At 40.5% G+C, this 140,904-nt stretch overlaps 10 protein-coding genes across 21 annotated transcripts; 8 read left to right on the forward strand and 2 right to left on the reverse strand.

Moving 5' to 3' along the window:
- The first annotated feature begins 11,180 nt into the window (after window positions 1-11,180).
- On the forward strand, window positions 11,181-21,431 carry vps33b (VPS33B late endosome and lysosome associated). Of its 2 annotated transcripts, none has more exons than XM_085907577.1 (24): window positions 11,181-11,439; window positions 11,546-11,656; window positions 13,145-13,225; window positions 13,317-13,378; window positions 13,467-13,516; window positions 13,747-13,814; window positions 13,913-13,958; window positions 14,044-14,138; window positions 14,612-14,716; window positions 14,821-14,911; window positions 14,986-15,063; window positions 15,252-15,325; window positions 15,397-15,483; window positions 15,550-15,640; window positions 15,719-15,793; window positions 15,934-15,998; window positions 16,080-16,134; window positions 16,499-16,545; window positions 17,737-17,869; window positions 17,958-18,031; window positions 18,134-18,235; window positions 18,340-18,415; window positions 20,362-20,469; window positions 21,142-21,431. In XM_085907577.1, the coding sequence occupies exons 2-24, from the start codon at window positions 11,561-11,563 to the stop codon at window positions 21,216-21,218; spliced, it is 1,836 nt and encodes a 611-aa protein (XP_085763703.1). In that variant the 5' UTR covers window positions 11,181-11,439; window positions 11,546-11,560; the 3' UTR covers window positions 21,219-21,431. The 2 variants fall into 2 exon arrangements, with proteins under 2 accessions (XP_085763703.1, XP_085763702.1); XM_085907576.1 differs by having other exon boundaries at window positions 11,182-11,439; window positions 11,527-11,656.
- Window positions 21,432-22,295: 864 nt separating this feature from the next.
- prc1b (protein regulator of cytokinesis 1b) lies at window positions 22,296-30,443 on the forward strand. 2 transcript variants are annotated; one of them, XM_085907580.1, is made up of 14 exons: window positions 22,296-22,456; window positions 22,735-22,867; window positions 23,540-23,662; window positions 24,178-24,411; window positions 24,625-24,795; window positions 25,482-25,631; window positions 25,724-25,871; window positions 25,972-26,108; window positions 26,282-26,377; window positions 26,446-26,592; window positions 26,669-26,779; window positions 26,894-27,016; window positions 28,399-28,572; window positions 29,701-30,443. In XM_085907580.1, exons 3-14 carry the CDS (start codon window positions 23,552-23,554, stop codon window positions 29,770-29,772), a joined length of 1,674 nt encoding a protein of 557 aa, XP_085763706.1. In that variant the 5' UTR covers window positions 22,296-22,456; window positions 22,735-22,867; window positions 23,540-23,551; the 3' UTR covers window positions 29,773-30,443. The 2 variants fall into 2 exon arrangements, with proteins under 2 accessions (XP_085763706.1, XP_085763704.1); XM_085907578.1 differs by having other exon boundaries at window positions 22,366-22,556.
- A 723-nt stretch (window positions 30,444-31,166) lies between these two features.
- On the forward strand, window positions 31,167-34,190 carry ptpmt1 (protein tyrosine phosphatase mitochondrial 1). The gene is made up of 4 exons (XM_085907615.1): window positions 31,167-31,451; window positions 31,963-32,043; window positions 32,739-32,930; window positions 33,567-34,190. The coding sequence occupies exons 1-4, from the start codon at window positions 31,305-31,307 to the stop codon at window positions 33,699-33,701; spliced, it is 555 nt and encodes a 184-aa protein (XP_085763741.1). The 5' UTR covers window positions 31,167-31,304; the 3' UTR covers window positions 33,702-34,190.
- Window positions 34,191-34,555: 365 nt separating this feature from the next.
- ndufs3 (NADH:ubiquinone oxidoreductase core subunit S3) lies at window positions 34,556-38,332 on the forward strand. The gene is made up of 7 exons (XM_085907370.1): window positions 34,556-34,689; window positions 35,119-35,181; window positions 35,590-35,687; window positions 36,570-36,719; window positions 37,012-37,137; window positions 37,222-37,341; window positions 37,675-38,332. Exons 1-7 carry the CDS (start codon window positions 34,635-34,637, stop codon window positions 37,843-37,845), a joined length of 783 nt encoding a protein of 260 aa, XP_085763496.1. The 5' UTR covers window positions 34,556-34,634; the 3' UTR covers window positions 37,846-38,332.
- On the reverse strand, window positions 37,902-42,849 carry slc67a1 (solute carrier family 67 member 1). Of its 3 annotated transcripts, none has more exons than XR_015065628.1 (11): window positions 42,168-42,845; window positions 41,064-41,161; window positions 40,846-40,991; window positions 40,616-40,748; window positions 40,243-40,355; window positions 39,981-40,091; window positions 39,802-39,902; window positions 39,595-39,696; window positions 39,210-39,330; window positions 38,912-39,147; window positions 37,902-38,822 (listed from the first exon to the last, which is right to left on the reverse strand). XR_015065628.1 is itself a non-coding variant. In XM_085907367.1 (10 exons), exons 1-10 carry the CDS (start codon window positions 42,321-42,323, stop codon window positions 38,969-38,971), a joined length of 1,260 nt encoding a protein of 419 aa, XP_085763493.1. In that variant the 5' UTR covers window positions 42,324-42,849; the 3' UTR covers window positions 37,902-38,968. The 3 variants fall into 3 exon arrangements, 1 of the variants encoding a protein (XP_085763493.1); XR_015065629.1 differs by lacking the exon at window positions 42,168-42,845 and adding an exon at window positions 41,763-42,148; XM_085907367.1 differs by having other exon boundaries at window positions 37,902-39,147; window positions 42,168-42,849.
- On the forward strand, window positions 42,752-51,282 carry LOC147058926 (very-long-chain (3R)-3-hydroxyacyl-CoA dehydratase-like). Its single transcript, XM_085907369.1, has 11 exons — window positions 42,752-43,238; window positions 44,181-44,223; window positions 44,568-44,641; window positions 45,789-45,953; window positions 46,541-46,589; window positions 46,686-46,796; window positions 47,732-47,859; window positions 48,526-48,638; window positions 48,731-48,837; window positions 48,927-49,058; window positions 49,162-51,282. Exons 1-11 carry the CDS (start codon window positions 43,158-43,160, stop codon window positions 49,236-49,238), a joined length of 1,080 nt encoding a protein of 359 aa, XP_085763495.1. The 5' UTR covers window positions 42,752-43,157; the 3' UTR covers window positions 49,239-51,282.
- An 895-nt stretch (window positions 51,283-52,177) lies between these two features.
- LOC147058927 (sodium/potassium/calcium exchanger 1-like) lies at window positions 52,178-66,876 on the forward strand. Of its 4 annotated transcripts, XM_085908352.1 has the most exons (12): window positions 52,178-52,252; window positions 52,343-52,422; window positions 52,778-53,871; window positions 55,779-55,922; window positions 56,163-56,271; window positions 57,514-57,567; window positions 57,757-57,807; window positions 59,063-59,181; window positions 60,861-61,073; window positions 62,473-62,562; window positions 62,658-62,824; window positions 64,138-66,876. In XM_085908352.1, exons 3-12 carry the CDS (start codon window positions 52,906-52,908, stop codon window positions 64,385-64,387), a joined length of 2,163 nt encoding a protein of 720 aa, XP_085764478.1. In that variant the 5' UTR covers window positions 52,178-52,252; window positions 52,343-52,422; window positions 52,778-52,905; the 3' UTR covers window positions 64,388-66,876. The 4 variants fall into 4 exon arrangements, with proteins under 4 accessions (XP_085764478.1, XP_085764479.1, XP_085764481.1 ...); XM_085908353.1 differs by lacking the exons at window positions 52,178-52,252; window positions 52,343-52,422 and having other exon boundaries at window positions 52,998-53,100; window positions 53,193-53,871; window positions 56,160-56,271; XM_085908355.1 differs by lacking the exons at window positions 52,178-52,252; window positions 52,343-52,422; window positions 57,514-57,567; window positions 57,757-57,807 and having other exon boundaries at window positions 52,998-53,100; window positions 53,193-53,871; window positions 56,160-56,271.
- A 4,693-nt stretch (window positions 66,877-71,569) lies between these two features.
- On the reverse strand, window positions 71,570-106,673 carry LOC147058928 (C-myc promoter-binding protein-like). 4 transcript variants are annotated; one of them, XM_085907103.1, is made up of 34 exons: window positions 106,415-106,673; window positions 96,796-97,126; window positions 93,321-93,567; window positions 91,696-91,765; window positions 90,041-90,210; window positions 88,638-88,921; window positions 88,364-88,430; window positions 88,000-88,058; window positions 87,719-87,863; window positions 87,348-87,523; window positions 86,846-86,946; window positions 86,432-86,647; window positions 85,926-86,071; window positions 85,610-85,648; window positions 84,635-84,768; window positions 84,424-84,556; window positions 83,863-84,069; window positions 83,616-83,744; window positions 83,154-83,295; window positions 82,822-82,950; window positions 81,797-81,913; window positions 81,534-81,683; window positions 80,101-81,260; window positions 79,049-79,268; window positions 78,479-78,561; window positions 78,026-78,201; window positions 77,741-77,908; window positions 77,455-77,626; window positions 76,716-76,970; window positions 76,536-76,653; window positions 75,034-75,060; window positions 73,288-73,450; window positions 72,144-72,208; window positions 71,570-71,771 (listed from the first exon to the last, which is right to left on the reverse strand). In XM_085907103.1, the coding sequence occupies exons 2-34, from the start codon at window positions 97,101-97,103 to the stop codon at window positions 71,635-71,637; spliced, it is 5,913 nt and encodes a 1,970-aa protein (XP_085763229.1). In that variant the 5' UTR covers window positions 97,104-97,126; window positions 106,415-106,673; the 3' UTR covers window positions 71,570-71,634. The 4 variants fall into 4 exon arrangements, with proteins under 4 accessions (XP_085763229.1, XP_085763230.1, XP_085763232.1 ...); XM_085907104.1 differs by having other exon boundaries at window positions 77,455-77,611; window positions 106,415-106,672; XM_085907106.1 differs by lacking the exon at window positions 75,034-75,060.
- An 8,916-nt stretch (window positions 106,674-115,589) lies between these two features.
- Window positions 115,590-116,747, forward strand: socs4 (suppressor of cytokine signaling 4). Its single transcript, XM_085907919.1, has one exon. The coding sequence runs from the start codon at window positions 115,590-115,592 to the stop codon at window positions 116,745-116,747; it is 1,158 nt and encodes a 385-aa protein (XP_085764045.1).
- Window positions 116,748-121,110: 4,363 nt separating this feature from the next.
- Window positions 121,111-139,059, forward strand: wdhd1 (WD repeat and HMG-box DNA binding protein 1). 2 transcript variants are annotated; one of them, XM_085908360.1, is made up of 26 exons: window positions 121,111-121,242; window positions 121,484-121,569; window positions 122,051-122,162; window positions 122,267-122,418; window positions 124,967-125,078; window positions 126,479-126,529; window positions 126,615-126,710; window positions 126,788-126,880; window positions 127,438-127,544; window positions 127,694-127,835; window positions 128,240-128,459; window positions 128,873-129,051; window positions 129,160-129,344; window positions 129,475-129,716; window positions 130,486-130,623; window positions 130,851-131,007; window positions 131,561-131,675; window positions 131,897-132,028; window positions 132,102-132,313; window positions 132,448-132,578; window positions 132,665-132,730; window positions 133,530-133,561; window positions 133,650-133,814; window positions 134,060-134,199; window positions 134,504-134,639; window positions 138,356-139,059. In XM_085908360.1, the coding sequence occupies exons 2-26, from the start codon at window positions 121,493-121,495 to the stop codon at window positions 138,542-138,544; spliced, it is 3,381 nt and encodes a 1,126-aa protein (XP_085764486.1). In that variant the 5' UTR covers window positions 121,111-121,242; window positions 121,484-121,492; the 3' UTR covers window positions 138,545-139,059. The 2 variants fall into 2 exon arrangements, with proteins under 2 accessions (XP_085764486.1, XP_085764487.1); XM_085908361.1 differs by having other exon boundaries at window positions 132,665-132,721.
- The last annotated feature ends 1,845 nt before the right edge of the window (window positions 139,060-140,904 follow it).

Here is a 140,904-nt window from a genome sequence, read left to right on the forward strand (position 1 = left end):
GGGGCATCCCACTCCCGGTAAACGAAAAAGCATGTTGAGAAGAGCCTGGTACTAAATGACTTGCATACGACCTGATTCTGGGTCAGGGTCTCGTAAGTAGCAGAGCAGCTACATCGCTGCGATCTATTGAGAGTCAGCCCTCGATCCAACCTTTTGTCGGCCGGTGTCACCTCCGGGGACCGGTCGGCATCCCCCCTCCCCGCCGGGGTAGGCTGCTACCAGGGGAGTCGTCCGACTCTGAAGAATATCCGTCGCGGCGGAAGACAGCGGTCACCTCCAGCACTTCCATACATCCAGCCACGGAGGTGGCTCTTCCACACTTCCAGCCACGGAGGTGGCTCTTCCATAGCTACAGCCACGGAGGTGGCTGGCTGGTACCTCCACCCTTGCATACTTCCAGCCACGGAGGTGGCTGGCCGGTACTTCCATACTTGCAGCCACGGCGCTGGCGAAAATTGCACTAAGTGCGAAAGCCCATTCATTTACAACGGCGTGTCCGCCAGCCGGCGACATTTCCCCATTACCGGTGGCTGCGCGGCGGGAGAGTGACAGAGCGCATCCGAGCGGCTGGAACTCTGCGCCGGCGTGGTCGAGCGGCTGGCCTCGGCACATTGGGTGGATCTTCTAGCCACGGAGGTGGCTGCACTTCCAGACTTCCATAGCTCCAGCCACGGAGGTGGCACTTCCATACCAACAGCCACGGAGGTGGCTGCACATCCATACTTCCATAGCTCCAGCCACAGAGGTGGCACTTCCAGACTTCCATAGCTCCAGCCACGGAGGTGGCACTTCCATACCACCAGCCACGGAGGTGGCTGCACATCCAGACTTCCATAGCTCCAGCCACGGAGGTGGCACTTCCAGACTTCCATAGCTCCAGCCACGGAGGTGGCACTTCCATACCACCAGCCACGGAGGTGGCTGCACATCCAGACTTCCATAGCTCCAGCCACGGAGGTGGCACTTCCAGACTTCCATAGCTCCAGCCACGGAGGTGGCACTTCCATACCACCAGCCACGGAGGTGGCTGCACATCCAGACTTCCATAGCTCCAGCCACGGAGGTGGCACTTCCACACTTCCATAGCTCCAGCCACGGAGGTGGCACTTCCATACATCCAGCCACGGAGGTGGCTCTTCCATACTTCCATACCACCAGCAACGGAGGTGGCTGCACTTCCATAGCTCCAGCCACGGAGGTGGCACTTCCATACTTCCATAGCTCCAGCCACGGAGGTGGCTGCACTTCCATAGCTCCAGCCAGGGTGGTTGCTCTTCCATACTTCAATAGCTCCAGCCACGGAGGTGGCTGGCCGGTACTTCCATACTTGCAGCCACGGCGCTGGCGAAAATTGCACTAAGTGCGAAAGCCCATTCATTTACAACGGCGTGTCCGCCAGGCGGCGACATTTCCCCGTTACCGGTGGCTGCGCGGCGGGAGATGATCTGAGCGCATCCGAGCGGCTGGAACTCTGCGCCGGCGTGGTCGATCGGCAGGCCTTGGCACTTTGGGTGGATCTTCGAGCCACGGTGGTGGCACTTCCATACTTCCAGCCACGGAGGTGGCTGGCCGGTACTTCCATAGCTCCAGCCACGGAGGTGGCACTTGAATAAATCCAGCCACGGTGGTGGCTCTTCCATACTTGCATAGCTCCAGTCACGGAGGTGGCACTTCCAGACTTCCATAGCTCCAGCCACGGAGGTGGCACTTCCATACATCCAGCCACGGTGGTGGCTCTTCCATACTTCCATAGCTCCAGCCAAGGAGGTGGCTGGCTGGTACCTCCACACTTCCATAGCTCCAGCCACGGAGGTGGCTGCACTTCCATAGCTCCGGCCACGGTGGTTGCTCTTCCATACTTCCATAGCTCCAGCCACGGAGGTGGCACTTCCACACTTCCATAGCTCCAGCCACGGAGGTGGCTGCACTTCCAGACTTCCATAGCTCCAGCCACGGAGGTGGCACTTCCATACCACCAGCCACGGAGGTGGCTGCACATCCATACTTCCATAGCTCCAGCCACGGAGGTGGCACTTCCAGACTTCCATAGCTCCAGCCACGGAGGTGGCACTTCCATACCACCAGCCACGGAGGTGGCTGCACATCCATACTTCCATAGCTCCAGCCACGGAGGTGGCACTTCCAGACTTCCATAGCTCCAGCCACGGAGGTGGCACTTCCATACCACCAGCCACGGAGGTGGCTGCACATCCAGACTTCCATAGCCCCAGCCACAGAGGTGGCACTTCCAGACTTCCATAGCTCCAGCCACGGAGGTGGCACTTCCATACCACCAGCCACGGAGGTGGCTGCACATCCAGACTTCCATAGCTCCAACCACGGAGGTGGCTGCACTTCCATAGCTCCAGCCACGGAGGTGGCACTTCCATACTTCAATAGCTCCAGCCACGGAGGTGGCACTTCCATACATCCAGCCACGGAGGTGGCTCTTCCATACTTCCATACCACCAGCCACGGAGGTGGCTGCACTTCCATAGCTCCAGCCACGGAGGTGGCACTTTCATACTTCCATAGCTCCAGCCACGGAGGTGGCTGCACTTCCATAGCTCCAGCCACGGAGGTGGCACTTCCATACTTCCATAGCTCCAGCCACGGAGGTGGCTGGCTGGTACCTCCACACTTCCATAGCTCCAGCCACGGGGGTGGCTGCACTTCCATAGCTCCAGCCACGTTGGTGGCTCTTCCATACTTCCATAGCTCCAGCCACGGAGGTGGCACTTCCACACTTCCATAGCTCCAGCCACGGAAGTGGCACTTCCATAGCTCCAGCCACGGTGGTGGCTCTTCCAGACTTCCATAGCTCCAGCCACGGAGGTGGCACTTCCACACTTCCATAGCTCCAGCCACGGAGGTGGCACTTCCATAGCTCCAGCCAGGGTGGTTGCTCTTCCATACTTCCATAGCTCCAGCCACGGTGGTGGCTCTTCCATACTTCCATAGCTCCAGCCACGGAGGTGGCACTTCCACACTTCCATAGCTCCAGCCACGGAGGTGGCACTTCCATACTTCCATAACTCCAGCCACGGAGGTGGCTGCACTTCCATAGCTCCAGCCACGGAGGTGGCACTTCCATACTTCGATAGCTCCAGCCACGGAGGTGGCTGCACTTCCATTGCTCCAGCCACGGTTGTTGCTCTTCCATACTTCCATAGCTCCAGCCACGGAGGTGGCACTTCCACACTTCCATAGCTCCAGCCACGGAGGTGGCACTTCCAGCCACGGAGGTGGCACTTGCACACTTCCAGCCACGGAGGTGGCTGGCACTTGCACACTTCCAGCCACGGAGCATGCTGGCACATCCACACTTCCAGCCACGGAGCATGCTGGCACTTGCACACTTCCAGCCACGGAGGTGGCTGGCACTTGCACACTTCCAGCCACGGAGCATGCTGGCACTTCCACACTTCCAGCCACGGAGCATGCTGGCACTTGCACACTTCCAGCCACGGAGGTGGCTGGCACTTGCACACTTCCAGCCACGGAGCATGCTGGCACTTCCACACTTCCAGCCACGGAGCATGCTGGCACTTCCACACTTCCAGCCACGGAGGTGGCTCTTTCTTCCATCCATCCATCCATCCATCCATCCATCCATCCATCCATCCATCCATCCATCCATCCATCCATCCATCCATCCATCCATCCATCCATCCATCCATCCATCCATCCATCCATCCATCCATCCATCCATCCATCCATCCATCCATCCTTGCTTGGCACTCGTTGTGGAAGGCTAAGTCGGCGTGATCTTGCCCAAAAAGTCTCTCCTCACCTCCAGCTGGAAGTGGAAAAAATCCTCCACCTGCTTGGCCGAGGTTCTGGAAGCCAGCGGCTCGCCGAATGTTGACAAAGTTTCACTGGAAGGAAAAGAAAAGAGGCGACCGAGTGCGCATTTCACCTACCGCCGATTGTCCACTAGAGGGAAGCGTTACTCTGTCACAGAATCTGCGCCGACGCACTCGGCACCCCGCGAATTTATGGTGCCGGTGCGGGTGTTCTGGGTGCAAAAAGGCCCCCCAAGTGGTAGAAAAAAATCAGACTTTGTCTTTTAGGTCGAAATTAATGCCAAGTTTTAAAATGCGCTGGCAGGGGTGGACCAGGGCCCGTTAAAAGTGCTTGGCCGGGGTTCTGGAAGCCCGGTTCGGCCTGATCTTGCCCAAAAAGCCGCTCCTGAGCTCCAGCTGGAAGTTCGGAAAAAGAACCGGGGCCCGGTGGAAATGCTTACCCGAGGTTCTGGAAGCCCGGTTCGGCCTGATCTTGCCCAAAAAGCCGCTCCTGAGCTCCAGCTGGAAGTTGGAAAAAAGAACCGGGGCCCGATAAAAAAGAACCGGGGCCCGGTAAAAATGCTTAGCCGGGGTCCTGGAAGCCTCAGCCGGCGTAATCTTGCCCGAAAAGCCGCTCCTGAGCTCCTGTTGGAAGTTCGAAAAAAGAACCGGGGCCCGGTAAAAAAGAACCGGGGCCCGGTAAAATTGCTTAGCCGCGGTCCTGGAAGCCCGGTCCGGCGTGATCTTGCCCGAAAAGCCGCTCCTGAGCTTCAGCTGGAAGTTCGAAAAAAGAACCGGGGCCCGGGAAAATTGCTTAGCCGAGGTCCTGGAAGCCCGGTCCGGCGTAATCTTGCCCGAAAAGCCGCTCCTGAGCTCCAGCTGGAAGTTCGAAAAAAGAACCGGGGCCCGGTAAAATTGCTTAGCCGGGGTCCTGAAAGCCCGGTCCGGCGTAATCTTGCCCGAAAAGCCGCTCCTGAGCTCCAGCTGGAAGTTCGAAAAAAGAACCGGGGCCCGGTAAAATTGCTTAGCCGGGGTCCTGAAAGCCCGGTCCGGCGTAATCTTGCCCGAAAAGCCTCTCCTGAGCTCCAGCTGGAAGTTCGAAAAAAGAACCGGGGCCCGGTAAAATTGCTTAGCCGAGGTCCTGGAAGCCCGGTCCGGCGTAATCTTGCCCGAAAAGCCGCTCCTGAGCTCCAGCTGGAAGTTCGAAAAAAGAACCGGGGCCGGTAAAAAAGAACCGGGGCCCGGTAAAATTGCTTAGCCAAGGTCCTGGAAGCCCGGTCCGGCGTGATCTTGCCCGAAAAGCCGCTCCTGAGCTCCAGCTGGAAGTTCGAAAAAAGAACCGGGGCCCGGTAAAAAAGAACCGGGGCCCGGTAAAATTGCTTAGTCGGGGTCCTGGAAGCCCGGTCCGGCGTGATCTTGCCCGAAAAGCCGATCCCCCTGGAGCTCACTTGGCGAAAATTTTTTAAGTGCCTACGGCTCATCCGAGCTTTGGCGTCCGCCCAGCGCCGGTTCTCCAGCCGGCCTCAAATAACGCAAAACCAGCCTCTCCCCCTGGAGGTCACAGCCAAAGGCGAAAATTTTCTACGGATGAATAAAACCAGTCTGTCCCCCCTGGAGCTCAGGAGACACGGATTTTTTTCTAAGTGCCACCGGCTCTTCCGAGCAAAAGTGTCCGCTCCGCGCTGGTTCCCCCGTTGGCCTTGAATGACGAAAAATGCCGGTCTCCGCCCGGAGCTCACGGCAAACGAAAATTTTCTAAGTGCCACCGGCTCTTCCGAGCAAAAGTGTCCGCTCCGCGCTGGTTCCCCCGTCGGCCTCGAATGACGAAAAATGCATGTCGGCGAATATTTTCTAAGTGCCCACGGCTCTGCGTGGCTACGGCGTCTGCCCAACGCCGGTTCCCGGGTCGAATCCGGATGACGAAAAATGTCGGTCTCCGCCCGAAGCTCATGACAAACGAAAATTTTCCAAGTGCCACCGGCTCTTCCGAGCAAAGGTGTCCGCTCGGCGCTGGTTCCCCCGTCGGCCTCGAATGACGAAAAATGCCGGTCTCCGCCCGAAGCTCATGACAAACGAAATTTTTTTAAGTGCCACCGGCTCTTCTGAGCAAAGGTGTCCGCTCGGCGCTGGTTCCCCCGTCGGCCTAGAATGACAAAAAATGTCGCTCTCCGCCCGGAGCTCATGACAAACAAAAATTTTCTAAGTGCCACCGGCTCTGCGTGGCTACGGCGTCTGCCCAACGCCGGTTCCCGGGTCGAACCCGGATGACGAAAAATGTTTGTCTCCGCCTGGAGCTCACAGCCAACTTGGCGAAAATTTTCTAAGTGCCCACGGCTCTGCCGGGCTTGTGCGTCCGACCCGTGCCGGTTCTGCAGCCGGCCTCAAATGACGAAAAATAACGGTTTTCGCATGGAAGTCCCCACCAACTTGGCGAAAATTTTCTAAGTGCCCACGGCTCTGCCGGGCTTGTGCGTCCGACCCGCGCCGGTTCTGCAGCCGGCCTCAACTGACGCAAAACCAGCATCTCCCCCTGGAGGTCAACGCCAACTTGGCGAACATTTTCCAAGTGCCCACGGCTCTGCCGGGCTTGTGCATCCACCCCTCGCCGGTTCTGCAGCCGGCCTCAAATGACGCAAAATCAGCCTCTCCCCCTGGTCCCCCTGGTCCCCCTGATTTGGTCCCACTAGTCAGTGTACTAATCCACTTTCCCCCCGTTTTCCAAAACACCATCAGAACGAGTATGGGGGGGACTCCTTAGGTATATGCCAGCGCAACACCAATTCGCTCCGCGCTGGTTCCCATGTCGGCTACGGATGAATAAAACCAGCCTGTCCCCTCTGGAGCTCACGAGACACGGAATTTTTTCTAAGTGCCACCGGCTCTTCCGAGCAAAAGTGTCCGCTCCGAGCTGGTTCCCCCGTCGGCCTCGAATGACGAAAAATGCCGGTCTCCGCCCGTGAGCGTTCTGATCATGTAATCTGCCAAGGTCTGTTCTTCATCTGCTTTTTGTAAATCTGCAGGGAACACAGGAAGTCTATATGGTCTCTCATGTATAATTTCAAAAGGCGTTAACCCTTCTGAATTGGGGGTGATTCTCATATAGAGTTTCACCAAGTCTAGGCACTCCGGCCAGGCTCTGCCTGTTGATTCCATGTATTTTTCCAACCTGCTTTTGATAGTAGCGTTTGCTCGTTCAACCAGGCCTGCACTGGATGGGTGCCAAGCACAGTGTTTTTTAACGTTATCCCAAGGTGTACAGCCATGTTTTGTACAACTTGGTTCACAAAGTGTGGACCATTGTCACTGTAAATGATCTGCGGGATGCCATGAACCGGTATGACGGTTTTGCAAATGGCTTTTGCCACTGTTAAGGCATCTGCTCGTTTAGATGGAACTATTTCAACCCATTTGGAAAATGTATCAATCGTCACTAGACAGTATTTGTGAGGTCCACTTTGTGTGAGTTCAATAAAATCCATGTGCATGATTTGGAATGGGTAAGACGGTTTTGGAAAGGAGCCTCTCTTAGGTCTCATGTTTCCTTGTGGATTATGTTTCACACAAACAGGACATGCTTTACAAATTTTTTTTAAGTAAGCATCTAAACCAAAGGTAGTGAATTGTTGATGTATGATGGACCTCATCCCTCCTGTCGACACATGGCAAGGCCCATGTGTCGCAATTGCTGCTGCCTTAAAAAGTGTTTAGAAGCGTGTGTGGGTCAGGCACATTAGGTGCTGCTTCATTTACTACTCGGAAATCTTGTATCATTCGCCAATCAATTTTATTGGCCTTTTGGACTGGAAAAATAGGAGTCTTGCAAGGAGAATCCAAGCACTTCCTAAAGATTCCTCCTGACAAAAGACCATTTACGACAGGGGCTATCCCATTTATTGCCTCCTGGTTTAAAGGAGATTCTCTGATCCCAGTTGGATTTGGATGTTAAGTCCTGTAACAAATGGTTCCTTTGACCAGTCAAACAAATGTTGATTAGCCAGGGAAGCGCATAAGCGCGTGCCCTTCAAAACACCCACACCACTTCCTCATAGCTTCGTTAGTAATTAGCAATCCAAAAACTCAGGAGATCATTCGTCCCTGCTCATTTGCATCTCACACACAGTCACCAAAGAGGAGTCTTGTCATCACATTGGTCTCAAGTTATCCAAGTCCTCCACACAACATTCATATACCATTCTCAACACAATCCATTTTCATAATTATTCCTAATGTTCCCGATAGAACAATTCACCAATCCAAAAAAAACTCAACACACAAAAAAACAGCTTGCGAATTAATCAGATTGTTGTTGTTTTTTTTTTTAATTAACCAACTCAATCTCTCAGATTTAACTAAAATATAGAAGTTTGTAGACTCTTACAACACAACTAATCAATTATTTTTCCAATTTTAGTTTTGCAGTGTGTGAAATCCACAATATTGCTTCATCCAATTCCAGAAAACATGTTTTCTCTGTCTTTCGAATTTGTCATCAGGATGAGACACTAATGAGCACTAGTGTAAACCAGTTTCTGCCTACAAACAGATTTCTTTCTTTTCCTCTCTTTCGTATTTTTTTAATCTATTTTTATTCTTCAAAATTGTTTCTGTTTTGCGGTGCAAATTGGATAGACCACAGTCTAACAAATTTCTTTTGTACACAGGTTTAGCCAATTTTATCAGTTTAACAAATATGCACACACGTACAGCTCTCGGTGCGAGGGGAGGGGACCTGGCATCAATAATTCGTCACAAGCTGGCCATTTCTTGCGGTCGATCATGAAGCTGATCCCACCCACGCACGCGAGGACAGCACATTCTAATTGTTCTATTTATCTTTTAGAAGCAAGTTGTATTACTTTACCACTTGATTTGCAAATTTTAACTTCAGTGTGCACACATAATTTGACCCCTTGTCATTTGTCGTTGGGCATACAATCAGCATTGTCATACGTCTTGTATGTACAGGAGTTCTAATAACCTAAAAAAAAATGTTTTAAACCAAAAGTAGGAGCATGAGAGGTCAAAGGGGAGGAAGCCCGTTATGCTGAAAATTTGGCTTTTCCTCTGCCCCTTCCTCCACCCTTTGATTGGTCTCATTTTGCATAACGACACTCTCTCGCAAAGTGTCCTCGTCTCCCACAGTACCAACAGTTGTCAGAATCTGGTGGGGGTTTTGAACCATATGGTGGCCTTGCGTCTGCGCACTGGGGCCTTATTGTGGTCTGGTCTGACAAACACTTGTGACCTCATCACTTTTTATCTTTCCATTTTTGGTCTTTTGAATTTGTTCTCTTAGCTCTTGTGAAGTTTTCAACCACACTCTAGCACATTGCAATTCTCTCTCTTTTCTTTCCTTTCTCAATCCCTTTTGTCTTCCTAGCCACACTCCTCCAAAACCTCTATCACTTCTCCCACATTTCAACTTCCCTTCTACTCCATACTTTTTCTTCCACTTTGGCATGTATCGCATACAATTAAGAAATCTACTTGCCATGTACTTCTCATCACCTTCAAGAGCTAGAGATTTACCGTTTTTATTTCCTATCTTAACTTGGTATTTTTAGATTTTTCCATTTTTTTTTCAATTTTTTGTTTTTCTTTTTTGAGGATCCTCAATGTAGGATTAAATTGACCCTTCAACAAAATTGCCTCTTAGTCAAATTATCCTACCAGTCACACACTCAACCACACAACTTAGCGCTTTTTAACTTTTAGGCCTATCTCGGATGGGTGCAAAAACCCTTCCAAACAGCTAGGAAAAAACGGACAAAAAAGAACCTACGCCCTTCTCCAATTAAGAAAAAGAATCTCTGTCTTTTTTAACCCGTTCCATCCACTGGGTCTAGAACCCCAGCTGTTTCTTAGCCTGGACAAACCAAACCGTAAACCTCATAGCTCGGACAAACCAAAGCCGTATATCTCATAGCCCGGACAAACCAAAGCCGTATATCTCATAGCCCGGACAAACCAAAGCCGTATATCTTGTGCACCTTTAACTTTTTACGCGTTTCACAACAACACAATCACACAATTTTAGGGCTTTAACTTACTTGTCCCCTGGTTCGTTGCACTGCCGGATCCCGTCAATCCACTGTTGTCCGACGAAGGCAGACCTAAGATGCTGGCCCAGCGAAGAATTTTCTTGCCAGGACTTTTCTTTACCAGGTCCTCCTAAGGGACGCTGGCTTGTCGATAATGCAGCACGTCGTCCTTCGTCGATCAGCAGTGGGTATGTTGGATCCGGGTCACGGCACCAAAATGTTAGGGATGTTCCGACTCTAACTTATTTTGCAAGAACCACACGGGAGACAGTATGCCCTTTGAACACTTGCAAGTGGAGAATTTGTTCGTTACTGTAGATACAGCAATGTCCGAACAAAGTCTGCCGTTAAAGTCATGCAAGAGAGTATTTATTGAGAGAAGAAGGGTGGGGGTGAGAGTGGCCAAGGTGGGGGTGACAATTTACATGTGTGGTGGTCACCTCAGCAAATGGTTAACCACTTCAGAGGGTCCCAGTCATTTGTTCTACGAGGTCGTGGAAATAAAACCTAGTGGAGCCTTCCAAATGACTAACTAAACAACACACCATTTGGAAAGTGGCAACAACTGAATGGTTAAACTTTTCAGAGTCAAGGAAAGGTAAAAACAAAGTTCATCATTCTAGTCTACATCCCAACATAATCATACGATCAAGATAGTTCATAAACCCTAACAGAGTTTGTGATTAAGTGCCGTCCTTTTTACCTGCCAAGGGAAATTACTGCGATTCTGCTGGTCGCGGTATACATCCCGCCTTCCAACATTGGCAGCGACAGGATCCCGGTTCTTAGTGATCTGTACCAGTCAGTGAACAACAGACGGCGCACCCTGATGGTTTCACCGTCTTCGCTGGGGATTTTAATCATGCGGACCTGAAGTCCGTTTTTCCTAAGCTTCACCAGGATGTTAATTTTCCAACACGTGGTGACAGATAATAATAATAATAATAATAATAATAATAATAAATAATAATAAATAATAATAATAATAATACAGATATTTAGTATTTGTTGCGGCACATTGTGCACCGCTGGGAATGTCCGTCAGCAGTTCTCTGTCATAATTCACACAAAACACATCTTTACTCTCAACAACTAAATTAATCATTCTAGCTAGATAACACCTAAAACGTTTTAATCAATGGGATAGGCCTGTGGTCAGTAGGTATCTTTTTAGATAGTCTAAAATAGAAATAGAAATGTGATGTTAAATGATCTAATCAAAGGGGCAGGAGTCACTACAGACTGGATTTAGATTGGTTTTGAAATTTCTAAGTTAAAATAACCCTTTCAGGCAGTGTTGGTACAACTATTTGTCAACAGGTGGCGGTATCGCGTAATTTCCAAACGGTCTTGGCAGCAAGCAACTCAGAAGAAGAAAAAGCCCCACCCCTGGCGGCTGTCAATATTACAAACTGATCACTGTTGTCATTCCAAACGCTCTCATATTGTGTTAAATCGATTTATAATCACAACCTCAGTAGTTGAATACTACCGCGTTCATATAAGAATATCATGATCTTATTTCCCACAGTTTGTGTACAATCGAAAGACTGTGTTTTTAGCATTAAGCTGATTTAGCTAACAAAGAGTGGGGTTGAAGCCTCTGCTCAGAGGTTAGTCTACTCTGCGTCTTCATCAAAATCAAAAGATGTGCTTTACATTTTTGGTGTTTGTAATGTCTAATATATGTGTATACTAAGTGAGTGGATACGGGTACAGATTTGGTTCAGCAGCATGGCTTACAGTGCCAGGACAGATTGCCCGGAGCTTCCTGACTTCACTCTGCTCAAGAGACTGGCCAGAGATCAGCTCGTCTACTTGCTGGAACAGGTAATAATTTCTGGCACGTAATCATGATCAAACATTTGCACTTCATCAGCCTATATTATTTTTTTAAAGCCTACATTATAATAGAAATTATCTGCAATGTAAATGGTTTTCCTCCATCAACAAAACAGGGTTGTGTGTTACATTAATTAAATCTTGCAGGACACCATAAAATGTATGCATACTAATCCTATTATTATGACTTTTCCGTTTTGCCTCCATTTCCGGTTTCTCTTACAATATTCAGTTTACTATTGACCTTTTAAGCGCTCCAAAGTTGGTTGCTCGTTCTGGTAATAGAGCTGTAAAATGAACATTTCAACTAATAGCATATCGACCAACTAAGAATAGGGTATTTTGAATGTGTGAAGATTACTTTTTTCTGTCTACTTTATGTTGACACTATCATTGATTGGAACTATAAAATGTAATCCCCCCCCCTCCCAGTTTTAACGCCTGTGGCTCAAACTAGTGGTTCTGATTTTTTCCCACAAATTCCCACCCCCTAAATACTTTGCCTTCCCAACCACTGCACAAGTGCTCATCAGTGACAAGGCAGAATCTTCATTCACAAACAGCACTGTATATTGGCTACTTAAAAATAACCCACTAAAATCTGCTGAGTGTCCTCAATGTAAGAAAATACAGTGCATAAACAATTATTCAATGAACACGCCCGTGACCCCCGTGGGGACAAGCACTATAGAAATCGGATGGATGGGTGGAATTAAGTGCACAAACTGTACCTAAATAGATGTTTGAAAACAAAATGCATGCAAATATTTTGTACTCAAAAGTTTAATACGACTTAAGTGTACTTAACAGAAGCACTGGAATGCATAAAAAAAATGTCCATGCATCCATTCATTCAACACTGTGCTTATTATGTTGTTTTTGTCCTACTCATGTTTATTTCTCTCAGTAAGGTTGACGGGTTTTTTTCCTCCTGAATTTGTGTTATACATGTGACTTGTGTGGAGCTTATCCATCCATCTACTTTACTGCTTGTCCCCACGGGGGTCACGGACGTGCTGGAGCCTATTCCAGCAGTCATCGGGCAGTAGGCGGGGGACACCCTGAACCGGTTGCCAGCCGATCGCAGGGCACATAGAGACAAACCATCCGCACTCGCACTCAGACCTAGAGGCAATTTGGAGCGCTCAATTGGCCTACCAAGCAAGCTTTTGGGATGCGGGAGGAAATTGGAATGCCCGTAGAAAACCCACGCGGGCACTGGGAGAATATGCAAACTCCACACAGGGAGGGCCGGAGGTGGAATCGAACCCGCAGCCTCCTAACTGGGAGGCAGACGTGCTTGTTTGGAGCTTATGATAATTAAAAAAAGTTCAATGTTCTGTTGTGAGTGATCAAATCGACTGAACTGAATGGTAAATGTTTCCTGCTGTACGCTATGTAGCCCAAGTGTAGTTGTTGAAAGATACTTTCATCATGAAGTGCCAATTTATGTCCATGTTTTTTTTTCTCATGCAGCTTCCAGGAAAGAAGGACCTTTTCATTGAGGCAGACTTGATGAGCCCGCTGGATCGTATCGCCAATGTTGCCATTCTGAAGGTGAACTTTACCCACTGTTTCAATTAAATTTGATCAAAAATGAATCTCAATTAATATTTTAAAACTTTATTCATCTCTGCTTTTGTAACAGCAACATGACGTTGACAAACTTTACAAAGTAGAGTATAAACCCATCATCAGCACATCAGATCAGTGAGTAGTATTGATCCACATGCCTTGAAAAATACTCCAGCACACTTCAACTTGAAGACGTCTGACAATGTGACTTTACTCTCTTCAGGCTTTGTTTTCTGATCCGGCCAAGAATACAAACAGTGAAGTGGATATGTGGTAAGTTTGTCCACATATTCAATATTTATTCAATTTTTAATAATTTTGGATTGAATTAATCATTCACAATTACTAGCTTTAAAAACAATAAACAGCTGTCTGACTGCTTGTTGTTTATGACAGCAATTGTTTATCTAAATATAATTTGAGATGTGTCAGAATAGCATACTGTATGTTTCAGGGAAATGACCATTAAGAATTTATAACATTATGCCGATTTCTGCCTCCAGATGTGGCCAAAACAGACAAAGCTGCCGGAAAATGTAGAAGATACAAAATTATATTTACGCCTCAGAAGGTACTTGATACATATTTTGGTTTTCAACCCAAAATAAACCTTGATTTATTTGCACTAAAGTTATGGATAATAATGTGCTGTCCATGTCTGTCTTCCAGTTTTATGCATGTGAGACAGTACTTGAGGAGCAGGGCGTCTTTGGAGGTTCGAGCTCTTGCACCTGTTCTATTTGTTGTCGCTCACCTGGGACATTAGAAATGGTGCTGTTATTTTGGCTTTTTTGATCCAGATGTGACAATGGATGAATGGGCCTTCTATCTTCTTCCTTTGGACTATGACATCATCAGTCTGGAGCTCCCAGAGTTTTTTCGGGACAACTATATGGTAAATAATACACGATATGGTTATGCTAAATATCTGTCATTTTGATTGGAACTAATTAAAAAATGATTCAGAAAAACTATTGAATGGTGTAAATGACAAATGTAAATTCAAAATGGAATATCAAAGCAACAGAACATTATGGTTTTCTGGGCCTTCTCCAACTCTCCTTCACAAAAATACACCATACTTGTATATAATGTCAGTCATGGGTAAATGAGTAAAATATTTTTTTCAAATCACACATTTATTTATTTATTTATTTATTTATTTATTTTCTTTAGCACTATTATCATTGCCCACACGCCCCTCACTGGTTACAGTATTATGTGTAAATTGTAGTACGCTCATTTGAAATCACACAGTGTGAATTGATGCTCCACAAGTCAGTCTCATTGCATAGACTTTAATTGTGCATTTGATGCATTTTCCTTCTTGTGTAAATCATACTTACATACTATGTGCGCTTCACCCAGGCTGGAGATCTGCGTTGGGTGAGGACAGCTGGCAGTGCTCTACATCTTCTTAACTCCATTTACGGACCATTTTCAAAGGTTTATGGTATTGGAAGGTGTTCAAAGGTACACTCGGACATATACTTTAACAAAAGTTTATGATGATTTGAGTTGTATGTCTTTGCTTTGATGGGCAGCTGACATTGTTTTTGATTTTTGTCTTGTATCAGATGACATATGAGTCTTGGAGAGAGCAAGAGGAAGAGGGAGACCAGAAGGCTCGGAACGCTGAAATAGGAACCGTTTTCTTAATTGATAGAGGTGAGTAGCTGTGATTCCGTTTCTCACTTAGTGTTATCAATTTGCTTTTCTAATTTTGTCAAACGTCATTATAGATGTGGACTTTGTCACCCCCATGTGCTCACAAGTGGTCTATGAAGGACTCGTGGATGATATATTCAGAATCAAATGTGGTGGGTAACAAGCTAGTCACTGTAAGCCCCACAAAATGAAAATATTACATGTAAAATTACTAAGAATATCCATCATTGCAGTTGTAGTTTTAATTTTTTTTAACACAGCAGCATGTAACTCAGACTTGTCCCCCCCACCCCCCGGCGATGTTTTCAAATGTAATCACAGACCCATTTTTCCTCCATAGGATGTGTGGAATTTGGACCTGATGTCTCTTCCACAGACAAAAGCATCAAAGTCATGCTGAATTCTCAAGATAAGGTAAGACTGGCTTTTGACGTGCAAAATGCTTTCACTCAAGCATGTATTTAACAACATTGTTTGTCTCGTAGGTCTTTAATGAAATCAGAAATGAACATTTCTCCAATGTCTTCAACTTTCTTAGTCAGAAAGCCAAGAATCTCCAGACTGCATATGATGTAAGTCAATAAAATGATGTTCTTTGCCCATAGAATGACCAAAATCTTTTGTTTTCAATTTGTTAGAAACGCAGAGGGATGGACATAAAGCAGATGAAAACATTTGTCTCAGAAGAACTTAAAGGCTTGAAGCAAGAACATCGGCTCCTGAGCCTGCGTGAGTTTTGAAGCAAAGTAATAGACTCAACTTCCTGAATTATGAACAAACTAGGTGGCTGTTGTTGATCTCACATAGACATCGCCGCAAGTGAATCAATGATGAAGAAGAAAACGAAACAGGATTTCCAGGAGCTTTTAAAGACAGAACACTGTAAGTTACTTTAAATGCTTTTTGTGTGTATGTGTCAGGATGTTGCCACACACTGATGCCATCTAATTTGTGTTCAGTAGCTATTTCATCACATTGATGCAAAATTATGGTCTTTATTATTTCTTTATTTTTCCTTACAGCTTTACTAGAAGGTTTTGAAATTCGTGAATGTATTTCTTTCATTGAGGAGCATATCAACAGGCAGGTGGGTAAACAGTCAGTATTACAGTATATACAGCATTGTGCATGTCGTTAAAAACTAACCTGCTGTGATTCTTTTCTTAAGGTCTCCAGGACTGAAAGTCTTAGACTACTTTGCCTTTTGTCTTTAACAGAAAATGGTCAGTTGTTTTTTTACATTTACGTTCAAAGTGCTTTCAAAAAATAAATCATAAGCCTATTATATCTCACTGAGCAGCAAAGGTTTGCCCACCTTGCATCTTTTTACTTTCCAGGGTTTCCTGTTGAAAAACTGTTTGCAACCATTAAAAACATTTAGGAATGTCTGGCAAACGCCTTTCCAATTGTTTGCAACATTCAATTGCAAACAGTTGTTAAAAATGTCTTTGCGACAGGAAAAACTGTTTGCAACTGCTTGCAATCTTTTAGACTGACAAAATATAGACATTCGCTACGCGTGCTAACACCTCAGTGAGATACAGGCTTTATTTTATTGTACTTTACCATAATTTGTTTATCATGCAGGACTCCTGCCAAAAGACTACCGGTCTTTAAAAGCACAGTATTTGCAGGTGAGATTTCCCATCTTCTGCCATTACTGGCTTTTCATTTTTGTCATAATATAGCATAGCATAGGTACCATGACTAAAACAATTCCAAAAAACAACTTTTGCTGCTTCAATGGCAGCTGAAGTGAAATATTTGAATCAGGGACCACCATTATAACCAAGAAGCAACTCGGGGACCACTGCTTTGGCGGAATATTATTTTATTCTTCACCAAAGCAAAATAACTATCGAACTATTGAATAAAAACACCAAACATTTATTTTTTTGTTCCCCCCTCCCCAATACCTTAGTATTGGGGGGAAAAAGATACAGGCTACTTATGTGCATTAGTTTGTCTATTTTGGCAATCTCAGCTACTTTTGACATAATTTGAATGGGTAGATGGTTCACAAAATTAGCTGGATAGTGAATCAAGTCTAAATAATGAATCTATTTTATTTTTTCAAAATGTTACAATTATTTTCCAGTTCTAATTTTGTGGACCACATGCAATACCGCCACAGACCACTTGAGGGCCGCAGACCACCAGTGGACACTCCCTGCTCTAGTTGTATATTTTAAGACTACATAGCTGCATCTCAATATGTTAAATGCAGCTGAAATGAAACAAAGCTATGGCAACTGTATCTCAATATGTTAAATACAGTTGCCATAGCTTTGTTTCATTTATTTGAGTAGTTAAATTCAAAAAGTGGAAACCTCAATTACATACATTAATCAAACCAATTTGCAAAAACATTTTTAGAAAGGAAAAATTCCTGCCTAAGGTTTTATGACATAATGTTTCTTATTTGATGTTCAGGTTTCTCTGAAATGATGACATATTGGCTGTTCTTAGCCCTAAACAATATTCATTAAAAATAGAAACAAAATGATTAATAATTTTGCTCTGTGTAGTACATCTAAATAAATGACATTTATCGGTTTCCCTTTTCCAATCAAACTATTGAAATAAATTTAGGCTGAGTGCTAAGAGAAAAAGTTCCTTCAATTAGCATTTGCAGCAAAATTGAAAAAGCGAAAATCATAATTGTATCCCATCAAATGGCTATATAGACATTAGTCATTAAAACAGTAATCTCAATCTGGGAAAATGTTTTCCTTCATCAGTGTTAATGTATTGCCCACAGTCTTGCAAGTAGCAGTTAAATTTTGTGTTGTGAAGTCATCTCTTCTCTGCTTGGCCTTTGTTAGAGTTATGGAGTGGACCACCTGCTCACATTTGCAAACCTCAAGCAGTCGGGGCTGCTGGTTGAGCAACAGCAAGGTGAAACACTGGCTGTTATGGAGAGCAAAGTGGGGAAACTGGTCAACGATAAGACAGCAGGCAAGTTTTCTGTTGCAAGATTCAGTCTGACATGACAACTGTGGTGAGTTCTTTTATTTTGCTTATTTTTTTTCTCTTCTTTTTCTAGGGAAGCTAACAGATGCATTTTCATCCTTGGCAAAGAAAAGCAATTTCAGGGCCTTAAGCAGAAAACTTAATTTGGTATAACATCAAGTTTCATTTGACGTTCATCATATTCAATGATATCATGTTGCTTTTCTTTGGTCATGACCCTGCATGTATACTTTGTTGTTTTACACAAAGGTGCCCAAGTCAGATGACGAGTATGACCTGCATGTCCCGAGGGACATGGCTTACATCTTCAGTGGCGCCTATATCCCACTGAGCTGCAAGCTCATAGAGCAGGTAAAAAAAAGCAGGATTTCTCTTTTTTTTAATTTTTTTTAATTTTCTCATGATTATACAACTGCATCAAAGTTGATTAAACCAATTTTATGCATAATTCACAGGTGTTAGAGCGAGATGGTTGGACTGGGCTTGAAGAAGTTACCAGGTTGCTAAATGGAAATGAGTTTGCTGTCACAGGTAAGAAAGATATTGAACAGATTTTATGAAGCTGCGTTTGTCGTCAATTTTTTAAGTTGTGTGCTATTCATGGCTATTTATTTTGAAGTGAATTCCCTAAGAATAATATACCTTGAATGTACATATACATGACATATTTTCAGACAATATTATACATGTAATTAATATGGGCATCATAATATTGTCTTATAAAAAAAAGTCATTGCATGAGTTTGACTGTTGCACATTATATTTATTGCCATACAAATACAATAAAGTAACATCAGAGGTTCCTGATACTTTATAGTCATCTGTAATTCTTGAATTTTTCTACAATGCTGATCTTCTCTTCCTTAGCGTATGTAGTCATCTGAATATATAAATTGTGATAATCAGAGATGGGCATTGCGTTTTCGGGACAGAATGGTTTGTCCGTCCAAAATTTTGTGGACGGCATTCATTTTGCAGACGGAGGATGAGACGTTTTTAATAAAACGACAGTGGTTCTGTTTCCGCTTTCTCTCGCTCGTGTAATCCGTATGTTCAGACCAAATACGAATGTTAAAAAGAAGAAATTTGGTTTCTTCATGAAGAAGGTGACAAAAGGAGACTCAAGTGAAGTAAAGGGAATTTTCTAAAATCCTATTTATAACAGCTAAACAATGCCAGAAACAAAAGTGACTCCACCCAAATCTTGTAATATATTGTCAACTGGTTAGGGTTATTGATTGGACAAAAAAAAAAAATTGATAGGCTGCACAAAATGCCAAGTCAAGTTTATTTGTATAGCCCTAAATCACAAGCAGTCTCAAAGGGCTTCACATAGACAATCAATTGACAATAATTCTCAAAGCATCCCCTGATCTTAGGCTCCCAAAAGGGCAAGGAAAAACTCAAAAACCCCTACCAGGGGAAAAATGAGAAACCTTGAGAAGGGACCACAGATGGAAGGATCCCCCTTTCAGGATCACCAGGCTGCAATGGATGCAAAGAGGGCACATAAAATACATCATATGGAAATCAAAAAGTGGATGCCCAGGCCAAAGCCAAGAGCTGTCGGAGGTGCCTTCGATTGTCCTGGCAGTGTCCTCCAGGAGGGTATTCCACTGCAGTTCCCTCATGCTGAATTGGTCCACGAGAATCTAGATAGCCATCGTCAGCATGGGTGTCACCTAACCACCTCCCCAGCCGGGGAGGGGTGGGGGGAGTGGGGTCGGGGAGAGGTTAATTAAAGGCCACATCATAGAAATACGTCTTTAAACGTGTCTTAAATGTTTCTACTGAGGTAGCAGTTCTAATATCCATTGGCAGGGCATTCCAGAGCTCTGGAGCCCGAATGGAAAATGCTCTAGCCCCTGCAGACATTTTCTCGGCCCTCGGTGTCACTAAAAAACTAGCGTTTTGCGAACGAAGGTTACGAGACGGAACATAAGGAACAACTAAGTCGACGAGATATGAAGGCGCTAAGCCATGCAATGATTTATAGGTTAACAGAAGAACTTTGAAGTCACATCTTAAATGGACCGGGAGCCAATGTAAATTGGCTAATATTGGGGTAATGTGATCAAATTTTCTTGTCCGTGAGAGCAGCCTTGCAGCAGCATTTTGTACTAGCCACATTGCCCAATTGGCTTGAGATATTGTACTAAATTTTCATGTGTCAATCTGGCTCTTGCCAGATCAGTAATATAGGCTCTTTTCAATGACGAGGACGAGTGGGGACGTAAGGGTGATTTTTTTTTTAATGAATAAGAACGGAGGGACAGTGATGACGGAAGGGTGCTCGGGTCGAGGACGGAGGGCGGTCCCGCAAAACGTTAATGTGCCCATCTCTGGTGATAATATCGCTTCTGTGATGTACTTACCTTCCATCACAGGCTTAATAAAAGTCTCTATCAGTTGGAGTGCCAGTGAATGCACCATGGTTTTGAATGGGCTTGTCCTAAAAGTTTTCTGTCTTGTGTCAGGCAAAAATGGAGCAAAAAATGAGGCACAACGCATCGTTGTCGTCATGTTCCTTGGGGGCTGCACCTACTCTGAGATTTCAGCTTTACGTTTTCTTGGTAGAGAAAGAGGTAAACAATTTAATGTCGAATAAATTTTAAACGACTCCCGTGAATTTCTTGTTGCACCACCTTTTTGCTGCTGTTGAATTTTGTTGTCTTTGAAAGATGATTATTGATCATTTAAAATATAATCTTGAAACTTGATCCTGTTAACAGAAATAGAGCTTATTCTGCAACAGGCTCGACATCTAATCTTAACACACGATTATTATCAGGGGCGCAGATGGGATTTTGGAACTGGGGAGATGTGGACCATGTCCATTCAGTACATAAAATTCTGACAGAAGTAAAAATTCCCCCATCTTTGGTGGAATTAAACACATCAGTTAGTTGCAGCATATGCTATGCGGGCTACCTGCCCGTCCCTATGGAAGAGGTACATTCGTCCTCTGTTTTACTGGCTGCTTGTTTTTTGTCACCTTACGTGGCGAAGGTTGAAGGGGACTGATCGTGAACCTACTGTGCGAGAGACACCCCCCGCCCCCCCGTGTCATCTGCGCCCATGATTATGTAAGAACTAAGAAGTAGATTGGTTTATAAATTTGGCGAAAATAATAGAATAGCTAATAATTTTTAGAAATAGCTCAGAAAGCCTCCTGGCAATTTCTGCTTAATAAATTCTTACTGTGATGTGCAATAGGCACTAACACAATTTAATACTGATTCCTTTTTTGTATACAGGATATAAATTTATTGTGGTAACGACTGCCATTACAAGCAGTTCAAGACTGTTGGAGGCCTTGCTGGGCAACAGATGATGATGCCTGTCAGGAGAACACGATGGACCTCACAAACATTATTGTCACTTGACAACCAACTCTGATAGTTGCTCACTTATCAGAGATGGGCTGACAAGAATTGATTTAAGATGTGCAACATCAAATAAATGCTTTTTTATCTACGGTTGTTTTATCATATTGTCATATATGTCTATCTGTGTTTTTGTCACAGTAAAATATGACTGTTGAAAAGTTCATTTATTCATCTTCCAAACCGCTTTTTCTTATGAGGGTCACTGGAGCCTGCTGTCTTAGGGTGGTGGGGGTCGGGGGGGGGGACGCCCTGAACTGCTCGCCAGCCAACAAGCACCCATTTATACTCACCACACTCACACCTACGAACAATATGTAGTGCTCAATCAGCCTACTATGCATGTATTTGGAATGTGGGAGGATACCAACACAGGCATGTTGAGAACATGTAAACTTCATACAGGAAGGCTGGAGCTAGAATTGAACACACAACCTCTGCACAGTGAGGCTCATGTGCTAATATTTTAAAAGTAAAATCTCATTATTGTATCCACAATGACGGAAAATTCCTTAACTTTGTCCAAACTTAGTGGGACAAAAAGTATATTAATTGACATACAATTGTGTGTGTTTTATTTGAGGTTCCGGGTCAAAAATGACTGGTCATTAAAAATGTGTTGGTGGTAAACAACAAGTACAATGAATTTATTCTATGTTTTACGATTATTTTTGCCGCCTCTTACTTTTTGAGGATTTGCACACATTTTGTTGTGTGGTAGTACTATGTCTTACCAATACATCTCATAAGTGAAGTTCTTGATGTAGTATTTGATGGTTACCGCACTGATGAGGAGACCAAATGGCAATAAAAGATGGAGTAGATGAAGAAGAGTCCGAAATTTAGGATGACACTGAAGATAATCCAGACCGAGAAATAATTGATGAGAAGGAATCCGGTGATAAAAAGATCTACATTGATGTCACTGAATTTTTTTAAGCACGAAATGAGCACAACATAAACTACATTCTAATGCTTGTTTAATTATTGACACAATCGCAATCCTCAAAAATATTTTTGTGTGCTTGTTTGAAATCCAGATTAAGTGGAAATATTGGGGTGGGCGGTGCAACGCGTAAAGTGGCTGCGAAACTCAATCTGCGCGTCATTGCTGAGCAAGCCAATCGGGGAGCAGAACTCCGCACGGTGCGTGTTTTGAAAGACGGGGACAAACGGACGATTGAAGGCGAGTCCCAGAGTTGTTCAGTATTTTCCTTTCTTTGAAGCATTTTCATCTCTTTTATTTGAACGGGGGCAGTCGCAACGCTGTTAACAATGAGAAAAAGGTATGGGTTTTAATTTGATATTTTTGTACTGGTATCGAACAAGCCGTAACATGATTATAAAATACTTTGAACGGATTCGGGCCAATGCACGGAACACAGCATTTGATTGAAAACCCCTTTTCCGTGGTTTAAAGCAATTGTAGGTAGTCTTTGTAACTAAATGCTGTCATTTTTGCAGTGAGGTATTAGCAGCGGAGTCTGTGTCATGCCTCACCAAAGCCTTGGTCTACCTGAAGGACATTTGGGAGGAGATTGGCATACCAGAAGACCAAAGACTGCAGAGAACTAATGCTGTCAAGAAACACATTGAGGTGAGTCACATTACAGCTTATGGAAACTGCACTCGTGTACGACTTTGAATATTATTCAAGGTGCAATCATCATGTACACTCGCTTAAAACTTCAAGTGCACCTGCAATATTCTAATTGGACGAGTAGATTCGTGTCGGTGCCTACACCACACAATATTTCTTTTTGAACGACGATTTGAGATTTTATAATTATTTTAGCTGGAATTTAAAAGTTCGAACTGCACCAATGTTTCTTTTTAGAATTCTATACTCTTGACTGTGGTCGTGCGATAGATTTCCAGACCAGACTGTTTGAGTATTGTCTTTTTGCAATACTGCATAAACTGAGTATGGTGTCTGACATAAGATGACAATTGATTGATGTTTGCACTCAACCCTATTAACTTCTACCACTTTCGGGTAAGTGCAGTGGTCATAATTTCAAGGTGTTCAAAGCCAAGAAATAGACGGGTTTCGAGCCAGCTTTTCAAAATGGATAGTAAGAGTGCTTGTCTAGAATAGGGTGAACTCCCTTATTGGAGTTCCTCACTATTTTTTATTTTAATTTTAATTCTGCTGCTATGTTTGCAATACAGTATACATTTTGTCATACTATTGAAATTTAATCTTTAGCAAATAATCAGTTGTTTTGATTTTTAATTCGGTAAACTAAGTGATCATTCTGTCCTCCAGGACTTACTCAAGATGATGATCAAAGAAGAAGAATCCCTGAGGAACAGAGTTATAAGCAGCATTCAGAACTGCAAAACTGAAGTGGAGAAGCTCTGTCTTGAACTTCAGATTCCAATGTGTCAAGTCAGTGTCAACTGTCAATGTCTTAAAAATGTTTACTAATACATACTGTGTTACAGTCAGCAAATTGTCCATACCAAACTGATTACATCGCTATGTAATATTTCACTCCAGGCAGCTTGTAGTACAGTACAGCACGAACCTTAAGCTCAAACACAATCCATTCCAAGAAGCTGGACCCTAATTTAGATTTTTTTAGAAAATAATCGCAACTCACTGATAGCATAACCTGCCTGACTTTAGTTTCTATTTACTGACATTGTATATGTTATATGTGCATATTCAGAGTGTGGGACCTGAGAGTCTTCTTTGTGCCTGAAGTCAGTGACCCTGAACAGTATAAGATGAAGATTGCAGACTCACAGTGCTAAGTTAGTTTTGTTTCAGGTTCTATGTAGGTGTGTGTGGTTTAGTCTGAAAAAGCAAATTTCTCAAAAAAAGTAAACTAACGATAATTTGGCGAAACTTCACATTTTGTACAACGAATATGTTCTTTGAATTTCTTTGTGTTGATTCAGGATCAAGTTGGTCTTAGCATGCTCCTTCAGGAGAAGACCCTTCGTACACGATTCGAGGACCTGTTAAAGGAGAAGACTCGCCGCATGCAACAGCTGAAGGCTCTGCTTGAGCAGGACCAGGAGCTTTGTGACATCCTGTGCTCCATTCCATTTGATATCTCCCCACATTCTGTTCCCTCAATGGACCAACTGGAGAGCTTTCAACAACATATTACTAACCAGAATGCAGAGAAGGTAGGTGTTCTGTTTCATCATTTCCTGAAATCTTTAATTAAAGAGCACGCACACACAGACCTGACAGACCTACTCAGCTTGACAGAGTATCTTCTGTATCGTGAGACAAGTCACGTAATGCTTGAAGAAAACGACGAGAATGAGAATTAAATGAATACACTCACCGAATCAAATGTCATTTCTTCAATGGTTTCCCCTTTCCTCTATGGACAGACAAACCGGTATGCTGAGTTTGTGGGCCTTAAGAAGCAGATCATCTTGTGCATGAACGATCTGGATCACATTCCAGAGACCAGCTTTGAGAAGGATGTTGTCTGCGAGGATGAGGACACTTTTTGCCTGTCTCGTGATAATATTACCTCACTCAAACTGCTTCTTTGTCAGGTGAGATGGGTTTTCCTGGTCTCCTTTACACGTGCTCATGACTGAGCCGGAAAATGCAAATCCAATTCCTTCATCAAATTCAAAACACCTTACCTTACTTCAATTGAATTGTGTCAAAAACAACAACAACAACAACTGATTACTGTTGTGTATTGTGTGGCATTACTACTACACTGCCACACAGAGCCCCTATGAATTTTTTCGACTGTTTTATGCCTTGTATAGGCAGGTCTCCATCGCGTTTAGTTTGAATATTGCGCAATCCTTTGCAAATGAGCTCTCCCTGAATGCTGTCCAACCTGTTAATAATGAGCTGCCGCCACCCTGTCTGCATTGCAAATTGATGCGGACAATTCACTAAGCCCTTTCAGACAGAATTCACCAAAGGGAGAGCTTGCCCTGTCCAAACTCCTCGTTCACACATCTGTTGCCAGTTGCAACTTGAATGCCGTCAGATATTTAGGCTCTTGGTGACCTCAGCGCTGACACACTGGCAGTGTCTCGCCACTAATACTGTCACAGGGGTTGTGAAAACCTTCCTACCGTTATACACCGGACGGGGAGCTGAGGAAAAGTTTGTGAGAATGCCTGCTTTTAGATGGGCCTCAATAACTTCAAAACAGATTGGAATTTAGTAGCTACTCACAACAACCTGAGCGATGGCTGATGTAACGGATGGGTTGCAGCTGGAGCAGCACAAGGCAGAGAACGAGGCAGCGTGTGAGGCTCTTCGGGAGAAGATCCAGAAGTTGTGGGACAGATTGCAGGTCTCCCAGGAGGAGAGACAAGCTTTCGATGAACACATGGTCATGTCCAAGAAGCGCAACCTAAAGGCGGTAAAATGGCATTCTTACGCTCCATTTATATTTTTGTTGTCTGATTGTAATACTGTATTAGTTTTTTTTAATGCATTTGTTTCCCATTTCAGTTGCAAGTGGAGATAAATCATCTGGAAGAACTAAAACTACATAACATTCACAGAGTCACAGATGTCATCCGCTCTGAGATCGCTGTGTTTTGGGAGAAGTGCTTCTTAAGTAATGAGCAACGGCAGTCGTTTTCTCCATATTTTAGTGGTAAGTTGACTTTTTCCCAGTCAGTAAAAAATATTGGTGTTTGGTACAAGTTGTTCTTTGTTGTTGTTTTTTGTGCTAAATGTAAAACTTAATACATTAGAGGATTTCTCTGAGGAGCTTCTGAGTGTGCATGATGCTGAGATTCAGCGTTTGAAGAAGTATTACGAGGATCACAAAGAGCTTTTTGATGGTGTTCACCAGTGGGAAGAAAGCTGGAGACTCTTCCTGGAGTTAGAAGTGAGTCTTGAATGTTGAAAAATCAGAGATTTTTTATTTGTATTTTAAAACTGTTGCTTTGCTCTTAACCACTCTAGTTCATTTCAGTTTAAAAATCGTTTTATTTCACTCAAAAGTTCTAGAAACACAATGGTTGCAAGGCATTTACATAAAAAGTTGAATTTTCATTTCAGAAAAAAGCATCAGATCCATCGAGATTTACAAACAGAGGTGGGAATCTGCTCAAAGAGGAGAAACGGAGGGCTGAATTGCATAAAATGCTGCCAAAGGTAAGAACTACCAGTGCTAAAATTTTGAACACTTGATAATAATAATAAACCAAATTTGTTTTATTAAGTTGGAAAAGAAACTCAAAGCCCAGATTGATGCATGGGAAAGTGAGCAGGGCAGTGAGTTTTTGGTCAATGGCCAAAAGTTTCTTCAGTATGTGGAGGAACAGTGGGAGCTGCATCTCGCAGAGAAGGAAAGAGAAAAACTAGAAAGGGTAAGCATGTTAACTATATACAAAATCTGATTTGCTTCTGCATGATTTGACATTCTTCTTTTCAAATTTGGAACAGCAACTGAAGAAGAGCAAGCAGACTGAGGAGGATATGTTGTATGGAACAGCCGTACAAACCACCAAGCGCAGAATGCTGGGGCACCTTAAACCTTACAAATCACGAGGGATGGTAAAAAAAACAGAATATGTTTTCCTCCAATGCTTCTGTTGTGGTATTAGCTTAGTGGCCTTTTTTTTTTTTTTTTTTTTAAATCAGTAATGTTTTTTTGCTTCTCATTCTCAGAATGCCACGTCCAGTACTTCTATGGCTACACCCAACAGCACGATGCGTTCTGCCTTTAGTGGAACTGTCTGTCGTTCACCGGTGGCACGGCCACGGCCAAGGACGCCTTTAACTCCTAACAAGGTTGGTGGAAAGCATTGAGATTAAAAAAAAAAAAAAAAAAAAAAACTGCAGGTGCTGGAAAACTAAATCTGGTCACACTGCACCTCAGTTCTTTTTTTGCCCAAATGCAACCTGTATCTGATATTTAGTTACAGTAACCCCTCGGCACGTTGCGCTTCACCTATAGCGGATTCCATATTAAATTTATGAGTGACTGGAAAACTGCATTTAAATACATGCTAATAGTGCCAGGTGTAGCTCGAAGCAATGTGCGTCACTGCGGAAGTGCGCGTCAGCCAGCTGTGCGCGAAGTTAAAGCACCGGCGTGCAAAAGGAGTTGCGACAGTGGCAATGAGCGCTGATAGTGCTCTGAGCAATGTGCGTCACTGCGGACGTGTCTGAGTTCAAGCTTAGGAGGCGGTGTCCGGCCACACGCAAGGGAAGAAGCACCAATCGGTGCACGAGGAGTCGGGACACATGACAATCTTGTGTGTTTATTTTATTTACTGTAAAGGTACAATACACAGAACAGTGTGGGAATGGTTATTAAGGAAAAGGTTTATGTAGTGTTAAAGTATTGGGGAGGGTTTACAAAACTTTAGTATTGTGTACTGGACCACAATGCAACAGGAGATTAATGCGTAATTGCGAGTCAATTTGGTTTGGCTGGGCATGATCTCATGTTAGTGAAATGCAGGGGCGTCCAAACTTTCTGTAAGGAGGGCCAGATTTGATAAAGTGAAAATCAATATTCGGGGGCCAGTATTTTTTTTCGGACATTTTTTAAGTACAAAAATTTTGATTCAGATTTTTTTTATTTTTTTTTTATTATAAATCCAAAATGGGCCACTTTCATATGTAGTCCTTGATCGGATATGTATCAAATTTTTCTCAATGTGAGCGTAGTCTGAGCGGCCAGGTCATTCTCCGATTTGTTCGTCACCATACGCTCCGCGCACACAGGCGCACAGACCGCTTGGGAGGGAGAGTGACTGCCGTGAAGCTGCAGTTATTTTGAGAAACAGTATTGGCAATAATTGAATCGCGCTCAAAACATGAAGCATAAAGTGTGGAAAATATGTTGTAGAACATGATTCAAATCACAGTCTCTACGTCTGAAATTGATGTATTTTTTGGCTATGAGGCACCAATTGGATTTGTTTTTACTTCCTTTGGGAATTATGCGATATTGACAGTGTTAAATAGACTGGCATTGTTGAAAAGAGTCTAAAATACAATTTCCTAAAAATGTCAGTGGTTTTTATTTTCTAAAATTAAACTAGAATGCAGAATTCAGTGGTGTGTGTGTGGTAGTGTTTCAGTGATTGAGGTTTAATCCTGACATGCAATATGTCCCAAATGGCTTCTGTTATGTGACTGACTGGTGAATGTGTCTCTTCCAGGGTCCTGCACAAAAGATGGGTGGTAAACCTCCCCATCCACTTGTGAAGTACTGTAACAAAGAGAATGACACCCATTTAAGGGGAACCCCTGTAGGTGGTGCGTTGGTGGCCTCCCCTCATCGGCAGTGTGACATCAGCCTTAACTCTGTTGCCAGCACGTATTCGGAGTTTGTGGTAATTGACCGTTGTCTTAATTTATTTTTTTCCCCTAACTCTATCGTCATTCCTTGAGTGACTCCAACAAATCCCTTTGTGTATGTACATCTCATGTCTGTCAATTAAAGCATGCTCTTTTGTCTGAAAAATATCCTTCATCTGGCATGCTGTAGTAATACCATGTCTTGAAAAACGACACAGTTCTTACACTGTACTGAATGATATTGTTAAAATACAGTGTTGTAAGTGTATAGATTGTCTGAAGCTTTTTTAACATTCTCAACTGTCAGTGTAAAAACAATGCAGTAGTTCACTTAACTACAACAATCAGACATTAAAGAAAAAAGTCCTAACTTAATTAACCGTAATACACTGTGATGACATCTCAGATTGTCCAGTATGCCAGATTGTGGCTGAGTGATATCAGTGACTCAGTGAAAACAGCGTGAAGGAGGATATTGATTTATTTGTGTATTCGCATTTTGAGGTCAAGAAACTTTGCAAAGGTTGTCTCTCATGGCTTGGTTCAAATGCTCCAACAGGCCATCAAAATGTTTCTTGCCTAAAGTACACCTAGAAGCAGTCTTTATGCCGCTGTAGCTCACGGAAGAATGAAAACTCCCCCAGATCCTGCAGTGGCGACAAATCCATTTTGCTAAGTTGCTGCCAACTTTACGTTCAGACCAGCAGGAAAAGACAAGAGGCTTGTATGGTTAGGGTCTCGTTTAGTCACTTAGCAACCAGCACCATACAGTATACTGTATTTCAAGATTGTTGTGCCACTGTCATGCCATTGAGTGCCCTGCCTCCAAACCAAGTGCAATGTGTAAAATGTCTCTCAAGTATGCAGTTACTATAAAGGGTTAGTTTTTAATGCTTGAACTATGAGTCCACTTTAACGTACCCTCCAGTGTTTATTATTCTATCTAACTTTGTTTCGTGATGTGTGGCAATAAATGCTGCCTCCAGATTAACTCATCAGTCAGCCAGCAAATACATAGACTTTTTTTTCACACAGAGAAAGAGAATATTTTAAGATCACACTGTACATTCATTGCAACAGAAAAAGGGGCATGATTTTTGTTTTTGTTTGATTCATGTTTCTTTCTTGGTCCTAAATATTGTCCTGCTTTGCCTTTTTGACAGCGAGACTTGTCCAAGACTTCTAACCCAAAGATCCAGCAGCACATCCTGAACTCTACCATCACCAAACTTTGACCTCTCACCTCTGGACATGATACCTCCACTATAAATACGCAATTATGTTTTACTTTGATGAACTCCACCAGTGTTTAGTGCTTTTTCCGTTATAAGTTCGACCTTACAATTTTAAAATTGTTGTTGTTTTTTATTTTATTTTTTTAACTTTATACACATTTCTCAATATATTGTGGCACTATTTCATTAAGTGAAGTTAATGTGGTTAATTAGTAGCCCTGCTATCATACGTGTTTGCCTAGTCTGTCACTGTCAACAGAGAAACATAAGTTATACTAACGCTACCTTGTCTTTTTACTTTTGGTGTTATTTTCTTTTACAAACTGAAGTTTAAGTAATGAACTTTGTGAAATTGTGCAATGTAAAGGTTACAAATCAAATGTATAAATATTTGCACCTTTTTGTAAAAATGTCCCCAATTCATTCTGGAGTTGTACACACTGTTCCATTTGAATTTTTCCCAATTGTTTGCAATCTATGAATGAATGTGTGTACATGTATTAATTTTGTTACCTACTCTTTTGTTTCTTTTCTTAATGTTGTTTTTTGTACAAGCTGAATAGCCTATTAAAATGTAAATATGTCCCATAACAGTGCTTTTACAAAAGACAGAATAGTTAAAATGACCTGTAAACCATTGTCAAAATATAAAAGATGTGTCTCACTTTGTATACATGGACAAACAGTATTTCACGTCATTCGTTCGTATTCCAAACAGCTTATGCTCACAAGGGTTGTGGGTGTACTGGGGCTTATCCCACCAGTCTTTTGGCAGTAGGTGGGGTCACCGCCAGTCACACTCACAGTTACGGCCAATTTGAAGTGGTCAACCGGCCAACCATGCATGGCTTTGGAATGTGGGAGGAAACCTTAGTACCCAGAGGAAATCCACGCAGGCATAGGGAGAACATGCAAACTCCACACAGGATGGCCGGAATCGAACCCTGCATCTCTGAAATGTGAGGTGGATGTAGTGTAAATAAATTACAGAACAAATAACAATAGAAAACTTCCTCGTGTATGACTATTTATGTTCTCTCTGCTACTTTTTTTTTTTTTAATCAGGAACAAAAGTGGGACTTGAGTGCACTTAACTGTACAAGCCTCTGGGGGTGTTCACGGGCATTATTTGAGCTCCATGATTTATAAAATAGCTTTTATAATTTAGCGTTGTCAGCAACCAAATGCATGAGCAAAAACAAATTATTTTTAGTGACATGATCTTTCCGCCATTTCTTTGTAGTTAAATTTGGTGTCAACTTGTCAAGCGTTCTTATCTGACCTAATTACTTTCTAAATAATGTTAAAGCCATTGCGACTTAAACACTAATGATAACCAGGTTTAAAACGTCACACCACTTCAAAATCTTTATTTTGCAGGGGCTACCCGGAAGTTCAACTACAACCGGAACAACAAGGTGGGGGCGGGCCACTGTCCCATCATTAATGCACCACTCAAATGTGTCTAGTCGTGTGTGCTACCGAAATACACCGGGTTGAAGAAAATCACGTTCAGACCGAGTAATTTAATCATGTCTGGAGTTTTAGCAAGACTGTTCTTTTACCCTTCACTCGCCTACAATGTCATCATGGAGAAAGTCTCTTCACGGAGGTGGTTTGACCGTGTGGATGAAACGGTCCTGCTTGGAGCACTGCCCTTCAGATCCATGACCAAACAGGTACGGCTTTTCTTTTACTGTAAAGTAATTAATCCTCTATTTTTCCTGGAACTGAACCTCACCTGATACCTGAATTTATTACCCCCAACCCCCACCCCACCCTTTTCCCCCCTTTGGTTTACTCTTTTTAATGAGTGTTACACATACATAGACAGATAGACAGACAAACATATAGATATGTGGAAATAATTCCATACTGCATCCTGTTGAGGCAAACCTAGTAAATACAAAATACTGAACACGATGTTGGCCTTTTGAAACTCTAGCGATTTATGTTTCTCACAGACCCCAGTAACAGCCATCAGATTATCGAAAATGCCTACTTAATACCTTTATATTTAGTAAAAAGAAATAATGTATGTATTTTTATTCAAATATTGGCTGTAAGGGCAAGTATTTAGTCTACAAGAGTCTGTACGGTTTTAGTGTATATGCATACATTTAGAGGTTATCCCAAATTTACAACAGTAGAAATATCTTTCTGAAAAATTGAATTTTCTTTGTCTTTCAGTTGGTGGACTCTGAAAACGTCCGAGGAGTTATAACAATGAATGAGAACTATGAGACCAAATACTTTTGTAACTCCGCGGAGGTGAGTTCATCAAAAAGTCTTATTTGTTAGTTGAAGAAACACAAGTGGCACTCAAAAGGACTGTGTTTATCTTGGAGCATGTCAGAGGTTGACACAAGGGCTGTTCTGCCTGAATGCAAAGTTTAACAATCTCTGTGTTTACTTTGTGAATTGTGAACCAGAAAGCAGGTTATGTGAAAACTCTCAGTAAATTAACCCTTAAATGAGGGCAACTTTGAGTTATCCATTCCAGAAAGAAAGGTAAGTTAAATTCTGGGTCAGTTACTGCGGTAACTTACTCTGTGAACATAACCTGCTCACTGGCAGGTTTACTACAAGAGACCCAGAGTTTCTACCAGTCTCCTCCCAGAAATGGATTGGCCCTTCATTCAAAATACAGTCGACATCGAAGCTATAATAATTCGAAACGCTTTACATCGCGAGAGAATCTTCCGACCCAGAGACTTCTTTCTCACCTGTATCGTAACAGCTAAACACTGAACAGCAAGTCACCGTTTTTTGACGCCGTTCGTCTATTCAAACACTCAGCACGGAGGCCAAGGCCTTGTCCAAAAGTTCCTTAGTGTAGAGTCATTACACAGAATGTAAAATATTTCATCCCATTAGCAGCATAGAATATGTAGTTTCACTTTTTGAAATAAGTGATGGCAAAATATTGAACCTTTCCATGATGTAAATGTTTACTTGTGTGGCAGGAGTGGCAGGCTGCTGGGGTGGAGCAACTGAGGCTGAGCACGGTGGATCTTATTGGCGTTCCCACTTTAGAGAATCTGCACCGAGGAGTCGAGTTTGCTTTGAGACACAGAGAGAAGGGAAACAGCGTTTATGTTCACTGCAAGGCCGGACGTTCCCGCAGCGCCACACTAGCTGCTGCATACCTCATAAGGGTCAGTTCAGAATTTCTTATGAATCTGAGAAAACATGAAGTTTACATGCTTTCATCTTTTTCTTTTTGCATTTTTGTTTACAAATTGAAGATTTTTAAGGTAATACATGTTTCTGCTCAAATCTAAAAAAAAAAGGGGTAATAGGGACACTCAAAAACAAATAGTCTGTGCCCCCACCAGTATGCATGACTATGACTAAACACAGGAATAATGGTGAGGAATTGTTCTCTTTTTCTCAGTTTTTAATTTGATTATTTTGTGCTTATGGCCTCTATATTTGGATACAAACAATCATCATCATCATCATGGAGACTACCTACATGTTTCAATTTGTAAACAAGTATGGGTTATGCGTGTGTCTTGAAAACACAACTTTGATGTAAACCGCCCTCTTCAGGATTTCATTAAAAAGATAACGTGAACTTTTGAAACCTTGTTGAAGACCACAGGCAGCAGACTAGCATCTTACCAACAACTACTGTTGAAAGTATGGTAGTCAAATAGCGACATTTCATTTCCAAAACTCAGGGCGTATGACGGACCAAAAATATTATTTCTATTCCTCTATCTATTCTTGAAGTCTAATTGTTTTTTTTCTGTTAGCTGTTTGATTTTGATTGCTTTGTTTGCTGACAGCTCCACAGTTGGACCCCAGAGGAAGCATGTCTGAAATTGGCGTCTATCCGGCCCCACATTATGGTGCATACGGCCCAGTTGGAGATGCTGAGGAAATACCATCTGCAGGTGTGTGCGCCTTCCCAACAGAGGTGAAGCACCAACTGCTGGACAGATTGAATCGGCCACACTTAATATTGCTCTCTTGGTGTTGGTCACCTCTTGGTACCGTTTTGTACACTCCTTGGCAAGAGATCAGAGTTATTTTGAACTTTTTATTTTTATTTTAAATCACCATTTTCAAAGTTTTACTAGATTGGTCATATTTTTAGTCGTTAATCCAATACTGTACAGCAAAAGAATGAACATGTATTGAAAGATTCTTATCCTGATGGTTTTTGCTTTGCAGTCTGAAAAATATATTTTGTTTTGAGTCGTGCAGTAATTCAAGTTATTAAATGGGACATCAATCATATATACCTTTCAAAATGTCTCGAGTGAAGTCAAAAGGGATTTCCTTTAATATTTTATACACAACAGTTTTACGCACAACAGTGCATTTTTTTTATGTTTTCACATTTCCTATTGTTTAGTTTGTAATTTGAAATATTGCCATTGTTTCTTGAATAAAATATTGAAATGCTGCCTAATTGTGTTCATTTAACTGCAGTAGTGTGATCAGATACATTAGTATGCTTTTAATGTATCTGATAATGTAATATATCTGATAATGTATATTTAATGTAGCCTTTCACATGACTCAGTAGAAGTAGCTGTTAATTTAAAAAAAATTTGGTGACTACGTGTGGACAAGACAATAAAAAGTCGAGCTATTGAGCGCAAAGGGACTTAAATGTGACCACAGATATTTGAGGCCGATGAAGATTCTATGACTAAATTGGTGTATGTGATGACTGAACGCAATTTGCCTTTAATATAAGTGTTTGGTCAACTTTGCTTGTGTGTGTGTGTTGTATTTTATTTTATTTTTTTATACCACAGTAATTTGGGACTTGCTCGTTCATCACCCAGTCCACTAGGTAGCGATAGAGGTTAAACTCTCAAGAGAAGAGCGACCACTGAGTCAACATGGCTGCGTCTCTGTTTCGCTTTGTCCGTGGAGGTCTCGGACGCAGTTACAACCGTAAGTTAACAGTAAACAATGATGGGCTCTTGAAGGCGAAACGCCACTAAAAGATTTTGGTTTGCTTGTGCTATTGGTAAATTTTACAGTCAAGTATTACTCCCACATGTCACGAGATTTGACCTTCGAGCTAGCTAATGCTAGCAACCCAGCTTCATATGGTTTTCGTCTGCGCACTGCATGTTGACTTAACATGACGCGTTAAGTCATCGGTCTTAGGTTAAATTTTGAATTCGTTTATGATTATGTTGTGCCGTTAGTGTTAGGTCGCTCCTTTGTTACCGAGAACATTCCTATTCAATTGTAGTAAACACAGGAGACTGTTTTTAATTGGCCGGATGTCAAAGTTCACTGCGTCTTGCTGGTGCTACAGTCTAGGAGAATAATGTGTACGGTACACGTATTTACTTTGCCTTCTAATGTGTCCAGTTGCAAGGTCTTCATGTCTCCTGCAGCAGAGTAGATTGCAGAGTTCCACTGCTGAGACAAAACGTAAGTACTGCTGGAACGCACTGCTTTTGACAGCACGTTAGGATATCACTTAACACGCTGAAAGTGTGATTTTGAGATAGGCATCAGTTTGTGGTTGTCCCAGCATATAACATTTGGAGATTGTTAATGCTGTCATATAGCAGAAGAAGGCCGGGGCAGTATTCATCTCGCTTCAGTAGAAACAGAACTTGGTTCTAAACAGATGACTGCAGCGTATTATTTGGGGTTATGCAATTAGTTATATAATACAAACAATGTAAATATTCTTTCAAATTATGCATTTAAAGCAGACCTATTTGACATATTCCGTTAGTGTTTAATTAAAAGAGCAAGTTCTGTCTGGGAAGTTGGAGGACAATGTGTGAACTCTTATGATTATTTTTCAACTTCTATGCATTTTCTCCGCAGCCACTGTGCGGCCTAAGGATGCAGTCACTCATAACCAGCTGACAGCGTTTGGGGAGTATGTGGCTGAGATAATGCCCAAATACGTTCAGCAGGTTCAGGTCTGTTCAATGCAACAGTAAATGCACTCTGATCCAAGAGCATGGTTATGTGGGACAATACTGTTTGGAGACCATATAGGCAAATGTAATGAGACATCGATGAAGTCTTTGTGTTTTACACATATGGCCTTCACACATGCTGGCTTCACAATCCTGCCCTTAGTTGAGACAGATAATGAAAATCCTCCCATAAACTGACATGTCAAGTCAAATCTATTTATATAGCACCTAATGAAAGAAATGTCTCAAAGGGCTTCACATGCCCACAATTATTAACGACATCCCTGACCTCCAGAAGGGCAAGGAAAAACTCCAAAAACCTTGACCGGAGAAAGATTAGAACCCTTAAGAGGGGATCGCAGATAGGACCAGGCTGAAACAATGAGTGGCGAGTGGGCAACATTTAGCTCTCAACGTAATATGAAACGATATGGAATAAAGAAGTGTAGAAGTCTATTTAATCAGACAAAGCGCTCCAGGAAGACGCCGTCGGTCATCATGGCAGCGCCAGCGATGAACTGGTCCACTTCAGAGCGTCCTGGACAGCAACTTTTAGTTCAGTCATCAGCTCACCCCTTCTCCAAGCTGCGGAGGAGAGGGCAGCAGATAAAGTAGAAGCCATAGTAAAATTGCAGTTTAACTGATTGCAAGCGTGTATAAATAAGTATTTAATCTTTTCTTGAATATTTCTACTGCACTCGTGGCTTTGATGTCAGTGGGCAGGGCATTCCAGAGCCTGAATAAATAGTGCTCTCGAACGTCTTTTTGACTCTCAGATAAAAACAGCTGTTCAATTGTACGACTGAACAGCCCAGTTTTAAAATCTGCTTGAGATGAAAACAATTTTACGGGAGTGTTCTGATTGTGAAAGTGTGTGTTTAGGTGACGTCTTATAATGAGCTGGAGGTGATGATCCATCCTGATGGCGTGATCCCCGTGCTGACATTCCTGAAGGACCACACCAACGCTCAGTTCAGAAACATGATCGACCTAACAGCTGTCGACGTTCCTACAAGGCAGAACCGCTTTGAGGTATGGCGATTTTTATTTTGCGTAAAGAAGAACCATTTTTTCAAACACATATCTCATAATGTTAGTGATACACTCTCATGCAATTATTGCAAGGAGTAGGACTGAGCAGTAATTCAATATCAATGCATATTGCTTGACAATTGTTTGCTTTGACAATTGTCAATACAAATTGCACTTAAAATATCAGGAAGCAAACCCCCCCCCCTCCCAATCTGCACACTGTAGGCAGTATGACCTTCGATTTGTGCCACAACTAGAAGAAAACATTTATTTGTGTTGTGTTTTTTTTCAGATTGTGTACAATTTTCTGTCACTACGTTACAACTCTCGTATTCGAGTTAAAACATACACGGATGAACTCACGCCAGTGGATTCTGCTGTTCCCGTCTTCTTAGCTTCCAACTGGTATGAGCGGGAGGTGAGTCAAAAACTACTCAATGCCAATTCCAAACGTACTCATCACCGATTTACCAAACTGCACATTTGTGGTTGTCACGTGAAGGTTTGGGACATGTATGGTGTATTTTTTGCCAACCACCCGGACCTGCGACGCATTCTTACCGACTACGGCTTTGAGGGGCATCCTTTCAGGAAAGACTTCCCTCTATCAGGATATGTTGAGGTGACTTGCACCTAACCCAACCACTCTTCCTTTTAATACAATGGAATCACCAAGGACTCAGAGGAAATAATGTGAAGTAAAATCGTTGCCATCATAAAAAATTTGCACGCAAGAGAGAAACAAAATGGTTTTGTTTAAAATAATTTTTTGAAGAATTTCAATTTGCATTCTTTATAAGCAGTGGGAGATTGCATAAAATTACAGCCATCACAGCTGTAATATTAAAAACTAAAATATAGCTACTTCAGCCTCAAAGATCTAGCAGTATAATAGAGAGGACAAAGAGATTTTTTCTTCACAATTGTCTAATAACTGAACCTATCCTTCTGCCAGGTGCGTTACGACGACGAACTGAAGCGTGTAGTAGCGGAGCCGGTGGAGCTCGCACAGGAGTTTAGAAAGTTTGACCTGAACACACCATGGGAGGTGTTTCCCGCTCATCGAGAGGCCAAGGAGGCTCCGCCCACACTGGAAGCTGGAGCTGAGGCTCCTGAGAAGAAGTGATGAACCCACCACCCCCTTTAGTGTATACAAAAAAAGAGTTTCTGACTCTTGTCAAAGCAACAGAAATATTTATGTAAATAAAAGTCCTGATACAGAAGAAATAATGCTGTGCTATTTACACGCCACAACAATGTGACCCATTGTGGTTGAAGATTCACAAGGTATCATTTCAAAAAATGTTTGAGTTTGTGATATTTCCGCCCCAAATACCCTCCTTGAGTCATTTCTTTTCTCATCAGCCCACAAGTTAAAATGTTTTGTTTAAATTGCCTTAGTGAATGTGTTGTTAGCTAATTTGTAGTGATCATATCTTGGGAATAAATCTCAAATTCCTTGCGTCTAATGTAATTTCACAAATATTTACATAGATGGACAGAGCAACCATTAAGCTGAAGATAGGTCCTTCTATATTACATTGAATGCACAAACTTGAACCATTTAAAGGTTTAATGCATAACCAAATGCATAAAATATAGGATTGTATAAAAGTTTCTTGTATTAGTTGAATTCAAAATTTGTTGCATAAAACACAAAGGAAACAAGAAGAATAAGTTTCAGAGTCCATTTCCAACCATATGTATATATTTAGAAAACAAGAGTTGCAAAACTCCACGCCAAAATGCCGTTGGGGATGATCTGTATAAGATCAGAACAATGGAATGAAAAACTTGAACAATGCCAGTTTATACTACATGATCGCTAATACGCTTCTTATACTGTCAATCAAAAAGAGATTTCGCCTCAGGTCATCCATCATGCAGAAGCTGAGCAGGCCCAGTCCACTGTCCTGAAGACCCCCTGAGACACCGAGCGTCCAATGGAGCCCATAATTTTTCCAATGAGTGTCCAGTTTTGCGCAGTGAAATAACCCACTCCATGTTTCCTCATCGAGGCAGTAGATGCTTAGCATCCAAATGTTCAATAAAGCACTTGTTGAGGTGAATGAGAAATTGCCACAAATTTGTAGCTTCTCGGCCCTATGTGGAAAAAGTAGAATATTTAGAAATGTGTCTAATAAGCTGATATTATACAATGGAATAGTTCAATTACAGTTGAAACAGCCCACCTGATTTTTTTTTTATCAGCTAGTCGGGAGATTATAAAAGAAAAAGTATCATTGTTTCTATTCAGCTTTCTTGTTGAGTCGACGCCGCAGCAGATACGCAAACACAGCACTATTTACAATAAACTGAAGAAATCCTATAGAGAAAATGCCATAGTTCACATAGAGAAAGCCACCGATGGTTGGTCCAACTGTACGAAGTAGAGCCTGAACTGATGCACACAGTCCCAGCATTGTGCCTGGAAAAGGAAGCAGAAGAGGTATCACCTTGCAGAAATAACACAATTGAGCAGGATCTCACCTGTGTCAGATGAAGGTACACTCTTGGTGAGTAAACTGTCTGTGATGACATTAAACACACTGAGAGAAAACATCATGGGAACCACAGTCAGGCAGAAATGGAACACATTCTGCATGTACGCCTGCAGGAAGAAGACATTTTCAGAGGGCATTTATTTGAAGGATACATTTAGGCTGCACTTTTAGTCCGAGGTACAAGATGTGCCTCAAATGAAAACAAAGTAATTTGTCTTTTTCACTGTGTGACTGTGTATTCAACAAAAGAAGATTTAAAGCAAAACAGGACGAGTACATCCTGAGACAACCTTTGATGTCAGCAGACCAGTTCAACATGGTACATTATGTGATGTGCCATCTTTTTTTCAATGTGTGAGTACTGTGTGTACCTGAGCCAAGCCAACAAAAGCGGAAATTCCGATAGAGAGAAGTAGCAGTGAACGCTCATTGTATCTTGCTGTAAGACGCCCGATCACTCCTCCCTGAATCACCTGAACAAATGTTTGGGATTTAATGACACCGCGAAATAGTCAGTGCAGTAAAATAATATTAATTCTACATTCAAAACATTTGTATATTTTTTTTTATTGACTCACCATCTGGGCTATTCCAAAATATGCCATTATATATCCATTTTGCTCAGGGGTCAACTCAAAAAATTCCAATGCAATTATGGAGAACATCACTTGGAAAATGCCTTAACAAAGACAACCACAAATTGTCACTGAAATGTTTTTGTGTTTACAATTTTGCTAGAAATAAAAAAAATCATCACCTGATGGTAAACCTGTCACAATCTTCACAAGAAAGGTTGCCGTCACGCCTGGAAACTTCATGAGTCTCGTGATCTCGCCGAGGCTGAATATGCACTTCCCTTTGGTCTCAGCTTCATTGGATTCAAAGCATATGATAAATATGAGAGAAATAACTGACAGTGATGAGAGACATTACCATGACTGACGATGCTCAAACATTTCATAAGTCACCTGACGAACTCTGACAAGGTAGTGAGTGTGTGAGTGTGAAGTGTGTCTTACAATCTGTTTTGGTTGCTGGACTTTGAACTTTAGTGCTTTGAGGTATAAAGCTGAATACCAGCAGCAAACTTAATGCGCTGCCTACGGCACCACTATATGCAGCAAATCTCTCCCTGGGAAATATGAGGAAAACTTAGCGTTAGCCGAACAACATAAAAATGCCCACATCTGCTAAAAAAAAAAAAAAAAAACCATTCAAAATCAAATGTAATCACTTCCTATTCAATGAGACACTCATTTATGGTCTGCTGTTTTTTTGGTCATTCATTCAAGATGAAGCGATACAAATTGATTAATACAATAAATACACTTAGTGGTGGTGCATGGAGACATAAACGAACACAGTGCGAATTAGTGACAGAGTGACATTCACCCATAGCTTGTGACGAGATGGCCACCTAAAGTGGAGCCAGCTATCATTCCAATTCCAAAACAAAGACCTAGTTTGGAAAGTGCGTCGGCGCGTTTTTCAGGTTCCGAAAGATCTGCTACAACCATCTGAGAAGCTGCAGACAGAAAGTGGGAAAACATTTTAGGCTCGTTCGCTGATGTTTATATCAAAAGAAGTTATGTAACAGTGGCTGTTGAGTGTGAGAGGCTCACCTGTTAGGACATGCATGACAACTGTGGGAAGCTTGTGGAGAAAAAGCATGGCTGGAGAATCTGCTATAGCCAGTAGAATGAAGAAGACAATATTTGCAGCGCAAGCCAATGAGAGTGCCGCTCGGGCCCCGATAATATCTGCAAACCTAACAAACAATAAATGAAGCACAACAACACATTGATCACGACATCTAAATGACGCCGGTGTCTGTATTTACCTTCCAAACAAAGGACCCCCAAACAGCTGGATGACACCAACTGTGGTTTGTAGATAGCCAAACCACAAAGTGTCAAATCCCAGTTTCTTCGCCAAAAACTGTTAGAAGCATAGATCAGAAATTTTAACACGTCTATTGCCAATTGCCAAAAATAAACCACTATGATTATCTGAGCTACCATGGAAAATGTTCCGTTTTTTTAACTCTGGAGGCCGACAGACCGTTATTTCAAATCAATCTGTATGAAGTATTCAAGCAATGGGGCCGTTTCTTTGACTGATCCAATTCCAAATTCATCTCAGTGGCCATGCAGCTAGCTGGATCACAATAACGTCAGCATTTTTCTATTCTGATGTTCGGTCAGAGCAAGCCAAGTTCAAACAGCAAAACATGTAGATATATTTAATTGATAGATAGATAGATAGAGAGAGAGAGAGAGAGAGAGAGAGAGAGAGAGAGAGAGAGAGAGAGAGAGAGAGAGAGAGAGAGAGAGAGAGAGAGAGAGAGAGAGAGGCAAAGAGAAAGAAAGAGAGAGAGGGAGATAGAGAGAGAGAGAGGGAGAGAGAGAGAAAGGGGAAAGAGAGAGAAAGAAAGAGAGAGAGAGAGAGAGAGAGGGAGGGAGAGAGAGAGAGAAATAAAAGTTGTTTTCTTCTTCAAATGAGTTGCCGGGTCAGCTTTCTTCTGTATCATCCAAGCTACCTGAGGATGATCTTCAGAAGCGCGAGACCGGCATTTGGGAGGCTGATTAGTTCAACGAACTAATTTCATGTATTAAGAAAATTTAGAGGTAGATTAAGTCAGGTAAATCAGCACTGTAGGATCAGCTAGGTAACAAATGCCTGCATTCTTAATTTTTTTCCTCATGAGCACAGCTGATTTAATCTTAGAATGCACAGAGAAATTTGTGAAAATCTACAGTGCTTTATCCACAGGTTGGAAATATCACATTAAACCAATGTTAACTTTGCAGCGTATCGTGGATTCTGGTTTGCTCAAAATTATTGCAGTTATGCAATAAAGACATCGGTCACTTCCGGAACAGCGTCTACTTTACGGCAATCAGGAAAATTTCACTTTCTTGTCCAACGTAACAGAACCACTTACAGGCGTTATTGAGAACTGTATAAACATCCATGTTATGTCCAGAGCAGCGATTAGATAAACGATGTAAATAGTTGTTTTCTTCTTAAATTGAGTCGCAGCGTCAGCCTTAAAGCTAACTGAAGCAGTTCCGTCGCTGGTTTCAACTCTTGCTGTCATGTTTGCATAAAGCTTAAAAAAATAAAGAACGTATTGTATTATTATCCCACGGATAGGTTGCTGAGTCAAACTCAACTTCAGACAAGAGGTGCGTTAGTTCGGTCTTTTGCCAGAGACAGCAACCTTAAATTCGTTAGGTATAATAGCTGAACTTTGGAACGGAAACCAAAAGTAAATGAATTTGGATTTGCAAAGAAAATTAACGTGAAGCAAAAGCGCTACGAAAAACATTCCACAAACTGTTATCTTTTTATCGGTCAAAACAGCGGGGAAAAAACAAGAACGAAATTCTCACGTAATCCTAAAACAGGTAGAAATCAAAGATCGAGGTTGAAATGTTTCGGTCAAGACGCATTCAATTGCTTCTCTAGAGAACGTACACTTGTGTTTCCACCCCAACTATTTTAATTCGGTTTATTTGAGATGTTTAGAAATATTCAAACGCGGGTTCTGAAATAGTCTGAAAAATGAGAATGTCCCAGTGTTCTTCCAGGTGTTTATCATAATGATGTTAGGAAAGAGAATGATGATACTGACTATCATTCTATACTAATCGTGTACATTGCTTATCACCACTGTAAACCACGACCACAATGAGACACATATTACAGCATTTTTAAACGATATAATTGCAGAAATACTTTACGTTTTATTTTTTTAAACTATAACTCTAAACATTGCTTTTATTTTTGAAGTAGATGAGCCGCCACATCCCGGAAGTACATTCCGTCCTCGTGCGTATGTAGGCGTTTATTGTGCGGCGTTTTGGTGGGTCAGTATTCGGTTCATATTTTTCGGCTACATTGTCGTGGCATGTAAGAGAACTCGGTTGCAATGCAAGTCCTCACGCCTCGAGTTTACTGGGCTCAGCGGCATGGAGAGATTTATCTCCGAGTGGAGCTGAGCGATACCAAGGTAAATTAGTCCGTCCATCTGCCTAGCACCTTTTAACCTTAACTTGTACACACTGTACAGAACATAATGTATATATCATTATTTTCTTTGATCTTTGCTCTCTGTACAAATAACATCATTTAAGGTATCACGCTGATTGTCCTGATGCGGGGTAGGGCGAATTAGCTCAAATTACCAGTGATTATTTGCTATTATTAATAATTAATGCTATTCGTATATTTTAATTTAGTGGTCATTTTAATAATTGCTCACAACTTGCAATTTACTAAAACAGATATCTATACACAACACGTTATTTTATAATCTCTGCAAATATGTAGATATTTTCAAATGATCACTTTGACAACATTCCTTGGAAATGACAATGTCCCATCACGAGTGAACTATTTTTAGAATTGGTTTACCTGCTTGAAAACTTACCAAGCGTCCAATCAGATGGCTGTGATGTCATCCTTTGTAATGCTCAAGGAGGCATATTTAATATGTAGGTAATATACACTACCGTATTTAATATACCTAGAAGGTATTGATCAGTTGACATCCACAAAGAGGTTATGTCTTCCCGTCTCAATACTAAAAAAGTATTGTATGTATTTGGTTCATGCCGCTGTTATGTCTGCAGTAAACGGCCCATTCCTTGCAAACACTTGTGACATTCAACACTTATTGTACAGCATCTGTTAAGCTAATGTCTAATAAAAAATGCATGAATTAATTAATGGAAGTGCTTGCTCATATTCAAGCTCTTCAGTGAAGACCTAAAACAGAAAAGCAGTATTTTGATTGTTTATTTGTTCAATGCGATGCAATGATTTTAGACATACAATAACATTATTTTGGATGATGACACGTGTCTTAAATCAAGTGGTCTCCGTAGGGGTGAAATTTTCATTGTATTTTCTTGATTTTTCATCTTACTCAATTTTAATCCATGTCTTTCAGAATCTTGAAATCAACACGCAAGACAACACAATACAGTTTAGAGGTTTGTATGTGTATTTTTGCAAGTCAAAGTCTACTTTATTGTCAATTTCTTCACGTTAAGACACACAAAGAGATCGAAATTACGTTTCCCACCGTCCCACGGTGACTAGACACATCACACAACACATACAAGCAAATACAAAGAGTAAAAACAATAGATAAGAGAGATGAATAAGTAATAATAATATTAAGTAATGTCGATCTAAAGAAGCAAAGTGCAGTGTGGCTGGTTAAAGAATGTTACTCTTCATTCAATTTCCTTATTTATTCAGTTTAGTTGAGACCGACTGCAGCACAATTTCTTTTCAAATATTGTTCTCTTCATAATGTTCTTATCCTTCTCAGCACAAGGCCATGGAGCTAAAGGAGATAATGAATACAAGTTTAGTTTGGACTTTTTGGAACCCATCAGACCTGAGGTATTAATTATGTTATTCATTTCATTTTTCAGTTCCACATCATTGTATTTCACGAACTCTTATCTGTCTACTTGACAAGCCCGATGCTCAAATGACCTATCTATCCCCAACATGATATACCTATCAGTATATCTGATATACTACTATACTATCAGTATCACTAACATGTACGCAATGAAAGAAATTTTTACGTGGTCTGCACTCCCCACTCACTGTTATCTATCTTGCTGTATCAAAGTCAAAACGGAAGCAGCATGCTTGTCAACAGCTTTTTATAATCTAACTTTGACAAGTGGAAAGGGAATTTCCATACCACCTTTTCCTCACCGGTACAAGTACTCGACTCATGAGTACTCACTGATACCAATATTGAGTAAAATAAAACTACTCACTCTTATTTAGTATTTATTTGTAATAAATTGAGAAAAGTGCAAAATAAAACTGACAACTCCTCAAGATTTTATCTTTGTTAAAAAGTGTATTGACATGCAAAATGATCTTGGTTCAACTGTTAACCGCTAAGTGTGTCACTATGAAGTTTAAAGATAGGGCTGTGTCCAAAGCATTTTTAAGTCAGCTCTTTTTTTATTTATTTATTTTTTATTTACCATTCAAAGAAAAAAAGATTTTTAGTACAGGATGTTCCGGAAGTCTTGGGGACATTTCAGATCTTAATTTCTGCCATTGTTAGATAAAACTGGTACCATTTTAAAACTAAATTCATTCAACTTTTTTTGTAATGCCAATGATTTTCTTTCATTATTATTTTTGATCCAGTTTGGACGTTTTGCCATTTGCTCAACCAGAAAAAGAGATTGCCTCCATGAATAAGCCAAACCTGAATATGTGCAGTGTGGTGTGACATTGAATATCTTTGAACATTCCCTAAAAAGCTTGAATGTGGGAGAAACTGCCGGGAGAGCCATACGAGTATTTCAACTTTCTATGACCGTTACAGACTTTTAACAAACAGATGTTCCGGCTTATAAGAGAAAACATTTCAGTCTTGCTTCCTGCTAATGCATCGGTTAGGATGTGGAAAAAAGCGGCCAGTGACAAGTTACCGTCACATTTCTTACTAGATTCTGAACACGCTCATGTTTTGCGCATGTGTACTACATTGTTTCATCTCTTGTGTACCTTTCAGATTGAACATAAGTCAACCGAGCGTCAGGTCGACATCAAAATTAAGAAGCAAGAAGAGCGCTGGTGGGACCGTCTGACTTTGCAGGAGAAGAAGCCCGTCTTTCTGGCTCCTGACTTCAATCGCTGGCTGGATGAATCTGATGCTGAAACGGAGCTTCAGGCAAAGGTATTAAACTCACAGCCGGGCTCTTTTTCAATCTCTCAATCTTAATATAGCTTTGGAAATCCTTCACTTTCTTTGACAAAGTTGCTATACTCTTCAGTTACTGAAATATTATTTGTATAGTAAAACCATGAATCAACTTCTCTCCACTTCAGCATCCTTGAGTTGTTTGAACTACAAAAGTCTCTCCGAGTAATAAAGATGGCGGATTTCCTAAACTGTTTGGGAACACCCATTACCTTGTTTGGTTTGTCCCGCCCGAACGGATGTGATGTAATTGATAAAAATACGTAATAGAAAACGGAGAAAAATGAACAGAGTAAAAAACCCAAACAGATCATAAAAGTATCTCTGCTGCAGCACCTGGAGGGATAGATGATACCTTTCTACACTCTTGGAGACTCCAAATACACAAGAATATGAATTTAAACAAAAAAAAGGGGATTTTCCACGATATGTCTCTTCTCTTTGTTTTTAAGTACGGCCTTTATTGCTAGCTTGACAGAAAGACTCTTTTAGTTTGACAGAATTGTGAATTTTGGGAATACTAAAATGGGAACGTGTAACACGATGGTTTTTTTTTTTTGGAGGAAGCAAAGCTCAACAAGATAAGAGTGGAGTCAAGAGTTCGTAAAGATCGTGAGTTCTGTTTGAATCCTCATCTGCACACAAATGAAAAATCAAAGACACTAAGTGTCACCATTGCTTTCTTTTGACTTGATTTTTCTTTGATAGCATACCTGGGTCTGAAGAGAGGCTACTTATTTATGTACAATCTGGTGCAGTTCCTTGGATTCTCCTGGATCTTCGTCAACTTGACCGTTCGACTCCTCATTCTTGGTCAAGGTTTGTAAATGTTGCAGGGGTGTCCCACGGCCCCCCATTTGCACTAAATGTCACACATGTTGCGGACCTTGAGGGGAAAAAAAATGCAACCAGTCCTCACCTTCTGCCTTAAGGCAGCAAGAATAAGATGCAGCACCCCCCCGCCAATCTCGTGAGGAGAAGCGATTCGTAAAATAGATGGATATTAAAATTAGAATTCATGTTTATTTAACAGGAATGATTCAACATTGCCTTTAAAAAAAACAAGATGACAAAACAAGATCCAAGATATGCACAATGCAGCTAATTTGCTGTATTCGTCCTTGGTCAGGCTGTAGATGAAATGAAAGACTACTAAATACAATAAAATTACACTTAAATAATAAAACTACGAAAGAACATCAATGAATACAGCAAAGTAATGTTGACCATATGGTCTCCATTTTGAACTGCTGACTAAAGACAATGGAGAGAAGGACAAAGCCCACATTTGATGTTGATTTCCCTCGTACCCCCCTCCCCCCCAAAAAAACTGAGCTGACTTGCAGTTGTGCAAGTACAATTAGAGTCTTAGAGTTACAAAAAGACTGTTTTAATGCTGCTTTGATCATGTTTTATTTAGTTCACTTGAACCAACCATCAATTTGACCTTTTCCAAACAACTCTCAATTCTGTAACGCTAACTAGTGGAAGCCAGTTTTGAATCCGAGACAACAATTTTGGCTGGATTATAATTGTGAGCGTAATTAGCATTAGTGCATCATACATGATTAGCACGAAGCGAACAAAAAGGTCAAGGAAACACTGAAGGGCTGCCATTTGAGGAGAACCAAATCACCGGGAGACGGCGACAATTTGTTTTGCAAATGCCAATGATTATTAATGATGATTATGCTCAGTGCTGCAAGCAATACGCTGTTTCATGATCGCATTTTGTTCCTCTCCCTCCTCCACAGATTCATTTTATGATACCTTCAACACCACAGCTGATGTGATGTACTTTTGCCAGATGATGGCTGTTCTGGAGGTGATCAATCCCTTGTTAGGCCTGGTAAAGACGGGCTTTATTCCTGCCATGATTCAGGTAAAGAAGACCTGTTCCTATACTCGTGTGTCGATACACCTTTAAAACTGCTGGATTAAAAAGTTGGCCAACCCTAGAGTTTGGGTCAATTTGATCTTTCCAAAAAAGAAAAAAAAAATTATTGGGTGTTCTGTACATAAATGGGTTGTTTGGGGTGTTTTAACCTGCGTTGTGTTGTTTTAAACCCATCATTTTTAGAGCTGTAGCATGTTCTTCATATGCTCACTTGTTAAAGATGAAGTCAACGCCAAATTTTCTTGACAATAATGTTTTACGTGCCCCCACTAATTTAAACACAGCATTTTTCGCCATATTGGGTTTGTGGAATGAGTTAAGCAGCAAAATTGACCCTTTCTTATCCGTTTTGAGGCGACCATTTTGCCACTTGCTATTGACTGAAAATGACATCACAGTTGCCAGGTCTCAGGTAACAACCAATCACGACTCACCAGTTTCCTGAAGCTGAGCCGTTGTGATGTGAAATGTGATGTAATTTTTAGTCAAAAGCAAGTGGCAAAATGGCCGCCCCCTGAAATGGATAAAAACAGGTGGATTTTGCCTATTTAATTCAGCTTCTTAATCAGAACACTGACTAGTTGGGCTGCACAGAACTTATTAGAAAGAAAATTTGGGGGTTGATCTCCCCTTTAACGTCTCCTCTCACAGGTCGCAGGGAGGAATGTCATTTTATTTGTCATCTTCGGCTGCTTGGAAGAAATGCAGAGCAAACCTGTTGTCTTTTTTGTGTTTTACCTATGGAGCACCATTGAAGTCTTCAGGTAAGATATCAATGCACTTATATGCTTCTGCTGCTGCTGATGATGAAGACGACGACAATGCCTTTCTGGCCGGTGGGGCTTCTCATTCTCAGGTACCCTTTCTACATGCTGGCCTGCATTGGCACTGAGTGGAAGCTGTTGACGTGGCTGAGGTACAGCCTTTGGATCCCACTGTACCCACTTGGAGTTATCGCGGAAGGTAATTGCCCCCTTGTGGCTGTGTTGAGAAAAGCTCACAAACAAATATCATTTGTTGGTGACAACTTGTATTTCTATGGATTTGTGCAGCGGTGGCTGTGATCCAGTCCCTCCCCATCTTTGAGGAAACACATTTGTTCAGCCTCCCCCTGCCTCCGCTTTTGGGACACTACTTAAGCTTTTCATACATTCTGCAGCTCTACTTGGTTCTCATGTTTCTGGGTAAGGTAGCAATCACACAGTAGCATCCTCACCAGTGAGGATTGTGTATGTGATCTTTGAGTCCATCAAGTAAATATTTACCTGCGTTTCTTTTCTTCTTCAGGACTCTTCATCAATTTCCGATATCTATACAAGCAGAGGAGGAGACGCTTTCGATCAAGGAAAAGGAAAGTTCACTAATGGAGCAGGATGCGACGCAATGTTTGTTTTTCTCATTGCCTTTTCAATGGAATTCATACTGGTTAATTTCATCCTTGTTTGCCTGGATTGGATTTCCTTTATTTGTCCTCTCCTAAATTTAGAGTTCCACCCCACTGGTGGTTTGACTGGATCATGTTTTGTTTATTTTAAGACGGGTAAACACCAATTTATAGTATTAATAAATTTAATTAATTAATTTAATAAGTTTTTTTTCCCTATATAGTCTACATACAGTGAGGCAAAATGTGTTTTGTTAGTCAATGATCTTGCAAGGTCTCCAACAAGGATGAGAAATGAAAAAGTTGTGTCATTTTCAGTCAAGATAGATTTCAATTGTGAGGAACGGAATTTGGATTAAAAAAATACTGAAATCACATTTTAAGAATAAAGAATTTATTTTTAAACTATGGTGAAAATACGTATTTGGTCAATAACAGAAATTCAATTCAATGCAAATATTTTCTGCAGTTCTTCACCAGATTTGCACACACTGTTGCTGGTATTTTGGCTCATTCCTCCATGCGGGTCTCTTCTAGAGCAGTGATATTTTGAGGTTTTGCAAGGCAACACATGCTTGCAATTCCCTCCACAGAAACTGGCTGGGCCACTCCATGTATTTGAAATGGAACCACTCCTTCATTGCCCGGATGGGCTATGTGTTTGGAAACATTGTCATGCTGGAAGACCCATCCACATTTCATTTTGAATGCTCTCATTGCTGCAATGAGGTATTTGCTCGAAATCCTACATTGCATGGCTCAATTAATACTGTCTTGAATACAGATCAATAGTCCCATTCCCTCTTCTGGGTCATCCATATGCGCTGTGGCAAACTTCAAGTGGGCTTGGATATGAACTGGCTTGAGCTTGATTCCCTGTGAGTGAAGTGTGTTATTGATGGTAAATTTGAGAACCATAGTTACTTTGGGCCCAGCTCTCTGCTGGTCATTCAGTGGTGTAGTTCTGGAATTTTTCATCACTGTCCCCAAATCAGGCCTTGTGTGTCTGTTATTGTTCAAATACTTAATTTCCACCATAATTTACAAATAAATTCTCTAAAAATGTCAATTGTGATTTTCAGGAATTTCTATTTACATCCGGTCCCTCTTACAGTTAGTGTACCTATTTCATAATTTTAAAGGGAAGTCAAGCCCCAAATGTTCTTTGGAATTTGTTCTATACAGCGTAACTAGTCGGAAACACTGTATTTTAATTAATGTTTTTTTTTTTGTGGAATATGAGTTAAAATCACACCACATGTTTTAATTCATCAGTTCCCATGACAACTGTGACATCATTTTCAATCAACAGCTAGTGGCAAAATGGCCACCCCCTGTGATAGATGAAAACGAATGAATTTTGCTGCTTAACTCTCATTTCAAAAACACAATATTGAGGCCACATACAACATCTTATTGTAAAGAACATTTTGGGGTTGACTTCCACTTTAAGTGGCAGAAATTGCACATGCATCAGTGGTTGACTATGTAAAGACTTTTTTGTCCCAGTGTATATGAATAGTTTCCATCTGTTCTGTGTTTGTACTTCTGTCATCTTGCAAAATGATGCTGGCAGGTTGAACCCGCCATTATTGACAAATCACAATAAAGATTTTATGTACTGAGATTGGCTGACAAGCAGTCTGCCTTTCGCCCAACGTCAGTTGCATTATGCTTCAGCGTGCCTGCGACACCGGTGAGCGTAGGCAGTGCAGAAGAGAGGATGGACATATAGATTATAAGTACAGTTTCCACCAAATAACAATGTGTTATGTTCTTGCTAAATGTCCATACACTTGAATAGCAACCTTTTGTGTTTTTTCTTTGTGGCCTGTTCATAACGCCTCTAGTTGAGCTAATTGTGTACTCTTGGTGGCAACATTTCCGTGACAGCTAAATCCAAATGACTGCTGCAGTTTGTCAACACAGCAGTTCCACGACGACACTCTCAAATCTCATTTGTGAGAAATTTGAAAAGTTGTATGCTATATACATTGTATATTAAATAATGTATTCATATTAAATGAGTGTGTGTGTGCGTGTGTGTGAGAGAGAATATTATATTTTATTTCATGAAATGTTTTGGAGAAACTAAATTAAGAAAATCTTGTGTTTAGGAAGCAGATGTGTTTTAAGTGTCAAATAGAGCATGCGTAAACGAGAGGTTAGATGATAGGAAATGGATGTTCTTTCTCACTCATAAGATTGCTCTTATTTTTAATGTTCAAAATGAGTAACACAGTAGGTATACATAATTTGATTCTGTACTTGAGTAGATTTTTCAGGTAACTGTTCAGCACTTGAATATTTATTTTTCTGATGACTTATTTTTACTCCTTTACATTTGAAAATGTATCAGTATTTCTATGCCTTTGTCAAAATAGGCTTGTTACATTCCAACCTATACAGATGATGACACGATGTAAAAAGGAGGCAAAGTCAACTGCAATTGAAATATTGATTACTGTAATTGATTGATAGAGCTTTTGGGGATTTCTAAGGCAGGAGAAAAAACAGGGTAAGCAGTAGAAGCAATAATTATCACTGAACACATTTGGGCAAGCAAGGCATTCCCCATTCCTGGCCTTATTGAATGACAAGTTATTGATGTCAGCTACAAAAATGATTCGTGGTGAATGCATCCCCTTGTCCCCCCCCCCCCCCCCCCCCCCCCCCCCAAATAAAAAAAACCCCACGCACGTACAGAGGTTGCTGGAAGGGTAAACTGTAATAAACAGCTAATAAAATAGGAAAATTAATTTGTGAGTTGCAAATTTCTTACCATTGTTCCAAGGTTGTTTGGGATGATTGATGATTGCTCAAAGAATAAATACTTTAAAATAAGAAGAAAAAGTCTTGGCCGCACCCAACATATACCACACCCCTTATTGCAGAGTACAGAGCAATGAGCGTGACTGCGGTCACGGTAATTGCCTGCGGTGTCACTGATATGAATGTTGGCTAATTGATACAGCCATATTTCTGGATGGGAAGGTGAGAGGTGGCTCCAAATCCTCTTAGTAGCATTATGCTGAGCCTTGTTCAAGCCTTAACATTGTTGCCTCCCCCCAAAAACATACTCAGCGTCTCTGATAGTGGCTCAGGTGGCGTCGAGTGAAGCTCGCTCACGGGAGAAAGAAGCAGGCAGAGCAGCCGGCGTGCAGGTAAGAGCTCGTTCGCTATTCAATTCATGCCTCTATTTCTTTGATCAAAGTGGGATATGATTAACTTTCTTTTTTTTTTCGATTATCATCCATACTAAACTGCATTTAAATGCGTATCTGTTTTAATTGTGACAGTTTGGCGATCTATATCCGAATAACCTAACATGATATCAGTATCCTCTCTTGCTGCGAATGATTCTATAAAATATACACGAGATGAAAGATGTTTAATGCGTGCGAAACGGTACCAAATCATCTGTGTAGTCATAGTAACAGGTGGCTGTTGGGATCTACAGCTGTGCACTAAAAATGAGCTCCAGTACTTTTTCTCTCGTTGTTTTTCTTTGGTTTGCAGCTCTGCCACAGGTGGAAGTCAAACACAAGATGAAACATTTTGGATTACTGCTATGTGTGTCTTTTGGCCACATACAAGCAGTACACCAACCATGAAGGACTGCGTCTGAGACAATTTGCTGTTTTGACATGAGGACAATAAATGTGGCCCCTCGTCCGAGGAGACTCCGACGCAGTCGTGTCTTCTTCTTCATCTCAGGTGTGCTCTTGTGTTTCTTCTACACGCTGACACTGAAAGCCAGGCTGTCAAACCTCAGAGTGTCACTCTCCATCCATACGCGGGACATTGTGGAAGAAAAAGGAGGAGATGAAGCTGTTGAGGAGGTCAGCGTTCCAGAATTAACGCCACCTAATGTAACACAGGAACAAGTCCAGTCACCTCAGAGTACCCAAGCCACTGTGATTATTGTTAACAGGACAGATATTGAGCAGTGTATCTATGTGGAACCCCAACCTCCCAAACCTCCACCGCCCACCGTAGCAAGCACCCCTCGCCAACCGCCGACCAGGAAGGGCGAGTACCCGGAGGACATCTTCTCGGTGGAACAGCGACGTCAAGGCTGGGTGCTTCTGCATACTGTTGGGATGATTTATATGTTTGTAGCCCTCGCTATCGTCTGCGATGAATTTTTTGTCCCTGCTCTGGAGGTCATTACGAACAAGCTGGACATCTCCGATGATGTGGCCGGTGCCACCTTCATGGCAGCCGGTGGCTCAGCTCCGGAGCTTTTCACTTCCCTGATTGGCGTTTTTGTCTCCCACAGCAACGTGGGTATCGGCACAATCGTCGGCTCGGCGGTTTTCAATATCCTCTTCGTGATAGGCATGTGTGCCATCTTCTCTCGGGAGATGTTGCACCTAACCTGGTGGCCGCTCTTCCGGGACGTGTCCTTTTACATTTTGGACCTCATCATGCTCATCATCTTCTTCCTGGATAACACAATTATGTGGTGGGAGAGCACCATGTTGCTACTGGGCTACATAAGCTACGTGTCCTGCATGAAATTCAACAGCCAGATTGAGCGCGTGGTGAAGACACAGCTCAACAAACATGTGAGCATCGTACAAGCCTGGACCACTGAGGAGCCTGACAAGGTCAGTCACAAGGACAAGAAACCCTTGTTTCTGTGTCTATTGAACTTAATACACGTGTTCCTAACAGCAGTTCAACTTTAATCATCTTTGTTTGGGATGGAGATCAATACTTTGTCAATAACATCAGATCCATCAATTTTCTATTCTCCCGCACTTCTCGTGAAGTTCAAAGGTGAGCCTATCCCAGCAGACTTGGGGTGAGTTTCGGCGTACAGCAGTTGCCAGCCGATCGCAGGGCACAGATAGACGCGCCCATTCACACCAATGGATAATTATGAGTCACCCATGGACCCTTCACCATGTAGTTATTTCTATGATTCACTGACTGGTTTGGTCTCCGTATCATCGTATAGGCAAAAATGTTTTCCAGAGTAAAAGCATATGTTTGTTAATGTCTTGTTTTGATTCAACACAACAATAATACTGGTTAACAAGATGCAAGTAAATATTTCTAGATTAAACCTTTTGCACTGAATGGAAATCATACCTCGGTTTTTCTCCCGCATATCATGTTTTCATAATCATTTTAGATCACTAAACAACAAACTGATTATTAAAAATATTTATTGTTGAATGTAATTGATTAGTTGTTGACAATCGATTAATTTACACCTTTTTATTCAGGAAAGAACAAAATAGAAGATGTGTGTAATTATCACAATATTAAATTCTGCCCAAAATAGGATTAAGGTAGTAAAAAAATAAATAATTAAGGGAATATAGTAGTAGAGACGAGACTAAAAGAAGCATGACATGACTCGGGGTCCGGGACAGCAACAATACCAAGCAAAAGCAATAATCTGACAAAGACAAAAGGAAACCAATAAACTAATTAACAAATCGATGAGACAACAAGGAACATCGGATAAGACATGAGTGACTGAGGGAGATGATTGGACGACACGAGGGAACCGGTTGACAATAACAGACTGACAAAAACGGACTGACATGAAAAAAAACAGACACAGGTAAAATTAACCAAGTCCAACCAAACACAAAATCAACAAAAAGACATGATCATTACTATTATTATTATGGGCGGGGCAACTCCCATCATCGACAACGACAATGGACATCTTTGTTGACTTTATGTCATAAAAAGTCTTTTTTTTTTTTGCTCTGTCATCATTCTGCCCACATTTCTGTCCCTTTCGGATCCTGTGTAAAAAGGACACAACACAATGATTTGCAGTATGAGCAGGCTGTGTTTATGTAAAAGCCTTTGATGCTGAGCAAAAAGGAGTCCAGGTGTCCAGCTGCGTCCCAAAATACCGCTAGTGGACAAGGACGTAGCGACCAACGTAAATGCGTCATGGATCGTTGCTATGTTTTGATCAAAGGTATTGTTGACAAGACAATTGGACACATTCATAAGTACCCCCACTGCACATTGTGCCATTAGCATCAAGCACATTCACAGATTGCATTTGCTTCTTTACTCAAGTATGCAGGATGCGTGAGCCCACATCAACAAGATGTAATTATTGGAATATGGGGTCCTTTTATGCATACTCAAGCCTTCTTATCTTACATTTCCATTAGCCAACTTGAGCTTTCATAACTCCTTTCGTAACAATTAAAGTTCCCCCCCCTTAAAAAAATTAGGACACAATTTGTCACTAATTCAATTCAGAAAACATATTTTTATTTTTGGCATTTATTTTGTTTTCAAACATTCCAAAGTACAATTGCTGCTTGAATTGATATCCAAAATGATGCTACCCCTCCACTTCAACATTTTCTATTGATTGGAAAATTTATGCTGATTTATGTGCACAGTAAAGCTATGCTTCAAAACCACTGTCTTTATACGGTTGCAGTGGACTTTGCATGCATTGGTGTTCTCCTCGCTTGTTACTGGACTTTTATGGTTCTTTCAATCTCAATCGTAAACTCTGCCCTCACAGGAGGGCGAAACGTTGCCGCCTTCTCCGCCTCCCCCTCCACCTGCCGCACCTGCTATGTCCATGGATGAGGGTAAACCTGGACAGCAACCAGAGCCAACTCAGAGCAAACCGACAGATCTCCAAGCGGACAAAGCCAAACTCAGGGTACAAATAAGACGTTTGCCATTTCTAGTTATTATAGTATTTTAGTTTTGATGCTAGTGACTCTTGTTTGTTGTATTGGATGATTGTAGTTTGAGGATACAAGACGTAATGGCAGTTAAATGATATGTGCATGTGGAAGAATCATATTTACTTGGGATAGCATCTCATTCACTAACCAGCACATGTTGTAAGTCGGCCAACGTGGTTGAGATGTCATGGCTTTTCTTTTCATGTTAGCAGGTGCGTCCTGCCCTGCAGCGAGGCGGGAGCTCAGCCTCCCTCCACAACACCTCGTTGAGGAGCACCATCTTCCAACTGATGATACACACATTGGACCCTCTGGGGGAAGGTAATAAATACAGCATATACAATAAACATAATAGTTTCTTTACAACACGTGATGTCAGCTTGGTTCAAAAATTTACGATTGCACCCACCAATAGCCCCTCGCCTCGGTTATGGTTTAACTCCCGTAACAGTCCTTTGAGTGAAATTGTGACTACCGTATTTTTCAGGCTAAAAGTCGCTCCGGAATATAGGTCGCATTAGCCATAAAATGGACAATAACGTAAAAAAACCCCCATATATAAGTACAAAGTGTCCTGCGACAAAATGAATTTGACACCCCGGATAATAAAATAACGGTTATGGCTCAATAGCAAATATTTGTATAATGCTGAACAATAAATGCAGAGAAGTAGTTCTCTGCATTCATCGAACTGGATTTTTATCAAAAAAGAATTGAAACATTTCAGGCCAATAGCGAGGAATGATAATTAGCACAGTCACGTCATCATTTGTCCTGCCTGTTATTGAGGCCCGTCCTCAAAATTGCAACCGGTTCTTTACTCTAGCAGCACTCAGTCACAGCCAATCCCTAATCAGCTTTCCAATATACGCTCATACAAGCTGGATAAAAGCCGGCATGCTAGCACACCAAGCTCTTTATCGCTAATGAAATAGTACAGCGATCGCCACGGCAACCTGCATCATCAGCATCTTTTAGATCACACTAAAACCAAGTTAGCTGGTTAGTTGTCAGTTTTACAGTTTATTCAAATAAGACGTTTGAATGTGCAGTACATGTGTGTGCCTGAGCCTGCCCGATTAATCAGATATTAGCTCTATTAGAACTGGCAATTGTTCCTTTTTTATGTTTTTCTTTATGCATTACAGTAGCAAAGGATTTAAGTGTTAATAAATTAATCATTAAAAAAATAATCCGGTAATTAATTGGTTATCAAAATTTTATTCTACTAAATATCTGAATCGGCCTAATAAAATCCATATTGGTTGAGCCTTATTACATATTCAGGTATGCAGCTCTAAAAACCATGCTGAAATCAAATCCTGTTGTGTTCTTCCTGGTCCCAAAAAAATGAAAAAGAGAAGGCGTGGATGCGTGTGTGTGTGTGAATTTGTCTCTGTGGCTGTGCTGTGATTGGCAGGCTATCAATCCCGAGCATAACCGGTCTCTCACCTTTTCCAGGTACAACTGATGGGCACTCTGACCTATTCAGTACATAAACAGAAACATTCTGTGCAAAATATGATAAAGATCAGAAATAGACCATTGTGGTTTCTCTTCTAGACTCAACCCTTGGAGGGGCACACATACCCCCTGGCGCGAGAAGAGCTAGGGGAGGTAAGCTTAGGATCAGAACTTTCTTGGTCTGAGTTTGTGCTGCTCTTGAAGTGACTCGTTAGTGGGTAAGAAATGTTAAAGCGGGGTTATTGTTTCCGCTTTTTAAGTGAGGAACCTAATTAAGAATTATTCTACAAACAGTAGTGTCATGTGACTGAAGAGTCACATTTTGTGGTGTATTTCTCTCAGAGACGTCTTTTAACGGTGACATCAAAGCGGTGGGGTTTATGCAGAAAAAAGGTAACCTGTGCCGTGCATGTGCTGTTCTTTTTGCCTGTCTTGCTCCAGAAATGTGTGTTTTAAAATTGTTTCTAGCGGTACGCATGCACTCTAACTGCATGACCGCCCGCCCATGATCGTTTGCTAAAAATAGATGATGATGGCTTGATGCTTTCACTGTAAACACTGCAAGTCACACTCTTGTCTGCTCAGCATCCTGCTCGATGCATCTGGGCTGGAATGGTCCCTGCTTGATACTCCCCCCCACCCACTTCCACATGTGCTAGTCTGTGTCATGTATTGATGTGTGACTGTTTGCTGATTCCCCCCCCCCCCCCCCCCTCTCTGATTCATATTGTGCTCTCTTTCCAGGAGCTTAGTTTGGGTTCCCCCCCTCCCCTTTTCCTTATGTTTTCCTCTTCATTTTCTTTTCATCTGGTAAAACGGGGCAATGTAAAAAGTGACCCTCCAGTTTGTTGGTTAACATTTTCCTTTTTTTTTTTGGAAGGGTTGTCTGTTTCATTTCATTGCACCTTGCGGCATTGAACCTATTCTAATCGATATTCAATAATTGTCTTAACTGCGGCAAATAACAAAGTAAAGCCTTTCTAACACAGGAATGTCAGGTTTTACGGGGTTTACTCATCTGCTAGTTTTGCATAAAAGGGATTGTAAGGAAGTAAGAGTCTTTTTTTAAGTGACCAGTGTGATCTTCATCATTTGCTTACCTTCACTGAAGATCCGAGTCGTGATTTTTGGTTATCTATTGTGTCTAAGCAGGTTGAACTGATTGAGACAAATATTTGAATCAAAACTGATCTGGAATTTCTGTTCACCTTTGTTAACAGCTTGCTTTTGTTACAGGTCTGTGCTCCTTGATTTAAAGCACGTTTTTTTTTTTTTTTTGCCCTCTCAAGATTTTTAACTGAACATTACTGATAGTGTAGGGTTGAAAGAGGTTGATCTCAGCAATCAGACCTGTGTGTGTGTCCATACATCGCATTTGGACTAATGAGGTGCTTCAGAGCCTGAAAGGCAGAGCAAAGTGTTTTTGCAGGGAACTTGAAGGGGTCTCAATGAGTCCAAATCAGTTCGCCAGAGGACCAACATGCTGATTGTTGCCCCTGTGTGTGTGTGCGCGCGTGTACGAATATTTACGTTTGAACATTGTGACATCTTCCTTTGTGAATTCATCAAAATGTTACTGAATGTTCAAAACATCTGTGATAATGAAAACATGTTTTGTTTTTTTCTATTATTCCTGTTCTATGTCCAGATGACGATGACGAGCCAAAATGTGAGAAGTGTCCGCCTGGTACAGAGGAGCCGTCGACCTCCCAGCCTCCAGCTGAGCAGGTGCCAAAGAACATGACAGACAAACAGGATGGTTCAAAGGTGTGCAGGTTGTTTTTGACCCACATTTAATAATTGCTCACCAAATAATAAATTTACCTTTAGGTTGAACTTTTGTGTGCATTTGCGATATAGATAAATTTCCCCGTTTGTTCCATTTGTTGTGTAATGTTTTTGCTGATTTTGAGATCACTGTTACACCTTTTACACAGGCTTAAATGTACAGCAGGTCGACAGAGAGTAAAATCTCCTGTTTCTTTGGCAGGGAAGCCAAAATACGTACAAGAGCTTAAAGTTTTGCAATTACGGACATTGGAAATGTGCTTCAAAAGAATAAATGACAGATATCCAAGAGACAGTAGGGGAAAAAAAAGGATTAAACCAAACTACAATGTGTCCACTGTTAAAACAAAGATAAGAACTTAAATAATGTAAAGGACATTTGAGGTGGTCATTCAAAGGTTTCTTGTATTCTTCTGTACACATTGCGTGTGTACCATCGCCTTTTGTGTACTGCATGTCCTCATTATAAGATGAAGCCTCTCCCAGCTGACTTTGCGCTGATTCATGGGGATTATACAGTGCATAGCATTAGCTGAAGTAATGATTACATTAGCAACACAGTAAACAGGCGAGCATCACATCTGCCTCACAGTTCCAAAGTTCGGAGTACGGATAAAAATTAACATTCAAGAATAACACAAAATTGCTTGACAGCAAACCAACAGTAAACATAAGAACTCAATTTGTTAAATTTTTCTCTCACAATAACACACAATATTTAGCGAATTTTACAATAGCTGCAGCTGGGGGGAAAAAAGCATCCACATATAGCAATGGGACAACCGGAAAAACAATGAAGTTATTCACTCAAAGCCAATATTATTATGGTGTTATAGGTCCTGCAAGGGCAGCTCGGTGGTGCACTGGGTCGCACGTCCGCCTCACAGTTAGGAGGGTGCGGGTTCGATTCCACCTCCGGTCCTCCCTGTGTGGAGTTTGCATGTTCTCCCCGTGTCCGCGTGGGTTTTCTCCGGGTACTCCGGTTTCCTCCCACATCCCAAAAACATGCTTGGTAGGCCGATTGAAGACTCTAAATTGTCCCTAGGTATGAGTGTGAGTGCGGATGGTTGGTTGTCTCTGTGTGCCCTGCGATTAGCTGGCAACCAGTTCAGAGTGTCCCCCGCCTGCTGCCCGATGATGGCTGGGATAGGCTCCGGCACGCCCACGACCCCCGTGAGGACAAAGCGGTTCAGAAAATGGATGGATGAATGGATGGATGGATGGAGGTCCTGCATGTCATTTCAAAATTACAAAACAAAATACATATTAGGCCTACTCACGTTGTAAATTATGGCAGTAGCAGACCTTGTGCAAGAGCAACAAAGCAAAAGTTGACTCTTGCTATTCCCAAGGAATAGAACTCGGGTGCCCTGTGAATAAATGAGTATATGGATACTAAATTACAACGTGCGGTGAAATATGTATTGTGTAAGCTTTTATACTGGAGGCCAAACTTAAAATCAAAAAATGAAAATACATCAAAAACCTAATGTGGTATAAAAGAGATTTTTTTTTTTAAGCAGCATCAAAAATCTGCTAATGGACACATCAGGCCATCTCTGATTAAAATTTGCTGTTGACCAATGTAATCAGCAACCCTTGATTAATCAATCCTCTTTGCTTGAGTCACTGACGGTCACAATGTCTCTTGCTCGCAGGAAAGCTCAGGTGGCAGAAGTGGCGATGAGAGCACTGACGCAGATAGCAATGCATCGAGTGAAAGTGAAGATGATGATGGAGACAAAGAGGAAGAGGAGAATGAGCCCTTGTCTTTAGATTGGCCCGAAAGCAGACGCAAGCAGGTCACTTACCTGCTCCTGCTGCCCATCGTGTTCCCGCTGTGGCTCACGCTGCCTGACGTCCGCAACCCGGTGTGTATATGCACCAGTGATTCTTGAAGAGTGTCACATAAGAATTTCAGGTGTGCTGAGGAAAAATATGATTATTACTCATGTAGGCACTAGTTCATACATTACATCAGTCTCCCCCCCCAAAAAAAAAATCACCACACGCCACAAAACAGTCATGCAACGTAAAGATGAAATTATAAACTTGTCTCGATTTACATCGCAGCGGTTACATTACCCCTTTTTATGAATTTTAAGGATCACACTTTTCGAATCATAAAAACACATTTAAACAGAGAGCAACAGCAACACACCCTTCAACAGAGCACCTCTTTTTCAGATAGGAAAAATGGAAATGTAAGTCAAATCAACTCTTAGCAATTTCAATTGACTATATAACGATGTATGAACGTATCGTGTTTGTGTATGTTGTGACTGGTGAAAGGAAATAGACGTGACAGGGCACTCTGTAGAGAGGCTGCTCAATTTTTGCTCTTTTAAGTCAGCCATGGAAAGGCAAATAGTTTTTTTAAGAGGTTGAAGTGGGAGGTTTCGACATACATTTTGACGCTGGTTGATGCCCGTTACTTTGACATCTTAAGCAATGTAATGCAATGATTTCCAATGGACAAATGGTGATTGCTGCCTCAAGTGACTCCGACAGAGACATGAAGGATGAGGAAGGGGTGTGGCCATATTCCTCATTAAAAGTGGGTGGCATTTTTTTCCCCTCCAAAATGAATGAATAAAATAGAAATTGGAAACTTTTCATTTCCCCAAAATTACATATGAGCTTGTTAATTGTCCCATCACAAGTGGACTGTCCTTAAAAGCCTTTTTGGGTGGTGGGAAATTGAATAAATATCAGATTATTTCACAGTTGCATTCATGCCTAGACAATGTACTACCAACTTTACAAAGATCAAGGCATTGCATTTGCACACATTTATATCCATTCAACTATCCATTTTCTATACCGTTTGCTCCCACTGGGGTCGCGGGCGTATAAATGATACAAATTATAACTCAGTGACAAAAGCATTAGAATATTTACGTTGCACAGGCATTCCGACAATGCACAAGCACAAATGATATATTTGTTGTTTACTTAATTGCTGCAATCCTCAATGCTACTGAACATGTTAAGGCAGTATGCAAAACCTGAATAGAAACGTTTTGTGTTTGTTTTTTTAATCACTCAATTAGCATCTCCTCAAGTTAACTGTACAAAAAAAGTGCAATGCCACAAACCTGGACCCGTCCTGTATTCGCAAATTTACTTGGTTTGACAAAAAATGATAAGTTGTTTAATTTTACTTGATGTTAAGGCTGACATAACATCGACCAAAGGAGCCATTCAAATCACATTTCAACAAATAATGCTTTTCTTTCTCTGTCAAATGTTCACCTTTGTAATTCCCAGACATCCAAGAAATACTTTGCCTTTACATTTATTGGCACAATCTTGTGGATTGCAGTTTTCTCCTACCTGATGGTGTGGTGGGCTCATCAGGTCAGTTCATATTTACTTGTACTCACTTTAGAGTTCAGAAGTCTCAAACCAAATCAAATTCAGCACACAGTACTTGTCTATTTTCTCGGGCCCAGGTGGGTGAGACGATAGGTATCTCGGAGGAAATCATGGGTCTCACCATCTTGGCAGCCGGTACGTCCATCCCTGACCTCATCACCAGTGTCATCGTGGCTCGCAAAGGTCTGGGAGACATGGCTGTGTCCAGCTCAGTTGGCAGCAACATCTTTGACATCACTGTCGGGTAGGTCTACTTCGCCTCGGACTCGAGTACGGTGTCTTCATGTGCATGTATTACCTTATTCACGCAGCAATCCACATTTCACAACTATCCATTTTCTACTGTTTAACCTATTGAGGTTCAGGCATGTGTATTACTATCTCTTGCCATATTGTCTAGAAAGTGGTGTCAATTTAAAAAAAAAAAAAAATAATCTATATAATTCATTCTGCTTCAAGAGAAAAGCACTTTTTGCTAAGAAAAAGCACTGTTGGAAAGTGGTGTCAATTTATCACATATTTCCTCCAAAAGGAAAGCACTTTTTGCTTAAAAAAAAAAAAAAAAAAAGGTCTCTGTCGGATGATTTTCCCAGTCATTGTACCTTTTGAAATAAAGCAAATTGAATAAATCTCACATGGGTCAACATGTTTCAATTATAAACCCTAACCATTTAATCATATTCATTCCTTTTTTCAATCTATGTACTATATATTTACTTTCAAAGCAAAAGAGTGATTCAACCACATCAACCATTAAAGGAAACCTTTTCTGAGAGCTTTCATTTATCATTGTATTCTAGTGTTCAAACGTTTGGGGGTCACACAAATATGAATGTTTTCCATGAAAACTAACATCAGGGTTTTCAAGGGTTTTATAATCATCCATTAGCTTTCTAACAATTAGCAAACACAATGGACCATAAGAACACTGGAACTGCTGGAAATGGCCTTTATACACTTCAAGTCAAAGTCAAAGATATCGATATAGTTATAGTAGATATTGCATTAAAAACAGACTATTGCAGCTAGATAGTCATTTACCACATGTCTATTCCTGATGAGTTCTATGTTATCCTCATTGAAACAAATAAAAAATAAAAATAGCCATTTTATTTTAAAAATAAAGACATTTCCAAGTGACACCAAACCTTTGAACGGTATCGCACAACCTTTTACAGATACTTCGGCACCTGAATAACACTTTTTTAAATATTGCTGAATAAATCCTTTATAATGAAATCAAGTAAAAAATAAAAAAAAGGATATTTTCAATTTAGTATTAATGTACTTTAATTACAGTAACTGCGACTGCAAATTAATACTGCTACCGTTTCTGCTCATAAGATTACATGCTAGCTATGTTATCTGCTATGCTAACTGGTCAAAAAGAAATGTGAAAAATAAAAATGCAGACTTACTTTTGATCTACTCATGGTCTGAGAATGAAAAAGAAACGTGCAATAAAACAAATGTTTTGAAAATTTCATGGGGAAGAGAGAAAATGTCCACCGATTCTACACTGACTCCTCTCGTACTGTTTTTGCTTTGCACTTGTAGTCTGCCGGTCCCGTGGCTCTTGTACTCGCTGTTGCACAACGGCCAGCCAGTGACCGTTAGCTCCAACGGCCTGTTCTGCGCCATTGTGCTCCTCTTTCTTATGCTACTCTTCGTCATCATCTCCATCGCCACGTGTCACTGGAAGATGAGCCGAACGCTGGGCCTCACCATGTTCGCGCTCTACTTTGTGTTCCTCGTCTTCAGTGTCCTACTGGAGGACCGCGTCCTTGTTTGCCCCATCTCCATATAACATGATTATGTAAAAACTGCATTCGGTCTTTTTTCATACTAATTAGGCTACAACTCAATTTGACATTGGGTGCATAGGTGACTCTGAAGGAAACAAATGTACAGTGGTACCTTGACAATGAGTTCGAAAGTTACGACGCTAGCCACTTAGGAACTAAATGAAGGCAGCAAGCTTCACAGCATCTGGCCACGATCAGTTCACACTGATTACTCTGCAGTGGAAGTACAAATACAATTGTGGTTTGTGCCAGCAGTTTGATTTAAGTGCAGGTATTTCACTAAATGTATTTCTTCTAACCATGGAATGGAAAAAAACATATACGTTGGATGAAAGAACAGGTGTCTAACTCGAGGCCCGGGGGACAGATCCTGCCCGCCACATCAGTTTTTGGGTCTCTCTAAAGCAAACAGTCAAGTTTCTTACTAAAATACAAAAATCGCAAATTGTCTTCAATTTCACAAAGATTGAGATATTGCAAGCAACTCTATAATTTGTCTTTAATTGTGAGCAGGTATGAGATGATAGCCTTCCAAGGGTCTTTTTTTCAAAGTCTGAAGATGTAAAGGATGGTAGCATTAGGAGTTTTGTTTCCCACAATGCAATCTTACCAATCAGGCTCTTGTAGAATCCTACAAACTGTAGAAGCAGAAATTCTTGGCAACAGCAATCCCAAGAAAGAATGCCATGAAGCAGCACTAAAAGAAATAATAATACCAACTCCAAGAAAAGAGAATGCTGCAGAATGTGGGTATGATCCTGCATATACATTATACACAGAATGTACCAAAATCTTTTTTTTTTCCCCCATTCACTGAGAAGCTAGAATGGATTAATACCATTTGTGTTAACTTCTCATATTCAAGGTACCACTGAACATTGAAAGTAAAACTGCCACACGATTTGTGCATTGACTGTTCAAATATTCAACAATTCTGAGGGAGTAGTTACAAGACTAAAAATCAACCAACCTTTGAAACACTGAAGCCCTTTTCACGCCGCACTGAGCAGCGTTTTGTTGTCAAACTCATTCATTGTTTATTGATTGATTGATTGATTGATTGATTGATTGATTGATTGAAACTTTATGCGGGGCGGGGACCACGGAATGGAGTGTTGCTGGGTATCGCGGTGCGGCAAGAGGATTTCTCCTGTGGCAGCAAAGTGCCCTGAAAAGGATTTATTTTTTGGTTTGCCCTAAAGTGAAGAACGTTTTTATAAGTGAAAATTGTACATAATCCAATTTATTCCAATACCCAACGTTATTAAGGCATTCACCTAGTGAGTATTCTCCGGTGGTTTACTGCAAGCAAAAAAAAAAAAAAAAAAAAAAATTGCTCCACAAAATCATAAAGTTGTACCTCCACTGAAGTTGTGGATTCCCAAAACTGTTCTGCAGAGAAAACAAATATTTTAACCTTGAACTACTATCAGTGAGTCTGCCCGTGGGGTGGAGACGCATCGTTTCCGCCCTGCCAAGCAGTGTCCCACCTTGTCCCTCTGAAACATACCCTTTGGGCTGATCAGCAGGTGGTCACCCAAGTTATTTTGGCCAACTTATTGACAAGTAACAGCTTGATTAAACTAAATTACCACTGAGCTATTAGATTTTCTCTACTGCTCGCGTCCTCCTCCCTCTTAAAATGGGCAGTTAAGGATTTTTTGTAACTGAACAATATATCTTCTCAAGGTGCAATCTAACCACCTTTTTAATATGTACGTATAGCCCTGGGTCTAACCAGCGGTTAGGCACTTGGTTTTTACTTCCTGGTAGGCTTCCATATATATATATGGGTACATTGGAAACCGGAAATTTCGCATTACCGCATGACTCCTTCACACTGAGCAAGTCCGGTTGAAAAGGGCTTAACATAACAGTCAGAATGTAGTCCAACGCCTATATACACGTGGATAAAATTGTTGGTACCCCTTAGTTGATGAAAGAAAAATTAAAGTAAAAATTCTGTGAAAATTAACCAATGAAAGTCAGGCATTGTTTTTAAACCATGCTTCAATAGAATAATTAAAAAAAAAAAAAAAAAGGAACTCATGAAACAGGTCTGGACAAAAATGATATGACCAAAGGGACATGTCAAATCAAGGTATCCACTAATTCCAACACCGGTGTCAACTACAATCAGTTAGTGGGCCTAATATCGGGCTACTGGTAATCACTGTGCTGTTTGGTGACATGGTATGTACGACAGTCATCATGGATCATTTTATTCAGATTCAAGTTATTTCTTTGACCATTCTGGGGTTTTATTTTATTAATTGAGGGGTATTAACAATATTGTCCACATACAGCATTGTTAAGAGTTGACAGCCTAAGGGTATTGTGCTACTGTATATACGTAACTTGTGCCAGATGTCAGCTGTGTGTACAGATGTAGTTTTGTTGATAGAAGCTTTTTGCAGAAAATTGATTTTTGTGTCATATGGTGTCTAAAGTATGGTGTCATATTGTCTCGTTAAACAGTTGACGAACTGAAATGGATGCAAATGTACTACTCAAGAAATTTGTTTTCCTTTAAAACATTCTGCAATAAAAGTTTTTTTTAACAGCCTCATATAACAGCCTCATATATATATACATATACATACATATATATACATATATATATACATACATATACATACATACATATACATACATACATATACATACATATATATATATATTTATATATTTATATATTTATATATATATACACTACTTAAAAAAAAGAGGGGAGGGGGACAAATGTGAGATTATATGACTTTATTTAAATTCAAAGAGCCCTGAATGCGTGGTCCTTCACAGAACCATCACTACACTCGGCACAAGTGTGAATAACTCTTACTTACATACTGTATATATATGTTTTTCAAACAAAACATCAAAATGTAGCTTGTTGAGTCATTTCTTTACACATTTTCCATTTTACAGATGAACAATGTCAGCTTTCCCAAACTGTTGCCATCAGTGAGCTAGTTCAAGTTAAAATCAGCCCACTTTTTTATGGGCAAAAGTGCAGCACAATTTGTTCTTCCACGTCACAAAAGTGGTTGACTTTCATAAGACCTTCTCTTGATATGAGGGCTTCCTTCAACCACCATAACACTAAACATATGCATAATAAGAGGTTATTTCCATTATGCAAGACTTTTCAGCTACTTATGATTGATTCATATTGCCCGAATGAGAGTCATTTGGTTCTCTGTGCAGTTTTAGGACCACTGGTGGTGGCTCACTGGTGCATTTTTTTAATCCAGTCATTCCCTTTTTAAAATACATTTTAGATGGATATGCACATGGGTGTGAAACTAACACTATATACAAAGTCTTGACCAGCTTGGCCTGTTGCTCCAATGCGTCAGCTCATTCACCCTTTCACACACTAAAAACACATCAACAACATAGAAAGTTGAATCTGATGATTATTAATGGATATGATAGAAGTCAGCCCCAAACCAACATACCGGTACCATATGCGCTGTAGAATTTGACAGCTACCAATATATAACACTGTTATGGTGATTACAAATATTGTAGTATTTTTTCTTTCTCATTTCTTTACCTTTGAGAAAGCTACAGTTTTAGAAAAGTTAAGGTAGGTAACTCACAACAGAGCAGTTACCTTGGGGCAATTTCAGTGAATAGGCCAGATGTGGGAATTCAGTTTTATTCCTGTAAATGTACTTATTCTGAGGATTAAGTATTAAGTCAGCAAATTGTATTTGTTTTGCAAATACAATCAAAAGTCAGAGTTAATTGTCTAAGATCTTGCTAGGAGTGTAAAACAGTTGATCAATTTCCAAGCAGCAAAACAACATGGCATCTTTACTGCCTGCTCTAATTTTCCCCATCTAATATGGCAGCAGCATTTGTGGATACACTGCAAGTTGATTCTTGGGTGTCATGTCATATACGATTGGCTTGCACATGTAAATCAATGTGTGCAAACAACACCACTGTGCATAAATGCAGGCAAAATGAGAGGCCATTGGGACAAATTCTGAAACTTTTGAGTGATTGAGAAGGCTGACTTCAGGCCATTCACTAGGTGTTATGCCGTATCACCTATGACAAAATGTCTTTCATTTCTGCAATTAAGCACCTGATATTGGGGATCTAGTCAATCAGACCCTTATAGTCTACACACGGCTGTAATGTGCTAATTTAAAAAAAAAAACGAAAGAGTTCTTTCATCTGTTTGTTGTCTCTGTTTGCTACTCTACATATAGTATGTCAGCATTTCTAAAAACAATTCTATAAATAAAATGGGGTGATAAGATCTTTTTTGAAATTATGCAGTCAACTAAATTCATTCACAAAACAAGTTGAAATAGCAATTCATTATTACACCCTAAAATTTCTTTCTTTCCCGTTCCTCTTGTGCGGTTAACTTGTCGTGGTGGGGAACCTTGCATGTCTCTGTGACCCGGATAGCTATACCGATGGGGCCTCTGCCCTCAGCAGGTTCAACCATGTCAGGCAGGTATTCCAGGTAGAGTCCAGACAAAAAACAGCACCTGGTCCTCCAGGTTGGGGGTGGGGCCAACAAACCCACCCCGTAAAAAGACACTACTGTGACGGAAACCTCTACCAACTATACCACCATGGACCTCACAGCAGGCTTGAGCCAACCTATTGGCAGTATGACCGCCCCTCATGAAAGCCTTCAAATTGGGAAGTCAGGAGCATGCTAGGCAGCTTACAGGGACCCAAAACTACGATCCGCCTGGGTGCATGGAATGTCCGTACCATGTTCGACACACCCAAAACAGCTCAGGTCACGAGTGAAATGAGAAGAAAGAGGTTGGACATCCTGGGAATATGTGAATGCTGATAGACCGTCTCTGGACACCAGGGAATGAGCGATGGCACAGTTATCCTGCACTATGGGCACTCCGATCAACACATGCGCGCCGTGGCCTTCATAGTCTCAAAGGAGAAGGTCAACACCTTGCTGGACTGGGAACCCCTCGGCGACAGGCTGATCAGAGCCCACTTCAACTCCATGCACTGTAAGCTCGCCATCATTCAATGCTATGCACCAACCAATGAAGCGAAGGCCAAGGGAAAAAGATCAGTGGTATGAGAAGCTACAACAGTCTCCAATGTTCCCCTGCATGACATGCTAGTGATCATGGGTGACATCAACACCAAGATGGGAGCTAACAGACTGTGATGGAGCTATGGGGAAGCACGGGTGCGGTGTAATGAACGACAATGGCGAGCATCTTGTTGACTTCTGCATGACCAACTGTGTCATCGGTGTACCATCTTTCCACACAAAACTATCCATAAACTCACATGGAACCACCAACAACCACATCGATCACATCTTGATTAATGGAAAGTGGCACAGGTCTCTCCAACATGTTCGAGTTTATCGTGGAGCAGATGTCAACAGTGACCACTGCCTTTTAACAGCCATTATTAAGCTGAAACTAAGGACAGCGCAAAAGCGCATCTTGATGTAGTCGAACTAAGATGCCCTAAGATCAACAAAGAGTTCTGCCTGGAACTAAAGAAGCGCTTCAGTGCTCTCACCAAACCTGCATACGGAGAGTTGGACACCCAAGGCAAGTGGGAGAACATCAAAAAGTCGTATGTCTTACGCCACCAAAGTCTTGGGCTTTACAAAGAGACGGAATAAAGAATGGTGAACACCTGGCAAAGAATTGAAGAAAGAACACAAAATCGCCCCGGCTCTATGAGCAGGTCCAGAAAGCCTACAAGTAAAAGGACAGAGAGGTAAAGAGTACAAGGAGTGACAAAAGGGCCTTTGTTGAGGATCTTGCAGCTGAGTTGAGTACAATTTACAAGATCACCAAGCAGCTCACAGGCAAGTACACCAGTCAGCCGGTCCGTCAAACATGAACAAGGCAACATCCTCACCAATGAGAGTGACCAGATCTTGAGATGGTTTGAGCATTTCCGTGAGGTACTCAACTGCCCTGAGCCAGATGATCCTGCCAACTCCTCACCAGCATGACATCGAGAAAGTAAGGAAGAAGGTCAAACCTGCCATTAAAGCCTTGAGGAATGGGAAAGCTGCCGGCATAGACTCTGTCGTTGCAGAGATGCTGAAAGCTGACCGTAACACCTCCACCAATGTGTTTACTGATCTCTTATATACACCTGGGAGAAGAAGATAATACCTAAAGACTGGGACAAGGGCCTGATTGTCAAACTCCCCAAGAAAGGAAACCTCAAAAATTGTGACAACTGGAAGGGCATAACGTTTGCTATCAGTACCATCTAAGGTTTTCTGGAGGATTTTACTCGACAGAATCGATTCCACTATTAACCGGAAGCTAGGGCAAGAATGAGCAGGGTTCAGGAGAGGAAGAGGCTGCATAGACCAGATCTTCGCTCTGAGGAACATTATCAAATATTGTGTAAAATGGAATACTCCTCTGCACATCAACTTTATCAACTTTCATAAAGCCTTTGACAGCCTACACCGTGACACCCTATGGAAGATCGTTAGGGCCTATGGAGTTTCTCCAAAACTGATCACTCTCATAGGAATGTTCTACCATCACTTTGAATGCAGCGTCATTGTGAGCTATCTACATGGTTCACTAGGAAGTCAGGTGTGTGGCAAGGTTGTACTATTTCCCCCATTCTCTTCCTGATTGCCATAGACTGGGGTCAAGCGAAATACAACTGACAGACCCTGGGGTATTCAGTGGACTATGTTCTCTCAACTTGAAGATCTAGATTTGGCCGATGATCTTGCTGTCCTTGCACCAAAGCACATTCATCTGCAGGAGAAAACTGATTCGCCCAACAGGTAGGGCTGAACATAAATGCGTCCAAAACCCAAGTGATGTGCATTAATCCCACTCCAGATGTACCAATCAACCAAAGTGACAAAAGGTAAACAAATTGTTACCTTGGGTGCTCAGATCAAAATTGTGGCTGAGTGGTCATTTCTATTCAAGTCACATTCCCATCAATATGTTAGAAACTAACTAACACACCTACAACCACAATAGAGTTAACTTTAGAATAAATACATCTGACTTTGTATAAATAGAATTCATCTGAAAATATCATTCCTTTTAGATTTACATGCCATGTTTTCGTGAAAAATATTGCCTTGAAAAATACTCTTCTGGTGCGTAGTAACAGTCTTTCTTTGAGGAGGCTCAGTGGAGATGATCCCTGTACAAATGAGAGGATGGCTACACGGTGAATATTTTTTTTATTCACAAACAGGACGGCAGATTTCCTGAGCTCATCTTGATGAACTTTAGAGGTAAGGCTCGCCAAACGTCCTACGACACTCCATGACGCCAGTGCTGGGGGGGCGATCGCAGTTGCGCGTGAGCTTCACCAGGTTTGGTGACAGGCGGTTGTACGCCAGCTTGTACTCTCGATCGAAGGCATCTGCGTAAAGAGCACCATGTACCGAGTTATTCCATGAAGTCCCTTTTGAAACTTTCCCACCACTCAATTCTCCTGATGAACCAGTCTACCTGTTTAATACAGCAAGTAGTGAAAGCATGCAGACCTGATGTACAGTTGCAACCACAGTTTAGAGAAACATATGAGTCTTCAAGTCTGACAGTAAGTCTTAAACCTGAAGATGAGTTGGAGCGGACAGGAATAGCTTTTAGTTATTTTCTAAACTATACCTTACTTTTCCTGACAGGTTGCTTGTCTAGTGCAGTAGTGCCAGTTAAAATGCAGAAGTCACAGACTGAAATTGTACACCAAAAACATTTAGCATTTTTTTTCAAACACAAACTAAGTACTGACCGATATCAATGTTCTCTTTACCCAGAGCCACCAGGGACAGGAAGAGCAGGTCTCTGTACAAACTCCTAAGGAGGAAAAAGTCAAATGGTAGGTCAACTTCCAAATTTTCCTTACAATACTGTGTTGAATATGATTTAAGCAGCAAACTCCACTAATTTTTATCTATCTCAGGGGGCAGCTATTTTGCCACTTGCTGTCGACTGAAAATATATCAGTTTCCAGGTCTCAGTTCACAACCAATCATGGCTCAGCTTCAGAAAACTGATGATTGGTTGTGATGTGAGACCTGGCAACTGTGATGTCATTTTCAGTCGACAGCAAGTGGCAAAATGACCACCTCCTGAGATAAAAAATAAAATAGGTGAATTTGACCTTTCATGCTCCACAAACAAAACATTAAACAGAACACTGGGTTTCAAAGAATTGGGCAGAACAGAACATATCACAAAGAACATTTTGGGGCTGACTTCCTCTTTAAGGTCAACAAGCAACAGTCATAACAGGCAACTGGTTGAGCATGTTTTAAGAGCGACAGCGTGTGGTATTTAATGACATCTAGTGGTAAACTAGTAGAAAGCAGGGTTCTCAATTCAAAGCGCGTGCATTTTGAAGCATATGCACACTATGGTGCCACACAGAGAACACACTTGGCAAGCTTACAACAATGTCTTCAGCAGAGGTGCAAACAAAATTTCATCACAAATGACTTCTAGTGTTCCCATAAGTGTATTGCATTTGTTTATAGTCATTGATCCAGCAAATATGCAATTCGCTATGTTTGTCCCTTTCAGGAATCCTTAGCAGAATGCCAAGACATGTCCTGTACATTGAGGCGCGACCCATATAATTACAGATGACGAGACCTTCCATTACATTTAAAAAATGTGATAGAACATTTCTTTGCTGAAATTGATAGTGGTTTTTTAAAATGAGGTTTAATTTGAGGGTATTTGCACCCAAATCAGGGGACCAGTTGAGGAAGTACAAGTTTACATATATGCCTCCCGCTTTTCAAGGGACCAAAAGTAAAGGGATAATTGGCTGAAGTACGCAAACTATGCAAGGCTAATGAATTGTACGGTGGCATTTATTTGCATTGCTGGGTGTGCGCCTGTAATCCAAATATAACCATTTCGAGACTAACCTTTGCCTTTTGAGACCGAGAGTGTGGTTCTGTAGCTCCAGTAGATGAGTCATTGGCCGGCTGACATCATTCCTCTGGATGCTCTTTACAACACTGTGCAGCAGTTCCTCCGTGAACACCTTCTCCTCTTTTGGAACGGTTCGCGACACAGCATAGCCGACATCTACCAAACCACACACACACAAGCAGATAAGTGCCCCTTTTTTCCTTAATCATAGATTTACCGTATTGGCCCGAATATAAGAAGATGTTTTTGCATTGAAATAAGACTGAAAAAGTGGGGGTTGTCTTACATTCGGGGTTTTATGCCCATTCACTTGTGCGCAGCGGTAAGTTAAAGGTTGCTGGTATCGACTGAGTATGTTGCTGTGATCGTGTGCGTCTTTGACACAAATGTATTTTGTTGTCTCGATGACTTATGTTTAGTGTGTTGCTGAGAGTATTTCATTTATGGTTATTTAGTACAGCGGAACCATTACGCGCAGTTAGTTACGTAATGTGTGCCATCTACTAGTGTTGTGTGACGTCAGAAGTTGAGCGTTGACTTACGTGCTGTATTTCTGTCTGTTGCAGAACCACACACACACAGCCCACAAATCACACACACCCTTCACACGCTTCACACAAGAATCACACACAGAAGAATCACATTCACACACCCGAAGACTCACCTATGTACACTACACACACCTGTGCTCACATCCTTAAGACCAAACGTGTGCCTATACCCTTCTGCCAGTTTGCCTGTATGCCCCTATGAGCCACAATGCCTGTTACGTTTTTGCTAATAATTCAGTAAAGCAATCAAAACTGAACCACGACTTCCCTCCTATGTTCTGACCGACACCTGGGGGCGAAAAGAGCATAACCATCCGAGCCAATTCCCTATACAGTCCTCAGGCTCCCCAACAAGAGCGGTAGGAGTTTTCATTATTATATTGTAATGTTTGTCCTTATTCAGATTTGTTTCAAGACTACAGTTAGACTTCACTTTGATGGTTAATGCAGTTATTGCAATTTTGTTGTTTTACCACAGTAGATTTATTTATTTACATTTCAAAAACCAGTAGCCATTCATTTACAAATGTGATTGCACTTTAGTTGAAATATTTAAATGTTCAGATATTAAGATGTAATAGACAGTTTTTGCATGATTTGAATGAGGCAAAATAATATGCTTTTTCTCTCGAATATATTATTATAATCATTTGTTTCCGATGTAATCATTTTCTATATAAAAATTAAATTTGGTTTTCAAAAAGTTTTTATTCAAACTTGAGTCTTGAAAAAGAGGGGGTCAGGGTCGTCTTATATTCGGGCCAATACGGTATGTCGGGACCATTTGTTTTTGTGACCTTTTGCGAAAATGGCCAAATTATCAGTAGTTAACCACAGTGTGCGGCTAGCCTACGTCAGTTTAAATAAAGACAATAATAGCACAACTGCTGGTGGTAGTTCCAATACGAATCAGTTTTAGTACGCCGGTTTTGTATTTCTTTGACTTTTTTTTTTTTTTTTAATTGAAATTTGTCCGTTTAAGTAAACATTCAAATCAAGTGCAGGGATGTGCTGTAGTAATACAGACGCCCACATACACATCGGGTAATTTCACTCACGAAAACAAAACCCATGAAAAGTAAAAAATGGCTTTTCACAGACACAGATGTGATCACAGCGAGCACACACAAGAGAGCAAAGACAACCCAAGAAATACGTAGGAGTCTACAGCCAGATGACAACACTCACTTTCTAACAACAGAGTACATTTAAGCCCTGAAAAACAGAGAGCAGACAAAGCCTGTTAGCAAAAGAAGACAGCTGACTTGACCAGCAGCACGTTCTGTATAAAATCTTCAAAACAGAGCCCATGGCGGCGCTCTAGTTACGACTGTCAGTCAAATAACAGGAAATGCAGATTAAAAAAACGTAACAGAGTCATCGCATATGGACACTTGGGTTTTGTGAAAACTTGATTCATGAAATAACTATTTTACATATTTCATTTAGAAAACTGAAGAATATGAATAGAAAGGAAGCAAAATGTTAAATATATAGTACACCCTAAATTTTAGGGCCTAAAACTATTATTTTGCTGAAGCGCCTTTTGCATTAATTACAGAATTCAATCAATTTGGATGGTAGCTTGTTCATGTTTTGACTGAACACTTACCAACTCTTCTTTGCAAAAGCAAGCTAAATGTGTCATAGTTCTCCTCCAAATGTATTGAGGACTGACTGGATCTTTTTCAAAACTTGAATTATCCTCTAGAAAAGCCATTCATTTGTGGGTTTGCATCTAAGATACAGATTGTTATTGTGTGGTGAAATGCCTCTTGGTCTTGATTTCTGAGTGGATGCCTGACAGTTTTTATGTCTAAACTGAATCGCATTTTCATAATACAGTAATACCTCGCTACATTGCGGTTCATTTCTCGCGGCTTCAGTACGTCGTGGACCCCCCCCCAAAAAAAATCTAAAATTTAAAATAAAAATTCTAAAATTGAGGAATTATGGCACGAAAGTTGCCTGCACGCCAGCAGAAGGCAGGGAGTGGCCACACAATTGCAGTATGTACACTTGTACCTTGTTATAAAAAGAGTTATAAAAACATATTTACTGTATTGTACCTTGTTAAATAAATTGTTTATATTAATAAAAGAGTTCTAAAAACATGTTTACATTATGTACATTTGTACCTTGTTATAAAAAAGTTGTTATAACAAGAGTTCTAAAAACATATTAACAGTATGTATACTTTAGCTACATCTACATGTTTTACACACACACACACACGCACGCACGCACGCACGCACGCACGCACGCACGCACGCACGCACGCATATATCATATAGTATATATTATATATATCATATATATTTATATTATTTATACATCATTTTCTGTATGTAATGTTCTGTAATGTTCATATGCACTTATATGGTTTAATATACATTTATTGATACACAAAAAATGTATGTATGTCAAAAATGAGCGGGTGGTCTTAGAACCAATTATCCGCGATAAACGAGGGATTACTGTACTGGAATTCTCTCCACATTCACATTTCATTGCATCATGGCCTGCTTTGAGAAGTATTATAATTCATTACACATTATATTGACAAATGTTTTTCCTGACAAAATGGTTTTAGTTGTTTCTTGTTTAAGCGGTTATATGATTTATTTGATTTGGATACGACCCGTCTGCCAAAGTCCAAATGTCCAGTCAAATAAAGAAGTATGACTTACTGTACGTGTTCCAGAGAATGTAAAAAGGCTGTACGGGGTCCTGCTGCAGCTTCAAGTTATCCCACAGTATCTGGATCAACACATGTTTACTGTCCTCTAACATCCACTGACGAGGGACCTGAAGAAAGAAGAGAACTTAACTTCTTGTCTTGGCTTTCCTTGTGACTATGTGTTTCTTACCTGGGACCCCTTATTGCAGTGTTCAGAGGTGAGAATAAGTCCTGGCAGGTTGCTGGGCAAGTCCAGCCGCCTAAAGTACCACACGAGGTTCCAAAAGATGATAGGATGATGGTCCACCATGTCAGCCTCTGTAATCACTTGGTCACCCTCATTTTCCAGAAGACTCTCCAACTCCTTCCACAGCACCAGTGGGCTCAAGTAGGGAACCGTCACTGGCTCAGGGTTGTGGAGACGCCACTCCATACTCAAAGGGTCCTGGACATAAATGATAGGGATACAATTTTTGGTGGGTCCACTAATATTTCTCACAACAGCAGAATAAAGGACCAGATTAGCCTTAGAGGTTTGCGGCTTAGAGGTCAATAGAGCGAAAACCCATGCAAGTACGAAGAGAACATGCAAAGAACAGAGGTAGGACTACACCGATACACACCTAAGTAGCACGACAAAGTTAATGAGTATTACTTTCTCGATACCCCCCTACTTAATTCAGACGCAAACGTTTCAATAATTCGACAAATCTATGCAATTGATAGTGACATACTGTCTGAGGTAAGCACATTTGTAATCGTTAATGACAGTCTTTTTTTTTTATTTATCACGATGTGAAAAATGCAATGACATGGACCAAGTTTATTTGTCTCAAGACTATTTTTCATTTTGACCTAAAATAAGAGTACAAATGGTAGGGGCCAAAATAAATTTGACAATACTCTGGTATCAGTGGCATGGGACATACAGTGGTCTCGTTCAGGCGGCTGGGTAAACTGCCAGAGATAGGCAAGAAATGGTTGCATTGGGATGTTTCCTCTCCAGGAGCGAAGGCACTGACGCTTCGAGCCATAGCCATTCCAGAACAAAGTCGCCACTCTGAGGGGATGTATAGACCGTGAGATCTGGTGGATAGAGTTCTGTGGATCAATAACCTCCTTCCAATTAAAATGCACCATACTGAAGACACACGGTAAGACAAACATACTTCAGCAAGTCAAACGTTATTGCGTAATATTGTAACATCTTTGTACCTTGATTTTGCGGAACAGTCATGAATAGATATTACAGGGGAGGGTGGAGAGATAGCAGTGTTGGGACAAGGGGTGGACAATGTGGATGTCCCCGTGTCAAAGCCTGTTGAGGCAGAATATGAAGAGCTCATCGCCTCGTCCATTGACGCGCTTTCCTTTAAGAACATCCTAAAAACAAAAGAACACAGTGATCAAATCACATTGACAAATGTAACATGCCTTGTCATACTATTATAATTTAAGTAATGGCACCCAGATTTACAGTGTAGAAATCTGTCGAATTACCTGCCGGGTCCTCTTGTATCCCTAATCTCCACGTTTAGAAAAGGCAGGAAGGGGTTTCCACAAAAGGGGCAGATGGTGTTTAGATTGGAGTCATCAGCTGTCCAACCAGCCATGATTTCCTCGTCGTAGACCAGACAGTCGCATGTCTTACAGCGTGAACAGCTTGAGATCAACAGCTGGAAAAAGCAAAAATGTAAAAACAATTAGCAAAAAAAATTATAGATACATTTATATGACTGAAAAACTAGCATCATTCTACTTTATGAAAAAAAATGCAAATAAATGACTCCATAGAAAATTAAAGTCTGCAGTTAACACAAAAAACAGTACAGAACTCCAAGTTTTTCTATCAAGTGACCAGATTTCACAAAAAGTCATAATAATTTGAAATTTATTTAAAAAAGCAACAACAATTTTGTCGAGTATTTAAACAGGTGAGTTAGGAGTATTCACCTCCATTGCATAGTTATTGAAGATGCTGGTGTTGCTGGTGTAGCGCGAGGAACCCACATCTGACAAAGGAGGTGAGAGGTCACCTGGTAAGATTATAAAAGCTCGTAAGAGTATGTGGTGGTAATACATCAACTTCATGTATCACTGGCATCAAGCGGAATCAGAGTATCTCCAAAATCATCACTTTTCAGAGACCCTCAATATAGCAAGTTTGTCCATAATTTGCAAGCGTAACCAATAGTAAAACATTTTGGGGAAAAAAAAAAAAATCACAAAAAAATGACAGCGATATATTACAGATTGCTGTGGAGACAAAGCACACTGATACAACAAATTGGCAAATTTCAAGCAAAACTGAGGGTCCTTTCTGGAAGATAAAGGCTGTTCTCAGCATTTAAGAAATGGAGTGACAGTGGACAGTCGCCAGGCATCACATACTGATCCCCAGGCAGTATTTTACAGAAACTCCAGGCATCAGGCAAGCAAGCTTTCCCTGTCGGATCTAATTTCACTAATTTCCAAGTGCCAGTAAATATGATAAAACGTATCAATAAATACATAAGGATTTACCAGGAAGCAGAGTTGTTGGTCTTTTGAGGCTTGATGATGCAGTGGGACTGTTTAGTCTGCTGTGGAAAGGGCTCCTTACAGATCCCTTTGGGCCAAGAGGCCCATTCTTCTGTGGGGAAATCATATAGCGCCGTGACTCTCTTTTGTGGTCCTCATCTTGAATAGTGAAGCAATCGGGATCATCAACATCGAGTGAGGAAACGCTGAGATGGCGTGTGTCCTGGGTCAGCACAGATTGGAACATTAATGACCAAACAGCAAACAAGTCACGCTAAGACAGTCAATCAGAGCCCACACAAAGACACTTAACTGAATAACGTGAACAATTTGAAAAGGTTTAGAAACAGGAACTACAACAATTCAGTACACACAATTATATATGGGTTATAAGTACCCAGAAGCACCTTCTCTTCAAATAGTAAATATACTTGCCCACTTCATGGAGTGTTAAACTTGGGCACTGCACTATTATTCCTAAAATTGCAGGTTCCAGTTAACTTATTATACGAAAACGGCACACATATAAATAAGATGCGTGCGATTTATTCACATTCACTGCAACTGTAGTTGAATTATTGATTAGTCAGTTGATATTTTTTTCCTTTATTCAATCAATCAATCAAGTCAAGTTTATATAGCCCTAAATCACAAGCAATCTCAAAGGGCTCTGTCCTCTGCATTTAACCCATCCCCATGTGATTTTGATCCATCCCCTGGGGGAGAGGGGAGCAGTGAGCAGCAGCGGCGCCGCGCTCGGGAATCATTTTGGTGATCTAACCCCCCAATTCCAACCCTTAATGCTGAGTGCCAAGCAGGGAGGCAATGGGTTCCATTTTTATAGTCTTTGGTATGACCCGGCCGGGGTTTGAACCCACAACCTTCCAGTCTCAGGGCGGACACTACTACTAGGCCACTGAGCTGGTGAATAAACACTAAATTTAGTGTTCTAATTCTATTAGTGACTCCATAGAATTAGAACACTAAATTTAGAACACAAAGTTGTTCATAGTATTGCTGTACATGCCTTCAAAGACCATTTTTTTGGGGTGTACCTTGGTTGGTGTGTTGTATGTTGTCAAACGTGAGTACCAACGGCTAGCCTTCTCTGCCACACCTTTCCCAGCAGAGAACACACTGGTTTTGAAAACATCCAGCGTTGGTGTCAGCAGTGTGTCAAGAGCAAAAGAGGAGGAGGATGGTGAGGGAGTGGCGACTTGCATCCTATTTGTCTGCTTCCTATAGGTCCTTGGGCTAGGACAAGGGCTAGGGGTGGTGCTAGCGCTGTGACAGGGTGGTGATGACCACAGATGATGATGTAATATAGGCTGGGGCGGCGAGGGAGGATAGAAGGTGTGAGACCGTGGCACTGCTGTAGTCCTGAAGGGGGAGCTATGGGGTAAGCTAGCTCTTCGAGTAACACGGCGTGAATTGGGGTGAAAGATGAGGGGGCTGGCCGGGTCCTGCAGGTCCAAGCTTGGTGTGCGACTGCTCAGTGGGCTCCCCATGTGCTTCATATAAAGCTCTATTTCCCTTGCCAAATGTCGCTTGGCAGTGGGTGTGCTGTCGTCCTCTAGGCACGGATGCTCCTTTTGCTGCTCTGACTGTGAAGCTGCAGCTAGCAGGGATAAAGGGTCATAGCCAGTCTCAATGTCGGTGCGGTTCACAGTTCCACTCGATGCCATGTTGCTCATGCCACAGCAACCTGGGTTGCATTCAGCATGATTCTTATGAGATCTGCAGGTTTTGTGAGAAATCGCTCCAGTTCTTAGAGTAGTTTTATCCAAATCCAAATCTTCCAAATCAAAAATAGTCTCTGTGTTATTTGTGTCTTCATCACTGGAGTCAGCTTTACAAGTTCTTGTGACAGCGGTTTCCTCAAAACCACTCAATGTCAATGACGGAGGCCTCTTGCTCTTACCAAGTTTGGTATTAGACAGAATTTTGGCATCAGCGCCAAGATGTCCTAGATGTGCAATTTTAACTGGGTCGATTTCGCCCTGCCTCATACTCAGACCAAGGACGGCGGTGCCGCGACTATAGCTGTTAACTTTGTCACTACTCATACAAGGCCTGCTCACAACCCGCCAGTCAAAAGCCGATCCACAGTCGACAACTTCTTCCAGAGTACTCTTGTGTCTCCTGAGCAAGGTATTTGACTGAATCTCACCAATTTCCTCCAAAGAAGAAGTGAAGAGAAGACCTGCAACATGGCCTAAAGAAGGAAGGCAGGAAAGAGCTTACTTCAAGTTTGTAGTGGGTTTCATTCTATTCATATATAGACAATTATCTCATCAGCGATGTTGGTGCGGCCCACATTTTGTATTTTTCGCACATTTTGTGAACGACTTTAATCTTACTTCTCTTATTGTCTGTAAACCTGCAAATTTTTTTCGAGTAACAGTATTTACTTAAGCGCTGACTTTAACTTAATCTCGCTTGAAACATGACGCATGAAGTGGACATTTGTGATGATGTGATGATTTACCTGTGCTTGTGGAGGTCTTAGGTCTAGATTTTGAATTGTCATATTGACAGCTTCTTCTAACAATGCCGTGGGAGTGTAAGGACGAATTAATCTCCATGTCCAGCTGAGGAAGACAGTCTTTACTTCCCTTGGCACTCTCTGTTTCCGATACTGCAAATACAGAAAACAATTGAAAATCTTACAACAGAATATGTACTTGGACAAGTTATTTTGCCCAAATGACACAAAATATCAGCAGACAGGAAATCAAATAGACTACTGACAAGAGCTGCAGTCACTCTCTTTCTTATCATCCTTGTCAGGAATGGAGCCCAACTGTGTGTCTCCTCTGCGAACCTCCTCTTTGGACAGCGAATCATATCCCAAATCTGATTGATCTCCTAGTTGACAGACATAAAAAGCACAATTTAATTTTGAAACAGAAGGAAATAAGAAACGAACAAGATAAGCAATTAAATTACCTGATGCTAAACCATACAATCACCAATTTCATAATAGAGTACGAAATACTTAAGATTAAAATCACACTGTTTGATGAACGATCCCAATTCTTTATTTCACACTACACACTTCCAAAAAATTAACTTGTAGTGGTTATGTGATGCTCCTCTTCCTACTATCTTTTGTTAATTCCCTCTTATGCTGCAGTGAGGCGTGGCTTCCCTTTCTGCCTTTCGGAGGAAGTCAAAACAACCCAAAAATAACATTCGTCTAGATAACTACTTGCAATAATAAATCAGTTAGTGGGTGACCATGCAGGGAATACCAGAGGGACACACACAAAACTAATGTGCCACAAGAAAATGACTTGACTTGAAGATCAGAGATCTGGGGGGATGCTAGACAAATAATATGGAAATGAAAGGGCTGAAAGAAAATAAATAGTTCAATTTAAGGGAGGAGAGATCGTCAGAAGGAAAAAATAGTTTTACCTGGATTGGGGGTGGGTTTTCTGTGCTCAGAGCGCCCCCAGCATGAGCGGGCACTGGCGCCCACGCTGCTGCCCACATGGCCGACTGCATGCAAGAAGCAACACAGGCAGGGCCAACGTGAGGGGCAGCGTTAGCAACAGAGCATAGCAGAAATCACAGCCACAAAACCATGAAGAGACGCGAAATGATATGAATGAAGAAAAACAGTCAAGGTGGAGAGAAATTAAGATGTAGCCTGTGGGTGAGTGGGACAGGACAAATCAGGGAGGAGAGTTGTCAACAAAAAAAAAAAGAAAGAAATTCTGTCAAATAACGTCTCTGTCAGTAAAAGGTTGAGCCATCAACCTGAAGAATACCTGTACTAGATCTATCATCAGTAGGCTCGACTTTGGTGGCATCAGCGCTGTAAGAGACCTGCTCGTTCAGGGTAGTGTCAGCAGCGCTATCGAGGCTGCCATGACTAACAGCATCAATATCGCTGCCATCTGTTAAAAAAAACAACACAGGAGAGAAAAATAGTTTTTGTGCATAACTGCATGTTTTATTTTTAGTTAGCATGAGGATAAGCGGTGCAGATAATGCATGAATGGATTTAAACATTAACATGGGCAGAATATAAGAAACTTTTTATGATTTTCACTAAAGCACTAACCAATAACTCTGAAGAATTTCCTCTCAGCAAAATTACCTGACAGCGGGCTCTGAGTTAGAGGGGCATGTTTCCGTAGTGACTGTTTAAACTGAGCCACACCCAGAACAACATTTCGCAACTTCATCCATAAGAAGTAGCCTCCTCTAGTGCTGGTTGGCCATGTGCTCTCCAACACTGCCTGAAAATAGAGGAATGTAGTTATTTTTAGGATTAATTGGTGCATGGGACAAAGCAAGTTGATGTCAGATGATTTCCCTTGCCCCAGAGTTGTCGTTGTTTATGCATGTTCTATGTCTACCTGTTCACAATGGGATCAGGGACAATAAGCCAAATATGAAAATGACAACAGTGCATCTAATAAAGAAAGTTATGTTTTGCTACACATTCTATTGTTTTAAAGTTTTACTAATACCTACATGGCAATTAAGTATGGTAAAATTTGAATGAAAACTCCTATAATATTAATAAACTCTGATTCTGAGGGGCATATGTGGCTACCTTGTTGTAGTAGCCGTATGTGATTGCATTGGGGTGGACTCCAGCTTTCTTCATCTCAAAGAGGACCCTGACAGCAAGGACAGGCTGACCATATTGTCCACAAAGCTGCATCAGCACTCTGTAGCACACCTATATAAAAATGAATAATGAATACAATTGTTAAGATGACAACCTTTTAAAAACAAAACTTGAATGAGGAGCCAACAGTTAAATGACGTTACAGTTTGGCATTCTTGGAAAACATTACCTCATCGGGTGGCTGCAACTTCTTGGACTGCATCTTACGGAGAACATCATAGGCAGTACGAAGTGCTCGCACCTTAGAATGGCAAGCCTTCACATATGCAGGCAGGCAGATGAACCAAAGGCCGTAACAATGGCGGAGGAGGCACATAGACCATAGCTGGGGGATGGATGAGTACTTTTTGGCTATTTTCTGAGCTGATTTAATCTCCTGTGGACAAAAAGGGAATCCAGGATGAAGAGATGCTATGTAGTTGAAATTTACTGTTTGAACTGTACGGTTAAATTAAGAACATGGTACACATACAGAAAGTGCCATTCAAACTTTTTAACAGCTACTGTGACATCACTTTTTGGTTCTTTTATCACAAACAGGGTATTTTGGTTGTATTACCTGACATGTTTCGGCATGAACTTCCGCCTTCATCAGAGTGAAGGCGGAAGTTCATGCCGAAACATGTCAGGTAATACAACATAAATTCCCTGTTTGTGATAAAAGAACCAAAAAGTGATTGAAAAAAGGAAACAGAATGAACTTAGTACAACTAGCTACTGTGACATTCACCTGCTTGCTGCGCCTAAACATGGGTGCAGGGCTGGTGGGACAGCTGTGCCTGGCATTGAGGCGGGAAGCTGGGGTCTGGAGCCCCTCGACTGGGTCAAACAGGTCAAGACTTAGCACTGGGAAGCCATCATATCTAATGAACAGCATGCACGCAGACGTTATGAGACAAATCATTTTTACAAAGATAGAATTTTTCTCTCTTTTGTTCTACCTGTAGCATAGTGGATGCTCTTTGTCTTCAGGCAGAGGAGGCAACTCTGGAGGTGTGATGAAGACCGTGTGCTCACTTCGGTGGGATTCATCAGTCTCTATCAGCCTGGTTTCTTCTGGCCTGTCAGCATCTCCCTGCAAAAAAGACAGCGACATGATGGTACAATGACATTATTTCCCTCGGAGTACATTTTTAGGTTGAAACCCCAAATACAGTGATCCGATTAGACAGATGACCTGAACATTCTGACAAATGTGCCTTCTTGATTTTACTTTTTGTGTTGTTGTTTTGGATGTTTTGTTATACGTCTTGTCACCGTGGGATAGTGGGTAACGCAATATCGATCTCTTTGTGTGTCTTGGCATGTGAAGTGATTGACAATAAAGCTGATTTTGACTTTGACTTTAAAATGGTAATACGTACGATTACACACATATTTAAAAACTGCTAGTAACTCTATTCCAGGTACTTGATGTAGTTTCCCCAAATTACCCTTTGAAATCTGTTTAGTTCCGGTTAAGCCCCTCAGTATTGTATAATAAAATTTTGAAAAATATTTCCGATTCATTTAATAATGTTTAAAAACATTAAGAGATTCCACAGCTATTTTGTTCCAATTCAACTTCGGCTTCTGTGTTTTTGCTGCACCTGCCATCCCAATGTGCTTCTACTGTAAAGACAGCCTTTCACGGCAAGCCATAGGAGGAGGATCACTTGAGCCACACCATGTGACTCAAGGCATAGCACAACAATGCACATTTTACAGTGCCTGCTGGCCACCTTTGGTAGTTTAAAGTATAAGTGAATTAGTTCTGCTGCTGAAAATAAAATGGAACACAACCTCAAAATGCCATTTAGACCAAACTGGTTTAATTATATCTTTTGTGGGCTTGCTTGAATGGGCAATTAAGAGGAGTTCAAGGCCGCGATATAAAGACAAAATACCCATAACAAACAAGAACAGACATACTGTACCTTGACCCCCTTTTCGGCACTCCGATCAGAGCTGTACAGCTGCTCACAAAGAGAGGCGAAAAGAATAGATAGAATAGAAAAATCGAATGAATGTAAACAACATAAAAACAATTTCACGTAACACTAGACACATTACATAGTTATACTAATTATGTTATGTTGGTAGAACATAAAATAGGTTTTGTACGTACGTGTGCATTCAACTGTCCCCTTCAAGCGCAATACATACAAGTCTGTTTTATTACTCTGCGTTTCTGATCTCAAATGTCCCCTGTGGGGATCATTAAAGGACCATTTTATTAATGAAGGCACTCACTTTTTCCACACAGTCATCGAAGAAGGCCAGACTGGCATCTTTGTCGCTAACAAAGGAGCACTCCTCAATAAAGCGGATGAACATCTGGGTTCTGGTCATCAGCGAGTAGAACTTCTGGTGGGAGCGGTCACGGCTTTTCAAGAACCCTGAAGGGATAGATGTTAATATTTTGTTATAATTGCCACATATTGCTTACACGCTCAGGCTCAATTCAACTCTGCACAATATGTTTTATGGGTGCGAGTAAGGCTGGATTTCCAACATTTCAAGCAATCAACCTTTCATATCAACAGTTGGAGAATGTCTGGCTGTCAGGTTTAGTCTTTTGATGCATTATTCTCAGTGTATTTGTCCAATACTGACACAGGGCTTGTTTTATAGAGAAAAAAGACAAGCTTGTTGATGTTATTCTGATACAATATGAGTATGTGTACAAGTAACCTGGTGAGGAAGGATGTCTCAGTTGTGCACTACAACTTTGTGTTCAACTAAATGATTTCTCATACCGTTCAAGTCAAAGAGTGAGCTGGCATCTGTGGCTTTCTCAGATGGCGCCTGGGTAATAGGTCGCAGGAAGGAACGGTATCCCTTTAAAATTGCTGCCATGAAGCGCAGAAAGGTTTCCTGGATCTCAAGCTCCACAGTATGGAGACTTTTTCCACAGCTTAATTCTGATAAATCACTGATGCTGAGCTCCAGCAAGTTATCAGACTGATACTGACCTGCAGACAAACAGCTAATTACAATCCTGATACCCGTATTAAGAACAAAAAAAACAAAAAAACACTTAGAAATATAAAATTAGGATATATTAACACCATGAGCTTCTTGAGGTTTTCCTTATGTCTGATGGGAAAGCACAGTCGACGGTAGTGTGGGGCCGGGGGGAGCAATGCATATTCGTCACAATCAGTACTCACCATCAACTAGTTGCTGGTAAAGATTGTTCAGCACATTCATTAGGTTTTTACAGGCTTTCTTGGGCAAGATCTTCCACGTGAGGTTTCGTTTATCTTCATTACTAGAAAACAAGACACTCTTAGTTCTGGAGGGGCTATGTACACCATGTGCGCTTCATCAGCAACTCAAATATTGCATAAAATAAACAAGAAAGTCAACTGCTATGTGAAGTCAGATAATCAGAACGCCATTGGTCGAGAAGTGCAAAATGTTCACAGACAAAACTTTAACATTTTATAACAAATATATTTGTATACAAATTTGTATACAAATATATTTGTGTACTCATTTGGCAAATTTCCCAAATGAGTACACAATTAGTCTGGCAAAGGTAAATTAACTACAGATTTATCTTAACAAATTGAAGAAAATTGCTCTTGTTCACTTTTCAAAGAAGATTGACTTATTCTTCTTGAGCCGTATACAAATGGTGGCGAAGTGAAACGTGTAGAGTGCACTTACTGGAATATCGTGTTTGTGTCCAGGTCCACACAGTTCACATCTGGTGGAGGGTCATAAAGTTCAAAATACCGAGAGTCCACTCCTACGATAAACGGGCATGGGGCACTTAACACATCAGCCAGTGCCAGGGGGCAAAGAGGAATATATGGACAAGGCCAATGGAAGGGGAAGATCATCTGAAAGACAATAAATATTTCAATCCAAACTTGTCAAATCACTTCAATTTCTGGTTTACTTTACATCTTCGGTAAGTTATTTTTGCTAATAAGTGCATCATTTTTATATCAAGGGTTTTTACAAAAAAATATACTGACAGATAAAATTGCAAATGACACAACTATAAGTCCGTCCAGCTGAATAGATCAACTTACCGACACCAAAGCTTCGGTTACACTGGTCAGTACTGCGGGTCGTAATGAGTGAACTAAAATCTTTTGTTCAGTGACAGCAAACACCAGCAGGGTGATGGCATTCTCAGGACCAAGGTTCTGGAGCAACGTGGAAAAACGCCCCCCACTACAAAACGGCAAATGCACAAAACAATAATCAAATTCATGTTATATGAATGGCAAGCCTTAAAAAGAAGTCGTAGTATTTTTTCCACACTCAGTAAGACAACAAAACCAACAACACAGAAACTTCAGATTCTTGCCTGAGTTGTAATGGAGATGATACTGGCTGGCTCAACATCAGACTGTCATGAGGTGAAAGCTGTGAAAATAACCAAACATATATTTTTTAAAATGAGTGGGGGAAAAATGCACTTGCCATCTAGCAGTGAATTAGTAGAATGCAATGGCCTATTTTCAAAGTGCACGCATTTAGAAGCAGGTGCACTACAGTTCGTAGGTAGTAGGATTGAAACGTTTTTTTTCTTTTGGGCTGCAACAACAAATATATTTGCAGTATCACATATTTAAGTTAGCTTGGAGAAGTTGGAAGTGATCGGTTATCAGTACTGGTGGAAATTTTCATTTTAAATTCTTTGTGTATCCCTACTTGAAATCAATGTTTACCTGCACCAGGATGCGAGGCCTCTGAGAAGACGGGAAGGGAACTTTGTGCATGAAATGAGAAATGTGCCTGTAGAAAGTAAGAAAGAAAGAAAGAAAGAAAGAAAGAAAGAAAGAAAGAAAGAAAGAAAGAAAGAAAGAAAGAAAGAAAGAACAAGAGGCAATGTATGAAAAAATCCAACAGAAAACATCTTAAATTTTATCAAAAGTCAAATTAAAACAAATAGCAAAAAGTAAGATTTATTTGAAAAAAAAAAAAACCCCATGAGGAACTCACTTCTCAATTGGCAAGGCATGAGGGCCAGAGATGGAATACCGATACAGGAAGGTGAGGAACTTCCGAAAAGCATCGAAGAAGGGCCAGTGAGAAAGCAAGCAGATACATTTGTTGGTGTAGACGGAGCAGGTGTGGGAAGTGGTAGGGTTGGTGACATCAGTTGGGCTGTTGGAGGGGGAGGCTTTGGGTGTATCTGTGTTAAGTAGACCCAGCTGGGAGCTCTGTTGATCAGTCAGACATTCTTGCGGGTAGGGCTCATAGAACTGTATGGCAGCACCGTATACCTGAACATAAGATGTCTGTTAGTTTAATAGCTCTCCATCTATTAGTCACAGAATAATGTCACCCCTCAATCTATATTATCTAGACTAGCATGTGCATGCTTCAATATATTGCAGTCTACATTTTCTCCAACTGCTTCTTTATATGTTTGCGTGACACTGCTATGCAACTGAAAACATCTCCACAGGCAACGTGAGAATGTCCTGAGAGATTGTCCTCCAGGTGCCACAGGCTTTTTATACAGGTCATCTGGAGGGGTCACTAATGCCTTTTTTTGCAAGCATTCTCAACCTGTACTTGCATTAAGGGATAGATAGTCCGTGCTTAAAGCAATGCCTCTGGAAGTCATCCGGGACTCATAGAACAGTAGTTATATTCGTAACAGTTGTTTTAATCAATTGAAAATGCCGAGTGAAGTCATCCTGATTTAAAATGATTTTGCAAATATTCTAGAATCAACAAAAAGAGAAAGAAAACATAGAAAAATAGTTACACAAGTCCTAAAGCATTACTCTAAATACTTCTGACATTCCAATGTAAATAAAACAATAACAAGCAAAATAAAGTAAGCACACCAATCTTTTACTGAACATCAACAGAAGGGTCAAACAACCAAAGGTAAAAGTGGTACTGGTGATTACATTTTACCCAAAAGCTTCCTTTGCTTCACAGAAGTTTGAAACAAGTTTTGGCCAAATCAAAGAAAAAAAGGCCTGATCAGCACACAAACTTGGTTGTTTGCTGATGACGACAGAGCTAATGACAACCGAGTGTTTCTATGTCCTGTGTGTTATTATGAGGAGTTTGACAATAAATGACTCAGAATGGTCAAATGAAAACAGCCCGGACAGGTGTACACATTAAGCATGAAAAAATACTGCATGTCCTGTTCAGTCTTTTGATCCTGATCTTCACGTTATCAGATAAATACACCCACAGTGGTCGATGCATTTTTGGTTTTGGCCATACTCAGGTGCGTAGATGAAAGTTATAATTTCTGTTACTGGGATCTATGTAACAGTTTGTTGCTGTTGATGATGCTGCACAGAGGTTTGGATTTTCGATTGGTTGGATAAGGCACTCATAGACATAAAATGAACCCATCAAGTAATCCAGCCTACCTTCTCTCCAGAGGCTCCAGTCAAGACAAATGTAGAGAAAACAGGTAGTGAGTATTTGGTGTTCATGGGCCAACATTCAATTGTGGCTCCCATGGGAAGGCAGAAGAGAGGAACAGATTCTGGCAGTGGGAATGACTCATAGTCTTCTTCTGGATATCTGCTGAATAGTCCTAAATAAAAAGATTTTTAAACAACCATGTGAGAACAATTTAAGAGCAGGAGAGTAGAACTGTAACTCAACTAAACAGAGTCAACAACAAAAGGTAAAACTGCTGTCAATCATCCTTTTCGGTATGATTATATACTTTAGTGAAAGTGGAATTTCAATAGAGATGTTAACATGCAGCTGAACTAAAAAATTACAGCTCATGTGTCACAAATAAACAAACAGAGCTGAATCATGTCAACTTTCTGCTTAACTTGGATTTCAATCAAATCGGTGGAAATGGAGTACCATTTCCACCAAGAGATATGAATCAATAAACATAGCACATGGGGTAACAAGTGCGACCTTCAGCTAGTTACCCAGGCGGATTAGGTATTTGAGCAATTCAACTACAGTATCTATCCAGCATTTTTAAAAACATCCAATAGAGCAATGCAACAGTTAAAGTTAGTGGAGATTTTTTTGCTCAGTCTGCAAAATGAAGACAGATGTGAAATAAGCATGTTTGTTTCCAAGCTCAACTATAGCCTGATCTGACCGACAACACTGGAGATAAACATTGGTGAGAAAAATATTATATCAATTTACTGTCTTAGTCACCGGCAAGACAGAAAAACATTCCTCTCTTTACTTTTGAAATTCGAGACGGATTTAAAAAGCTGTGATATGGCATTTTTTCAGAATGACTTCAATCAATATGAAACCATTTAGAGAGACAGATAACTATCAAGCGCTAAATCTTGGATTGCATTCCAAAGGCACATTCCTTCAGACAACATGATGCAAAAATAAAAGAAGTTTGTTTCATTAAGTATAATGTAATACATATTTAGTACAACTATAATGTAAATCTTTGCAAATGATTCAAATTATCCATGAAAAACAACATTATACTGCACATACTGTTACTGTTAAATGTGCAGTGTTCAAAACACAAATGTGTACACCACCAGGTGAAAGTTTATGAATTTCTTCATGAACTCAAGCACACATTTACAGTGATTAACTGACATGGTTATTCTGTAGTTTTTGTAGATTATGTGCTAAACTTTCAGTAGTGTTTATTCATTTTTGCAACAGCATTCTAAAAAAATTACTTTACTCACAGGATGAATACTGTTTATTATTTATCCATCCAGTCCAACTAAATGAGTCGCCCCAGGAATCTGAGAAAAAGTGTTGATTCCACAATACAAATAAGTGAAAGCATACACTAAACACTATATTTTTTTTATTGAATTTAAGTAACCCCAGCTCACTCACTGAAAAATAGTATACTTCCACAATAACATTGGATTTTTTCATTTCTTTCTTTTCTATCGTCATTGATTGATTTTAGCATATCGGTCCGAGGAAGGCTGCCTTTATATTCTATATTTTATTCTATTTAATTGCTCAGATTGTTTCAGCTATTTAGGTTACAATAAAGGACATTTTCATTCACCAGGAGTATTTAAACATACAGTATATGCCCTATGACAAGTTTTACCTGCTTTGTATGCTATCGAGTTGGTTTTGGTCACAGACTTCTTATAACATAGGTAGACAGAGGAGCCCCACTGAAACAAGAACATCAGAGGGAAAAACAACATATTATTTCATGTCAAATACCTGGATGTAATTGGATTTTACTTACGTTTTCTATGACACACAGACTTTTGAACTTTTTGGATTGAGAAAAAGATCCAGTTGTCTGAATGGGTGCGAGACAGACACTATGGCTCTTGGTTTATGTGACAAATTAGTGCAAAATCATGAATATTTTATAGGGCATTTTATAGATACGCACTAACTTTTTTTCATCAGCATATCGGCCCAACATTTCTTTGCGAGCTTTCAAACTTTTTTGCCTTGTATTTACCACTTGGAATGAAAATTACGCATAAAGAGCTGTTTCTATTATACTCAATATATCAAGCAGTTTTATGTTATGAAATGTCTACCAAATAAGACAAACTAATGAGGTACAATGCAATATTTCTTGCACATCAAATTAAAATGTGTGCCATTGACTGTTTACTGAAAAAGAGTAAATAACAGAATACGATATTTTGAACAAAGTGCAAAACAGCTGCATGGTGACGACCACACCTACGAGCATTAGCACTAAAACTACGACTAAAACTACAGTTCTCAAAATTTTATGTTTTTACTCTGTTGTTCCTGGCCTTGTGAATTTTTCTGTCACTGAGTATGTATCATTCCCGGGCTGCAATTTAATGGTGACCTGAACCTTATATAATTTAAGCATCCCAGTTGTGTAGTTACCATGTCGTAGGAAATAATAAGTTTGGGTGGTTCCTATGTTTGCTTTACGCTAAGTAAGACTGTGCAACCTCTTTAAACAAAATGGGACCAACTTTAACAAGAAGCGGAAATGTTTTCTGTTAAAAGCTGCAACAGCTGGCTTTCCCATATTGTTAAAGTCTGTAACTGTCATAGAAAGTGGACTCGCATAGCATGTGAACAAAACGCAGGTTCTCAAGTTTCACAACGAAATCATCTAAAGGCTCATGGGGCATAGCAACAATATACAAGATATTTTTGAGTCATTATTCCTTCAACTACTCTGACTCAACTAATCAGATTAATGGCTCTGTTTCATTGTAAATCTTTTGCACCGCTGGTGAGTTTCCTTAACAACCAGCAAAGGCAATGATTTTTGAGACAATCTACCAGTCACCGTGGTCTATTAAAAACTAAGAAAACATAGTAGGCCTGACATCATAATCAAATTATTGACGAGGCTAGGTTTTAGGAATCGAACCCACAACTTCCGCATTGTGGGCCGGGCGTGCTAACCATTGCGCACCGTGCCACCCGCAAATGATATAATTTAACTATTATTGCCAAAGTTAGCAGACATTAACAGGGCAGCTTTTGCTTCAGTTTCATGCTGTGTCACTTTTACATTTACACTTGGCATACATTTCAATTGGGGGAAAAAAAAAAGAGCGGTTTAAATATTATGTGTGGTAAAAATGTTGTTACAAACCTCAAATCACAAATATATTGTTTAGTATTTCCCATAATGTCAAAAATATCATCACTGCACTGTGATGATATAATTTTGTCCACCCCTATGCCAAACACATCTCTTTAGCCCAATCTTACCATACTGCTGTTAAGATTCTTCTCCACCTTGCAGAAGGTGTGGGGAGGAGTCTCTCCTTTGCTTGGGATAATGATACAGATGTCGGTAACAGCAAGAGCAGCATGTGACTGGCTTTCAGGTGCCCTTCGGTAGGTGACATAGATGCGTTGGGAGGAGTTTCCATTGATGTTGGCTGGGCGACCAGAGGGGGTTGTCTGGATAAGGTGGCAGCCTTGCTTTAGTCTCTCTTTCCACTCATAGAGGACGCTGTGGGAGCAAGATCAATGCAGTAATCAATCACACAAAACAAAGGAATATATGTTAACCTATTAAGAAGAGACAATCATTCTGTGGTATCGGTAGACTTCGAAATTTTGATCCAAAGCTTGAATCAGTTGAGATAAAATACAGGAAGAATAGCATCTTTGATGTACAACAGCAGTATGAATGTTCAAGCCTTAGCAGAATGATTGAAAAGAACATTAATAACAAAAATCCGATTGATTTCTCTGATGTGCACCTATTAATTTCACTCTTGTGCATTTATCCTCCATTAATTCCTCAAATAAAACTATAGAGACTTTGTGGTGCTGATACGTCTAAATCTTAGCTCAGAATTTTAACAAGAGAATTTTGTCTGGAATGGTATTGGGAGGTCATTGCTGGAAGAATGCTACACAGGGTAAGTTGAACACATACAATAGATCGGCAAATCCTCTGCAAGAACTTCACCACATCGTTCTTAATTAATATGGGATGTGTCAGTTCCAAACAGTGAAATTCTAAACAGTCCCTTCTCAAGGTTTCTCATTTTTCCCTTCCCCGGGGTTAAGATAAGGGAACGTCGAGAGTAGACCGTATTTTACGGACTATAAGGCGCACCTTCAATGAATGGCCCATTTTAAAACTTTGTCCTTATATAAGGCGCACCGGACTATAAGGCGCACCATTAATGCATCATGTCAGATTTTTAATCCAAATCAAATCATTCTCCAATTTATCTTTTTTACTTCAACTTCAGAAGCAACAAATTACTTTAAAATCACAAAATAATTATCCATAGTCTTTTTGATTCATGATTCATAGTCTTCAGCGGGCCACTTACGATTGATTTCATGACACAATGCTTCGGAATTTGGTCCATATATAAGGCGCACCGGACTATAAGGCGCATTGTTGGGTTTTGAGAAAATTTTAGGTTTTTAGGTGCGCCTTATAGTCCGGAAAATACGGTAATTGTCAACTGTGCACATGTGAAGCACTTTGAAATTTAGATGAGGGAGGAAACCACGGGTATAAAAAAAATATATATATATAGAGAGAGAATTTTTAGACATACATTGAACCTGTATCAATTTTACATTTACAGTGATCCCTCGCACTTCACGTACTGCGGCTTCACTATTTCGCAGGTTTATAAGTGATGGGAGAACGGCGTTTAAATACACGCTCATAGCACGGGACATGCCTGTGAGCAATATGCTGACTAAGGATAAGCACAGAGGAGTCGCGGCAGCCGGCTATGTGTGAGGTAAAGGCATCAACCGGGGCACGGGAGGAGTCAGGACACATGACAATATTATGTGTTTGTTCTTTTATTTATTGCAAAGGTACAATACATGCATAGAAAAATGTGGAAATTGTTATTAAGGGAATGTTTTTTTGCAGGTGGTCCTGGAATGCAGTCTTTAATAATTAACCATTCATTAGTACACATTTTTATTTTTAATTATTATTTCTTAACTGGTCAAGGAGTGACAAAACTGGCCAATCAGAGACTGTGAACACATAACCGAAGAATGTCAATCAGTTTTCTGTGCACGCCACGTACACACATTCTCAGTCTCAGTCACTACTGGCCGCAGCACGCAGACCTGTCTCACTGTTAGTGTTGACAAGCGGGTTGTTGAACTTTGGCAAGCAACAAAGAAGGAGGTTATCATTTTGTGTCTGTTTACTTTCCAACATGATAACCCATGCTAACAAGGTAGCATGAGTTTTTTATGTTGGAAAGTAAAGATGACACAAAACGTAACTTGGTGTGAAGTATCTCATTCGCATTTAAAGAAACCTCACCAAAACGGCTTGCTCTGAGCTGCTCAGAACAAGTAGAAAAGAGGGACCTGTGATGCTATCAAAACGAGGAATTCAAATGCAAAAGCATTGCTGTTCCACTTTATATAAACCACAACTAAATGAGTCAAACTTAAAACGGAAGAATTTATGAATGTGATACGTAAGCTTTAAAGTATCAGTATTTATAACCCAGCACAGTGACTGCAACCAGCATAATTCAAAGTGTGTTATTTCTCACACACACACACACACACGCACACACAAAAGTTTCAATGCATCTTGGCCATCTGTCGTTAATTGTTATCATAACTGATCTCTGGTGTGTTTGTGACAAAAATGATGTCTGCATGCTTTGAAATTTGAAACTTAGAAGATTCTTAGAAGTGTCACAAATCAGAAATAATATATACATTTGCCCACACAGAGGACTGTCCAATTCTCATTAGTCCTACTCATGTAAACAAAATTGAAGCCCCTCACAACTATCAGCACACAAAGGCTGCTGACAGTCTCAACAGAGCCTCTTTGTCAGTGCCTGATAAGAACAAGTCCTTTGTAGTCTGAGATTAGTCCACTGGTCGGTTGTCACAATTTGCGAGATATGAAAGAGCAGGAGAACTTAGTAAACAAATGAAATTCCCACTACTCTATTTCAAAACATATTGCTGAAAGCGACACTTGTAGCTGTAGTTCTTCACGCTTTTTTTTAGCAACATTCTAACAACAGCTGCAAGGCAGGCAGAAAGGGACGGCCACCGTAGTATTGTTCAACGTGAATACATTAACAGAGCTGTTTTCTCTCTGGGTCATCCTCAGACGAGCCTTCCGAGCCTGCACACCCAAATTTAGACATGTAGTTAAGTAAAATACTACTGAAATTGCAAATCACATTTGATATTCATCATTTCAATTGTGTTTCTTATTTCATTGTCTTTGAAAGACAGAGAAAATCTAGGCTCTTTTGATTTTGGTATACCCAACGAAATATTTGTTGCTCTGGAAGAAAAAAAATCAACATGTACCATTTTGTAACATTCATCCAGTTAAGATTCACTTCAGTGACTGTGTGGATTTGAGTATCGGTGGTTGTTTTTCCTCTATATTTGCCCCGTGATTGGCTGGATTCATAAATATTCCTAGCAAAGTACTTCTCAATTATTTTATGTTATGAACCCCCCTACACCCAGGAAGAAAAAATGTTTCACACCTTCCCAACTCACCTTGGTGACTATAAACTGTATAATTTGTCAATACAATTGGAATAAGACACCTGCATATCATTGTATCCTATTAATTAACATTTTTGCTGAGGTCGCACATGACCCACTGGCATCCCCTCCCACACACACACACACACAATTTGAGAAGGACTAAACCTATAAAGATCAAGAATGATCAAAGAAAGATCAAGACTCTTACCCCAGGTCAATGAGTGGTGGCTTGTCGCAACCTCGCCTGAAGCAGAGGAAAATCTGGGGTGCCATCAGCCCTCCATTATTGAGATCAGCAGAATGTCCACTTGGTGTCGTCTCAATGCATGTAAAACCTGGTGGCACCTCGTCACCGAATGAGCGAATCACCACAGCCACATCAGTGATGGGCGACTTGGGCTTGGCAGTTTTGTGGCAGGCATCGTCAAAGTGGATTTCCTGGTCCAAAGGCTTGGATGAGTCTGTCAGTCCAGCCACCACAAAATAGTCAGCTACACGAGGGCCTTTATCCTCCATCGTTTCCCATTACCACCAAGTGCCTGTGATAAACAGATTAAATACATAATTAAAGTTAATTGTACTGTAGGAAAAGAAAAAGGTTTTAGGATCCACACAAAACAGACATTTTTAATAACAGTGACTTTTCTGTGTGTGGTGGCTTTTTGTCTCCACACACTTTTTCCATGGCCTAAAAACAACCAGTGCCGTACAAAATTGTTGTAACTATAAACTTGCATGAAACTACTTTGTCTGTTTAAAATTCATCCAAATTCATCCTGCTCATGTTTGGCTGAGTTCGGGTAGGGGTTAATAATGGCGGCCAACTGGTCGCTTTCAAAAGTCGCGGAGATAGCGCATTTTGTTTTTATCTCTGCTACAATTTGATTCCAGAGAGAAGGGGTTAGTGCAAAAAAAACCTGTATCCTGTACCAAAATCAGTACCGTATAAGATTGTTTAAGAGTTGTGTAAATGACCGCGCTCGAGTAAATAACATCCATAAATTTGAAATCAGTAGATTTGCAACACACACCTTCGGAGCTTCTTGCCTACACCGGTGCTAAGCTAATTTCCATTCTTTCAATCACAGCTCTGAACGCTAGATATAAATGATCATCGATTAAGTCACAGATTAAAAATGAGAAAAACAGTACTCATCATACTGAGCAAATTAGCTAAATATGAATTATTATTTAATATGGATTTAATGTTGTTCAATAAAGTTAAATATTTGATATACACCCTCTTTACTGAAGAACTTGATTCAGTAAGCAGGGCACGTCTCAAATGTAATTGGTAATAGTAAATGTAATAGATTTTTATATAAAATATAACACACACAAATGGTAAAGAAAATCAAACCGATTTCTGTAAAAACATTCCACAACCACCCAAAGCCATTTCATTGAAAACAGATTTGGCAATTCATGTCCGTCTACCCAATTGAAATTGTAATCTAGAGGACATTTATGATTCCAAGCATATTGAGTAAAAGAGTGTGGGAACTTCATTTCATTAGCAGGGTGTGTTGCTTAACATGCCTTTCTTGACTCAGGGAAAAGTTGAAAAATGTGAAGCAAAGACACAAACGTTTTTATTTTGAAGCCCTGTGGCAATGATGTCCACAAACTGAAATGTTTGAGCATGCAGTTTTGTAATGTTTATTTTATTTTTTAATTTTGATTTATTAGTACACCACATTCCAAATTATTAGGCAAATTATGTATTCCTCTGATTCTTATTGTTATCATCATTAGATCATGCTGAGTGCGCAAATGGCTCTCAGCATGATTTTCAAGTTGCCAAGTAAATCAATTAATCCTAGGGATCTAAAACAAGATATTAAACAATAAAAATATGACAAATGCTCAGGTTAGCTTTGCGCAAACTTGCAAATAGTGATATTGGAGAGGAAAGTAGATGATTTTAATCTTAAACTTAATTAAAGCGGATGTTTTGCAGTGTTAGCTCATTGGTTGTTTTTTTTAAATACGTTTAGAAAACTGACACACAACACGTATAATTTAGGCAGGTGGATTGTTCTGCCTTTCTTTGCCAGAAATCTTTTGTGTTAATAAGCAGCCCGCAAACGTTTTACGTAGTATAGTCTTTCGAGTTGCTTCACTTAGTTTCAGGTCCAGCATTATGTTTTGTGATTCAGGAATCTGCTCTTCTGTTGTACCTCTAAACAGGGAAGCTAAAAAAAAAAAAAAAGGTGGCTCTTAACATCCAAACAAAATGATGCTAACTGCTCTGAAATTGTATGCAAGTTCCTGTGGTGGAAAGTTTTTTTTTGGGATGTCTGTTTCCCACAGTCGAAGGCCCACTGATGAACGCTATAATTGCCGAAACCTCACATTGTTCTTATGGTCGTTATGTGGTGGGCTGGATTCATACAGAATAACGATGATTCTTAGCGGGACAAAAAATAAAAAGTGCATCCACCATAGAAGGGTAAAGACATTACGTCAATAAGACACAAATAAACCATATGCTAGTTTGGTTCTTGACTGTTTTTTTTATTTAGTTTTTACATTGTTTAATTTTGGTTTAATTCTTGCAGAAGTTAATTGACGACATGATGGTTGTGCAAAGAAATTAATTAGACACATGTTGAAACGTTAATAACAATAATGTAATTAATTTCCATATCATCTGTCCTTATCGATTAGTTATATGACCTAATGTCATTAAGTTTCAGAATCCTAAAGCCAGCCATTCTGGTCTAACTAAAAGCAGATGTTGGGTTAGATTGTGTTTATGTTCTTGAGCACATTCCTTTTTACCTCCTCCATGTGTCTGCCCTGCTGTGGCTGTGCCTCGGCTCAGTGTCTACACAGCTGGAGCCCAGAGCAGTGACTTGGCCGTTAGAACGTCAACAGAGATCCATTTGGTGAGTTTTCACCAGCCCTGCTGCTTTTAAGTCAAGACAGCCACGCTATCACATTGTCTCACACAAACCTCTCGTGGATGAGTGCTTGGGGTTTGGACATCTCAGTGAGCACATTTGAACTCTGCAGTGATCTTGAGTCAGCAAGGAAGTTCAAGCCAGGCTTTGCACCCAGGCTCTCACTCAGCTGAGTCTCAGGTTTCTTGACCTATGGTGTTTTCACATTAGAGACTTGAGTTTTCTCTCATTTCTACATGTCTTAAGTATTGTTTGACTTGGCAAAGCTCATAGTGTCATTTAAATACAGAATTAAAAGCACATTTTTACTTAGTATAAAGATACATTTTAAATACGACAGCAACTCTCAATCATCCTTTCTCTACCGCTCCTGCACTGGTGCAAATATTTAGCTTATGCACAGGTGTCAGAAATACAGCCCAGAGGTCAGATCCAGCATGCCACTCATTGTGGCATATATAAAATACACTTTTTTTTTTGCTTTTAAATTCCTTATCTTGTGTATTTGGAGTTTCCTGGGATGTAAAAAAAGTGTAATCTATCCCTCCAGGTGCTGCAGAAATACTTTTATGATATATTTGTGGGGCTACTTTCTATTCTGTTCAGTTTTCTCCGTTTTTTATAACGTATTTTTATCTATTACATCACATACGTTGGAGCGGGACAAACCAAACAAGATAATAGGTGTTGCCAAATCCACCATCTTAATTACTCGGAGACTTTTGTAGTCCAAACAACTCAAGGATGCCGAAATAGAGAGATCAAAATATTCCGTTGTTGGATACATCAACAGCAGAAAAGTTTTTCATTGTCAAAACAAAATATTCTGTTTATAACTATGTTGTGTTGTGTACCAAAAGACCAAGATGAGGCTTTCTTTCAGGTCAATCAGTGTTTCCCCCTGTGCTTTGTAACAATGATTGCCAACCACTGTGATGTAGCTCTTAAGTGCGCCATGAATGAAAATGATTCAACATCAATGATTTGGGCAAAAATGTATTTTCTATTTTGATTATTATTGTTGTTGTTAATTGATCTGTGCCAACCACGTATAGTAACAGGCAGAACAATCAATGTTCTTCCACTAGATGACAGAAAGTACATACAGGGTACGGCAAAATGATCTGTCACATTAGTAGGTTTAATAAAATGCAAATAAATGAAAGGAACAAAACGTTGTTTTTTTTTTCAAAAAGTACATATAATGCCATTTTGTTTTGTTTCGTTTGGTTTCATTTCATTTTCGTTTTGTTTTCGAATAATGTGCCACACAATAGAGCTTGGTAAACAGTGTGTTATAGAACACCGCCAGACTTTTCTTGACCTCCTGCCTTGCTAAGCATCACTTGTTCACAACAACTTTTACGTGACATCACGGAGAAATGGTAAAAAAATATATATATATCCAACACTTTTTTTCCGAAGTATGAGTAGCACTGGAGAAGACGATGAACCTGTTCGTTCACACTCTGCGGTACTTTGATGAGGCAGATCCAGTGTGAGTTACCACAGGTCTTAGCACGTCCTCGGAGTAGCCTTCTGTGAGCCGTGACAGTAAACTTGTGCAAGCGTGCAGACTCATAGGGGTGGAATGATTTTTGAAACTCGTTTAAACGGTTCAGTTTGACTGTACACCCATAAAAAATGCTTTTAACCCAATCTGGGTTAAAAATGAGGTCAATTTGACCCAGCTTTCTGGGTTGTTTTGCACATAAAAAAAAAATTGCGGGTCAAAGTGGGTTATTTTTTTGCAAAACAATCAGAGGTAAATCATGTGATATAATGTTAGAATGGTATAATGTTGCAGCTTTGGTTTGCATTGTATTTTTAGCTGTCTCAGACGCATGGTGAACATGATCGTCATTCTTCATGTGGCACTTGCGGATGGAGGTGCCTCTAATTTGCATTTATAACACGGCAGTATTTCAGCAGAGAATTCAGCATGTTCATGCTCTTATGCTTAGACTTTCACTCCACTGACATAGTTGTAATTCTGTGATTTTTTTACTAAATGCTGACAGACACAAGTGAAAATAACATTCCAACATATTACATGGGGAGCCTGGTCGCCACAATTCACATCACAGCGAGTCCACCCATTATTGATGACTTAACTTGTGATGGTTGGAGCAGAATAAATTCAGAAAATCATTTTGTCTGTCAATTTATAGAAAAATGAATCCAAACTAACCAGGAGAAGCTTTATCATGCAACAAAACAATGACCCAAAACAGACTGCCAACACATGAAAGGACTTCATCAGGGGTATAAAGTGTCCAGTTTTGAACTGACCAAGTCAGTTAACACAATACAGCCTGCGGTTCACATCCGGAAAAGGAGACTGAAGGGAGAGACCCCCAGAAACAAACAAGAACCAAAGGAGGCTGCAGTAAAGGCCCAGGCCTTTCAAATGAAGAGTGCAACAGTCTGGTGGAGTCAATGGAACCCGGGCTTGATGCAGTCATTGCATGTAAGATCAAGAGAGATCAAGCAATGGATGTCTCTCAACTTCCTGCGTCTGAACCCAGATAAAACTGAGATGTTGATAATTGGTCCAGCTCGTTATCAACATTTATTTAAGGAAACCGCTATAACTCTAGATAACCGTACTATCGCTCAGAGTGATACTGTAACTAATCTCGGGGTAATATTTGACCAAACGCTCTCCTTTCAAAAAAGCACATTAAGAATATAACCAGAACAGCATTTTTTCACCTTCGTAATATTGCTAAGATTCGCCCAATCCTCTCGACCGGTGATGCCGAAATTATTATACATGCATTTATCACGTCGCGCCTGGACTACTGTAATGCATTATTCTCTGGTCTTCCCAAGTCCAGCATCAAAAGTCTACAGTTAGTACAAAATGCTGCTGCAAGGCTGCTCTCACGGACAAGAAAATTTGATCACATTACCCCAATATTAGCCAATTTACACTGGCTCCCGGTCCATTTAAGATGTGACTTCAAGATTCTTCTATTAACCTATAAATCATTGCATGGCTTAGCGCCTTCATATCTCGTCGACTTAGTTTTTCCTTATGTTCCGTCTCGTAACCTTCGTTCGCAAAACGCTAGTCTTTTAGTGACACCGAGGGCCAAGAAAATGTCTGCAGGGGCTAGAGCATTTTCTATTCGGGCTCCAGAGCTCTGGAATGCCCTGCCAATGGATATTAGAACTGCTACCTCAGTAGAAACATTTAAGACACATTTAAAGACGTATTTCTATGATATGGCCTTTAATTAACCTGTAGTAGCCGATTCGGCTGGAGTTTGTTTTGCTCCCTCTCCCCGACCCCACTCCCCCCACCCCTCCCCGGCTGGGGAGGTGGTTAGGTGACACCCAAGCTGATGACGGCTATCTAGATTCTCGTGGACCAATTCAGCATGAGGGAACTGCAGCGGAATACCCTCCTAGAGGACACTGCCAGGACAATCAAAGGCACCTCTGACAGCTCTTTGCTTTGGCCTGGACATCCACTTTTTGATTTCCATATTATGTATTTTATGTGCCCTCTTTGCATCCATTGCAGCCTGGTGATCCTGAAAGGGGGATCCTTCCATCTGTGGTCCCTTCTCAAGGTTTCTCATTTTTCCCCTGGTAGGGGTTTTTGAGTTTTTCCTTGCCCTTTTGGGAGCCCAAGATCAGGGGATGCTTTGAGAATAATTGTCTATTGATTGTCTATGTGAAGCCCTTTGAGACTGCTTGTGATTTAGGGCTATACAAATAAACTTGACTTGACTTGACTTGTAAGGGTTATGCCAAATATTAAATGTTATTCAGCCCAAGTTAATTTAATAATATTTGTTACAATACTTTGACTGACCTAAAAAGCGGGTGGGAGACTGCAATCACAATTCATAAAACCATTATTCATTGGTGTAATATTTATTATAAATTGAATTAACTTCACTATTACTACTATACAATGTGAAATAGTAAATTCCAGGTGTCTTCAAAACGAAACCTAAAATACTTTGGAGGTAGGGTTCTGCCTCACAATTGAGATTTACTAACACAACATACAATCAGCCAGGTAGACTGTTTCAGATAATTTGGCTCCATAGTTGGTTTGGGTTCAGAATGTACAATAGAGATTAGCACAGATTAGCAATTGCACGACATGCTACCAGTCAGCTAATTGGATTGTGGAACGCAAACGAGATTGGCCTGAAACCAAAGAAACAACTGGTGAAATCTTTAATGCAGAGTATTATCTTTGTGTATGCTAGGGAAAGCTGGGCTTTGTACCAAAATGAGGAAAAAGAGGCCTTTGAGATGTGGAGTTGCAGCAGAATGCTGGAGGTCAAGGAAGGACAAGATGGAAAATGCTTAACAGGCTATTTAGAACAAAAGGAAGACATTTGAGGTGTATTCAGACCTGACTGTTTGGTCCACATTAAACAAACCAGGGTTCAATTGTACCGCTGGTCCGGACCTTTTGTGCAGGTGTGAATACACGCAAACGAATCCTGGTGCGGATTAAAGAAACGGACCGAGACCCACTTTTTCAAGTGGTCTCGGTTTGCTTCCAAACGAACTCTGGTGCAGTTTGCTTCAGATGTCAATACAAACAGCGTAGATCTGAACCAACAGCACAAATATGCAGAGCAGAAACGCAGCGCGTAGGACTCGCATGTTTTCCTCCATTTCCTGGTCTGTGCTCTGTGTGCCGCCCTGGTCATTGCTGTCCAATGGGAGCAAAGACAGAAAATGGATCTGTCCGCGAAAAAGGTTCCCGACCCCTTGTTCTAGAGGTACTTGTTTAATTTCTACTCCAAAAACTTCAACTCAGCTCTACAACGCTTTGATTGAGTGCACAGCGGCCTGAGTACACCCAACTGAGTTCTGTGGCCGATACTGATCCAGCTGGTCCATCAATAATCAGTCTCATCTTATCAGTCCATAAGATCTTTGAAAAGTCTGTCTTCTGATATTTCCTGAGCCAGTCTTGACGTTTCAATATGTATGTTTTGTTCAGTAGTGGCCTTTCATACCTTGGCCATGTCTCTGAGCACTAAAAACCTGGTACTTTGGAAATTGAAGTTCCAGAATATGGTAGCACTGAAGGATAATGGGTTCCTAGTAGCTTCATGTTCGAGTCTTCTCAAATCTTGGGCAGTTAATTTGCGTCTTTTTTTTCCTGAGCACGTTTCTTGCAACATTGTTGACAATTGGCAATGAAACATTTGATGGTTCTGTGGTCACGCCCCAATTATCTTAGCAAGAGTGCTGGATCCTTCTGAAAGACTTTTTCCTACAATTTTAGTTTTTTCAGAGTCACTTAAATGTCTTTTTCAGCCCCCTTTTGCGTGAGAAAAAACAACTGCCTAATAATTATGCACATTGTGATATAGGGTGTTGATCTGCTAAGGCCCTACCATCCCTCGTAACACAAATACACATCACTTGATATGCTTGTATTGAGTAAGCATTCAAGATTATAAAGCATGAAGTTGGAAATTATGCATAAAAATGATCATACAATCATAATATGCAGTCTCCTAATAATTCTGCACACTGTGTAAATTGTACATTGATAAAAGAGCTCAAGCATAGCTAGCTCAGTTAGCACCATGTATGTGTATTGTAATGTCCAGAAAGTTCATACCTTGGAGCCAAAAAAGTCTATTAACGACAAAAGTAACTATTTTCCACAACACAATGGTTGCTCATCTAAAGCAATGATGTAAGCTATTTGTTTGGTAATAGAAATGAGGACATTTCATTTAAAACACCTGTGATTTAGAGTCCTGTGCGGACTATATATATATATATATATATATATATATATATATAGTCATATATATATATATATATATATATATATATATATATATATATATATATATATATATATATATATATATATATATATATATATATATATATATATATATATATAGTCCGCACAGGACTCTAAATCACAGGTGTTTTAAATGAAATGTCCTCATTTCTATTACCAAACAAATACATTTACAATACCATAAATATCATGAAAAATCCATAGATGAGCCGCACCAGACTATAAATCGCAGGGTTCAAAACCTGTGCAAGAAGTAGCGATTTATAGTCTGGAAATTACGGCAGTGTACGTATTTATATAGACCAAGCCTATTCCAACAATCTGGCCCTTTTATAGGTCATACTTGCTTTTACTTCATACAATAAGGTGTACCTGCAATTTGCTGTATTTTCTTAACATGCCAAGCATTCATTATTGAAAATACAAGACCTAAGTATGCCTAATATCAAAGCCAAGTTCCAAAACAACTACAGTACTCAATAACAAGGCTCCTTTATTACTGCATTATCAAGGGATGCTGCATAAGACAAGTTTATGTCTATGAAGAATGAAAGTTATTTAGCCCAACAGGCAGCTTTTTACACTAAATTACTACACAGGACTCAGCCTTTTACACTAAATTACTACACAGGACTCAGAAGCTCCTTGCTCACTGATTCTTCTCACAGAACAAGAGATGGATTTCTAACACCGTCACCCCAAAATAACCTGAAGCTAAGGGGGTTTACACAATGTTTTGATGTATTTATAGCTATATACCACAACGTACTCGGGGGTTAAATAACACATCGGCGATGGAGCCATATGGGTTGACGACAATGTTACTTAAATTCACCGCTACCAGTTCAGGTGATCTCAGCAATCGACAACTGGCGTGGGTTGCAACAACCTGTGGCACACATTGTAGGAAGGTAGCGAGGAAGGAGAGCACGACACGCGTTACATCCTCCGCGAGAATGACAAAATTCAGTCTCGAGCCGTGAGAGGCAAATGGGAGAAGGCAAAGATGGTGATAGTGTGAGCGAGGGCTCGGTCCTACGCTTGAGAGGAATCCTGTTGAAGAAAACGGGCAGCAGCTGCACTTCGACTAACTACGTTCATCATTCCCTACTTACCCCAGTTGGAAACGTTATTTTTAGTCTTACGGGCGCAGTTTCGTCGGGTGTCATCTACCGGTGCTACTGCATACATGTGGTAGCCATCGTTTCGTGCGTTCATCCAGTCGGCTCACAACGTGACTTGTTTTGAGTCTGGTCGAGTGAAACGTCTTGCCTCCCCTGTCAGTCACTGCGCCGAGCCGGGTCGGCTGTCCGCTCAGTCGCCATTTTGCTTGTGATGGGGAAAATCCGCTACCCGGCGCGTGCGCGCGCACGTACACAGCCAGCCGCGGCACATATGCGCACGCAGACACACCTGCGATGGCCTTATTCCGTCAGCATTGAATTTAGAAATTAATCCAGAACAAATTGTTTCATTTATATGCAAGTGAAAAACAAACTACAACCCACTGTTGACAACGTATTTCACAGAATGGTGGGAATATTTCGGGACTGTATATTTTCAAGATACGTTGACTGTTTATTGTTCAGACGACTTCACCCTTACAGATACATTCAAAATAGGCTCAATACTTTTTCCAAACTTCGTGGATGACGGTAACCACAACAATAACAACAAAACGCAAATAGAGAAGAAGTCTAAAGCTCTTGATTGGTTGAGAGTTTCATCTTGGTGAATTATCAAGTGGGGAAAAAAACTGGGACATGAATGAATGACCGGAGATGGCGATTTGTAGATTAGAAGTGATATATTCCCATAGTTGAATTTGACAGGATTGTTTGATGATGTTGGTTGCAAAAATAAGTGTGGTGAATGAGTGTTGCATTTTGTGTCAGTCTGACAACTAGAGCTTCTTGAGGTCAAGCCTACCTTATTCCGACAGTCTGGCCCTTTTATAGGTCATACTTGCTTTTACTTCATGCAATAAGGTGGACCTGCAATTTGCTGTATTTTCTTAACATGCCAAGCATTCATTATTGAAATTACAAACAGGCATAAAAGGAGAATGAATGATGAAGCATTGTGAATGTAATATGCAGTCTGGTGTAACAGATTGAGTCTTATCTTCATTTCTTTGAATTACTTCAGATAGTGATTTACATTTGTAGTAGAAAATACTAAGTGTTTTCAAGTTAAGTTTGTGTACATGAGCAAAATGAAATAAAACTATAAAGTACATGGCTGTTTGGTAGTTTATTTCATCACTAGGGGTGTTGAGTTGATGTAGTGTTCCCACACAGTCAGGCAGATCTGCAGGATAGTCCACTCCAGAATCCGGTAAATCCATATCACTGTGTGGGAACACTATCCGCTACAATAGTAGTTGTCGTCTTCATTTAATAAACATCTTTCCAAAACTCATTCAAATGTTGTCTGTTTCAAAGTGTACACAAAAATATGCAGTATTGAAGTGTGACAAATAAATACTTTTTGTTTGTTTTTCCGTCCGCTAGTCCCTACGGGGGTCACGGGCGTGCTGGGGCACGCAGTCATCGGGCGGTAGGCGGGGGACACCCTGAACCGGTTGCCAGCCAATCGGAGGGCACACAGAGACAAACAACCATCTGCACTCGCACTTCGGGGCAATTTAGAGTGCTCAATCTCTACCATGCTTGTTTTTTGGGATGTGGGAGGAAACCGGAGTGCCCGGAGAAAACTCACGCAGGCACGGGTAGAACATGCAAACTCTGCACAGGAAGGGCCGGGGGTGGAATCGAATCCGCACCTAACTGCCTAACTGTGAGGCAGACGTTCTAACCAGTGTGTTCCACCGTGCCACCTCATATATGTAGGCTTTTTCATGAATAAATGACTATCTAAACATTTGAAGTCAGTAATAATTAGTCCCCAAGATAAAATAGAATACGTGATATTGTATGGTTCTTTGGTGCTATCTGCTGGTGGTCAAACGCAAATGCTCTCTAATGGAAGGTAAAATGATTACTGGAAAATTGTACTGTAGCACATGGTAAATAAATAAATAAACCATAAAAAATAATTAAGTAAACATGAATAAATTAATATATGAAACGTTAAATCTAAAATGTTATTAAATAACTAATCAATCAAACATTTCATTCATTACTGAAATATATAATACATCAAACAAAGAAATAAATGAGCCATTAAATAATTAAATGCATCATTAAAAAAATTAATGAATGACTTATTAGTTAAATGTTTCTTGTATTAATTAATAATTTTCATGGTCCATGTTGCTTTGTGTCATGAATTTACTTTAATCTCACAGTCGCCCAACAAAATTTGGTGGGCAAGTCCTAAAACCTTATTTGTCGGCATGCTCATCAAATCAAGGCGAATCGATGTCAGAATAATAGATTGATGCAAAGCGAGTGGAATAGACATACACTGATATGATGGGTAGCGTCATTCCCTTCTACGATGGTTGTAACACAAAATAACTATAAATAAACTTTGGTATTTGAATAAGTGATGCTAAGAAGAAACTTTAATGTTTCGGATGTTCTTCCACTATGCCACCAAACACTCACCACAACATATGTCCTCAGATATCTAAACAATTCTCCGTGCCCTGGTATAGATGACTGTAATGGTGTTTTACGGGTCTGAAAGTAGCACTGCGAAGGATTCAGTTATTGTTGAGTATGGCGGCTCGGTGGGGCACTGGTTAGCACGACCGCCTCACAGTTAGGAGGGCGTGGGTTCAATTCCACTCTGGCCCTCCCTGTGTGGAGTTTGCATGTTCTCCCCGGGCCCGCGTCGGTTTTCTCCGGGCACTCCGGTTTCCTCCCACATCCCGAAAAACATTGTCCCTAGGTGTGAGTGCAAGTGCGGATGATTGTTCGTCTCGATGTGCCCTGCGATTGGCTGGCGACCAGTTCAGGGTGTCCCCTGCCTACTGCCCGATGGCTGCTGGGATAGGCTTCAGCACGCCCGCGACCTTCATGGGGACAAGCAGTACAGATGGATGATTATGGCGGCACCTATGGACATAAGCGGTAGTGTTTTGCATGAAGTCGACCACATTTCCCATGAGTGCCATCGCGCAGTGTCATGAAATCCTGAGCTCTCGCTCATCTGCAGTTGGACTGAATTACTTTTCTGTTTCCATGAAAGGCTGTGTGAAGGATGCATGCAATAGCACTGAGGCTATGATTATACTAATTGTGTTCAAACAATACTGTATATCGATGTTAAAAATCAACGTGTTTTATTGTGTTTGTGTCATTCACAAAGACCAAATCCACAATCAGAACATAAACACGCCACATACCATAACCTGATCACAAAAAAGTAATTCCTTATTACCATTGCTCTGTCATCGTCAAACAGGTTTTAGACCAGCGATTCTCTCAATTCTGAGAACAATAAAGGCACTTTAGGTATTTTACTAGGTACTATTTCAAAATTAGTAGTCAGCCTATAGTTACTTTTATAAGTCTAGTTTACGTATTATAGCATTATATTCATATGAAACTCGTGTACTTCAATGATTTGGTCTCCAACATCAGTACACAGTCACCCAAAGTACGATTGGGTTCTCCATATCCGGGATCAAAGTGAAGAAAATCCTCAACCGTGCCATCAGTCATCCTGGAAGACAAAGTGACATATCAATGAGTTAAAGTGGATGATAACAACTACAAAACATTGTGAGGTGAGGTGACATAAATCTGCCATTTGACATGCGGAACTTGCCTATTGAGTGCACACACTCACGCAGTTACTGGAATTTTCCTCTCTCCAATCTCCGCTATTGATTTTTTTTATTCAGCTTCATGAATGTTCACACAACCCGTCTGAAGAAATACAAAATCATCACAGACACCCCAACCTCCCAACCTAGTATTTTTGCATGCATTAGAGGTCAGCAAACACACAGGATGTGATCAGACCAATAAAGTAGTGTAATGGGAGACTGAAAGGCTGCCAAGGATTGTATGTCAGCAAAGAGATGAACACTCTCATGCACAGCATAACTGAAGTCGCGTTAAGATCATGAATACTTGGGTTGCAATCTGTAATACATGAAAAATAGAAACCATGAATCAAGAGTTCATAATTAAAGCTTGAGGTTTGCAGCATTGATGCGTCCAACAACGGAACATTTTGATCTCTCCACTTTAGCATCCTTGAGTTGTTTGGACTACAAAAGTCTCACCAAGTAATATACAAAGCGGATTCATCTTAAACATGCCGCATTCACCATGTTTATAACTCGGATTTCCGTTTGGCAACACCCATTACCTAGTTTGATTTGTCCCGCCCCAACGGATGTAATTAATAAAAAAACAGCACAATTGCAAAAAGTGAAGCGCCAAGTGGCGAGGGATGACTGTATATATGTCTACAATTTGTAATTCTTCACTAATACATACCATGAACAATGCTGGACTGAAACATAACACTATGCCACACCCTATCAGTCATCAAAGTATTCTCTATATCTAAGGGAGTATAGAGTATAAGGGTTTTCCATTTGAGTGACTGGCCTTGGCTTGGGTTACACTCTTTAATGTGACGGAGGGGAACGACTGCTCTGGATACTTACGGGCAGCAGAAAAGATGGAGACATGAATAATACCACAAAAGTCAATACAGCAGCTCACATGTCCTTGTCGGATGATTATTCCACATTATTTTACACAGATCTTTGAACAGTCTGGTACAATTGAAGACAACTACAAAAATGAGCGTCTTGGTGAATTCAATCATATGCCTTTGCCTGCCTGAAACACCTTAACCCTAGTTTATATTTATATATAAATAGTTTATATTTATATATATATATTCTTTTATTCTACTGAGGTGGTGTTCATTGGGACCACTTCCTCACTTTTTTTTCCTAGAGTTTGCCAGGCTGAGCAGGGTATCAAGGTAATGTAGACAGCTTACTAAATGCAGAGGAAGTCCCACATGATGTTGTCCACTCCCCTTACTGTCATCTCTGCTCATTCCGATCAAGGTCTCTTTCGCTCTCTCTCTCCATGCCTTCTTGAACCTAACAATACGTATGTCAATTCCTTTTTTTAAAATAAAAACCAAAATGTAAAACTAAAATTAACAGCAGCATCCACTGAAATTCTATTAGTTATAACCGTCACTCCTCATCTATCTTCATCAATATCAAAGCTGCGTTTAAGCCTGAAGAGCAGCTTGCTATATATTTTATAGCAAAAATCAATTAATGAAATTTTGTGAGTTAAATCCTGCATTGTTTTTTTTTTTTTCCTCAGCAACCATAGTCACTCATTTAATTGCATTTCACTGTTGATTTGTTCTTGACTTTAATATGAGTATTTTGTTGACCAGAATGAATGTTGTCAAGCAGTGATAAAATTGAGATAAATAATAAATTAACAATCACATTTGGACCACAGTCCGCCTTAAAGTATAACTAAATGGAAAATCAAACAGAACCCACATAGAATGAGGAACTATTATGAAAATATAACCCAAAAACAAACCATAATGATAATTGACGCCATGATGCTCTACAAAGCAAGACATTTTTATAAAGAAAATACAATTGAGTTTACATTATGACACACATCTCAGGTTTCTACACTGATGAATAAGGGTGGAATACTTCTCTTGGTGCATGTAATGTGACCCCGTTGCTGTACAGTGAGAGGTGCAGCACTGCCTGTTTTGTCAGAGGAGTCTTCGGATAAAGATCAATGGAAACAAATGTGATCCGTGGAGCCAGACTCTGTACTGATTCAATTTACCATCTATGCTATTCACATTAGAATTTTGCATCTCTTGCTCGCTTGCTCTCTCGCTCTCACACTCTCTCTCTCTCTCTTTCTGTCTGTCTGTCTGACTGTCTGTCTGTCTGTCTGTCTGTCTGTCTCTCTCTCTCTCTCTCTCTCTCTCTCTATTTTTTGCAAGCAGACTTTGTAACAGTAGATACTGATATGGAATAAACACAGATTGAACATAAATTTGAGTATAGTAGTGACAACAACTACTGTATTAGTGATATATATTACTGTTACAACTGAGATTATAAACCTGATGACCTCGGTTAACAGAAAAGAAACTAAAGGGAGAGAGTCACTGCTTGACTGGATTTAAAGGGATGAAATCACCAAACATCATTAACTAAATTCAGATGTTGTCAAGCGACATGAAGGGATATTAATACAGAGTCTAATTTTTCCATTTGCGGTTAAACTAAACTTGAGTATCACGCAGAACATGCAAATGCATGATCATTTGTTTAAACTTATTTTGAATGACCCCACTGGGAAGTTTGTTTAAAATGGTATATTATACAACACATGCTATTACATAACAAGGGTCCTGGCCGACTGGCCAAATCAAACGGAATTCATATAACCTGGTTTCCAAAAATGCCTGACAAATGTCCTGTAAATGACAAACCAAATATGAGTTGAGATTAGAAAACATTATACTTGAGATACAAAATGAAAACAACCTGCCATAATGTATTTTGTAGTTGCACTCCCTACAACCCCATTATCAATGTAATCTGAAATTGAATTCTTGTAAAAAAAAAAAAATGAAGCAGAGTAGTCTTTGTTCAGTCGGATTTGCATCTATTATTCATGAAAGCTAATATAGTCCATGCTGCACATGAGATCGATGCCGCTGTAATGTGGATTAATATGACCCCCCTTGGTCGAGTCCTGGCTGCAGCAGGTTAATGGGCCAAAGGATATCACTGACTGGTTCTTCAACTAGACTAAACTTTGCGGTATGATCTTTGGACACTTACTGAAATCACATTGTGAGGAGAGTCTATTTCCATTTGTGTCTGGACTGTAGGTTGCAATTTGTACAAGGTGGAATTGTTTTCTGTGACTGGCAGCACAAAGCGTGCTAATAATGGGACGATATGTTTAGGGAACAAGTCACACTTGACTTGACCTGTATTGACTGACCTAATGTAATTCTAGTTCCTGAAGGTATCATAGATTCTGTATGGAATTGATTAGGTTGATTGCAAGAACAAACACAGTTGTCATCTATCTGGCCACTGTGATAATGCAAAGCGCATTAAATATTCAGTTAAGAGGAAGTTGAGTGTCACGACATAATCAGATATATCAGACTTGGTATAGATTTATTGATGGGTTTCTTTTACATGCGCACATACACACAAAACCACTTGGAGTAATATTTTGTGTCTGACAGATTTGTTTCATGAATTATATTCACCCGAAAGTCATTCCGTGTTTTTAAATGGTTCACCACGCATGACACATGTTCTGTCAGTAGCACTTGCTTGGTATTTTATATAAGAAACCAAATGATAATTCAGTCACTAAGTGAAGCCTATTAGAAGCGTTTTTGTTTCCTCTATTCAACTAAATAATTAATTGAACTCCTAAGCAGGTAATAAGTCCAAACAGGCTGCTGGTAAATCTGATTAATAACCTACAGTTGGGACTCTCCTGCAGAAAGACAAGCCCTGTCTACTCTGGGGCATTAAGTTCAACTAAGATCATGACCACAAAAGAATATATATATATATATATATATATATATATATATATATGATAATTAGGTATATTATCATATAATATTGCAATATTAGGGACAATTTGGAGTGCTCAATTGGCCTACCAAGCATGTTTTTGGGATGTGGGAGGAAACCGGAGTGCCCGGAGAAAACCCACACGGACACGGGGAGAACATGCAAACTCCACACAGGGAGGGCCGGAGGTGGAATCTAACCCGTACCCTCCTAACTGTGAGGCGGACGTGCTACCCAGTGCACTACCGAGCCGCCTTGGGATAGGCTCCAGCACGCCTGCCACCCCCGTGGGGACAAAGCGGTTCAGAAAATGGATGGATAGATATATATATAAAAAAATATATATATTTATGTTTTTTTATATTTAATTCTATATATATATATATATATATATATATATATATATATATATATATATACACAAATCAAATAGTTGTATCGCATCATCATCTGCTTTTTGTGAGGAATTGAAGAAAGAAAGCGAGAACTAGAAGACAACTAGTATTAACCTGAGCTCAGAATCTCACCTTCTCCTAATACTCCGCCCATCTCTCCTCCAGCTTGACACCGCTCCACCTCTTCACTTCAGACACCACAATGGAGCGGAGGAAACTGCTGCCCCCAGTGGGATTTGAGACAGTGATGTTATAGGATGTACAACAATCTGCCATCTGTCAGAAGCGGTGAGGTTGCAAGCTGGTCGCACATGTCCGTTAATGTGTCGACAACTAGCATGGGTGAAGAGCTGTGTTTGTGGCACTTTTTCTAAGGTATGTTGTTCTTTTGGATTCATTTTTATCATTGAAAACAAGACTTTAACTGGTGCTTACGGCCTGATCAAAGATATTGCTAACCAAATACATCACAGTGGTTCTTCTTATGAAGCGTTTAGTAATGAACAAAAAGTATGAGAAGCAAGTGCTATATTACATTGTGTAATAAGAGATGATATTTTTGTCAGCATTTGTAGATTTGATTTGATCACCAGGGCGCCGGATAGGAAGTAAATTTTGACACCCAGAGGAGTGATTTTAAAAAGTTCATTAAAAACTATTTGAATAGTTTGAATTATTAAGAGAGTGATAGGCTTATGCATTGCTATATTTGTGCTGTACTTTATCAGTTAATGATCTTCCAAGCAAATTTAAAAAGGGAATGTGTTGCCAATCAACATATTTTGTCAACTCCTCTCAATCGGCTCGTGTCCTTTAGAGACTAGCCTCTTCCAGATTTAGGGTCACAAGCAGAAGTCACCAACTGTAGTTTCCTAAAATGCTGTAAGTATTTATATTGTTCAATTAGCAGGCACACTTATTCTTTTCAATTGCGGCGGAGATATTATTCTGGAAACTCTGTCGTTTTTAATTAGCCGCCCTGTGATTGACTGGCAACCAGTCCAGGGTGTATTCTGTGCCCCACGCCTGAAGTCATTAGGCTCCGGCTCATCCTTGATAAATGAATGGATGTGTTAACTTGTATGAATGCATGTCGATGTTATGGCAGTACGATTGCTATTTTAAAGTCAGGGTGAAATGGTAATGAGCTGATAAAGTTTAGGTTTGGACGAATAATAGGATTTCATTAAAAAAAATTGCAGTTCGGTTGTGTAAGCAATTTAATTGTACAGTACAGAAAAATGAATTGAATAGAAATTGAATTGTTGACAATTAAATGATCATTCATTTTTCCGAAATGTGTTTTATAATTTCAATTATATGACAGCGAGAGAAGAGGGAGCAGCCATGTCTGAGAAGAAGCCCCGATGCTCGGACACTCGTCCCAAATGTGGCCTTCGCAGTTGGAGTGCCGATAGTTACATTTGGCGAGGAAAGAAGCGCTCAAGGAACTCTCGCAAGGGTTCCAGTCCTGGAGGGTTTGAGGTGGAAGGGTCGGAGGAACTTGGGGTACGGTCTACTTCCTGTCCGAGGAGGCGAAGAGAGAGAAAGTGTAGCTGCAGCAGTCACGGGGAAGACATCGATGCTGTGTGCCGAAAGGCCATGTCCAGGCGCTCTCTGCGTCAGAAGTTCCAGGATGCTGTGGGTCAGTGTTTACCCTTGCGCTCCAATAATCCCCACCATCATCATCACCATCTAGCGGGAGCCTCACGTCCATTCTCTGTGTTATTCTGGTCCAAACGCAAGATTCACGTATCAGAGCTCATGCAAGACAAGTGCCCCTTCTCCCCCAATTCTGAACTGGCTCACAGTTGGGACCTTTTTCAAAACCATGCCACCCACTCAGGAGCCCACATGGACCTGGAGGCTAACCTGAAAGCCAACAACTCCGCACCACATACCCCATCCCCCCCACACATCTCCTGGGAGGAGATCTGCTGCTCCCCTGATCCTAGAAGCCTCACTCAAGAGGACTGGGACACTATTTGTCCACACGAGCAAATAGAGGACAGCACCGGGCACATACTGGTCCCTGATCTCCTGCAGATAAACAACAGCTCCTGCTATTGGGGGGTGCTGAACCGCTTCGAGGCTGAGGAACTCCTGGAAGGCCAGCCGGAAGGAACCTTCCTTCTCAGAGATTCGGCTCAGGATGAATTCCTTTTCTCCGTCAGCTTTCGACGATACAGCCGATCCCTGCACGCACGCATTGAGGAGAACGGCAAGCGCTTCAGCTTTGATGTGCGCGACCCGTGCATGTACCGAGACAGCAGTGTGACAGGGCTGCTAAGACACTACAGTGACCCGGCCACCTGTCTCTTCTTTGAACCCCTCCTTTCCCAGCCACTACCCAGAACATTTCCTTTTTCCCTGCAGCACCTGTGCAGGGCTGTGATCTGCAGCTGCACCACCTACCAGGGGATAAAGAACCTTCCACTGCCCTCTCAGCTCAGGAACTATCTCTGCCAGTATCACATCAAGTGTCAAGGGGCTTGTGCTGTGTGACTCTCCAAAGCAAAAGAGACATTGGCTCTACAGGCCATACATGTACTATATGTTGTTGTTGTTTTTTCATTGAATTGTTTCATATTATTTCAGGCCTCGACGTATTTTTGAAATTTTCAAATATTCACGGTAATTATAACTTGACAACTGCCTAAGTGTAGTTTTTGACAGAGGAGCAAAGAGGATTGGAGTAAAAATATACATTTTATTTGGAAAATGTAGTTAAGTTATTGTGTGTAAGTTGACAGAAATATACTTAACAATACTGCTCAATCCAGTACTAGCACAACAAAAGCCCACTCTAATCAACTGCTTCAACTCTTTTGTGTACCTTACGCTCAATTAATAGAAAAACGAATTATGCTGCAAATGCCGACGAGCCAGTGACATCTTTCAAGTTGAAACAAAAGATGCAGATTCCCTCTGGCCATCAAAGGGTCAGAAAACAAAAGTACTTACAAGATTCAAAATGATATTCTGATGTTAATTGCCATTATTTATCAGCTTGAACGTGGTACTCTTCTACACGGTAGTACTCAGCAGAAGTACTTTTGAATCTTAATTATTCTCAAAACCCAAACCAAATCTCTCTCCTGGGGCTTGAGTGGAAACTGTGGTTATAGAGTGTGCCTTGTAGATTTTTCGGCATATTTCACAAGCGATTTGAGGGCAACTGAGATTCATTATAACGATCTAAACCTTTATCTGTATCGGACTCTTATGATTGATTGATAGATTGATTTTTTTAATCATACTTTTTTTTAATCACTCGCAAAGGAACACAGGGAATGCATTCTCCTCTACAACCACTAGATGGCGGTATATATCATCCAATTTTTGGCTATCTACTTGTTACACGAAGGCCTCTCCTCGATCATGTTTTTTAAATTGGTATTCAAACATGCTTCAGGCTTGTTAAGTTATAAATTAGTTTAATACATGTACATGGTGGACATATCTACTCTTCAAATACTCTGGAATCAATGTCATGCTCCCTTACATCTTGAACGATATCCACCGTATTAATACGCAAAACAAATAAATGCAATTTATGATGCTTCTGTGGTAATACTGTTTCTGAGCTTTGTGCCGTAAAAGACGTTTTTGTCTTACAATTTTGTTCACGTGACAACTGCTGGGCATTGCCATAGATCGACAGGCTAATGATTTGGAAAATTCTGCTTTTGCTTTCAAACAATCCAACTTGCTCTCCTGCAAAGGACATTCAGGGCTTCAGTGGAGCAAATACAGAAAAAAGGACATGAAAAATACCATTTCCTACCCAAATGGTGGGACTGCAATTAACGAGTTATTCAGCTCATCTATCTTCCAAACAGCTGTTAACAGGGAAAAATATAAATACAAAAGATTAGTGAAATAGAGTGCTTAATTTGGCAATGCACATTTTACAATGTTTATATCATATAGTTTTTAATTCCTTCTCATGCTGTGACTAAACTTTCCATTTGTCCCTCTTTTTCCAAATGTGCTTGTTAAAAAATGTGTAACTGGAGATGAATGAGAATGTGTATGGTAGTATCCAGTGCTACAGATTTTCTTAAATATATGTATTTTGCATTTTGTAAGCACATTAAGGACCGATTAATCCAATATGTTTTACCTAAAACACTCAGCAGTCAGACATTTATGCACACAGCATAAATGTCCTCTGTTGGTTCCTGTATGCTATTAGATTTCACTGATGTACTTTTTAGACACCCAGCTGTCTGCCAATGGAGGACTTCCTGTTGAACAGATCAAATTCTCCCCTGAGGTGCAGCACAACGTGATGAGTGGGTGAAGAGTCAACACATGGTGTTGTCTTTTCCCAGCACAGGAAAGAGTCAATATTGTATCGTATCATATAGTACATACATACTGTACATACAGCACTTTGCAAAACTTGTAGGCACCGTTATATTTAATATTTGCTATGATAAACATGTATCTTGAGAATATAACACTAGCATGCCCATTTCAAGTAATTTTGCCTTATTCCCCTATCGGGAACCCAGAAAAGGTCATTCCAACCGGAACACATTTGGCTTATTATCCTTAAGTGTGACATCCATCCATCCATTAACCATACTGCTTGTCCCCAAGAGGGTCGCACGGAAACTGGAGCCTATTCCAGCAGTCATCGGGCACTAGGTGGGGCACACACTGAACTGGTTGCCGGCCAATCGTAGCTTCAGTATAACAGACCCTTTGATTTAAATTGATTCATTGCTGGTGCACTACAGTTGGGCATAATTTGTTCACAATGCTTTTTATTTGTGGTTTAAAAATAATGCAGAAAAATACAATTACAAGTAATAATACAGAATTCAAACATATTTACAATTACCACTTAGAAAGCGAGATGTCCTTGTGTGACCTGCATTTCCGCACTCACTCAGCATTTGGATGTTCAGAACATATCCAGTACAGCCGAATCTTTCCTTTCTACATATCTGTCACAGTCAAAACATCGTAGAGCAGTGCGATTGAACTTGCACTGATGGTTGATCTGACGTCTAGCCCTTTTCCCGGGGCTCAGTGTGGGAGACGATTGCTGAAGCCATCCTTCCTTGCCCACATTCTTTGCAGCCACGTATCTTGCAAAGTCCACCAGGAAGTCCATCCATCTCTCCTGCCGCCCCGTACATGCTCGATACACTCCGTGTGCATTCAGTGCCGTCATGTCGATCATGTAAAACACTTTGACTGATCATCGTCGTGTTCCTGCACACATACTGTACCCTCGCACCATCTGATCCATCTCGTCCACGCCGCACTTCGTGGTGCCGTACAAGGTGACGGAGTTTGGCTTCCTTTTACGGGTCTCCTCAGTCCCCACCATGCTTCTTCCCTTTGGGTAATATATATGCGGTCATTGTGGCTCCAGTGGTTGAAAACACCTAATAAATAAGAAATTATTTCAAATGTAAGTTGATTTCATAGCGCATTCACATTCATAACACATCAGCTTCATCACCACATGGTCAGACAGTCTCCCCCCACTTGGAAGACTTTTCAAATATACGTATTTGGATTTCAAATAACAAGCCACCCAAAACTTAATGTCAAACTTGTCTGGTTTTGTTGTGATGTACTGCAGGAAAGGGCAGCGGGACTTTGACCGGTACAGCTGTGCAATAATATTGATGTGTCAACTCTGTACACTTTGTGTGGTGCAGGTATTCGGACAGGGCCAAGGGGAAGCGAGCCTCTAATCTTCCATCGTGATGACGTAAATGTCCGGCTATGATGTAAATCTACTGTTTATCTACTTCATTTTGGCATATTTTTTTATTCTATCTTCTGTTTTCCTAAATGACGACTAAAGCATCTGTGATCAGTATGTAATTAGAGGGTTTGAGTTCATGTGAATCAGGGAGATGACTTGATTGACCCCTTTTGTTGGGCCACAGGTGTGAAACGGTGGTCTATGTTAACCCACCCATAGAAACAGACACAACCCATCTCATGCAGGTTGCTCTCAAATGAGATGCAATCTCTTTTGTGCTGGCAGAATTCGTATTATTGGAGCAAACAATTCCTTTGATAGACTGTGAAGGAGAGGTCACAACATTTGGGTGAAGAGTAATTTCTCATACCTTGCTACTATTACTACTGCTACTACTCCAAACTGCAGGCAAAAACGAGTGAATGTGAAGAAAAAAAAGGTACACGTGAAACTTGCTCATTTCAGCAGCAACCATGCTCACCAGCTTCTACAACCACAATGGTATTTGCAAATGATGAGTGAATATCTTAGAATTCACTCATCATGGACGATGTTGACACAGGTGTGACTTTTTACATTTGAAGAAAAAAATCTGTAGTGCCTGCCTCCGACCTTTTCACAGTACATATATCAATAATATACACGTCAATTGTGACTTGAATTCAACGAAATGAAAAGTTTTGTCTGGCTCTGACATTAAATTAAATCACATAAGAACAGATTGCAAAAATTCCAATTCTCAATGATTTGTGGTGTATCTTGGTTTACTGAAATATATTTGGAACTATCATAAATTTATGATCCACAAATATGTTAAAAATTCACTCTGGTTTGTTTAGCTATCTTACATTACAAGAAGTTATCTTCAGTGACAAGTATGACTTTCAAATTGCACATTGTTCTAATTATAAAACATAATGTGGATAAAGTGATTGAATATTTGTACCTTATATTTATTTGTATTTATATTTCATATGTGCACTTCGGACCTATATATGATGCTCCTTCTGGCAATACGTAGATTGTCTGACATATGCAAAGAATAATTGTTGTCTAATTTGGTTCTCTAACCTACAATGAAGATTCTTTAAAAAAAAAAAACACCTTTTGGTACTTCCGGCTCTGCGTCGCTTTAACAAAGTGGGCGTGTTTGATAGTACGTCATCACGTAGTTGGCGGGACTTTCGATGCCGGTTTCCTGTGTACAACGAAACGCGGGAGATTCAGGAGACGTAGATCAACATTGAGTAGTCTTCAGGCAGAGTTGTAAGTTTCCCGAAAACGTTAATCGATCAAGTCTGATCATCAAAGGATGATCCTAAATAAGGTTTTATTATGTTGAATTTGCTGTATATTCGCTTGACTTTTGTTTGCCCGGGCTTCTTTGTTAGCTTAACTCTGAAGCAACAGCGGGGAACCGTAACAAAATGTTATGGACAGTAACGTGCTATCTATCATAATAAATCAACAAGATTTTGATTGTTTTCCTCCTTGTCTCATCTATTAGTTTGTCAAAATGCCTTGTGAAAGGAAGCCTATGCGTTACGGGCATTCAGAGGGACACACAGAAGTCTGCTTCGATGACACTGGGAAGTAAGTCATCTTTACTTACGTATTATATATCATAAAATTACGGCAAACGCGATGTGACATTACTCATTTGAAAACTTATCCACACATTTGTTTGACCTTTCACATTTTTTAGTTCGAACTACAGGTCTCAAATTTATGTAGCACTGTTACTACTTGTTGTTGCTTTGTTGTCAATCCCAATTCGTCAATTTTGACAACATTTGCATGCTGCAAATGATGGTAGCCAAAATAAATTTCACGCAAGAAAATATACAAGACAACTTTTGTTTTTGTCTTCTTACTCAAAAATTTGACACAGGAAAATACCAGATGTGTTTATTTCATTGCTCTGTTTCCTTAAGCAAGGTGAGCATCAACCTAAAGAATAAATGAAAAAGCTCAGTAGGAACTTTTTTTTTTTAGCATGGTTAAAAAGAAGATTTTCCATTTTGACCAATTGCAGTCCCCACAGCATAAAAGCTTCACTTCTGATTCTTCTCAGGTTCATTGTGACCTGTGGACACGATGGTGATGTTCGGATATGGGAGAATCTGGATGATGACGATCCAAGGTTCATCACTGTTGGCGAAAAAGCTTATTCATTGGCACTCAAGGTTGCTAATTTTCCAAATGATCATTTTCAATATGCTGTAAAAAGTCTATTGTGGTTGCTTTTCATCAAACAATTTTGATCAGCTGACCCATGTTCTATTTTCAGAATGGCAAGCTCGTGACAGCAAGTTCCAATAACACCGTGCAGATTCACACGTTTCCTGATGGTGATCCGGATGGCATCCTTACCCGGTTCACTACCAACGCCACACACGTCACGTTCAACTCCAGTGGATCCAAAGTTGCTGTCGGCTCCAGGTGTGAAAATACACCTTAAATGATGTAACCTTCTTTTTTGACACATTTTCCAAGCACTTCGAGTGTTTTAATTTACCTGCTTTTACATATTTTATCATTAGTGCACATATCATACTCGAGCTAACTTCACAATAGCTCGATAGCGATCTGGCCGATCGATCTGTGCGCCCCAACTTTTTAGGTTTCTCTACAGGCAATGCACTTTTCTCACAAATGTTTATCATTTATATATATATATATATATATATATATATATATATATATATATATATATATATATATATATATAGCCAGGAATGGGGTCTTGTAATGATTAAACTTGCGGTTAATCTATATATAATAGATATAATCTATATAATATATAGATATATATCTATATATATATAGATATATATATCAAATATTGATATATATAAATTGATATATTTTTGATATACAATTTATATATATCAAATATTGATATATATAAATTGATATATATATCAAAAGACACAGTGCTGTATTTTCTCTTACATGTAATTTATTACAAATGTTTATGTCCTATATATATATATATATATATATATATATATATATATATATATATATATATATATATATATATATATATGTATATACACACACACACACACACACACACACACATTTTGGGATTTGTAGATATTTTTAATTAATTAATTAGCCAATCAATGTGCGGCCATTAGTTGCTCATCCCTGTGTCAAAGTATCCATTCAGTGAAATTATAATTTGACACAGGCTGTATGTTTTTATTTCAGAACACTTAGAGACCATTAATTATAACAGAAACATTGATATTTTAGTTGGCGACGCACAATGTAGAATTTGAAATGCTTTTATTGTTTGAGAACATGAACTAAAACCTTGATTTTTATAAAAATGAACAGTCATTCATTTATTTAGGTCAGAGCAAATAAGGGGCAGTAATTGAGAGCATTTGGGTGGTTTTACTCCGTTGTATACAAATCAGACATAACTGTACGACAATACATTTTTGGACCCGCAGAACAAGCTGCTTGTCAATGAATCTTGCAGAGCAAGAAATATCGAAACCAGTATTACTTGAAATGGCATTAAGGTTCCACATTGTTTGTCACCATACGTTTGCTTGTCCGCAGCCTTAACTTGCAGGAAACTGCGATTTCGGCCTGGCCATTAAATATCCCAAATCCATTTTTTATCACAAGTAGAATTTATCCAGAATTACTTTCTGATGTATGAAGAGCAGAATAACATAAATAAACTACTGTTTATTTTTTTTCCTAAAGTAAGATTCAAACCATGTAGTGGTGGCGTAAAATTAGATTCTAATCAGATTTTGTAGATTCATCTTGAGTTTCAGGCGCTCTGGTTGTTCAAACTGGGTATCAGTGCGTCCTCTGCGTCATTCGCATAACCTACGTCATGAAGACAGCAGCTCAGAACAATGCTATATTTATCTGCCTCCTCCATCACTGCATCTGCCTCATGTGGTGGCTGAATTCAATATCGTAATTTGACAACACAAGTACTTACATGGTTTGAAGTTGTCTTCATTTTCCCATGCTCAAATGATGGTAAAGATAATTATTCACAATCACTTATGTATTAAAGTTAAGTTACACATTTTGCTAACGCCTCATATTTGTCTGTAGTGTGAAGAATGTCCTGCTTAGAGATTGACTTTTGATCAGCCTCTGCTGTGACACTAATCGAGATAAGCAATTCCAAAAATTAATGCAGAGATCTTATTATTATGGTTGATTTAAGTGACTTAGGTTAGTTGACTATTTCTCCATGTTAAACGTCTTAATTAATTGCTTATGGTATCAAGCTTCTCCAAGCCTCTCCTCTCTAAAATCAATTGAAATGTTTTCCGAAATCACGCGTCTTACTGCACCCTTTTTGATGAATAAAAAAACAATCAACATAGATTCATTCATTTTGCTGTCGCTGAGCAAGCTCAGCAGCAACACAAAATATTTTAATCGAGATTGTCACATTATTGTTTTTCTTCATATTCCCTTCTCAGCTTTTCACCTAGACATACCCCGAAACAGCTGAAAGATGAGCATACGTCACCTTGACTTTGTCAAACCATGCACATGTTTGACAGCTAGGAAAGAATCCTTGCGTGCTACATCAGTTGAACTCGGTTTTGAGCGCATTTATGACTGACCGGACAATGATGTTTTTATGTTGAAGATTATTATCTCACACAGATGACCCTCATACATTGACGTGCTTGAATCACATTTCCGGCACACAGACTGACGGAGCAGCATATAGATTGGTTTATGATTAGTGGTGATTGGAGATGTCTGCCTGTTACCGGAATTGATTTGTGGAGGGCGCGGGGCTTTATTGATGGTGGCATTTTCACAATGTTTTTTTCTTGTTATTATATTGATTTTAAGAAATAGGCATCTGTTTGACGTTGACGTAAATCAGAATTGTCTTCAGCTGACATGCCTCTTGTTTGTGCTGACCATTTTGACTGCAAGTACCCAGTGTGCATGTACTGATTTGTCAGTTCTCTCTTTGCTTCAGTGACTTTTTGGTTAAAGTGGTGGAAGTATCAGACAGCAGCCAGCAGAAAACCTTCCGGGGCCATGAAGCCCCAGTCCTCAGTGTCACCTTTGACCCTAAAGATGAGTTTCTGGTAGGTACATTTATGCCATGTATTTCATTATGAAGAACAAGAATGCACATTTTTAAACTTGAGTAATAGTTGAAGTAGACCACCGGACCATCAAAATATATTTACCATTTGTTCCAAAACATCTTTAAAGATTATTTTCCACTGCATTGTACCTCACCTTGCCATAGCTGTCCTCACTGTTGACACACTTCTATCAGTAAAATAGGGCTGTCCAAGTAATCGAAATTGGGATTTCGATTGTAGCTTCTCATGATCCTAAGAAATCATAGTTTAAGAAAAATTTGTAATATGCCAAATAGCACAATGTGTGTGCCAGTTTCCGGCATAGTATCTCACCTTGCCATAGCTGTCCTCACTGTTGACATACTTCTATCAGTATAAAATAGGGCTGTCCAAGTAATCGGAATTGTGATTTCGATTTTAGCTTCTCATGATCCTAAGAAATCGTAGTTAAAGAAAAATTTGTAATATGCCAAATAGCACAATGTGTGTGTGCCAGTTTCCGACATTGTGAAAGTACTCTGAATACAGCGTGTTGTTTGTGTAATTTCATTTCACAAGGTAATTTTCTACTTTATTTAAAAAGGATAGAGTGTTCAAGAATTCAGTGTTTCTGAGTAGTTGAGTTTTGGTACTTGATGAAATACCACGTTTTCAAATGAATAAATCATCTTTTTAATTTAATTGGGATTTTAATCCATCCCTCCATTTTCTATTCCGCTTGTCCCCACGGGGGGTTGCGGGCGTGCTGGAGCCTATCCCAGCAGCCATCAGGCAATAGGTGGGGGACACCCTGAACCGGTTGCCAGCCAATCGCAGGGCACATGGAGACAAGCAACCATCCGCACTCGAATTCACACTCAAACCTAGGGGCAATTTGAAATGTTCAATCGGCCTACCAAGCATGTTTTTGGTATGTGGGAGGAAACCAGAGTGCCTGGAGAAAACTGACACATGCACGGGGAGAACATGCAAACTCCACACAGGGAGGGCCGGAGGTGGAATCAAAACCGCACCCTCCAAACTGTGAGGCGGACATGCTAACCAGTGCCCCACCGTGCCGCCCTGGAATTTTAATAGCAATCAAAATTAGTGTGGATTGTGATTATTTCTTTTAAAGCTGTGTAATGCAAAATATAGCATTTTCCTGATTTAAAAATGTTTTTAATTTGTACATAATGCAACAATCTCGTATAACAGATTTTTGACTGAATTTGATTTGCGATTTTGTGGCCTTTAATATTAATGTGTTAATTTGAAAGAAAAAACCCAAAGTCTCATTCTTTACGTAACTGCGTCGTTAGCCTTGAACCTCAGGCCTTGACAAGACAACCCCGTGCGGGTGTGTATATCAAGAAAACCTGGAACCATTAATTTCTACCAAATGCTTCTTTTACCAGGCGTCTGCTAGCTGCGATGGCTCAGTCGTTGTGTGGAATATTGAGGAGCAGGTACGTCAAAGCCAAACACTTGTCTGCATAATGTTGTTTCATACTGCGCCTGGTTTGTCTGATTGGATTTTGGTCACAAATTCAGGCTCAGGTGATCAGCTGGCCTCTGCTGAAGAAAACTAATGACGTCAGCAATGCAAAATCATTATGTCGCCTGGCCTGGCAATCTCACACAGCAAAGGTTAAGTGACCAAACTGTCCATTTTGTATCGTTTTCCTGGCTTATCTAATTGATGTATGCACATTATCTGTCATCAGTTTTTGGCAGTTCCCGTGGAGACCAAAGTTCACCTGTATGAGAGAGGCTCCTGGAATCATGTGAGCACCCTGTCTGATGATCTGCTGACTCAGGTGAGTTTGACACAGTTGTTTTGGTTTGTTTTTTCTTTTATAGAGTGGTGGTGTGCCTCTACACGGATTAAAAAAAATGTAACAAAGTAATTTGGAGAATACTAAACAGTATATTGTTGGCACTAAAAATACAATTTACCTATGCATTTTGTTGTTAAACTATAAATATGGAGGAGGTGGCATATAGTTTCAACCAATATTTGTTGATGTAGGCCCTGATCTGGTTATTCCATCTTTTGGACTGTCTAGTGAAGCTTTGACTACGTTGATGGGGAGAAATCCATTCTTGAGTACTGTACATGTAATCATTTTGGTATGACACTGTTTATACAAGTCATTGAAGTCTTTATTTTTTTCATTTTTATGTAAGCCATTACCCGACATCAGTAATTTGTCATTACAAACCGGAATATTTGCAAACAAAATGATAATAGCTAATATAATTCCATGGTACAGTCTTGATGCAGTACTGCCACAAATCTCTAATTTATGGCTTGAATATTTGCCAGGAGGTAAATTTGATACTTCTTTACAATGTTGACTGTTTTTGCTTTCAGCCAATCAATGTGGCAGCATGGTCTCCGTGTGGAAACTTCCTTGCTGCTGCCAGCGTTGGGGGGTTCATAACAGTGTGGGACATCGAAAGCAAACTGTGTGTTGAGCGGTATGTAATATTTGTGGAATCTTGTCATTTCTGGGAAAAAATTTAATACAACATTAATACAAAAAGGATATTTCTTTCCTATTTGAAGTCATTTCAATATTATAATAAAGGATGACAGTTTTGTTCAAGTTGCTTTGTTTACTCCGCAGGCAGAAGCACGAGAAGGGCTTCACGGTGTGCGATTTAGCCTGGCACCCATCCGGCAAACATATTGCTTACACAGACAATGAGGGCTGCCTGGGTCTGCTGGAGGGTTTCAGTGCATCTGGGTCTAAAACTACCTCTTCTAAGGTAGCACTCTGTTGTGTCTAAACATTTATTTCGATTGTCAACAGAAACTACGCTTAGTATTGTGTTTAAATTTTGTGTCATACCTATCACAAGAAACTGTTGAGTTACAATGACTTTCATTATTACTACAAGGGCTCTGCATAAGATAACGTGAATTTGAACAAATGAAGTGTTCCTCTGCTATTTGTGGTGGATAAAAACTGAAGAGGACCCAAAATATTTTGGATTGCTTATTGATGCCACAAGATGGGGCGAAGTCCAACATAATCTTGATCAACTATTTTGGCGCAGGCGTCAATTACTTGCTTTTTTACCCTACATCACCCACAAATATACACAGTTTTAAAATGACCTGTTATTAGTTGTTATGGTGCTACGCCTAACGTCTTTTGGCTTTTCATCAGATGACTGCAGAAAAAGGAGAGAAAGGCTACGAAGATCTATTTGATGAAGATGATGACCGGGTCATGGATGAAGGATTGAGTGATACTAACTCCCCTGCTAAAAAAACATTCAGTGCGGTCAATGAAGATGAGGAGGACGACGATGACGATTTTGTCATACCTGCAACAGGGCGGGTGAAGAACAGAAGAGGAGCCATACTGGATGATGAAAATTCACTTGGTGAGTGTTGCCTTGGTGCCTGGTGACACAATGAATAGAGGTGAATTAAAACGTGAGATTTTAGTCGTTTAAAGTTATGACTGGTTTGCGGAACAAGAAGTTAGGCTTATTTACCATACTTTTTTTTTTTCCATCTGATTGTTTTATAATCATAGACTAGAAGGTAAAGAAAAAATATAGTGTAATTATGACTTAAGTACTGTATTTGCAAAGGTTGATAAATAAAATTTGCTGCACAAATTTGGGTGACGTCACCACCCATAGGGCCAGAACTCGATTGTAGCACAGAACACACCTTTCACTAGTCTAAAATATTAGATGAACACCCTGGACTGCTGGTTGTGGGCAATGCTTACACAAACTTTGTCGTGTTAGTATATTATTATTATTTCCATTGTCATGTCACTCCACAGATTCAGGCTCGTTAAGGCCAGCTAAATTTGGAGATGACGATGATGCCGACAGTGCCGTGATGACTGCAGCGCCTCTGCCTGCGGCCTTGCGCCCGGTCTATGAAGGGCCGCAACCAACGCCACCCCAAAAAGCTTTTCAACCAGGCTCCACTCCTATCCACCTCACTCACCGCTTTATGGTAGTTTACAATGAGGCATTTTTTTAACTGTTCATGCCTCACAGTTTGTGAAATCAGTTTCAGTTGCAGTTTAACAAAAGTGGGTTTCTAATGCCAACTTTCCTTCAGATGTGGAACTCTGTAGGGACAGTTAGAGGCTACAATGACGAGCAGGACAATGCCATCGATGTAGAGTTTCACGACACGGCTGTGCACCACACCATGCACTTCACCAACACGCTTGGGCACACAATGGCTGATGTTTCCCAGGAGGCCGTGCTCCTAGCCTGCCCCAGCTCAGATGAGCTAGCAAGGTATGCCCACCGGTGTCCAGTCAAATGGTGATCAGCAATTATATGTCAGCCCCCACAGTCCGGGCCGTGACCACAATAAATTTCCACATGCTTTCATAGCAATTTAAACATTGTTTCTTTGCATTCTTAGTAAAATACACTGCCTTCACTTCTCATCATGGGACACCAACAAGGAGTGGATGCTTGATTTGCCCAAGGGGGAGGACGCAAAAGCATTGTGTCTTGGTCAAGGCTGGGCGGCTGTCGCCACCGACGCACTCATGGTCAGGCTATTCTCCATCGGAGGAGTTCAGAGAGAAATCTTCAGTCTCCCGGGAGCTGTCGTTTGCATGGCAGGACATGGAGAGCAGTTGCTCATTGTATACCACAGAGGTACGCACGCATGCATGCACACACACACACACACACACACACACACACACACACACACACACACACACACACACACACACAGCTGATGGTTGTCATCTACTAAAACGTTCGAAACCACAGCAAAACGTTGACAACAAAACACCTTTTCCTCTCTCACGCTCTCTCCCCTGTTGATTCAATTGCACAGACTTAAGTTGCACAGGCTAATCGAAACGCTAGTCAGCTGATGTTTCTCAACTACTACCTTTCAAAACAACATTAAAATGTTAACAATAAACCCTAGTTTACAACGCAATTGCGTACTGACTGTATCGAAGATCTGGGCACGCGTTAATTCGGCATTGTGCAAGATTTTCACTTGTGTTCCATACGAAATTAACCACAGAATGGGTAGCCTAACCGTAAAAAGAGAGGAGTTACGTTGCCTTGCTTACTTGACTGCTGTTGTCTTTACTCATTGTCAGGAAGACGTCTTTTCATTCCCCGATTTAAAATGCCGCAACATCTTTGCGGCTATGAGTCCACGACACGTTGCCGCAAGCCATTCAGTTCTACTAAGCAATACGCTGTAAGACGTACCAGTTGTACTGAATACATAATTTAAATTGCCACACTATGTGATTTCGGGTATTGTGGCCAAATCTGCTGTATAATAATGATGATAATAATAATTTATCATTATACCCCTGCTTCAATAAAAAATACTTCACAGGTTGGTGAAGCATTGAAAAGTGCATACTTGATTCTTTGTGTCATTTTAAATCACCAGGGACCGGTTTCGACGGGGAGCAGGCACTGGCTGTACAACTCCTGCAGTTTGGTCGGAACCGAAGGCAAATCATCAATGGGGAACCTCTCCCAATTTCTCACAAATCTTATCTATGTTGGCTTGGATTTACTGCTGAAGGTACTAACTACATTTCTTTGATCATTTGAATTTTTAGAGAACCCTACTAAACATTAAAATACTTCAACCAGTTTTAAGAAAAATATTCACGTCCACAGTAAAAAAATCCCATCCTCTAGGTGGATAGAACTAAGTAATCAACAAAACTATATGCCCTCTATGCCTTTTTTTTTGTTTTGTTTTAATTTGAGGATTTTAAAGATGTCAGCCTGGTGGTATATTTTCAGGTACCCCATGTTACGTGGATTCTGATGGGGTAGTACGAATGCTGAACCGCTCCCTGGGCTTGACTTGGACACCAGTGTGCAACACGAGAGAGACGTGCAAAAGCAAATCAGACCACTACTGGGTAGTTGGTGTTCATGAGAACCCTCAGCAACTCAGGTGAGTCCATGGATAAAAATTATTCCGGGTGTTCATCTCTAAGAAATCTCTTGTCATCTGATGGATTAAATAACAGCAATCTCGGTTCTTGTAGTAAACGAATCGTAATAAAATGCTACAAATGTATAGCACATACACTAGATGTGCTCAATTTGAGAATCAATTTTATTAGCTTCCAAGCTTGCATACAATAGCAACAAACAAACAAATATGTAAGCAGGAAATTGCACACTATCAATCGTGCACCAACGAAAACAGGTGGGAACAGGTTGCTTCCAGTATCGTCATGATGGAACATGTTTTCTAGTTTGAGGTTTGCTAGGCGGCAGTTTTTAATTGGAACACTTGTCAGAATAGGCTCCTGGCTACTTCTTTAAAACATTTTCATAATGATATTTGTATGATCGATTTGACTGCTATGTCTTGTCAGTTGTTTGTCAAGTTAGAAATGCACGTTTGCTTTTGTATTCACCACAATGGAGGGGTAGTCGGGGGCTAAATTTAACACACCTATACAGTACAGTTTAATAAATATTCCAAATCTTTTTTTCAGGTGCATACCTTGTAAAGGCTCGAGATATCCCCCTACCCTGCCCAGACCGGCTGTGGCCATCCTGCCTTTCAAGTTGCCTCTATGTCAAACAACCACTGAGAAAGGACAGATGGAGGTAACATTGTACAGTTATCGTAATGTTTCTTTTCATTCAATCCAGCTGTCCTATATCAAATCTTTCATTTTGCTCCCCGTGTGTTTTTTTTGTTATTGATTATGCATATTTGAAACAGACAAAGCTCCATTTTCTTCTCTGATCTGCATTTTCTGATTGACTGGAAGTGCAATATAGAATTTTGGATTTGAGATACCCATTTTTCTTATCTAATCCTTCAGGAACAGTTCTGGCGTTCCATGCTCTTCCACAACCACTACAGCTTCCTGTCCTCCAGCGGCTATGAAGTGGATGAGGTTGGACAGAGTCAGTCACAGAAAGAGCAGCAGGAGCTGCTGATGAAGATGTTTGCAGTCAGTTTCAGTCTAATTTTGTGCTATGGTTCTCTGTCGTCCTGACTGATTCCTTGAACTTTGCTTCTTCTAGTTGTCATGTAAGTTGGAAAGAGAGTTTCGTTGCGTTGAGTTGGCGGAACTCATGACTCAAAACGTGGTGACGCTGGCCATTCGATACGCGTCGAGGTCCAGACGCGTGGCACTCGCGCAACGGCTCAATCAGGTTGCTCTGGAAAAAGCCAGCCAAATTCAGGAGGAGCAGGAGGAGACGGAATACTCAGACATTAGGCGGACTCCATCGGGGTAATTCCAACACATGAAGCAATGTGATCTTTCTCGTAAGATATCGCTGCAGAGTGCCGTCGTCACTTACGTACATTTGATCGAGATAGAGATGTGATATACTGACTTAATGTACAATCATGTAATCATGACAGTTATGACCAGACTGAGGTCAAAGCAAAGCATCACTGCAGAGAAACACTGGAGGATGAGCGGAGCCAAGAGCTTGAGGAGCAAGAGGACCCACAGATAATAGAACCTAAAGATGGAGCCAAAGCCCCAAAGTGTCAGTCTCCTCCAAGCTTGCTTTACATATGTTCTCATTATGGCTGCCAGTTATTTCATACTAATTGCTCATGTCTGATTCTGCAGGTCTAAACCCATTTGCCAAAGTTCCAGGATCGCCTTCAAAGCAAATAGCCCCTCTCGGTGAGCAAGGTTTGTCCTCAATCAACTGTCTGTATATTTACATTTGAAATGATCTCAATGTAAATATGAGTCAACAAATTGTGAAAGGGTAACATTGATGAATGAGTCGTCAACAGAAAGTCTGTATGTTTAGATTTGAAATGAACTCAATGTAAATTTGAGCCAACAAATTGTGAAAGGGCAACACCGATGAATGACAGAAAGGTTTTATCAATACATTTTATGATTCATTTTTAAGGACTCAAGGTTATAGATCTACATGTAATGCATAATGAGACCAGTGTTGCTTGTGTACAACTGCTGTGAATGGTTAACATTGACCAAATGGATGACTCTGTATTTAGGCTGATCTTTGCAGGGCCATAATTGTCTGATTTAATCGGTTCGACGATTAATTGTCAGACCCGAGAAACTATCCGAGCTACTTAAAAGTCAAACCGCTCTTTTAAATGTTGTGGTCTCCACCACCTTTACACCTCTTGCCAGCAATCTGTCAGTGATTGAACATGCCATTTAGCACCCGCTATTTGCGATTTTAATGAATCAAACCAAAAGACAGGGTATGGATGGAAGAATTATTACGAGGTTGTTTCGCTTCCCTAAGATGAGTCGCAAATGTAGCAAATGTGAGGAGCCTGCACGATACATAGAGAATGTGATCTCTATAGGTAAATCAGAAGAAATAGTCAGAATTCTGGTATCATTTGATGGAACAGCAGTGTGGTTGTGACCATGTTGATAGTGGAATCGAGAAATGGCAGCAATTCCGTGTTGAGTGTTTTACTGTAAGTGTTATTTGCTTTTGCAGCTAGCAGCATTGGGCGCTCAAACCCTTTCAAGGTGAGTTGTGTACATATTTTAAACAAATAACTGGTTAGGTATGTTAATCAATCGATACCGACTAAAGTTTTTGACGGGATTCTTGCAGGTTCTTGGTTCTGGGAAATCCTCTCCTGTGTCTTGTCATCCTCGTGTGACAAACATCCTGGACAACATGACGTCCAGCAGGAAGTCGGCTTCGCTAACTGCATCTGCAGGGAAGTCGAATAAAAGCCCGGTCCTCAAACCACTCCCCACTCGAGCAAAGGCAAAGGTACTATTAGGTATAATTTCAAGCCTCCTTATCGTAGTGGACAGTTCAATGAGGCGAAAATGGTAGCGGAGGTTTCTGTAAGAACCACTCGTGAAGCACGCATACTGTACATGTGTAAGTTTATGAACGTGCATTGGCGCAATGCGGATTGGTATCTTTTGCATGATGATATTGTTTCTATCAAACACAGAACAATAGAAATAATTGAAGACTTACGATATCTTGTGTATGAATTTTTCACCCAGGCTCAGTCCACTCTCCTGCAGATGAGTGTAAAGACAGTCAATAAGAAGACAGAGGAGATCATGGAGAACAGAGATAATCAACAGAAACATGCTGATCTCCCAACTTCTCCCTCACCAGTCGACAATGCTGAAACGAAGAGGTACAAGATGTCACCTTGTACAAAGTTCAGCATCCCTATAAGGGATGCTGAACTTTGACTCCAGACTTTTCAAAAGTCTCATTTCCTTCCATCTTTCACATTCAAAGCTAGTCATTTATTTTGATAGTCACACAGTAAATGCCAAAGAAGATTACGCCAGTTGAACATTGAGATCTTTAGAGGCGTCGTGTAATGTGTTTTATGTACATTTACAGTAATTATTCAGTAATTCACATTGCAGCAACAAACTAAGAACAAATGGGAGAAGATTTTGTTCTCATTTGAGGCTTTTGCTGACCGTTAGACCAACAACAGGCTTCCAGTTGTGGTTGGAAGAGAACAGGAAGAACATCATAGCAGACCACCCTAACCTGGAGGAAATGGACATCATCAAAGAGGCCATGGGAATCTTCAGGAATCTTTCAGCAGAGGAGCGACTGGTATGAAACACCTACTAAATATTGCATGTTGTGGATTACATTTTAAAAACTTTTGTTGAGCATAGAATCTTTGGTGACTCTTAAGAATGGCAGAAATATATATGGGGGGGTTGCCAGAAACATGCATGGCAGGGGCGACTGGCCACTCCAGATTGCCCGTAGGTGTGATTGCGAGTGTGAATGGTTGTTGGAGTTACTTCCTCACTTGAAGTACTCCACAGCTTCACTCCAACCCCTGGGGTTACGGTTCAGTTGGCTTCCAGATTAAAATCGGAAGAAGAGCAGGAGGAAACATTACATTAAATATTTGGGAAGTGTTGAAAGTGTTTCACCCTCTCAATTGTCCTGATTTCTTTGGGGAGCATGTTGTGGCCAATGAGGGCATTACAAGAGTTTGTCCTTATTTTCTTTTTGAATTGTTCCTCGTGATTGAATATTTTGTGCTTGATGACAGCTGGGATAGGGTCCAGCACACCCGCGACCCTCGTGAGGATAAGTGGTTATGAAAATGATTGGATGATTTAATTGTTGAAAAATCGACTGGCTAATAATTAAAAAAACCAAACTCAACACTGCAATGTTTATTTGGCACTAACAACAATCTGTGTGAAAATTTGGCTTTTTATTGCACATGGAACTTTTGTATATTATGGCCGAAAACCCCCCACGTCATATTTTCTGATGCACATTCATCAAGATCAATTGTGTTGATGTTTTTTTTTGCCAGTGTTTAGACGTGACATTATAGGTGTAGAGAGCAAGTAACCCAGTCGTGACCTTGCATTCATTTAGTTGGCAGCTGGACGATGCTTCATACAGAAGGGGGAGGAAGTGGTGGTGGTGGTGGTGGTGGTGGTGGGGGGGGGGGGAGTATGCGTGTTGCCTGGGAACCCGATTGAATGTGTGATGGCAGTGAAGCCACAAATCATTGATCTCATGATTACTCTGAGGGACATAGAGGCAGTTGGCCATGCCAAATTTCTGTTTTCAGGCACTTTTGCAGCTCTTGTTTGGGTACCAGTACTCTGCTACTTTGTTTCATGTCGATACAGACATTTTTGTCTCTGGTGTTAAAAAGCAGATTTGCATTTTCTATTTCCACTGATTGTTAGGCCACTAACATGTTGCTTTCTCCTCATACAATGCCACAGGCGAGTTTCATCTGGTAATTTATTGTCTAGACATTTATTTTACAATTGTTTTATTTTTTTAATGTTTCATTAACCTTTAGTTAATCAGGACAATCTCATTGAGATCCACAGATCTCTTTTACAAGGAAGTCCTGGCCAAGAGACAACACCACAACCCAAGAAAATAATTACAAGTAAACATTAAAAGCCAAAGAATAAGAACAGTAGATGATTTTTTAAAAAGCGTTTGATTAAGAGAGACATTTATGAAAAGCAGCAGATGCAGCAGAATATGATTCCAAGACCTTCAGAGTCTAGTGAAACTGGGATAAAGTTTCAAGATTTGATAGTTTTATTGTGCTTTGCAGAGAGTTCCAGTCAGTGTGAATATTATTGAAATATAACAATATTGAAAAGACATCTGTCCTTTCTGTGTCCTGACACTTAGGGGCACTTGTGTACACAAATCCTGGGAATGACGAGCATAATAATGCGAAAGTATGGTGGGAGCAAACCTACTAATCCTTTATATATAAATTTGTACCAGTGTGTCAGCCGGCGGGTCAACAAGGCAGACCAACCAAGCCGGGAATACAGTTCACAATGATCAGTTCGCAAACTGCAGTTTGTTATAAAGTGTAGAGGCATGAAAGAAAGAATATGTAGTGCCTTGGTTGGGGCATGCATGTATAAAAGGTCTATGGAAGAAATGTTACAGCAGCAAGTCTCTTTCTTGCATGGAAAGAAAAACTACATTTGTTTCTAACATAGAAACTCAACTTCAGTTGTAACTTATTGACAAGGGCATCAACGCGAGGTTTTATAGACAAAAACTCATCAATTAAGATGCCAAATATTTTAAAGCAGTGAAAATATCGTCGGGCGTAGCGATGGGAGGAATATTCTGTTGCTTAACTTTATTATTAGAAAACTTTCTAATACTCACTTTCATTTGCTTGTGTTCAGGGACATTTTCACTATCACAAATTACATTAAATGTATTTTGTAAATAGTTAATGGCAGTCACAAAAGAATACACTGTCCCGTCATCAGTGTAAAAATGACAACTTGCCTTACATTCTGTCCCACATGATTAATACATATATTGTAAAACGAAGTGGTCCAACAATAGACCCTTGTGGTACACCCTGAGTAACTGTCAAAACATCAGACCATAAGTCATCATGCTTAACACATTGAGTTCTATTATTAAAATAATTGGAGCGCCAACTAACAGCGTGCTCTTACAAGACAGTGCTGCTCAGTGGATTTTTCAGTATCTTGAAAATGATTAAAAATTATTATTTAAAAAAAAAAAAAAAATGTTCTGTATCTACAAAAATGTAAGCACATTTTAGTGGTTCTTTACCTTGTTGGAGGTACCGAACCCCACCAGTTTCATATGCGCATTCACCGAAACCCTCTTTTGTGAAAAATAAATAAATAAATTTCATATTCAAGACATTAATGTTTTTTACTGGTGCACAAAATGAGCCATGCATGAACATCACCTCAAAGAACAAAACCACCACAATGCATGAACTCGCACACAAATTGCATACCTGCAAATCAGTGCGACTTCTGCTGTTGCCTTTGTGAGACCAGTTCGGATTTACATTAAACGATAAATCAGGTGTGTTCGTAGCTCCGCAGAGGAGGCTCTGCCGAATCCCCTAGGGTTCGATCAAACCCAGCTTAAGAACCACTGGTAGACATAATACATAGATTTGACTAATTCAGTTTTTCCTTTGTGACTGTTACACAGGCTTTTTAAAATGTGTGTGTGTGTGTGTGTGTGTGTGTGTGTGTGTGTGTGTGTGTGTGTGTGTGTGTGTGTGTGTGTGTGTGTGTGTGTGTGTGTGTGTGTGTGTGTGTGTGTGTGTGTGTGTGTGTGTGTGTGTGTGTGTGTGTGTGTGTGTGTGTGTGTGTTGGATCACAATATAGTACTTTGTGCTACCTTGATATGACATGGCATCGTGTTGAGTCAAAATGTAGTATCTTCAGGGGTGAAGGTGCGCATCCCTACTAGATAGATTAAACAAGCAATGCTCAATTTGATAACTGGATAAAACCAAAAAATAAGTCGTTTATTTGGTATCGTTGTAATTGCATGCAAACTCCTGAGTGGCCTTCATGCAAAAGCTGCTCACCCACAGACGGGAATATATCTTTTTGAATAGCGAATCCCTTTAAAATTCAATCGTGAGGCGTGGTCACTTCAAGTAACGTGTGCTGCTTTGAATACATCTGCAAGTGAAGTGTGCGTGGAGTGTTGGTCCTGTCATCAGGCCTGATGATTCATCCTAGGCTCAATGGGCTTTTACCTTCAGGAAAGTGCTTTCTTTTTGTCTTTGCTCAAAGAGAAAGGAGGAGCGATGTGAGCAAGAAGCCGACGAGAGCCAGTGGGCCTGAAGAGATGCAACCTGTCAATTGTGATTATACATGACAGGATGCAATTTCCAACTGCATGCCCAAGTGTTGCTGCGTGTGTTCACTCATTATCATGGAGCTTGCGTCCAAACAGATGCACACTTCCCCCTTTGGTGTGCCCTTATAATTAACATGTGTATGCCAATTTTCATTCAGGCATTGACTGAGCGAGCAAAAGGCCTGGCTGATGACGTGATGGACCTGAAGAAAAGAAAACGAAGTGAAGCAGGCGGCAGTGTAGAAGATGAAATTGGTCAGGCAGAAGCAAAGGAAAACAATGCCAAGAAGAAGAAAGCAATGGATCCGTCTTCGAAGCTTTCAGCATTTGCCTTTCACAAGAGCTAAAATTTGACAGATCTGTCTTGATGTGAAACTTTGTATTTTGTGTTCTTGTTCAGTAAGTTGTGTTCATATCCTCAATTTCTTAAGGCTCTAGTACACTTGTTGATTCACACTTGGGATTCCTGTTTTTGTATTTACTCTGCCCCAAAGTGCCATTAAAGATGTTTTAATGCTTCAGTTGCGTAATCCTGGTTACCCAAAGAAAAAACTCATCGTCCAATAAACAAAATATTCTGGTGAAGTCAGGATGAGACTTGGAATATGGCTGCAAGAGACTGTTTTGTAAGACTGGTGCTGTTACATAGTCTTACAACCTCTCATAGATCTTGGTGAAATGTACAATTGGCTTTACCTTGGTAAAACCCCCCACAGTAAACTCACAAAATATTGATTATTTTGCCAGGTCTGATGTGTTTGGTAAAGATTTAGACAACCTATCAGTTTGTTTTCTTGGCAAACAGCAAATTGCCATGGCAACGGTATTTAGCACAAACTTGCGAATATTGTGTTTTAACATGACTGGCTAAACTGTCTTCCAAACACATATGACATTTAAATAAAAATCAAAGAATAATACGGGTTCTTCATTTAGCCAGTAGGTGACATTGAAAAAAACAACTGTAGATGACAATTGAGACTAGTCTCTCATCAAATTTGTAAAATTTTGAGAAAATTGACTTATTTGGTCAAGTTGGAGCAGCTTTTGGAATCATAGAATTGTGATACCCAAATGGGCTCACCCTCTGCCAAAAAGTCACAACATTCAACGTAAAGCATGATCGTCTTCTCCGTTCGAGGTGTGCATGGCAGTACATTAAAATGTAAATATGGCATTTCTTGTCACCACTAGAAGGCGCTATATGTCGACCAGAATATCATATACCGTACTGGCCCGAATATAAGACGACCCCAATTATATGACGACCCCCTATTTTTCAAGACTCAAGTTTGAAAAAAGACTTTTTGAAAACCAAATGTAATTTTTATATGCAAAAACTGTCTATCATATCTTAATATCTGAACATTTAAATATGTAAACTAAAGTGCAATCACATTTGTAACTGAATGGCTTCTGGGTTTTGAAATGTAAATAAACCAATCTACTGTGATAAAACAACAAAATTGCAATAACTGCATTAACCCTCAAAGTGAAGTCTAACTAACTGTAGTCTTGAAACAAATCTGAATAAGGAAAAATATTGCAATAAAATAAAGAAAATTGCTACCGCTACTGTTGGGGAGCCTGAGGACTGTATAGGGAATTTGCTCGGATGGTTATGCTCTTTTCGCCCCCGGGTGTCGGTCAGAACACAGGAGGGAAGTCGTGGTTCAGTTTTGATTGCTTTACTGAATTATTGGCAAAAAAAAATAACCATAAATGAAATACTCTCGGCCACACATCAAACATAAGGCATTGATCGAGACAATAAAATACATTTGCTGGCGACCGTTAGTTGCCGTGCCGCTGCGTAACGGTTACTCGTATGATGCGAGGCGAACTTAAAGGAGCGCGCCGGAGCTGTCAATCAAACGGCACGCACACGAAGCAAACCGCGATCAGACAAACGGCACAAAAGTGGACACTAGTAACAATGAAATGTATATCCTCACTTTGTGTCAAAGACGCACACAATCACAGCAACATACTCAGTCGATACCTGCAGCCTTTAACTTACAGCTGCGCACAAGCTCCAACAATCGCGATAAGCTGAGGTAACTCATGTGAGATTTAAGCCACGGTGACGTAACTTCACTTTAAAAATATCTGGCGCCATCTAGCCTTGCGAATGGTTATAATGTCTAGACCCCAAATGTAAGACGACCCCCACTTTTTCAGTCTTATTTTAATGCAAAAAAACATCGTCTTATATTCGGGCCAATACGGTAGAGAGCTCTTTTGATGCCATAACTATATTAATGTCAAGTTTTGGCTTGCGAAGGCAGCAATTACAGGGGAGTTTTTGAGCATTTCAGGAGGAACACAGGAAGGCCAGAGCTGGAATTGAACCATGCACCTCAGAACCTTGAGGCGGACATGCTAACCTGTGCTCCACCGTGAGGCTCCCATCACTTAAATAGTTTCTACAGGTGTGATTTTTTATCAACAAAAAAATGGCAACTTCAATTCTAAAATACAAAAGCAATAAAAAATAAAATATATAATCCCATCACCTGAGAGTCGTAGAATGGCACGATATTGACGGGAGCTTCCATTTTGGTTTACATAGCAGTTGTCTATATGCGTGCTTTCTACCACAATTTACTTATGGTCATGCTAGAGTGTTTCAGAACAGCCTGGAGAAAAGTATGTTCTTTTGCCATTACCTTGATAATAAACTCGGTAAGCACCAACATAATGGTAA

The sequence above is a fragment of the Syngnathus leptorhynchus genome, chromosome 3 (assembly GCF_054491065.1).
Source record: "Syngnathus leptorhynchus isolate UIUO chromosome 3, UIUO_Slep, whole genome shotgun sequence".
NCBI lineage: Eukaryota > Metazoa > Chordata > Actinopteri > Syngnathiformes > Syngnathidae > Syngnathus > Syngnathus leptorhynchus.

What these genes read in the sequence shown, in the direction of transcription:
- vps33b (XM_085907577.1), top strand. Translation starts at nt 11,561, where the DNA reads ATGGCTTACAGTGCCAGGACAGATTGCCCGGAGCTTCCTGACTTCACT. An exon ending in ACATCGGCTCCTGAGCCTGC is followed by an intron (nt 15,641 to 15,718) that starts GTGAGTTTTGAA and finishes GATCTCACATAG; the next exon opens with ACATCGCCGCAAGTGAATCA. An exon ending in GCTGCAAGCTCATAGAGCAG is followed by an intron (nt 18,236 to 18,339) that starts GTAAAAAAAAGC and finishes CATAATTCACAG; the next exon opens with GTGTTAGAGCGAGATGGTTG.
- prc1b (XM_085907578.1), top strand. An exon ending in AAAGAGAAAAACTAGAAAGG is followed by an intron (nt 26,593 to 26,668) that starts GTAAGCATGTTA and finishes AATTTGGAACAG; the next exon opens with CAACTGAAGAAGAGCAAGCA. An exon ending in CGCCTTTAACTCCTAACAAG is followed by an intron (nt 27,017 to 28,398) that starts GTTGGTGGAAAG and finishes TGTCTCTTCCAG; the next exon opens with GGTCCTGCACAAAAGATGGG.
- LOC147058926 (XM_085907369.1), top strand. Translation starts at nt 43,158, where the DNA reads ATGCAAGTCCTCACGCCTCGAGTTTACTGGGCTCAGCGGCATGGAGAG. An exon ending in AAACGGAGCTTCAGGCAAAG is followed by an intron (nt 45,954 to 46,540) that starts GTATTAAACTCA and finishes TTTTTTTTGGAG; the next exon opens with GAAGCAAAGCTCAACAAGAT. An exon ending in AGCACCATTGAAGTCTTCAG is followed by an intron (nt 48,639 to 48,730) that starts GTAAGATATCAA and finishes TCTCATTCTCAG; the next exon opens with GTACCCTTTCTACATGCTGG.
- ptpmt1 (XM_085907615.1), top strand. Translation starts at nt 31,305, where the DNA reads ATGTCTGGAGTTTTAGCAAGACTGTTCTTTTACCCTTCACTCGCCTAC. An exon ending in TCAGATCCATGACCAAACAG is followed by an intron (nt 31,452 to 31,962) that starts GTACGGCTTTTC and finishes TTTGTCTTTCAG; the next exon opens with TTGGTGGACTCTGAAAACGT. An exon ending in CTGCTGCATACCTCATAAGG is followed by an intron (nt 32,931 to 33,566) that starts GTCAGTTCAGAA and finishes GTTTGCTGACAG; the next exon opens with CTCCACAGTTGGACCCCAGA.
- ndufs3 (XM_085907370.1), top strand. Translation starts at nt 34,635, where the DNA reads ATGGCTGCGTCTCTGTTTCGCTTTGTCCGTGGAGGTCTCGGACGCAGT. An exon ending in CAAGGCAGAACCGCTTTGAG is followed by an intron (nt 36,720 to 37,011) that starts GTATGGCGATTT and finishes GTTTTTTTTCAG; the next exon opens with ATTGTGTACAATTTTCTGTC. An exon ending in CTCTATCAGGATATGTTGAG is followed by an intron (nt 37,342 to 37,674) that starts GTGACTTGCACC and finishes TCCTTCTGCCAG; the next exon opens with GTGCGTTACGACGACGAACT.
- slc67a1 (XM_085907367.1), bottom strand. Translation starts at nt 42,323, where the DNA reads ATGACAGCAAGAGTTGAAACCAGCGACGGAACTGCTTCAGTTAGCTTT. An exon ending in ATTTTGGAATAGCCCAGATG is followed by an intron (nt 39,697 to 39,801) that starts GTGAGTCAATAA and finishes ACATTTGTTCAG; the next exon opens with GTGATTCAGGGAGGAGTGAT. An exon ending in CTTTTGTTGGCTTGGCTCAG is followed by an intron (nt 39,331 to 39,594) that starts GTACACACAGTA and finishes TTCTTCCTGCAG; the next exon opens with GCGTACATGCAGAATGTGTT.
- LOC147058928 (XM_085907103.1), bottom strand. Translation starts at nt 97,103, where the DNA reads ATGGAGGATAAAGGCCCTCGTGTAGCTGACTATTTTGTGGTGGCTGGA. An exon ending in AGAATCTTAACAGCAGTATG is followed by an intron (nt 91,766 to 93,320) that starts GTAAGATTGGGC and finishes TTCTTGTTTCAG; the next exon opens with TGGGGCTCCTCTGTCTACCT. An exon ending in CATGCCTTGCCAATTGAGAA is followed by an intron (nt 88,431 to 88,637) that starts GTGAGTTCCTCA and finishes TACTTTCTACAG; the next exon opens with GCACATTTCTCATTTCATGC.
- socs4 (XM_085907919.1), top strand. Translation starts at nt 115,590, where the DNA reads ATGTCTGAGAAGAAGCCCCGATGCTCGGACACTCGTCCCAAATGTGGC.
- wdhd1 (XM_085908360.1), top strand. Translation starts at nt 121,493, where the DNA reads ATGCCTTGTGAAAGGAAGCCTATGCGTTACGGGCATTCAGAGGGACAC. An exon ending in CTGAGAAAGGACAGATGGAG is followed by an intron (nt 131,676 to 131,896) that starts GTAACATTGTAC and finishes CTAATCCTTCAG; the next exon opens with GAACAGTTCTGGCGTTCCAT. An exon ending in ATTAGGCGGACTCCATCGGG is followed by an intron (nt 132,314 to 132,447) that starts GTAATTCCAACA and finishes TAATCATGACAG; the next exon opens with TTATGACCAGACTGAGGTCA.
- LOC147058927 (XM_085908352.1), top strand. Translation starts at nt 52,906, where the DNA reads ATGAGGACAATAAATGTGGCCCCTCGTCCGAGGAGACTCCGACGCAGT. An exon ending in GGGGTTTATGCAGAAAAAAG is followed by an intron (nt 57,808 to 59,062) that starts GTAACCTGTGCC and finishes TTCTATGTCCAG; the next exon opens with ATGACGATGACGAGCCAAAA. An exon ending in TGGTGTGGTGGGCTCATCAG is followed by an intron (nt 62,563 to 62,657) that starts GTCAGTTCATAT and finishes TCTCGGGCCCAG; the next exon opens with GTGGGTGAGACGATAGGTAT.